The 144,179-nt window shown below is 38.7% G+C and overlaps 2 protein-coding genes and 2 long non-coding RNA genes across 7 annotated transcripts in view; 2 read left to right on the top strand and 2 right to left on the bottom strand.

Annotated features, from left to right (window-relative positions):
• EIF3E (eukaryotic translation initiation factor 3 subunit E) overlaps positions 1-16,447 on the top strand; it is a 23,159-nt gene extending 6,712 nt beyond the window's left edge. For all 3 annotated transcript variants that reach the window (XM_085053411.1, XM_085053410.1, XM_085053409.1), the window contains 10 exons: positions 1,071-1,113; positions 1,570-1,674; positions 3,652-3,777; positions 5,263-5,387; positions 6,113-6,239; positions 8,124-8,225; positions 8,861-8,970; positions 14,485-14,587; positions 15,048-15,182; positions 16,284-16,447. In XM_085053411.1, the coding sequence (XP_084909537.1) occupies positions 1,071-1,113; positions 1,570-1,674; positions 3,652-3,777; positions 5,263-5,387; positions 6,113-6,239; positions 8,124-8,225; positions 8,861-8,970; positions 14,485-14,587; positions 15,048-15,182; positions 16,284-16,322 (1,015 nt within the window). In that variant the 3' untranslated portion in view covers positions 16,323-16,447. The remainder of the gene's footprint in view (positions 1-1,070; positions 1,114-1,569; positions 1,675-3,651; positions 3,778-5,262; positions 5,388-6,112; positions 6,240-8,123; positions 8,226-8,860; positions 8,971-14,484; positions 14,588-15,047; positions 15,183-16,283) is intronic.
• On the bottom strand, positions 11,733-12,767 carry LOC146442334 (uncharacterized). Its single transcript, XR_014850231.1, has 2 exons — positions 12,505-12,767; positions 11,733-12,439 (listed from the first exon to the last, which is right to left on the bottom strand). It is a non-coding gene; the product is annotated as an uncharacterized LOC146442334 (long non-coding RNA).
• A 24,196-nt stretch (positions 16,448-40,643) lies between the features above and the next one.
• Positions 40,644-141,355, top strand: RSPO2 (R-spondin 2). Of its 2 annotated transcripts, XR_014850232.1 has the most exons (7): positions 40,644-40,854; positions 41,162-41,449; positions 93,911-94,099; positions 101,957-102,100; positions 102,797-102,985; positions 103,790-103,953; positions 139,249-141,355. XR_014850232.1 is itself a non-coding variant. In XM_085053413.1 (6 exons), exons 2-6 carry the CDS (start codon positions 41,356-41,358, stop codon positions 139,356-139,358), a joined length of 726 nt encoding a protein of 241 aa, XP_084909539.1. In that variant the 5' UTR covers positions 40,645-40,854; positions 41,162-41,355; the 3' UTR covers positions 139,359-141,355. The 2 variants fall into 2 exon arrangements, 1 of the variants encoding a protein (XP_084909539.1); XM_085053413.1 differs by lacking the exon at positions 103,790-103,953 and having other exon boundaries at positions 40,645-40,854.
• LOC146442332 (uncharacterized) lies at positions 110,356-113,461 on the bottom strand. Its single transcript, XR_014849580.1, has 3 exons — positions 113,228-113,461; positions 112,070-112,182; positions 110,356-110,572 (listed from the first exon to the last, which is right to left on the bottom strand). It is a non-coding gene; the product is annotated as an uncharacterized LOC146442332 (long non-coding RNA).
• Positions 141,356-144,179: the final 2,824 nt, after the last annotated feature.

Below are 144,179 nucleotides of genomic sequence, written 5' to 3'. Positions count from 1 at the left end.
TGTTTGCCTTTAGCCAGGTTTTTATAATAATACTTAGTCTAGAAAGATGTTATTAAAATACAACCATTTCTTGGGAAATGTGCTCTGTTATTTGATTGATTCACTGAAATTGGTCAGTAGTATGTACTTCAAATTAGAAATGCTTTCTTTGGGGGCAAGAGATACAATCAATAAATGCATGGAATATAACTTGCCTAATCCTATAGAACATTAGCCCAACTACTCATGTGCAGCAAGTTTTGTTTTACAACTGGTGTGTGATTTTTGTTTGTAAAATTTCTGGAAACTTCACAGCTCAGAAGTTCTGGTTTTGGTTTTTGGTTTGGCAGTAGTGCTAATCCAGATTATTGGGGTTAGATAGTAATGGCTAGAATTGGGCTGAAAGATGTCCGTCTGTCCAGATCTAAGTAGTGTGCTGTAGACAGTAGAAAGAGCTTTTGATTCTGGGATTTTGATTTTGGGAGCTCCTGCTGGTGACTTTGAATATGTATCAAATTCTTACCTGCATATTATCAGGACTTTAGATCGTGGCTTTTGATCCAAGACAGCACTGGTTGGAATATCCAAGTCTGGGAAATGATGTGTAAAGGAGACTTTGCAGGTCTTTCAAGAATAAGCCAAAATATTTCACTTTTCTAAGCAACTGTTGGAGGACGTTGACTTTAAAATTGCAGAGTGATAGTCAGTATTCCTTGTCCTTAAAGTATGTTCTACTGGAATTAGAATATGAGAGTGAGAAGAGCTTTAATTTAGAATTTACCTTGCATACTGAAAGCTAAGGATGCTATCAAATTTAAAGCAACCTTCCACCCTTTCTTAACTGGAGTTATTGTTGCAGGTAACTTTCATTATTTAAAATCAGAATAATTTTAAGGTTTTGAAACTTTCTGACACTTTAGTAATAGATGAGTATTTCTGCAGCTGCTTTTGAACAAGTGAAGGAATTATGCTCTAAATTCATGCTCAGTTTTGTGTATTTTACCTTTAAAATGATGCTGCATTGTGTAGTATGTTGCATGGTGGCTCTCAATTTATTTTGTAACAGAGCACTTTCTGTCTTTTTATTACAGAGATGGTCGGATGCTGTTTGACTATTTAGCTGAGAAGCATGGGGTAAGTGTTTTAGCTGCTGCAATTCAGTTCTAAGTATGTCCACCCAACCTCCCTCACAGCTGACAGCATTTTGACCAAGTGTGGCCTAGCCTTTTTCCCTGTCTCCTATCAATGCAGCTAAGAGGCAGAACTCCTAATATCAACATATTTAAGTCTTTGAACTTTTAATTTTTATGCAAACAAACAAACAAAAAAATCTGAAACATAATGCTAGCTGCACCTGTGTAACTTAGGTGCTTTACTTTGTAATGCAAGTTTTCACCTTTTTCCAGTACTGGTGTAATCTTTCATTCCATAGCATGGATTGAGGGTATAATAGTTTTCTATTGTCTTTTCATATGTACAGTGTTTTTTGAAAAGCTACAGATTCCAAAGCTTACACTACTATTAAAATTGGCTTCTGTTAGTGTGGTTTTTTTCCTAGTGAATAAAAGCTTTTATTGTATTCCTTTTCAGTTTAGGCAGGAGTACCTAGATACACTCTACAGGTATGCAAAATTCCAGTATGAGTGTGGTAACTACTCAGGAGCTGCCGAATATCTCTACTTCTTTAGGGTTCTGGTAAGTTTTGCTTGGTTGGTGGTTTGGGGTTTAGTTTTGTGGTAAGTTTGTTGGGTGTTTTGCTCAATGAAATATTTAAACCAGTAAATTGTCCATATTCATTCTTAGAATATAATACTTTTAAGCTTTTTGAGGCAATTACTGTATTCCAAAGTTTACAGAACTTGTTAATAAGCATCAGTATTGTTTAGTAATTCTGATATTTTGAAGCAGAATTCAGAATTGTTCTTTAAAATGTGTAGGTCTTGTAACATTTAATTGTACAGCAAAATGAATACTTGTTTTTATGAATACTTGGTTTTGTGCACAGGTGTAGTCAACAGCAGTGCAAAGCATGCATATTGAATGTAATCGGTGGTAATGGTGAAGTGCCACCTTCATATCTGGACTCTCAAATGTCCTCTGTTGAACTTTGCGATGGATTTAAGAGTATAAATCATCTCCCTATGAAACGTGAACAGCTTAGATGATGAATGTAGAACCAGATCCATTGTCTCTGAAGCAACTCTTTTAATGTTGTTTTAATTCATATCATTTGTTACTTGTGGGAGTGAATTTTGAGAATAAAGACTTCATGTCTTGTAAGAATCTCAACACAGTGTATTCCTTGTTGGTAGTCAGTGAATGTGTTGCTTTACTAACAAACGGAAATTTAAGGTAACTGCTTGGAGATCTAGATAACGTAGCTGGAACAGCTGCAGTACCTAAAAGCAGTTATTGTGAATAGCTACCTCTAATTAAGTGATTTGGAACCAGTGCAGAGCATGTGAACCTTCTCAACTAAGTATCTGCTAAATTGGCATCTTGGTTGATGGAGTTTGTAAGTCAGTATCTCATTGATCTGTGCAGTGATTGCTGAAAACATGTAGTGGTTCATATGTTGATACTTTTTTCGTGCTAATTTCTATTCTCATCTAAAAGTAATCTTAACTCTGAAATACTGCTGATCACAATAATATCTGTAATTGACTGTAATTAAAGAAGAAAAATTGGAAAACGTATCTTTAATCAGAAGACTAGGGTTTAAAGGAGGAATTAGTTGAGTTCTTCGTTTAAATTTTGATGCTAAAGCTGATTTTCAGTGGTACAGGTTCTTTTTATGTGCCAAGAGGTGAAATGAAACCTATGTATGTAGGTTTGCGGACAACTATCCTTAATTCTTCATGCCTTAATCCTGGACATAGCATTATGTTCTTATATGTCAAGTTACTAATCTTAAAAAGTGAAGTACTGATTTTGTGCCAGTATTAGTTTAGTATAGGACTTTTGTTACTAATTCTGATGGGAGAAGATTTGTTTAAAGTTCTGTGTGATGAAACATAATCTGTGAAAGAACTATTGTAACCAGTCTGAGAACAGAATTTGACACTGTGAATGATGTAGTGCAACTCGTTCCTGTATAAAACTAACACAGCTTGATCTTGGGACTACTCTTACAGGAAATAGGTTCACTGCTGCAAAGTTGGGTTCTTCTGGACATTTCTGTAACAAGTACACTTCTGGGCAAAGCATTAGCAGGAAGAGTTTGGAATGCTAGCTTTTTGAAGGTGGTTACTTATTATTATGAGTTCTTCAGGAGCCTGCCTTGTAACAATCTTGTTTTACTAGATAAGAAGCATTTTATATGGTGAAACAAACAAACAAAAAAAAATTGGAACCAGTGTGTTATCTGCTGCTTAGTCTTTTTTATTTTTTTTTTTAACTGAAACTGCAGCAGCATGGATCTTTGTCTTACTTTGACAGGATTTCCTAGTTTGTGCTTAAGAAATTTTACTACTGTTTTTTCTTCTGTGCCTGAGCTGCGTTTCTGAGGGGGGAAAAAAAAGCACTTAATGTGAAGAGTTAGGACTATGCAAAATAGATATTTTGTAAATTAAAAATACTGCCAGAAAATATGTTTTGTGATTTTGAAAGTAAATAATATTTTTAAAAAAAAAATACTTAAGAGTGTGACTTTGTTGCTATTGTTGAAATTAGGTTCCAGCAACAGACAGAAATGCTTTGAGTTCTCTTTGGGGAAAACTGGCATCTGAAATCCTGATGCAGAATTGGGATGCAGCCATGGAAGATCTCACAAGACTAAAGGAGACAATAGATAATAATGTAAGTAAAATATTGGGCATGTTAGCAAAGTGAGAGGTTAGAGGTGCTAGTATTCAAGCTTTATTATAAATCACTTGCAGTCTTGTTTAGGAGTAGGTTACCACCTTTTCACTTGATACACTCTTATTGGCAGTGGGAGAGTTGAAGGATGTTCATGGAGGAGTAACGAAGCATTCTTTTTCAAATTGCTTGCCTCTTTACACCTTAAAAAGTTCTCCTCTATATTTTCAATTATATTTCCAATGAACAAACAAATCTTAAGGATGAGTTTGAGAGCAACTCAAACTCACAATTTCATTGTGTGAAATTGTTGCTTAAATTTCAGATACTTGTACTATTCATTTTCTGTAAAGAATAAAATGCATGTAAATAAACCTTGTTATCTCATGAAGACAGTGCTTTTGGCAGAAAATGCAAGACAGTTTGTATTTGGAAACAGTTTTCAGCTAGTTGAGCTTTCTTGACAAAACTCTCCTGAGTTCAGATGAGCACCAAGAGCATAAGGGGAGAGTGGGGCTGCAGGACTAATTCAGAGCAACTGAAGGGATTAGGGGCCTCTCAGTCTTCCTCTGGCCAGCTTGTGGAGTTTCACTGGCCATATCTGAGATGTGGAAGTTTTACTCTCCTGAGCCAGAGTCTTGAAAAACTGTACTTTTTTTTGTCCCTCAGTCATTCTTTTTCTGTGTGGCAGATAATTAGTGTTAACAAATTTTCTTCTGTAATTTTGTCTTTATGTTTCTGTATGGTTATAATAAACTATTTGACTTTTTCATTAAACACCAAGATTTTTTTAGGGTAGAATCATTGCAGTTTGTTATCATGCTCTTTGGAGTGATGATTACTTACTTTGTCAGTTAATCCTCAGCGTGTTGTTTTGCAGTCTGTTTAAAGTGCTGTTGAAATCTGGAGCTAATGCAGGTTCTTGTAGCTGAGCCTTTGTTTGTCCATTATCAGTGGGTTTAAATGAAGATAATTACATTATTTTTTCTTGGCTAAAAGTGATGATAGAGTTTCATTGTTGCCTGAGGGTCTATGGCAAAAAAAAACAAAAAAAAAAGCCAATCTTGTGATGATTTGGAAAGGAAGCAAAACAGAAAAGGTGAAGAAGCCAGGTAGTTTCTTAGATCACATTTGAGGGAAGAGGGAATACAAGGAACAACGTTCAGAATTAAAAAGGGACGTAAATTAGGTTAGTATGGTGGTCTTGGAGAGCTAAAATCTCTGCTCTAGCCATAAACAAAATGCAAATTTTGGCAAACAATTTGGAATATAATATTGGAAAATTTATTGTGCTTATAATTTTCTGTAGACATATCATTGAGATGACAAAAAAGTTGGATATCAAACTCTACCTGAGCGTGATGACAGTTACAAGGAGCTAATGCAAAATAATGTCATTTTGAGCAACTACAGGTTACCATGGATTAGTATTCAAGCAAACTTTGTGTTATGTTTGAATTGAACCAATGTTATATTTTTGCTTAGTCCGTCAGCTCTCCACTGCAGTCTCTTCAGCAAAGAACATGGCTCATCCACTGGTCTTTGTTCGTGTTTTTTAATCATCCTAAAGGGAGAGACAACATCATTGACCTTTTTCTCTATCAGCCACAGTAAGTTGAGTTTTACTATATGGCATCTTTACATCAAATTGAAGGTAGATGACAAATATGCACACTTGTTGAGCTTCAGGCTGCAGGGTTGAAGGTATTGTTCTACTCTAATTTTGTAAAAAGCTATTTAAAATTATTCTTCAGGGAAATCTGAGACTGAACATGATAATCAAAACACTGTATCTATTTGTGAGAGGATTGAATTATTTTATGTAGATCTAACAGTCCTCATTGCATTCACTTGGATGCTCTCTGCTAGCTTGATATTTTATTTTTTTGTGGCACCCAAAACTGTCTCCAGGACTCCAGGTGAGGCCACTGCAGTATGCAGCAGAGTGGGACAATCCCTCCCTTGCCCAGCTGGCGATGCTGTGCCTGATGTCCACCAGCACAGAGTTGGTTGGCCCTCCTGGCTGCCAGGATACACTGGGACTCATATTCAACTTCTTGTTGACCAGAACCCTCAGGTCCCCTTTCTGCTGTCCAGCTTCTCATTCCCCAGTCTGTACGTAGTTCCAGGGTTGCCCTGTTCCAGATGCAGAATCTGACACTTGCTGTTATACTTAATAGAATTGATGATTGTCCAGCCCTCTGATTCCTTTGTCGGGATCTCTCTGCAGGGCCTCTCTGCCTTTGAGGAGTTAACACCTCCTCCCATTTGAGTGTCATCAACAAATTCAGTGTACTTTTAAGTTCTGCATCTTACCTGTGTTTTTTCTTTCTAGATATCTCAATGCAATTCAGACAATGTGCCCACATATCCTCAGATATTTGACTACTGCAGTCATAACAAATAAGGATGTTCGTAAACGCAGACAAGTGCTGAAAGATCTAGTCAAAGTTATTCAGCAGGTAAGGACAGCAGTGTCTGGTATTTTCTGCCTCTTTTTTATAGAGACTTCATGATAACTTTCTTCTAATAATATACCTGGGTTAGGGTTTGAGGTATTTTGATACTTGTTTTTTGTCAGTGAAAGTTTTTACTGAAGTAAAATGCATATCGGTCAGTGGAGGACAGAATCATTTTTTTTTCCTCCTTTCATATAAATCAACAATGAGTACAATAGAGTATGCACTCAGTTCTTACTTTCTATATGATTAAATGCAGGAAATTCAGTGAGATATGAAATGGCTATGGATCTGATTCTTCTTATTCAACCATCTGTATGAGAAATTGTTGTATGAATAAGGGTTCTTTCTTGCATTTCAGAGCCACTGAATTGTGTGTGTTGATTTGAGTTGATGTGCATTCTCTTGAAATTGGTTCTGTTGTCACAGTTACATGAGGATGGAGATACAGAGAAGAGCAATAAAAGAACTGTGCTTGATAGCAGTCAACGAGGTTATGGTCCGGGTTTTTATCTGAAATCAGCATGCCACTTGTGTACAAGCCATTACACTTCAAACACTTGATAATGTTGTAAATCATAAATATGTCTGTGTGTATGTATATTAATATGACAATACAGTTATTACAAGCTAGCAGTCAATTATATGCACTTCAGTCATTTGGAAAACTACCTATGCAAAGCATGAGCAATGCAAAGATCAAATTTTAGTGACCCCTTAATCTGGTTTTAAGCATTAATGTTCACAAAAAGTAGCATTAGAAGCATAAGAAACTAAATTAGTGTTATGTGCTATGACTCATCTTTTATCTGAAATCTGATTGTAACATTGAGCTTCTAATATGATATGAATTTCTAGTACTTCTTGCTTTTGTTTAATCTTGCACACTGTTAGGGTATTCCTCTTGGAAATACCAAGTTGGGCTTTGGTTTTGAAATCTCCTATCAGGTTTCTTAGTAGTCTTCTACTCTGTATGATTTGTGATATTAAATCACTATCTGGTAGAGGTTTCATAGATTTGAAGTAACTTACATGGTACTGATCTAGTAGCAGGAAAGGATTGTTTATACGTGCAACATCTTTGCAAGTATTGATAGGTACTGATAGGTAAGCAACTTGTTGTTTTTTGAATTCAAGAGATGCTCATTCTAAGACTGTTTTTCAAAGTGAGTGTTAATAATAGTTAACAAGTATAATATTTATGTGAAAAACATTTATATATAAAACTGAATTTTAAATCTAAATAATGAGATTGTAGATACAGTTCTTTGGGGAACAAAAAAATAACTCTGATCCTTCAAATTCTCTCTCAGGAATTCCCTTAGCCTGTTGATCTTACTGTATGCTAAAGCAGATATTGATGCATATTGATTGAGGGTGTCTTAAAATATGCATTAGAAACACATAAGGGGATTCTTAATTACATCTGAATTTATACAATTGTATATAAGTATTTTATGTATAGAAAGTAGCAATTTTCTTAGCTATTTTGTCCATGAAAATCAAATGCTCATTCAGTTTAAAATATGAAGCATTTGGTGTAGGAGTCATCTTTGAAATCAGAATTTAGGAAGACTATTCTGTCATATCTTTATGAAATTTGGAGGCTTGATACAGAGACTACTTTAGTCTCCAGGCACTTTCCTAACCCAAAGATTACAGCAGTAAATGCTGAAGGTGACACTACACCTCTGGCTGTTTAACCAGACTGTTGGGAGGAAGCACATTTATGTAGCTTTCATAAGAGGAATTGGAAAGTTCACCTTTATTTTAAGGTGATGTATGCACTTGTTTCCACTATTATTTGGGGATTTTTAAGAATATAAGGAAAACTCACGTGACCGTATGGCCTTGATTTCAAATATTGTTCCTAATTTTTTTTTACAGGAGTCCTACACATACAGGGACCCTATCACAGAGTTTGTGGAATGCTTGTATGTTAACTTTGATTTTGATGGAGCACAGAAGAAGCTGAGAGAGTGTGAAACAGTAAGACTTAAAATATTTATAAGACTCCTTTGCCTTTAAGTAAAGACCTCTAAAATTCACAGTGGCCAGTTAATTTGTTTGAAGTGGTGTTTGATTCCACTGCCAGTGTTTTCTGATAAAATTTAATTCTTGTTTGGATGGTGTTGAGTTTTTTGACAACTCATAATGCTGAAATGTGACTTACTGTTAATAACATTATATTTAAGAAGTTCTAGAAGAAGCAGCAAATAGGCAATCATGCGTTTGGCTAAGCTAAGGTTTTCCATTAAAGTTTGAGAAATGCTTGAAGAAAAGCTCAGATTTGCCTTTTGTTGTGAAACATGAGTGGGGAGTCACATCTTGCATTGAAAGGATCTTCAGTAGAGTTAGGACAGCAGTAGAGTTTGACCTTCAGTAGAGTTACAGCCTTAGTCTCTTTGAGTCAAACCTCAGTGATCATGTTAGCATGCATTTTAAATTTAGTAAGATGCTGAACAATGAAAACTATTGCTAAAGTATAGCTTTTTCTCCACCTCTTCAAGCATAGCAATAATGTTTTTAGGTATACTGTGTGCTGCTTAGTTATTGGCAGTGTCTACTGGTAAATTTCTGCTCACGTGTTTGTTCTCATGTTCTCTTTCTGCATACACTTTCAGGTGCTTGTGAATGATTTCTTCTTAGTGGCTTGCCTTGAGGACTTCATTGAGAATGCCCGTCTCTTTATATTTGAGACTTTCTGTCGCATCCATCAGTGCATCAGCATTGGGTAAGAGAACATCTTCATTTGTCAGTTCAGAAAATCAGTCATGGATGGCAGTTTGACAAACTGGGTAAACTTCAGTAGTAAAGTATTCAGTCAGCAGATAAAATCCTAACTGAAATTTCATTTTGATAGTATTGTTTCTAGTTTTATAGCTCTGATGTGATGTACTTGAATTACAGTTACATTTCAGTGTTGAATTATTGTGTTTAACTTCAAAATAACCTCTCTACCACCCCTAGTTCCCCAAACAAGCTGTACTTCCAAGCTAAAACTTTGTTATGGGTTTAAGATCTCTACTGGGTCTATACTGGATTTAATGGGAACTTTCATAACCAGTCCTGGTGGCGTCATTTGGAGCTCAATTCCACATGTTGAAGTAGAATGTTAATGCTAAGTAAATACAAATTGCAAATACAGTAATTGTTTAAATTTATTTTTATTTAGTAGATACAGATACCCATGTCTATCTTATAGGTTTGTTCTTTGAAATTTATTAGAATCGCATTGCTTTTTTCATTAATAAAATAGAAATCAAAGAATCTTACTCCCTGTGGCACAAAGTGAGTGATTCAGCTGTAAGAATTGTCGTTAGCAAATATGTCTGTTGTTCAGATTTATTTTATAAATGCAGACTTTTCAAATGGATCAGCTCTGATGCCTCTCTTGTATATATATTAAAAAAAAAAAAACCGAAATGGGAAGATACTGTGTATGCTTGAGATCTCTTTCTGTTTGGCCTTTGGCCACATTCCCCATATTTCCACATTGCTTAAATTAAAAAGGAAAACATGAAGTGAAAAACTCTGAATGCTGTAAAAATCTCACTGATAGAGAGCAGTGCAGAGATCCTTGAGACAGCAGAAATGAAGGCTGTTGAATCGATCAAGTTCCACGAAGTCTTGTTACTAGCTTGTTTGCAGAGCAAATGTGTGCATCTCGTCCTCTGAGGAAAAGATTTTAGACTGCCTGATTTCAAAAGAAAGGGATTTGAGAGAAAATTGTCTTAATATTGCAAACTCCTTGAATGGACTGCTTTTCTTACGGATACGTATAGTTGGAGAAAGGACTGATTCTTACTACTTTTAATCTTCAGTCACTAGGTGACATATTTGTCTGCATTGCCTTTGGAAAATACTTTTTTTTATCCTTTGTATCAACTTAAAATAGTCAATGGCTTTGATGTAAAAGGGCAACAGTGGATTTGAGCATTTTAATCAGCTGTGGTGTATTGGGTTTTAAGCATGTAGTCCTAATAGTCAATGGAGCTACATGCTGTGAGCAGAGCTTTTGCCCACCTAATAGTCATTTTTATAAGAGGGCTGATGCTCTGTCTAAAATCACTTTAAGCAGAGAGCTGCACACCTAGGCATAAAGGGGTTTGAACAAGTATTTGGAAGAAGAAAAAAGTAAATACAGTTCTTTTAAGGATGAGTTTCTGGGGAATATAAAGCCCAATAGTGTCTTGCTATTTCTTATAAATTCTTTTTAGTGATGTGAATACTGCACATATTCAAGCGCAAGTTTTCAATGAAACTAGATGTTTAAGCTTTTTTAACTAGAGACTAGATATTTTTTAAGAAGTCTCCTTCTCTTACCTGCTCCAGTCAATGAGCAAAGACTCTGCAATGTGTATGTTAAATATTTTTCAAGTCTCTATCAAAAGATACTGATAAACTGTGGGCAGCATACCAATGATTCATTATGGCAAAAATAGCAAGCTTTATCACATTTTGTGGTAGGTGATTCCCATTTATTTAGTGTTTATTACTTATTTAGTATTTTTGTGCTGTGTGTGATATTTCAACTTTAAGTATGATAGAAAATACTGTAGTTGGCTGTCCTTGTTACGTGTGAGTGATTCCTAAATATCGGTAGCAGTGTCCTTCCTTTATAAACACTATAGTGTGTTCTGAGGCAAGTGATAGATTTGGAGTTGAGACATTTATCTCAGAATGACATGGATACTCCTACCAGCATATCCCTAAGTTAATTGCACATGGAATCAATTGTCAGTAATGAGGTGGTTCTCAGTAGGTCATTGTGTTTTTAATGATGGATATCAGCCTTAAATTTCTTTGCAAGCTGTTATAATCATTAGATGTGGGCTGATTAAATGAGGTGCATAAGTATTAGTGCATTTCAGACTTGCTTTTGAAGAAGTTAGCCAGTTGAAATGAATATTTGGCTAAGGCATAGTTCTTGCATTTCTTTGTTTGCAAGTGATTTCCACTGCTAATCCTGGAGCTGAAAAGTAGATGGTTGCAACATTGTTTGATGAGTACTGTTGGAGCATTCAGAATGAATTTGAAAGCAGTTAGTGGGAAACTTGCTATTCCTTATATTAAATAGGAAATAAATGCCTGGGGTTTTTTTCTACTTCTATCTCCTAGGGAGCTGACATTTTTCCAAAGGACCTAGTTGCTTTATCAGTTGTGACTTAAAATTTATGCATCCCAAATCACCCCGTGATTGGTTTGCTGTTTGAAATACCATGTTTAATAGGGAGTAATAGATGAAGTTAATTCTGAATGTATTTTAGTTAGTTTGATGTGCGTGTATTTAATTGAAGAGCTGAATAGCCTCCATTCTTCTTTTGTATTGCACACACAAGAAAACTATATGCAAGATGGGCTTGTACTTCTATAAACACGTGAGGAATTCAGTAAGCTTGCCCTATAGGTAAATGAAAACTTTAATAACACTAGCCCCAGCATGACCCAAATAAGTGAATTTTCCTTATAAAACAAGGATAGAAATGATATAAATTTTTGTGACTGTTTCAGCAAAACTGCCATTTGAAATTAACTGTAACTTGAAATGGTAGACTATTCTTTAAATATTAATACTGTTTTGTTATAATTGACTAATTTTTATTTAATTAGAGCAGAAATATTGGTAAGTAGTGGTAACCTATGATACAGCTTCCATTGCATCCTTTCCTTGATATTAAAGCTGTTAATGTGCATTTGTAAATCTAAATGTGTCACTATTACTTGAACTGTCAAACATGTATGAGACTAAGTTGTATTTTATGTCTCTTGAGAGTATTAAGTACTTGTTTTAACAGTGTGGTAGGAGAATAGTGGTGTTTGTTATAGAATTGTAATCAGGATAGATCTTCAGTGCATTTGCTCTGGAAGAATGGAGAATACTTTTGTGGCCATGTGTGTTACTTTACCAGGAAGGTACCTCTACGTTCTATATCCCATGCACTTTGGGTGGTGCTGGCTGCTTCAGTGTAGGCTGCAAGGAGTCTCTAAAATGGAATCCAGTTGCCACAAAGTGCAGGAGGATGGTCATCTCTTGTGTCAAAGGTGTGATAAAGTTTTAGGTTTTTAAATAGATTTATTCTTTATTCACTAAAAGACAGGTATTACCTGATAACTTCAGTTATTTTATATTAAAATTTAAAATCTATGTAAATCTCAAAGCTACAAGTTGATATAAAATAAGTTTTTACTTCCTTTTTGTTCTGTGATTTTCATTCTATGATTTTTAAGTTTTCCAGATACCTGTGCAGGAAAATAATACTTGCACTGAGGTGTTTTTTTCTGTTGTGTTGCTACATGTATACTGTGTTTGTTCAAAAAACACTTTTTAGTTTAAAAAACTACTTCTAAATCAGCTGAGCTAATAGTAGAGTGTAGATATAATAGGAAAAGGTGATGTAAAATACTTCATAGTTTCTGTCTTGGAGTGATTCTCTAGAAACCTGTGCCTTCTTCCCCACCAATTACACGGGGACTTTGTCAAGGAAAAAGGAAAGTGTAGGTGCTGTGTCTTGGAAGTCCTCTGGTTTAACGCTGTGAACCCAATTACAGCTCTGAGCAGGACCCACAGCAGTGTTCCATTATGCCTAGGTAAGAATCAACTGGGAAAGGCCTTATCTCCAAGAATGGAGATTTCACACTGTAATCCCAAAGTTGGGTTGCTTAATCCCCAATGTAGTGGCACTAGCCTTTCTTGTGGTCATCTGGAAGGGTAGTTACTTTATCTAAAGCTTACTAATGTTTCTAAAAGAGAAATGTGAGAATTACACAAACACCCCTGTGTACTTGGAGTTTAGTTTCCAGTCAAATGCTTAATGTCACTGATTAGGGATAATAAAGTGGCTGTACTTTTTTTCTATTAAAGTATCTCATGTTCTGCCCAGATGACTGATAATTCCGCAAAAATTTGCATGCCTGATGTCTTCTGCTCTCGTCTGCCTTCACAATTGCTAATTCAAACTCAGATTTAAAGGTCTGCAGGAACAGTAGCAACTGGGGTTGGATTTTACTTCCCCATATTTTTCCAAATTCAAACATTTGTTATCCATTTGTTGTATTATTTTGCTGAAGTGAGTCAGTGCAAATCCAGTATTTTAAGTTACTTTGTTGGTTTTTTTTTATTCACTTCATGTTTATCTATGGGGAAAAAAAATGGAATTTGATTTTGTAGTTGAGAGAAAGAGGAGAGATCAAGACCATATATAGGAGAGACAGCTATATGAAGAAGTGTATGTAGAAGTCCAGCCAGAGAGATGAGCTCACAGTTGATAAAGTATTTACTTGATGCAAATAATCATCAAGAAGAAAACCACTTTTTCAGGTGGAGAAAAATATTTTTAAGCAAGGCCCTGTAAAATGGTGAGAAGTTGACCTCTTGTGCAACTCAGTGTAGCCAGCTGGGTTTTTAGTCATGTCTGTAGCCCTTACCTCATGTTTGTTACCTTAGTCTGAAAGCTGATGGAAGAATGAGCGTTACAAATACCCTGTATGAGCCAACTGCCAGCAGGAAGCTGAGGGAGTTAGCTGGAAAGCCACAGGAAACGCTATTAGGAGGAATTATTCCTGGACGAGAGTGCATGTTTGATTAAGAATTTTCCTTTCTCTGTTCTCCCCCACCTTCCTTCCTTGAAATTGCTAGAAGTTTGAGCATAATGTATCTGTCATATCGTCTATACCAAGCTCATTCTTGTGGGTCATGTTCCTGAAATTTGAAGTGAAGTTTTCTAGCTAAACATTTTCCTGGTCTTAGTTAGTCTATACTTTCTTGACTGATTGCATATAAACAAGAATGAAAGCAATTCAGTTGTTCGTTTTTTGGGGTTTTTTTGTTTGTTTTGATTTTAATAATGGTGGTGGTGGTTTTATGTTAGTGGTGAAATTTTTTGAATGACAATTTTTCCAAGAATGTTTGTGTTAAAAAGGTTTAATTAGGAACATAGGAAAATTGTGCGGGTCACGATTTAAAAGCAATGTGGTGTAGTTCAGAGTAAGTATATATACTTCAGGATATGAATTTCATATTTGCAGTTGGGGTGGTAGATGTACAGGAGAACATGTATGTAAGTTTTAAAGTAATGTCAGTGAAATGAAAGTAAGCTCCCCAGGTATACAGTGTTTATTGAATACAAATTGTGGACTGTGCCAGATTTTGTGTTGGTTTGACTTGTATTCCATAACCCCTAGTTACGTTTACCAAAATCAGAGATTGTGGTAATTGTCACTATTTAATAAATTTGTTATCTTTCAGTATGTTGGCAGATAAACTGAATATGACTCCTGAAGAAGCGGAAAGATGGATTGTCAATCTAATTCGAAATGCACGATTAGATGCCAAATTGGATTCAAAGCTGGTAAGGGTGTAGATAGAATCATGGAATGGTTTTTGTTGAAGGACATTAAAGACCACGTAGTTACAACCCCCCTGCAGCAACACCTCCCACTATACCAGATTGCTCAGAGCCTCATCCAACCTGGCCTTGGGCACTTCCAGGGATGTGGCATCCACAGTTTTTCCAGGCAACCTGTTCCACCCTCACAGAAATCTAATCTAAACCTACTCTCTTTCTTAAAGCCAGATGAATCCAAGTGAATTTGTTGAGTTTTTCATTAAATTTCTTTTACTTCATGGGCAAAGAAAAACAGTAGAAATCACAACTTTCTGTTCCTGAATCAACTGTAGATGATTTCATGTATTATGTTTTGATCTTGTCTGTAAGAGAATCTGTGAAAGTTCTGAAAGCAGAGTGTTATGTTAAAGGTCTTTGCATTGTGAGCAAATGTTAATTTTTTTCTGTCTTTGCTGGGTTTTAGGGCCATGTGGTCATGGGCAACAATGCAGTCTCACCTTATCAACAAGTGATTGAAAAGACCAAAAGCCTGTCTTTTCGTAGTCAAATGTTGGCTATGAACATTGAGAAGAAACTGAACCAGAGTGGTAGATCTGAGGTTGGTATAAGTTACGTTTTTCTGAATTCTTGCTGTCTTTTTTGTGAGAGATATATTTAAATCTAATTCTTAACCTATGCCTTAATTCACCAAAGGTACCTACTCCTAGTTCTAATACTAGGAATTATATTGGAAAGGGCTTACTTTCTTATGGTGAGAATTAGACAGTAGTTCTTACTTTCTTTTAGCCTTTCTCTTCATCATTAGATTTTCTTCTGTTGCATACTGTTTCTGTCATTTGCTGCTCTGCTTTGTTTAAATGGTCTCCTTCACCATTTGTTAGTGGCAGATTATGAAGTGTGACACCTATGAAAGTAGTTATAGTGCTTTTTCCAAGTGAGTTGTACTTAAAGTATTATAAGTGCATATGTGGTATTGAAAGAAGAATGAATGGTGCTTACAACTGGAACATGGAAGAGGAGTTGTGCAAAACTCTAACTGTTAAACCCATTTAATGAAATTCTAGAGAATATAATTAAGTCATTGAAAGGTTTAAGTAGAACCAGTGAAAATGAGAAAGTTGGCAAGATACCTGGTTTTGCTTCCCTCCACATTACAATGTGGGAAGCTCTGTGAGGGAGAGCAGCACTGTAAGGGGGATGGATAACTCTCAGGTCCACTAAGGACCCACCCATACATGTTTAAAACAAACAAAAAAAGTCAGACAGAGCAAACCACACAGTCAAAGAGCTTAAACATTGAAAGTTTTATTGAGCCTCCTCACTGCTTGGCTGAAATACTGGTGGAAGTTGGAGAAGCAGTGGTGCACAGTTTATTGTTAATGGGAAGTCACGTGAAACTTGTGTGCCATTATTTTCAAAATATAGCTGAAAAATTATCCCATTATTTATATTGGACTCTTCTAGAACTTCCTTTTCGAAACTGCTAGCTTGGAGGACTGTAGCTGTACAACTTAATTACAATATGTGTGTCTGTTATATCAACAGTTGCTTTAATCTTACAGGGTATCCTTCACTAATTAACAGCATTCCCACTTCATATCCATAGACAGTATTAGAATTTTTTAAGTTTATGTGTCATAAATTTTGGTAACTATTAGATAATGTAGTAACTTCTAACCCTTTTTTATTCATTTTTTAGGCACCTAACTGGGCTACTCAAGACTCTGGCTTCTATTGAAATACTTCTGCCGTGAGGGGAAATCTGTTTATTTGACTAGACAACACATAAATGTGAAACCTTTTTGAGAAAAAGTAATTATATGTTAGAGCTAATGTTATTTGAATAAAATTGGCTACTTTTAACAGTATGTGTGTGTCTGATTTAAATGCACTCTTATGTTATATAGGGGCTTTTTAACATTATGGTATTCTACAGCATTTTGAAACACATTTTGCAAAATGTAGGATGTCAGTTCTGTTAGATTTGTTTGTACCAAAGGATGCTTTTGCTCTCAGGGCTGTCTGAGTTTGGAAGAAGGGATTTATCGATTTTTACTACGTGTTGCAAATGTTGCATTTTAAAAAAATAAAAGTGTGTGGTACAAACATATAAACCATGTGGACCATGGTTTATTTATTGAACCTGTTGTCAAGCCAAAATCTTCTTCTGCACTTCCATGTTTTTGCTTGTTATAGGAGAAGCTTGGAAGAGCAAAGGCATATGTAGCCCGTATCTTTCATGAAACTTAACATAGTCTATGTGTAGAGTAATTGCAGTAAACCTCTTGTGTTCATGCTTCAGAATTTTTCCTATTTGAAATCTCATTTTTAATTTTGCCCCATCCTGTAAACTTTCTGGAGTACTTTTTTTGGTTGGGAGGAGGATTACAAAAGGCCTGACAAGTGAGCTTGGATATGGTTTAAAACTTTCATTCTGAAATCTGAAGTTCTTGATACTAATGATGCAAACATAAGGGAATGAAACTCTAGCTCAGCTATTGGAATTTGAAGGGTTGTTAGTAAGTTTCTGGGGTTTTCAGCTACGGTTTCGCACTTGCCTGGCTTTCCTTAGCACCTTTGCACTGCAGAATATACCTTAGCATCTTTAAGAGAAAATCACAGATCCTTTTTCAGAGTTTTCAGAGCGTAGTGACTGATCACTGAGGTGAATGTGGATGTTGGAAAGGAAGAGGCACTGTCTCTGCCTACAGTTTCATATTTAAGGTTGAGGGGAAACACTAATGACTCATCTTCAGCTTATTCCAATAGTGTACCTGTTTCCCTCTTAGCTCCTTAACTTCTGGGGTTCATCTGTATGTATAAAGTTGTTTTAGCTTGCCAGCACTCCTGCTTACTGTCTGGAATTATACGTTGACTGGGAATGGAGAAACAGTTTAAAAATGTTCAAGCTTAAGGCCAAGACCAGTTTTTACCGTTGTCTTCAGTCCCTTCAATGGGAGGATTCACAGCAAGATGTGTCTTCAAGGTGCATAGAGACAAGATGAGTGGCAATGGACAGAAATTGAAAGATGGGAAAAATCCAACTAGATTTAAGTGGAAATAACAAAGAATATTTTTATTTTTTTGACCTAGAAGATAATCAGGCACTGAAAGCAGTCACCCAGAAAAGATATGCAGTCTCCACCTTTGGATTTAAGAAGTACCTGACCACCCTGATAGATCTAAACCTGCTTTGAGGAGGGAGTTGGACTCCCACTTTCAAAGGTCCCTTCCTTGGCTAAGCAACTGGAATTTAAGAAGTGGTAGAAATAAGCAGTTGAAAGTAGATTGCTGCTGGACTACAAACATGGTGCAAGAAGCCTGGTCTGCAGCACAAGGACTCAGTTTATGCATAGGGATTTGTTCCTAGGATGGGGATGAAGAGTGAATTGGAGCTGAAGTTAACAAGTTACTTTTGGGGAGCAGTTTCATAAGGCTGAAGATGCTCTGTGCCAAGTTTCTTATTCCCCAAGTTTTCTGTCAAGGGATTGACTAAATTGCATTCTGTAGATTGACTCTATATTGTTACAGCCCCCAAACAGTCACTTTAGAACAATCCAGATTGCGTAATAGCCATGTTCCCTGTTAACACAGTCATAGAAGCTCACTTGTGTAATAATTAAAGAATTTTTAAATGAGATAAAATTGGAATGTTTCTTTGTAAACAGCAGGAAAAGGGCCCACATACAGCTTCCCCTTTGACAGGAACAATTTACTTAAAAGTACAGTTTTAAAATCGTGTCATCCCAGGAGCTGAGTACTGTGTTATCAAAGCTTTCTGTTCTCTGTGTTTTGGACCTTTCATGTGCCAGCTGTGTAGGCACAGTAAAGGTACATGCAGATTGTAGCACTACTTAAATGCTTGGTAGCTTTGTGTCAGATGTCAGTTACATTAAGTTTTTAGGCTTGAGAATTTTGTGTATGTTTGTACACAAGCCTTAAAGTAAAACTTCTGTTTAAAATTATAACAGTAAAACTGTGAAAGTATGGACCCACAAAATATCTTTTTGTCATCTCTGCACTTTAATTCCTGCACCAATAAGTGCCTATATGTGTCAAAGGGTATCCCATTAACTGTTTCAGTGCAGTTCACAAAAAACCCAACACTTTCACTACCTTCACATTCAATAAAGAAACAGTCATTCCTTTTTTATTTGGGCCTTCTTAGGAAGCTCAAAGAATGAAGTTTATTCAACTTGTGGATGTAAAACAATTGCTTTGTTGGTAGGTTTTGATTTTTTTTAAGAGGGTGATGGGCTAGGAGTTTCTTGGATTTGCACTGGCATTTAAATCCTGGTGCTGTCATCACTGAAACAATTGATTTGAATACACAGGTGGGTTTCAGAACTGAATTTCAAAATAATTCACATTATTTTCTAGAAGAAATGTTTGCTAGTCAGTTTACTGAACTAGAAATCACATAACAGATGTAAGATTCTGAGCAAGCTATATTCACTGGTGACATCTCAGGTACCTGCAACTGTGTTGCATGTAATGCTTTCAATTTTCTGAAATTATGATTTTAGGTGAAGGGTTTTAAGCAAACGATTTCTTTTTAGTACTTCTGTCAGTACCCCTCATCTCTACATAGGAGAAGTTTAGAAAATATGTCACTCATCAAAAAATGAAAAAGTTGGTTTTATAGTTGGAGAAGAGTGCATGTGTTCTGAAGCCCTCCTGCTGTTACACACTTCAGGTAACGTTTCTAAAAGTCATCCTTGTTTCTGAAAGTCATCCGTGTAAATTGATGGATCTCACCTGGTTTCAGTGGCTGAAAGGGCAATGCCTCATTCAAAATGTTGCTATGAAGGACTTTAGTTCTAGGCGCTTCTTAATGAAGTAAATCTACTGTGTTTTCAGCAGCCCAGTAAGAATTCAGTCTGCTCATTTTTTTTCTTTATGTGCCAGCACTGCTGTTCAGAGAGGAAAGCTTGGCTGAACCTAAATCTCCAAGACCAAGCCCTGTCATGGGCTGCTCCTGATGGTGCTGTAAGAGCCCTCAGCTCTGCCAGCATTCACCCGAGGGCTTTTCCATGTGGCTGAGTGTGTGCTTAGCTGGGACTGTCACTGTGGGTGTGGGAATGTGCTGCCTTCCTTGCCTGGGGAATGTGGGACACCTTCACAAATAGCAGTTATGACTGAATTATACGGGGAGGGGAGAGATAAAGGGGGAAGGCAAGGTTTGTTGCAAAGGGTGAAGCTGGCCAGAGTGTGAGTTTGCAGTAGGTTGGCAATACATGAAACTTTCTTCAAGCATGACAATTGCAAATTCTGTCATAACTTCATTGATTAAGATTTAGCAATCTCATTAGTAGCAATATTTTATAAACATCCAAGAATAGTTGTTCTCTAAATTATGTGACATAAGGTCTACTTCATGCCTCTTGTTTTGGCTTTGCTTTTACAAAAAAATATTTGTAGTAACTGCTAAAAGAAGCCTTGGAAAGGGGAGAGGAAGACTGTTTTAAGATTTCCCTCTCCTTTAGTTTTTGGAAGGGAGAGGGGATGAAGGATGGAAGATGGGGAAATCTTGTACTTCTGCTCCAAGGACTGTTTAAAAATTATGTTTGTTTATTTTTTTAGTAAATCTGTTGAGCAAATGCAATGTTATATTATCATGTTTTCCCTCCTTTGTAAACACTAAAGATTGTTGTTTTCTCTTTGAATGACTGTGACATGTAAAGCTATAATTCTCTACAGGTTAAAATATTTCATCTGTCCTTTTTAGAGATGTGTTTCCATGTTTGTAATTATTTTAATAAAATTTTAATAGTTTCAATAAATGTCTTCTCAATTCCCATTGTAGCAATGCCATCAAAAATTAGGCCTGTAAAAGCCATTTTAGGATCTTTAATTGCAGAGCTGTGGTAAGGCAGCAGTGTTGCTTGTTGTAAAGGGCTCCTTTTATAGCAAGTGAGAGTAGAGGAATGGAGTGAGGGACTTTTAATCTTCCCTGGAATTGTTTATGTAACCTGTAATATCCAGGAGGAACGCAAAATCAGATGCCTGTGAGCTGTACATTAAAATAAAAGCTTAAACTGAACCCCACCTGCAGCTTGGAAAGGCAGATGTTTTCTACTCCAAGTCGTCAGTAGGTTTTATAGCCTAAGACTCTGTTGTGCCAACAAAGAGCACTGACTGCTGGAACTGTTGTGAGTCAGAATGAGGAATAAGCAAACGTAGGAGACCAACAGAAAGTGCTGAGAGCACAGCATGGCTGAAAAGTGAACTTGGCTTTCCTTTATCATTTTGTAACTCAGCAGAACATTGGAGGTAGGTACTATCTTTGTAAATAAGTTGCTCACATCTTCTGATGGCTATGGTTTCTGAGCAGCTTGGGCAAAGGAATAAGCCACATATCCACACCTTCCTTGACTTCACATCACACACATCTTCATAAATAGTCTATTTGTTTCTTGCTCAGTGTACCCTCAGTGATAGGAGGATATTTTGAATTAATGATATGAACAATCCTTATCTCCCCTTGTGAAAGAATAGTCTGCATGTTAGCAGACTAGACCAGGCATAGCAGACCTCAGCTGTCTGCACTGTGCCAGTACAAAAGTCTAAACTACTCCATCCACAATGTCCCAAAGTATCTTCTGTATGAGGATTTGTGTTCATATGTGCACTATGGCCACTGGACAAAGCTGAACTTCAGTAATAGGTGAAATCATAATGCAGTATACACATTCCACAGCCTAAGGCGTTTAAAAGGAGTGTGAATTATATGATTGTTGTGTTGGATCTCATCTTCCTGGAGCTAAGCAGGCCTGAATATACTCCATTGGCCATGAAGAGAAATTTTAATGGAAATAACAAAAGTTTGAGCTTGTTTCAGTAAGTTAAACGTTTTGTTGCAGTGAACACCTACTGTAAATGTAAGAATTTGTTATTAAAATAATGGGATGCTTGTGAGAGCTTGCATATGCTGCTCAGCAGTTTGGAAAGGTGCTGGCCATGCTGCTCAGCTCCAATTGCCTTGGCTGAAGTGGCCAAAGGCTGGAAACTGCACTGTGTGAGTTTGTAAGAGGTGGGAACATGCAGATTATATTCCTCTAATAATAACCCTGGGCAAGGCATGTGGAAGCACTCGTTTAAGACAGCTATCTGTTTATACCGATGTTGAGAAGACTGAATTGTTTTGCTGAAGAGATCAGAAGCGATGGTATTTAAGGAGATACTCTGCTGTGTCAGAGCCATTCACTGAACATATAGAAGTACCAACCTTGTGACTGAAGGCTGCCTGTAAAAGGATTAAGATTCTACCTATGGCTTGGACAGAGATTTCTTGTTTAATCTCAGAGCAAAGAAATGTATTCTTTATGTTCCCTCTTAGAAGTACCTTTTTGGAGTTTTGGGGGTTTAATTATTTCTGTCTGTTTTCATATTTTACAGCAGGGCCCACAGAAATCCATCGTTATTTGATAATAATTGTTCACATAATGTGTAATTTAAATTTTCCCCCCTATTTCTACTGCTTTAAGGATCATTTTCCCTCCCATGATGCCAGATTGATGTATTTTTGAAGAGGCAAAAGGTGATGACCTTTAGACAGCAATAGTTTATCCTCCATCAAACTGCAGCTCATCCTTCTGACTTATACAAACCTTGTGTTGTATGATTTTCTTGATGTAACAACCCTTTTCCTAATGAATTCTGGAAAAGACCAAAAAGTTTGTATTACAGGAAATTTTGAAGTTTGATCACTGTATAGAATAGAGAACAACCTGTTTGCTTCTTTTCTGTAGGTTTATTTTTGACCTAACTACTACTATTTTTTAGTGCTCTGCCTTCCTTATTGCATATACAGGAAGAAGCTTATTTCAGCTTCTTTTCTTCCCTGCTCCACACTTCATATTGCCTTATATTGCCTGAAGAATCTGAAACTCACTCAGGGCAGTCAGCTTCCAAAGCTTTGAAAACATTTATTGGAAATTATTAGCAGAAAAAAATATAATCCAATATGGTGTATGATTTGAATATAAAGCAAATGTTACCAAGAATGGGAAGTGTCAGATAATTTCTGTGAGTCTCCAAGAGGTTCAAATTAGCTTAAAAGTAACAAGAACACTGATCTATTTTGTCTTTCAACAAGGTTAGATATTAGTTTCCTGGACAAATCCAATGAAGGTTTTCAACAAATATATATTTTAAGCTAAAATTACACAGCTTAAAGGTACTAATAATTTGCAGTGTCCCTGCCAAGTAAACAGCATTTATGAGAGGTCAAACACTTGTGATTATGGAGTTGTTACTGTTATGGCCAACTATAGATTGAGGAACTTAGTTTAGACAGCCGTATTTCAAATTTTGGCTACATTTACAGGAGTGCTATAGGAGCCTATCGGATCAAAGGTGCCTTGTGCCAATAGTACAGTGTAGGAATACCCCAGATGTGAAATGAGCTTTCCATTTTGACTTTACTCAATCCTCATCCCCCCAAAAAGTATCCGACTGCATCTTGTGTATATAATTTATCTGTCAATTCTCTCAAAAAGGGGAGCTTATGTTTCTTGGAGGGCCTTCATGCCAATTCCAAAATGAAAAGCAATGCTCACTGCCAATACAGCAATTGCCTGCAGGCTTATTGAATTCCTTTCTTCACTCCAACTCACCACCAGCTCAGGGGGAAAAAATCCCCCTAAAAAGCTTGTTAGAAGTCAACAGAATTGAAAGCTGATAAAATACTAATTTTTTTCCTTGTGAAAAAAAAGGAAAAATTATATATTAAACATTATTAATGAGCTATCATGTATGTGTTTTGCTCATGTATAGAGCCAGACTAAGCAGGACTGTTGAACATGTAGGCTGAGGGAGCCACAAAGAGATATATGTGGTGTTAGTTTAAGGCCACATATTCCAGTACCTCACCCCGTTCTCTTTATCTTCACTTCCCCTACAGCTTCTGAGTTGGTCCCATGGAGAGAGCCAACACAGCCCTCTGTCGTTAGTGCTACTCTTGTGAGAAAAGTAAATAGGGTATAAGGGGATTATCTATCAGCTGGAAGGCTCCACCTAGGTAACAAGTGGCACCCATCCATTAGTTAAATATCTGTGATGCAGGAACCATCAACTCAACATTGCTGGTTCCAAAGCAGAAGGGAATTTGAGATGCAGTATTTTCCCCCTGTGGGTTTTTCCATCGGTATTGCTCTCAAACTGAGGAATTGTTATGGACGCATATGAAGGAGTAAAGAGAAAGGATGTGAAGGGAAGAAATGGGAGAAGCCTCTACTCCAGACGTGTGTTTGAAAGAGATGTCTAAAGAAACAGGAGAAGGCAAATGGAGGAGGAGCCTGGGGAAAGTACAAAGACAGTGCACAACAACATAGAGCATGTTATGGAAAAGAGAGAGACAAGAAGCTGTCAGATAAGAAAAATCAAAAAGTACTAGGCAAAGTTAGAAAGAAATAAGAACAGTGATACGGACAAGATGAAAATTCTAGATAGCCACAAATATGGGGGAGAACTGTTAAATTTGCATCAGTGCATGGGGCACATTGACATTGATTGAAATGTAATTTCTAAATATCTGTTGGTGTTAGTGGTAATATCTGGGATGTAAACCCTGGATAAAACATGATGGGGAGAGAAAGAGGATAAAACAGGCTCTGCTGTTTGCCTCTTAATTTTATCTGTTTTCTGTGTATTGGCTCATTAGGAATCCCGCCTGTCTGCCAAGAGGGAAACCATTTTGGATTTGCATAGTTGTAACCATATGGGGGAAAAGATACAGTGTCCTCCCTGGAAAAATTTGTTTTCTCTCTAATGTAAGATAAGATATTTTGGACACACCACGCTGTTTGCATGGAAATATTACAGTTGAGGAGTTAAATGGCAGAAACAGAAATGGAATAATAAACTTGAGGGAAGTAGTCTGGTTGGCAGCTTACTGGAGGTTTTGGTTAGTATTTATGACAATCCAAAGGCTGCTGGTACCACAAGCGTCTTTCTTTTCTTTTTGGTTTATTTGTGATGAGAGAAGAATGACAGAAAAGATCCAATTTTAAATTTCCAACATATTTATATTTTTTCTGTTGTGTTTGGAATGGTGATTTATTAAGTGACAGGGAAGCAGGCTTGCCACTGGGGGAATGGCACACTGCAGCTCTCGCTATCCATCGGACAAAGCCTCCAAGCTCTAATTTGCACATGAGCTCTTATACAAAATGCCACAAATAAATAACACGATGTGGGGATGGCTGAGAGCAAGAAGTCACTGCAGTCCAAACCTCCCTGAGCTAGAGGAGAAGTCTGGCTGAACGATCCTTTGTTTCAACAGGGGGATAGAATGCTTCTCATGTTGGGGCAGCCTGCCAGGAACCTTAAGAATCAATTTATTATTGCTAGATTGATCTAAAATGAGGATAAAAATTTCCAGAGCATAGTTGTTCCAAGCACTATAGGTGGTTTGTGTGTCTTGATGCTGTCAAATGGCCTGAAATATGGAACTAGAAATGTAACTTTTGTTAGTCAGGAGCTTCCAATTCCAGACCTGCATTCAGGATCCTTCCACATGATGCTTCCACAGGCATCTGTCAAACTAGTGAATGGAAAAGGTATAAAGTTCAGGGAAAAATTAGGGCCTTAAGCCCATTCTTCACATTCTCCTGATCTACCCCAAAAAGTTTTAGTAAATAGCCTCAAGCTACCTCATAAAGATATCAGTAGCAATGAGGATGCTGTGTTTTGGGACTTGGTGCAGATGAGGAATCCCAGGAAGGCTTCTGTGTTCTCAGCAGGTGTGCACAGCTCATGGTGAATCCCAAACCCCCAGTGCCCTGCTAGCACCTGTCTGCTGGCTTACCCTTGGAGTTTCACTTGCAGGACAGACTTAATCTATGTGTTAAAAATCCTCTAAACCATAGCAATGTTTGGATTGCCCTGTAAATATCAGAAAGTAAGGATGTGCTCTATTCCTACAACAGTATTGTCCTAGGCACACTGTGTGTTCCCAAAATTGTCTTGCTTTCAAGTGAACAGCATAGCTATTTATACTTTTATGTCTGACATCAAGTCTGTGACAGGTTTCCTGCAGTGTTTACTCAGATCTTCTAAGACTGAGAGAATGGTATTTTCTTCATTTATAATTTTTGTTTCAACCAAAGTTACTGATACGAAAAGAAACCAGAAGGAAGAGATGTGTTAGTTGCATGGGCAGAAATGTGTAAGAACACAGTATTCAACCACCTTTCCTCAGCCAGGCAGTGGGATTACAGTAAGTGGGGAATGTCTTTGAAAGCCATTACCCCATCTGTCATCACTCCACAGTTTGAATTAGTGATACAAAATCCTTTCACTTTCAGGTGCCTACATCCAAAATTTAAACCTGCTATGCCTTTTACAGCTGCAATCTAACCCTTGAAACTTCTGAATTCCCCACATGGCTAAATTCCCAATTTCATGCATGCAGGCTGAGCTTTGCAGGAGGTGATGTGTTTCTTTTCCTGGAGTCCATCCTACACAGTGGGCACTGTCTGAGATCTGTCCTATCAGGAAAACAAAGAAAGAAGATGAAGAGCTATTTGTCAGCTCTTAGCCTCAGTGCGTGCCCAAGATGCTCAGCAGCAGACTTACCTCCCTCTTTTTCCTGATTTAGAACAAGGATTTGAACCTCAACCTCTCACCTCTCAGAGGGCACATGGAGGGCTTTTCTATTTATGCAGTTCCTAAATGATTTTTGGATCAGGTCTGCCCTAGCAGGTTTGATAATCGTTCCCTTATAATCAATGCTTTGTTCAAAGCAAACCAGCTATATCTAAGAAAAAGAAATAATCTATTGTTTGGGAACCCAGTAACCCCAACACAGATGCTTCCTATACCTTGTATAAACTGTGATGCAGTTTATGGAAAGCCTTTGGTATAATGAAAACTCTCCAGCAGTGTAAACAAAGTGACAAAGTGGATTTATTTTAACTGAGGTATCAGCTAGTGATATCTGAGACATGACATATCTGCAACAGGAATCATTCTTAGCAAAGTTATGCTAATTGCTCACTTCAGGTACTTGACTCAAAGGGTGGCTTTCTTCTACTGTTTGTTTGAACAAGTTACACAGTATTGCAGGATTTTTTGTCCCCAGTCACACACTGGACAGGTATGATGTACATAGTTTGAGTTTTTAATATACTTTTTAAAATTAAAAATATTAAATTATTTTCACTAGCAGCTCTAGTGTGTTTTTTCTATTAAGGTACTACTTGCTTTTATGAAAAACTCTCCCCTTACAGAGTATCTTGCTGGAAGATTGTAAAAGCAGATAATAAAAATTAATATGTTGTGTGTGTTGCAGTGTCAAATGGAAAAACAGTTGTTGACAATTTGGCATTTAATTAAACATGCTTAAGCTGCCTCAGCCAAATCTCTCCCTCAGTGTAAATAACACTACCAGGTTAGATGTTAAAATAATATTTGTAATATAATTTTTATATGACCTCTGTTCTGCTGGATCTGGGATTGTATGATCAAGGCAGTTTATCAGCCTCATTAGGCTGTCCACAACCAGGTTCAGATCTTTTGTCCTCAGGCAAAAGATCTTGACCTGACACCTCAGGACAAGTGTCCCTCTCACCTGGCCTTTCTGTGCCAGCTCAGAAGAACTACCACTCATTTTCCCAGTTCAAGAGAGGCATTGACTTAACTGGAGTGAGCCCAGCAGATGGATGATGTTTCAGGGACTGGAGCATCTCACCAGGGAGAAGAGGCTGAGAACGCTGGGACTGTTCAGTCTGGAAAAGAGAAGGCTCAAGGGGAACTTATCCATGTGTAGAAATAAATACCTGGTGGGAAGAGATGAAAAAGACAAAAAAGAGAAAGCCAGGCTTCCCAGTGGTTTCTGGTGACAAGGTGAGAGGCAATGGTCACAAAGCAAAAAAACTAAATTCAGTCTGAATACAAAGCTCCCCACTTTTTCACTGTGAGTATGGTTAAACACAGGTTACCCAGAGTGGTCCTTGGACATATTCAGAAGCCATCTGGTCAACCAGCTGTTGGTATTTTAGTAGGGAGGTTGGAGCAGGTGACTTTCAGAGGTCCATTCCAACCTCAGCCATCCTGCAATTCTGTGATAATTTCCTTCTACATGAAACCAATGAATGGAAATGTGCCAGTACCAAAAACTGCAACGTACCCAGATTTAATACAAAACTGTGGCATGGCCATGCAGCTGTGCCAGAGCTAAAGCCAAGCCCCGGAAATTGCTAGGAGGGTATTCTCCAAGGCTGTCATGACACAGGTTCAAATCTCCTCTAGTACAAGCCATACACACAAGAACAACAGTTGGAAATGTCCCAAATGAGTTTCTCCCAGCAATTCCAGTATGATTGTGGCTGGAATCTGGAACAGGACAGGCTAGGGCTGAGGCTGATGCAGGTCTGAAAGAAAGCTTGGTTTGATGCCCCCTCTCAACATGGAGTAGTATCTTGCTTCTGTTGTGAACATCTGAGTCACACCCTGAGCACAAACATGATTGGAAGGGATCCTGGAGGAATTATCTTCATTAAAAGGTAGTTTGCATTTTGCATTTTACAGGAGCAAAGGGTGTTTTGGGAGCAAAGCATTTTTCGGGAGCAAACTTTAATGTAAGAATGATATATGACCAGAGAGAGTGAGAAAAACATCATTGGAATGGAAAAATCTGCTCTGAGTCTTGCCAAGAGTTTCATGCTCCTACTCTATTGCTGTTATTGCCACTGGTAAAAAGGATGATTTGCTACCTTCCCTCCCCCTAAGTTTAGCATCAGCTTTTCCAGACTTCTTCCCTCTTTCCATATTCCCTTTTAATAATAGCTCATTTTACAGTTGTGAGCTGTGGTTTTCCTTTGTTTTGGCAGCTGCTGAATGCCCTGCTGCTGGCTGGGCAAGAGTTCCTGCTCCTGTCCCCTCCATGGACAATGCCATTTACCTTTCTCCAGACCTCTTCCAAGTAGGCAATGGTCAGTTCGAATAAAAAGTAAGCAGGATAGAGTTTCCTCACAAAAGTAAATGCTGTGATCCTATCATCCTGGTCCTAGACATCTTCTGTGCTCACTGCTTTTGCTCCAATTAGATCACATCCAAGCACAGAGAGAAGTCAAATATGATAATTCAAGTGCATGAACCTTCATAGCAGTCATTTATTATTACAAAAAAAAAAAAAAAAAAAGAGTGTGGAAAAACTTAGCTAGCTAGACTGGTTTTATGTGGTGCTCCCTGTCTTTCTTTTCCACACCCTTTCTGCAGATGGTCATAATTTTAAGCATCAAACATCTCTCAAAAAATCTGTAGAGTTACGTGGGAATTATAATAACCTGAGGTAGCAAAGCAATATTCACACAACCTTTCACAGAACCACAACCTCCTTGGCTGACCCAGCAAGCAGTTACTTGGCTGCATCAGTGGCATCAGAGAAGCAGATACCAGTACAGAGCATCTTGGTATGGGTTAACTTGAATGAGAAGACACCTCAGCCTGAGGCATGTCAGAGCACCTGAATGAGGCCCAGCAAACACTGCTAGTGCTGGGTCATGTGTTGACCACTCTCTCATCATTGACTTGTGAAGGGCATTTTTGAGAAGTCATGAAACCGTAGGTAGCTGTAAGCCAGTGATCCAGACATCTCTGCTTCCATCACACATGCTCAAAAGCTGACTCATGTTTGCTCCATGGAGCTACTCAGCAAACTGCCTGGAGAGTTGGGTTACAGTTGCCTGTGAGCCATGTCCTGATCCCCTGCTGCTCTCCAAAGAGCCACCACAAGGGAGATACTGCTTTAACCAGTGAAGGGGGTTGAAAAATACAGTCACCATGTGCCCTTATCTACAGCCATTTTGTCAAGTAACAGATTGAAGACCATTATTTTCTTTAAAAAAAAAACCTTGTGAGGTCATGTCTCTCTTTGGCACTGTCTCACACAGCTGGATAAACACACCCTGTGATGGGTGAGCAGCTTACTCATGGGTTGGACACACGGGGTTACAGTGAATGGGGTGACATCAGACTGGTGACCTGTCTCTGGTGGGGTTTCACAGGGCTCCATCTTAGGCCCTGTGCTCTTCAACATCTTCATAAATTACCTGGACACAGGACTGGAAGGAGCACTGAGCAAGTTCTCAGATGATACAAAACCGGGAGATGCTGTTGAGTCCCTTGAAGGCAGAGAGGCCTGCAGAGAAACCTCAACAAATCAGAGGCCTGGGCACTCACTGACCAATGAGGTTCAACAAGGGAAAGTGCCAGATTCTGTACCTGGGATGAGGGAATCCTGGATGTATGGACAGACTGGGGAATGAGATGCTGGAGAGCAGTGCCACAGAAAGGGAGCTGGGGTCCTGGATAATGGAAAGTTGAACATGAGTCAGCATGTCCAACCAGGAGGGCCAAGTGTGTCCTGGGGGGCATCAGGCAGAGCATCGCCAGCTGGGCAAGGGAGGGGATTGTCTTTGCTCTGCTCTGCTCTGCTCTGCTCTGCACTGGGGCAGCCTCACCTCGAGTCCTGTGTGCACCTTTGGGAACCAGAATATAAGAAATATATTAAACTATTAGAGAGCACCTAAAGGAGGGCAACAAAGATGGTGAAGGGCCTTGAGGGGTAGCCATATGAGGAGCAGCTGAGGTCACTTGGTCTGTTCAGCCTGGAGGAGACTGAGGAGAGACCTCATTGCAGCTACAACTTCCTTGTGAGGGGAACGGGTGGAGCAGACACTGATCTTTTCACTGTGGTGCTCAGTGACAGGATCCACAGGCATGGCCTGAAGTTGTGCCAGGGGAGGTTTAGGTTGGATATCAGAAAAAGAGAGAGAGTGGTTGGGCACTGGAGCAGTCTTTTCAGGGAGTTGGTCACAGCACCAAGCCTGACAGAGTTCAAAAAGTGTTTGGGCAATACTCTTGGGCACATGGTGTGATTCTTGGGGATGGTGCTGTGCAGGGCCAGGAGTCAGACTCAATGATCTTTGTGGGTCCCTTCCAACTCAGCTAATTCTGTGATTCTGCAATTCTGTGCAGTAATTTACAGGCTGAGCCACTCAGCTGGGGGGTGAGAGATGGGTGCTCAAGAACATCCTCAGCCTCAGTGTACATTCACACACACACCTACTGCTCCCCAGGCCCTGGTAGCTGTGTGTTTCCCTGTCTGCAATCATCAAGAGATGCATTGCTGCCTTCACTTACAGCAACTTCATGGATATTGTTTGCAGACAAAGTTTGTCATGGGCTGATTGCTCCAAAGGCAATTTATAGCTGGGGGCAATCAGCCCCCCTTTCCAATGCAATACTTTATGCAGTACCTGATGAACATATACATAAATCTTTTTGGAGGGGCAGAAAACAGGAAGCCGTGCATGGATCTTTCCTAGAATGTAGGCTCCTTTCTCCTTCTTCTTCCTAGTCTAACAACTCCTGATTTCCTGGGATTGTATGGATCACTTGCTCCCCATCCTGCCTTCCACTACCAATTACTTAGGATACATTCAGAGATGTAGATTTTGGTATCATGAAGCAAATGAGGGGATATGGTCAGTTGTGTAGTGTTAGGGTACTGTCACTGTCTAACAAAGAAGTCACCACAGCTTGTGGTTTTGCAAGGACACCATTCCTGGACATTTTCTCAGAATGTGTCTGATAAACCACGCTGGCAGAGCTAGGGCCATAGACTGAAAATAATGATACACATTTCATGCTTGTTTTGCATTTGAGGTTTGAGAACGGGTCTGCTGGAGAAGGTCTCAGCCTTCCACATTTGCTAGTTTGAGGTAGAAGCAAAGCCTCCAGGATCTTTGAAATCAATCTAAATGGTGCCACAGAGTTCCAAGCCTCCAGCTGAGAAGCAAGCCAAGATAGTTTTTTTTAAATTATTATTGGTTATTTCCATTTTTTATTTAGGTGCAGCAATTCAGGTGAAATTTATTTGCAGATATTCAAATATGTTCTACTCGATTAATTAAGCCTTAAAATTCTTCAGGGATTGAGCCCCCAGCTTCTATCACATATATATAAAAGGGATAAGATACAAGATATCTTATTTTTCCCTAATATTTATAAAGCATCTTAAGTTTTGAAGGTGACACTTGGTAAGGGGGCAGCAGAAGCACAAGAAGAATTCCCTTTTAAAAATCCCTTGCCTGAAATTGTCCCAGCCACAGCCTTCTGCATCCCTCATGAGGGGCAGATAAAATGTGGATTTTGATACCTCAACAATTGCTTACTGTGCAAGATGTTGCCCAGAAGTACTAAACAGCAGGGAGTGGACTTGGGCCCAAAGATATTATTAGTTGTATTCACCAAGCCAGCTATCAGTCAGAAAATATTCAGCTGCCAGCTGTAGGCCAAACCAGCACTGGGGTGAAGGAAGGTTTGGGAGTGTCATGAGTGCATTGCAGATGATCAGTAGCTGTTTTTAGACTGAGCCATGTGATTTGTAGTATTCCTTTTGTTAATTTTCATGCTAGCTAAAAAAATCCAAACTTAGTGTTTCCCCCAAGGAGAGAAGCTGACATTAAATAATGAAAATCAACCCAGAGGTCCAGATGATCTGAAAATATCTCTCAAAGTGATGACAAAAAACTTCAGTATTGAGTTCAGGGACAGGAAAGTGAAATATCTGCATTTGGCATGGCCCTGCATACTCCTCTGCTTTAAAGGGCTCAGTGGAGAGAAAAAGAAGTCCAAAAGAAAGTAGAAATTAAATCTTCTAGATTATCATATGTATTGTTCTGCCAGTGCATGACTGAGTCCTTTAATGCTTATTTAAGCCTTTCCCTCCCTAAGGACCATGATTTATGGGCTTTCTGCTGATCATCAGAAGATAGGCATGGTTACAGGCTACAACTACTTATGTACTGCGGTTCATGCTTTTGGCTCCAGCAGTCCACTTCTCAGCCCTTAGGGTACTGTTGAAATGGCAGACATCACAGTTTCTCTGCCCTATTTTCTAATTTAATTTTACTCTGAAGAATTGTTCTGAAGAACGATGACCTTAAATTTGTACTTTTTTCCCCTTATGGTTTATCTCTGTTTTACTAGAAGGACAGAAATGAGTCTTTTGGTTCCAGAAGAAAGGTATGGTACACTTCTCAAAAACTTGCAATGAAGTAAAAGCTGACATTCAACTCCCATCATGACTGGCAGGGTATAAAGCTCAAGCAAAACAATATTCTACTGTGGTTTGTTGCACTTTTTTAAAATTAAAAGCTGTATTTTGTGGCTCTCAGATTCTGAAAATATGTCCTCAGTTACATCTGTACAATTCCTCTGACAAAACTGAATGTAAGCTCTTTTGTTGTCTTTTCACCAAAACCCTTTGTTTCTGTGCTTAGGTATTTGTACAAGATCATGTCAGGGGCTGGCATCCCAAGTGCCCAGAGATCATCCTCCCCTTTCCTATTCCTGCCCCTATTTACCCCTTCAGTGCAGGATCACTTACTGCTCCAAGCTTTCTCCTGAGCTGGGCTAAAGGAGGTGACAGTGGTTCAGAGAAAATGCTCATGGGTTCTCTTTTGCTTTGTTTTCCTGGGCTGTTTGTTCAATATATAAGACAAGGAGTATCCAATGATGTGACAGTGGAAAAGTACAATATTCTGCAGATTATAAAAGTGGCTTGAACATGTGGTTTTTTTATTACTGGAGACATTTTTACTTCTGAAACTCAGTGTAGATTAACTGCATAAATTACCAGGATTTTATCTAAAAATTCTCAACTGTCCAAAATTCTTTTTAAACTCCCTTCTTTATTATCATTTGGCAGAGATACTTCTTGTATATTCCAACAAGTATTGCAATCACTTTATTGCTAAATAAATATGCTGGAGAAAACATGCACTTAACATCACAACCCTTAACACTTAGCCTTTATTAACATTAAATAGTAAAGGTCTCTAAATTGTACTTGCAAGACATCTCCAAAGCCAGTTACTAAATTAGAAGATATTAAGAAAAGATGTTGAGTACAACATATGTCTATGCTGAACAATTCTTCTGTTGCAAGAAAATAATCTGCAAATTCTGACATTTCAATAAAAAAGTTTCCATCTTATTACTTTCCTGATTTTGAGAGCCACTTTTGATTTTCATTGCTCATTGTGGTAACAATTTTGTGTTTACAGGTGTACAATCATCTTCACTCCCCATCCTTCTGCAACCAACAGAAATAGTGGGGGGAAAAAAAAGTAGATATTTCAAAATGATTGGGTTAGTCTCAAGGATGTAATTTTTAAGAAATATCTTAAATATTTTCTCCATTTGATGCATGGGCGATAAGGCAACAGAGGAAGAGCAAAGTAGAAATAAAAAGTAAACATACATGTAAAACAGAATAGATCATTAGTATATATATAAAATACATATTTCTTAGAGATATAATTCAATATATAAATATATAGATATATATATTCAGGTATAAAAGGGAGGTAATAAGAAGATGGGATTCACAGAGAAAAGCAAAGGGGCAATGATCGCAACTTGCAATAAGGGAAGTTTTCTCTGGAAACATGGAAAATATTTTCACTATGAGGGTGGACAAGCACAGGAAGACACACAGGAGAACTGTGGAATCTTCCACCTTGAACTTTTTCAAAATGCAGCTGGAGAAGGCTCTCAGCAACCTAACCTAACTTGGAAGTTAGCTCTGCTTTGAGCAAGAGATGATCTTCCATTGTCCCTTCCAAAGTCAGTTACTCTGTGATTTTGTGTGGGTGGGTTTGTGTGTGATTGAGAGATAAAGCAATGATTGCATAAAGCTTAGGGCACGTGATGCAAAATCTCTGTTAAAAAACTGTGCAAAAACCAGCTCACCATCTCATCTTAGCATTCCACAGGTCCTTGTGAAGCCATTTTGTTGAGGCCATAGAAGAGCAAATTCAAACCCCTATATGTGTGTCGCAAACCTCCTCTCTAGTTACAGTGTCTTGAAAAGCGTTGCAAAACAGAAAGCTTGAACTTTGGTATACATTAATTTTTCAGTAATTTTCTGATCTATGTGCTGGCAATCTGAAATCACCATTCTCTAAAAAAAAGTGGATTTTCTGCAGCTGCCAGGCTGGAATTTGAACTCTCACCTTCAGAATGGAGTATCCACACAGGAGCACACTGGCTCTTACACACTCCAAGAGAAATATGGTGTCTAAAGCTGGCAGTGAACTAGTAATCTGGTGCCAGTCCAAATGGGAAAGGAGGATATACACCATTTAGAATATATTTTTCTTACTACTTTTTCTGTTCCTTTTTTTTTCAGAAGGAATTGAAAATTAACTTGAGAGCTACAGAATTTATTTTAGAGATGTTATCCCTCCTTTCCATTTGCTTCTCTAAGCCCTTCATAAAAACATACAGCTTCAATGAATTCACAAATTTGTTCTTTAGGCAAAATGATCATGGATACAGTTAGAAGCATTTGCACGAGTAAAGTCTGCATAAGGAGGTAAAAAACTGAGGAGTTTGATCCTATTTCAGAGAGGGAGAAGAGTCAGAAAGATGATAATATTTTGATCTCCCCAGGGTTTGAATGGAAAATACATGGGTGTTAGAGGTGCACAGGGCAGTCTTCTCAGCCTGTTTTGGGAGCTCAGGGGTTTTACAGGTGTATTAGTTTGAAAACAAACCAGAAGGAGATTGCAAGTCAGGATTAAAATTTACTAGGAAAAACGAAAAATAAGTGAAATAATACAAGGAAAAGCACTGACAAAGTCAGATACAACCTGACACCCTGTTAGGGTGGTGGTAGCAGTCCAAATGAAGTAGTTCAGTTGAAGCAGTGAACCTGTGGCAGGGCTGCTCTCCAGATGAAGATCCAGTAGTAGCTCTTATCCTCGGGGAACCCAGTAGACAGGGCTAACTTGGGCAGTTCCAAGACCAGGTTATATCCAGGTGGGAATGCTTGGCTCCTCCCTGCTGGGTGGAGCATCTCACAATAAGATAAGTCCATGAGTCATGGGCTGGGTCCTTGATGATGACCCATTGTCTGTTATCAGGGCTGAGTCATAGCAGGAGATAACAGCTAATGGCCCACAGCTGGTGATAATAGAATACTGAATACATCTGTATTGTAACCTAGGACAACAGGATTCACAGATCATGAAGGTTGGCAGGGACCCTGGGAGGTCCTGAGTGCAACCTCTTGCTAAAAGCACCTATGATCAGCCGAGGCCAGACCAGGCTGCTTAAGGCCTTGTCCTAGGAAGTAGAGTCCACAACTCCCTGGGCAAACATCTTCCACTTCTTATTCATCCTCAGAGGGAAGATTATTTTCTGTTATACCCAGCAAAAATCTCTCCTGTTTCAGTACATGACCACTGTCTCTTGTTCTTCTGTCCAGCACCTCCATAAGGGTCCTGGCACTTCCTGCTCAGTAACCTCCTTGGAGATATGGAAAGGAACTGTTCAGTCTCTAAATCCTCTCCTTCAGGGTGAACAAGTCCAGCTTCTTCAGCCTTCCTTCAAAGGCTAGTGCTCCAGCCACCAAACATTTTTCTCCTGTGGTCTTGCTCTGGTTTTGGGAGACGTCAAACTGAGCACAATATTCCATTATTGTTATTATTATTTCAGATGACATTTTCAAAAACTAATGAATTAAGGGTATTTTAAGAATTTAAAGAAGGTAAAATTTTACTTAGGAATAAGACGTTGGAAGCTGGGCTGTATATAATTATATTTCTTTTTGAGGGTTAAATGTAGAGCTTGTCAGAATCATTCATTTCTTTCACAAGATATATCTTGTCTACAGTGTAAGGCTGCAAACACTTAAATGTTATTGCTGAGATACTGATCTTAGGAAAGATCACGATTTTCATGTAGCAATGAGTTGCCCAGCTATAAGAATATGGATAAATTTCTTTCAAAGTAAAGCTTGGTGTTGTTCATTTTAAGATGCTGAAGTTAAGATACTTACAGATCACATCCTATGGAGCCCAATAACGAATGGAAAGATTCAATTACAATTACTTTATATTGCAAAAGCAGCAGCGCTTTGGCTTTAATACAGCTGAAATGTAGAAGGTAAGATCTTTTACAGTCAGTGAAACCTCTGTGGAGCACAACACATAAAAATTAATTTTCTATGAACTGAAATTTAGTTCTAGAAAATGATATGATTTCTAAAGAATGTGTAATGAATCATCTCAGCACTATTTGAATACATTGATTTGGCTGCTGAGAGTTTTGAATAATCTATGTAAAATACACCTGTTCTTAGCCATCCCCATTGCTAAAGCTCTTGCCCAGACTGTCATCAGCTGGTATTTCAATCATTGCCACATCATCTACTTGGGCCTTGACTAAAGCATTCTTTCTATGACTCTGTTAATTGAACATGCTCAGATAATTTTCCCAGTTCCTTACTTTGACAAAGCCTGCCTTAGAATGAGTTCAGTGTTCATTAGAGCTGCAGCACACAGGAGGTACCATACCTACAGTCAGTTCCTCTCTGTTAATTTAAGTGAAGCGGCAGAGACAAAAGTCAATCATGTCCTACAGAACTCAGCCCAGAACTTTTCCTTCCTCTGATTTTTAATCTCTCAGGGCCCCTGACTTTTTTCCCTCTAACTGTAAACATGTTCTAGGCTTTGCAGACTCTGGTTTGGCTTCCAGGGAACTGACACAACACTTTGAGAGACCTCAGTCATCTTCAGGGCCAGCAGGACACCTTCCAGAAAGCCCATTTACACTTTTATTTCAGACACTTCCAGAAGTGGAGTTGTGTTAAGTGGGGAGGTCCTGATATCACTGTTTGCACAAAGGACTCCAAGACTCACTTCTAGCTAACTGTTGTAGAGTCAAAGCCCCATGAATATGAGTTTGTAGACCTGAAACAGTAAAGGAGATCAGTTCCTGGAGTCCTCACAAAAGTGTAGTTAACACCTTTGTTTTATTTCCCCTTCTTGGAGTCTGATCTCTCTCTCCCTGGCACTAGAGCTTGGGAGGATCTCCAGGGTGCCGATACACTTCTTATTTCTGCACCAGGATATTGTAAGCACATATTATAAAGACACTGCTAGTGCAGCAAGTCTCACTTTTAGCTGTCTGGGGTACCCAACCTGTCACATGAAATTAGAGTGGATACAGGGATTACACATCTTGGAGAGCTCCAGTTGCCAGTAAACACACTTCACTAAAATAAATTATGGCCTCTGTTGCAACAAGTTTTACAGAAAAGTTTCATTGTGTAAGTAGATTGGGGAGAATAAAGACCACAAACCACATATATACATGCCTTTTTTTTTTGGCACTCATTCCCTTAGCCTCCACTCCAAATCTGTCGCTGTTGAGCAGCTGGCAGAGTAATGAAGGCACCAGTTCTCAGTGGCAAGAAAGAATGACCTTTATTGTTTTGATTTCATCATATATATAGAGTTCTCAAAAGTCACCCAGATTGGTTGGTCAGAAGCCTTCCCCCAGGCCTGATTGGCCAGGCCTGCACTGTCCAAGTTCTGGGACACTGTTCCAATGACATCCAAACTTTATCTTTATTTACAAAACACAAGAAAATTCTCATGGGAAAAGCCTGTGCTAGCCACACAAATCCACTTGGATGCCACTGACACTGAGCTAGACTGACCTTGAATGAGTTCTCAGGTCTGTGATAATTAGTTGACAGGTCACATCTTTGTAATTCTTAGATTATGACAACACTGAAAGGTACTGGTGCTATGCATAGCACAGCGGCATCTCACACACTGTAACCCCATAATGACTAATAATAAATAAAGATTTTGTATCAGAAAATATTCTTATGCCATAGAATCATAAAATGGCTTGGATTGGAAGAGACATTAAAAACATCTTGTTCCAACTTTCCTGCTATGGGCAGGGACACCTTCCACCAGACCAGGTTGCTCAGAGCCCATGCAGCCTGGCCTTGTGCATTTCCAGGGGTGGAGCACCCACAGCTTCACTTAGAAAACTGTTACAGTGTCTCACCACCCTCACAACATTTCTTCCTAGTAGCTAATCTAGAGCTACTCTTGCTCAGTTTGAAGCCATCCCGTCTTGTCCTGTCACTACAGGCCCTTGTAAAACGTCTCTCCTTGTAAGGGTCCCTTCATGTACTGGAAAGCTGCAATTAGGTCACCCCAAAGCTGTCTCTTTTTCAGGCTGAACAAGCCCAATTCTCTTAGGTTTTCCTGGAAAAGTTCTCCATCCCTCTAATCATCTTGGTGGCCTCCTCTGGACTCACTCCAACAAGTCAATGTCCTTCCTGTGCTGGGGACCTCAGTGCTGGATGTAGTACCCTGGGTAGGGTCTCCTGAGAGCAGAGTAGGGGGGCAGAATTGCCTCTGTTGACCTGTTGGCCATGCTGCTTTTGATGCAGCCCAGGACACGTTTGGCTTTCTGGGCTGCAAGTGCACATTGCTGGGTCATGTCCAGCCTCTCATCCAGCATCACCCTCAAGTCCTTCTTGGCAGTGCTGCTTTTGTATTGACACTGGGGTTGCCCCAACCCAGGTGCAGCACCAGCACTTGGTCTTGTGATGATTATTGAGATTCCCACATGTGCACTTCTCGAGCTTGTCCAGGTGCCTCTGCATGGATCCTGTCCATCAGGTGTGGCAACTGCACCACTCAGCTTGGTGTCTTCTGCAAATTTGCTGAGGATGCACTCAATCCCTACTGTAATGTGACTTTAAAAAAATCTTTGCTTTTGATACTAGTCATCAAACTAGTATGATGCTATTACTGTACATTAGAAAAATATAAAGAAGACCAGCACAGGGATTAGAGAAAAATCTGAGAGCTTTGGAAACTCAAGATAAAGTTTTGACACTGTCCCATACACCCCTTTTGTTTTCAGGCAAGTTATTTACCCTCTTTGTAACTCAGTCTTCAGCCTTGAAACTGATGATACTGATGCTTCTCTGCTCTAGAAGAGTATTATATGATAAATGTGGTCAAAAATTCTGAGGTCTCTGGATGGTATGGTAAACACCATACAGTCAGACCTCATTTATCTGTAGTTAGATTGTTGGATGAAAAGCCAGCTTGAGTCTAACACAATATATTAGTTCAGGCACAGTGCCACATGAATGCAGTTATGCTCTTTCTAAGGCCAACTCTGCTGTGGAAAGAGTACATCTGCTTTTGTGAGAACCTAGCTGGCTCCATCCCGAGGCAGCTCAGGTATTTCAGCACCAGAATTATTGGCGGGGGATTTGGGGGGAGGGGGCAAGAAGGAGGAGCAGAAACACCCAGCACAGATCCAGCCTGGATCCTGGATCTAGCTGGGTTTATGAGACCTGGCTTTGTACCAGCTGTGCCAGAGCCACGCTGCCTCCCAGCTTTTGCACCTGCTCCATAGAGCCCCAGGTCCTACGGGGCTCATTAGGGCAGGAGCTATAGGAAGGGCAGCACAAGCAGAGTCACGGTCTGTCGATACCTGCAGTGCTGGGGAGCAGGCTGTGAGTGAGAGGCAGAGAAATAAATGGCACCGTGGAGTCAGTGTAGTGGATGTTATGAGGAATTAACAGACTCTCCCCTATCAAAACTAAATTCACTTGGAAACTCTTGCCTTCCCCCCAGTTTCAGCCTTCCTTATCTGTACTTTTGGGATTCCCTTTTTACTAGCTGTGCAATACCTTTGCCAAGTAGAGATGTGGCTAGAAACCAGTACAAGTCACTCGCTGAAGTCATACTTTAGGGCTTCTAGAGCCATCTTGCCAGGACAATGAAAGTGGTGTTTCAAAGAAGAGACTTTGGAACGTGTGAGGTCAAATTTTAGAAAGGGGGGGGAAATAAATCAATCAAGGTCTTAAATCCGAGGTTGAAAGCGATAATTATAAAGAAGAAAAGGGAAAGGAAAAAAAAAAAGAAGAGGAAGAGAAGTGAGGAGGAGTAGGTTCCCCAAACTGTAAGCAGGGCAGAGAAAGGACAAGGAGGCTTTTCAGGGAGAGGGAGAAGCCCGCCGAGGAAGAGCCTCCAGGCAAAAGCATCAGCGGCTCTCGGGCCGGGCTGGCGTTAGGGCCCGGCGGAGGCGGGGGCGCGGGCCGGGGCGGGCGGCGCCAGGGCTGGGCGGCGGGAGGGCCGGGGCAGCGGCACCACCCACGGACCGCGGTCCCGCGCCGCCGCGCATCCCCGCGGAGCCCGCACGGCCCCGCCGCCCGCGCCCCCGCCTCGCCGCATAAAAGGAGCGGGCGGAGGCGGGCGGCCGGGGGCCCGGCGCGGACACCGCCCGCATGTGCCCGGGAGCCCCCGCCGCCCGCCCCGCCGAGCCCGCGCCCCGGCCGGCCCGCGTGGGGCTGCCCCGCGGCGCGGAGCCGCGCTCGGGACCCGGCGGCGGGACGGGGTGGCCGCGGGGCCGCGCCGCGGGAGGTAGGGGGGGACGGCTTCGCCCCGCCGTGCCCGCGACCTGAGCGCGTGTGGGCGGGGAGCGCCCCGCGCCGGGATAAATAGCGCTGTCCCCGGGCTGACAGCCCGTCCGGGGCGCGGGGCCGGCGGCAGCGCTCGCTCGCCGGTGTGGGACGCGCTTGGGGCTCTCGGTGACTCCGCTTCGCGGCCCCGCTCTTGCTCCGACCCGGGCTGTGATTCTTCTCCGTGTGTTTGATTTTGGGGAGAGCCGGAGCAGGGGAGGACCTGGAGAACACGGGGCCAAACCTTTCCCCTCTCTCTCTCCCTGCAGCACTGGGGAGATGCTGGAAGCGGCGGTGAGCTCGCAGCGCCCGAGGAGGGCGGCGAGAGCCGTGTAAACTCCTGCGGTCCCCAGCGGCAGCCGCTGCCCCGCGACCCTCCGCCGGCCCCTCCTCGCCCCGCACGCCGCCGACCTCGCCGCCCCTCGCTGCTGCCGGAGGAGGCTGCCCACCCCAGCGGCCCAGGATGCAGTTTCGCCTCTTCTCCTTTGCCTTGATCATCCTGAACTGCATGGATTACGGCCACTGCCAGCCCGGCCGCTGGAGACGCAGCAAGAGAGGTGAGTGGCGCCGGCCGCTCACCCGGGACGCCGGCCGGGAGCTGCGGGAGCAGCTGCGGGAGCGCCCGCGGGGAAGGGCCGCTCCGGGCAGGTGAGCCGCGCTGCGGCTCCAGGAGCGCCGGGCCGGCACGTGGGGCGGCAGCGGGGGCGAGCCCGGGGGCGCGGGGCCGTGCCGGCGTGGCGACCCCTCCGCGGGGCTGCTCGCCACCCTCCTTCTGGGGAGGTCGGGCCAGAGCGGGAGGAGCGGCGTGGACGGGAGCTGCGATGGGAAAGGAGCGGCCGGAGCGCGGGGCTGCCGGGGACGGCAATGTGAGCGGTAGGCGCACGGCGCCCACGGCGTGTCCTGCCCCGCGGGGCCGCAGAGCCCGGGTCTCGCCGGCGGGGCCGTGGCGGGCGGGGAACGTCGCTGATGTCGCCGTCGCTGCTCGTCCAGCAGCTCCCGGCGGCCGGGGGATCGCTTTTACCCCGTGCAGTTAAGACTCGCGTGTCCACGGGACGGACTTTGAGGCTGCTTTTCGCGGACGTTTCCGAGGCAGAAAGGCGACTTCTCCCTTTCCATCCTCCGGCACTGCCGTGCCGCTCCCGCGGGGCTTGGCCGCCGGGAGAACCGCTGCGGCGGGGAGAACCGCTCCTTGCCCAGCGCCCGGGGGATTTCTGTGCCGCCAGCTTTGCTGAAAACGTGCCGATCCCTCTGAGGAAAAGCCATAAGCGGTGCGTTGGGGCTTCATCTGTTTCGCTGAACGCTGGTGTCGGGATGCCGGAGCTCGGCAGCCGGAGCGGTGCGATGTGCCAGTACAGCTCCCGTGTGGACGGAGAGGTTACTGCAGCGCCTTCCGCCTGGCAGCCTAGCCGGGGCTTCAGCTCGCTCTTTTTTATTTTTTTATTTTTTTCGGACTCGGGGGGAGCTTCACCTTATACATTTTTTTATTATCCATATATACTTATCTTTCTATCCCTCTTCCTTGTTATTTTTTCGGCCATGCCTCCCCTTCCCGTTTGTAAAGTTAGCTGAAAATCAGCTGGCTCAAGCTACTGAGAGATCACTATTTCTGAAAGTATTGCACTTTCAGTGGTATTATTTGGAAGGGGAGTGACTTAACATCTCCAGTGTTAAGCTGCTACAAGTAGTAATAAAACCGTGAGAAGAAAATAGTTTGCACTTTCATGCATATGTCACCTTCAGAATAGGTACAAATAAAATTGTAAAGCAGTTTAGTTTTGATGGTTTTTCAACAGATGGTTTCCAGAGTTTAATTTATGTGTGTGTGGCTAAAACGATAGCAGTCCTTTAAAGTGACCAGACTATCTGTGCTAACAAAGGGTATACTGTGTCTTTAATTAAATGTGGAACTACTTAGAGTGCTGGCTAGACAGCGGAGGGTGATAGTGGTATTTCTGCTTTACAACAGAGCTTAAGGGCTGCATTGTGGGAGTACTGAAATGAATAGACATCTAACTCAAGTTGTGTGAATTGTCCTCCTACAAAAACTTAAGCTGGTTTTAATTGATCTCATGTTCACTGATTGATCCTAGACCAATTGTTGTGCTTGTTGAACAGTTGGCTTTTCCAAAGGAGATTGATTTAAATTAGTTTTTAGTTTAATTATTGGATAAATACGATTGGTATTGACAGTTGACTTACTGGCAGTGTTTTGTGCTATCACCTAAGGGTTTTGTTTAGGGCTTTGAAGAATGCAGTCTTTTTCAGTTAATAAGTTTAAAGAAGTAAGCATAGCCAGTTCTAAGCACAGAAAGCAAAATCTAAGAATGTATTCAAATTATAATAGACATTTGCCATGACACATCCAGTCTGAAGTAATGCTTTCGTACAGGACCCAAAATTCCAATAATTTCACAATTTTTCCATATCCCATCTGCAAATAATCAGGCAGTCACTGTGGGGTACTGGCAGTTAAAATTTCTCTGGCATTCTGTTTTGTCTGTTACATGATCTCAGATGCTCCATAATATCGTTTTCTTAATGAAATACAATTTTTGGCATGGATTAAGTCTCCTGTGTGGTAGGAATCAATTGCATTCAGTCTGGAATTATGGGCAAACATCATGTGTAGCTGATCTTTTTCAAGCAGCTAAATATGCAATAAACTTTAAGTATATATGCCTGCATTGGCGTTTGCGTGGATTTGTTGCTGATGTAGAATACTCTAGTGAAGAAGACTTAAGTAAATTTGGGGGGAGCTTTCCAGAATTCCTCATTCACCATCTGCTTGCAACCCTTTCCCAAACCAAGGCTTGCAACATTTCAATAGAAGCGGAATAAAAAAATAGGGTTTAGAATGTGGTTTCTACCTGGTATGGATTTGTGTTTTGTTAGTCAGTGTCACTTCACTAAAATTGTTTTGAAAAATATGTAACAATCAACACTCTGCTTATTCTACTGCTGCTCTTAGTTACTTTTCCAGCTCATTAAAATATTGCTTTGCATATTTGCTGAGAACAGAACCTTACTTTTCCTTAAAACACCCCACCAAATTCTGCCTCTGAAAGTCTCTGCTCTGAGCAGGTAATTTGGGCCTCCTTGTCTTTCCTGTCGAAGACATTTGAAAACCTATTTAAGGGTTACCTAGCTTAAAGGTCAGTGGTATAATATCACAGATGGTTTAGTGTAATTTTTCTTTTTTTTTTTTTTTTGGTTGAATTGTATAACTTGATTTTTTTGTTTCTCTTGGAAACCTTCTTCAATGAAAGCTTCTATCTCTTTTTCAGGTTTCTCTTTAGCAGTCAGTATAATATGGGCAACTTTGTCTTAGCATTTCACTGGATATCACTGGGTGCATGAAAGACCAGTGGGTTTTCCCCTTGTCCTTGGGACATAATGAAAACAACTTTTCCAAAGAGTACCACAAATCCAAATGGAGGTGCATAGAAATGAAGACCCTCAGGCTTGCTCTCTGGGAGGCATGATGGTATTCTGCAAAAATATTGACAGGAGAGAATACAGGGATCATTATAAACAGCCATAAAAAATAGATGCTAACAAAATTCCCTGAGGGAAAAAGAAGTCACTATGATAGTAGTGCCTGCATTGATGGAAAGACTCAAGAGTCTACAGGGGGGCTCTACAGCTGGTGAGACCAATGTTGGAGTAATAAAAGATGTGGATGGGACACATTCAAATAATTAAACCAGAAGTTGTTTTTATATCCAGGAACTCAAAACCTGTGGCTGTAAAACACTTGTCTTTCCATTTAGTTCCTGTTCATGGAGTGTCATGAGGGCTAAGGTGAACGCGTACCTAATCACTTGCTAGATGCTCACACACTATTTTGGAGGGACATAGATGTGGAATACCTGTGGCAATGAGTGAATACTAAGTGACAGTGGTGATGGCAAAATATCCACAGGTAGAAACAGGAGGAATACCTGGGGATGGAAATTTCCCAAGTGTTTCTCTGTCCTCAGTATAGTTTTCTGTACAATGTTTACAGAAGAAGATGCATATATGGAGGGGCACAGTGAGTGGGTTCAAAATTATGTCAATTGAATCTCTATCATCTTAGTGTAAGTTGGGAATCTTGACCACAAACCTGTTATTAATATAGGAAGTTGTTAAATGGATTTTCAACTAGAAGGAAAACCTGCTTGGATATTGGGGATAGTGATTTAGCTTTCCTATCAAGGTACTTACCTGAGACTGGGATAAACTTGGAACCCGCCTCAGATGGATTGTGTGGTCAGGATTTGGGAAAGATAGATGATTTGAGCATTAGGGAAAAAGAACCTGTGTTGGAACTACTTGACTGAAATAAACACCACACCTACTTTTACAAGGACTATACAAACTCCTGAAGAGTAATTTATCTCAAAAAAAATCATACTGCAAAGAATATCTTAATTGTCTAGCATGATTCAAATATTTTAGTTATTCTGTTCTCCTCTGAGGTTGAGACATGTTTTATGTTTGGAGGACAGTTGACGTTTTGTCTGTGGGTTAAGTCTTAGAATCCTATGTGAAAGCTATGCTTTGAGGTACATTTTTTTTTTTCCTCAGGTGACATTAGCTACTTGTAACAAGACTTGTAAAAGAACTGAGATGTGCTAACACAGGTGGCAATTTTCCAGGCACTCATCATCAGTAGAAATGCTTTGGAGTATAGTTTCTCTTCCTCAGACTTACTTAAGATACATACATGGTTACTTTATGCATACACAGTTACTACAGCAGTTGGAATGTCCTAACACTGTAATCATTGAAAAGTTAAAACTTTTAAACTCTTGGCTGTTTTACACTTATTATTGGGGAGATCTGAGAAAGTTTTTTAAACTGCCAGAAGTAAAAATTTCTGTGTGGATGACTGAATACTGAGCTAGCTAGTGCTACAGTGTTACTGAGGATAAGCAATGCTCAAACGAATTGTGAAGATTTGCAGGAGAAATGCTCAAAACACCAAAAGCAGGATTCACTGTTGAAACAGACACTTAAGTTTAGGTGTTTGATTCAACTCAAGTTTGTTGTGCTGTTTATGATATTTAAAAGATATACTTTTGGGCTTGGTATTTTCATGACCCTCTTTAGCAATCATAGGGCCTTGGAGCAGGTCCTGTACATCTGACACCTTTAGGTGTCCCAAGACCAACTGTTATTGTAGAAAGTAGAACTGGGCAGCATGTTCTGGTGCAGTGTTGCTGTGTGTGTGCTTTTCCCTGCCTGTATCCATCCCTTTAGCTTCCATTGTAGATAACTTGGGGTTAGGATGCTGGGCTAGGTGGATGTGCCTGAACAGACCTTGAAGTCTATGTGTACATCCTTTTGTGTTAACACCTGCTGTAAGATTTATACTATGAAGAAGAACTTAGATTTGTGTTAATTAGACTACCAATTAGACTTGATAAAATTGGTTTAACGTTATGTTTTCCCATTTTGGGGGAAGGAGGGAATATATATTTTCTAAGGCTTGGCTAAAAACTCACTAAAGTGGCTCAAAATGCATGACAGATACTGAAAGTGAATTTCTACACTAATGTAGGGACACTATGGTGATAATAGCAAGAACGCAGTTTCTCAGTTCAGTGTGTCATTTACAATACACAGGCCAGCATAATAACTGTGATAAAGTATGTTACCACGGTGTTGATTACATAAGCTGCCTTTAATGAAAAATATTAAATTATTTAATAGCTAGGAAGTGGAAGAGTTGCTTGCTATCAAAACTCAAAGAATAAAGACATAAACAGTGGTCTTTCTGTAGGCTGTTTCTTTGTTTGGCTTTTTCTTTCTCTTTCTGCCAAGAATGACTATCCTATGGAGGTCTGCATTTCATTCCTGATCTAACGATTTTTTAATACCAAAAACCTTAGCTAACTAGAAGGACTGTCTAGTCAAACCTGCAGATCATCACAGGCTGAAAACGTTGCCCAGAGCATTGTACATCCAACTTGAAAGCTTATAGCTCACGGTAACATTATTTCTAAAATTCATCCTTGACTATGAACTCTGGGGTGGGATTCATTTGACTACAGATAACTATCTGGAACATGAAGGTCTACATCTTCTTTTATAATTGGTGTAGTGCTAGTTGGTGCAGTCCATCAAACTGTTGGTACAATTTAACACATCCTAGGGTAGGTGCCTGCCTTTCATCAGATAAATCTAAATAAATAAATAGAAAATAAGATGACTCAATTACTTCTATCTGTAATTGTTTCTGTTCAGCTGTACGTGTCTTCAGTGTTAGCCCCTGAACTGAACTGAAATCAGTCCCCAATTAGAAAGGATCCACCAACTATATTAAAATTATATGTTAATACAGCTCTTAACTTTAACAGATGCAGTCCCTGAAAGTTCTAGTTTCTCCTTTATTAGAGATTGATTTAGTTGCAGGTATTTTTTAATAAATTGAATTCCTTAAGCATGCCCTTTCTTTTCACCTCAAAGTTTTGTTTAGGCACAGTTGGAGAACCTTCTGTATTTGTCTAGGCTCCAAGTATTTGCTAATCCTTTTCTTAGAGAAAAGCATGACTTCATATGTGTTGGCTGTTGATAATGCACAAATGTAACAGCTTGATCCTTTCATCATGGACTGCTTTGGACACCGAAATTAGGTGCTGCCATGGTTTGTATACTCATTGTATTTGTAGTACGTGTTTAGCAGATGTAATTCTTTGGTGAGTGTCAGTGTGGTGCTGCAAAGTAATTTTGTGCAAGAAGAGTAAATCTATCATTCTTTGGGATAGTAGTGGTGGGTTTAAATCCTGTTACCGAGTAATTTTTGGTGTAGAACATGGAACGGGCTTTGTATCACCTTTTGATACTTGAATTCTAACTAATACATCTAAGGAAGTGAGGTGTTGAAGTGTCAATTGGACCTTGCTTGTGAGTATGATAAGGCAGATGCAGAGCTCTTTCCTGCCTACACGATGGCTTTGTCCAGGCAGCACCACCCATAAAGACCACTTACTGATCAAACTTTGGTGTTGCACTTGTTGAACTTTCCATATCTGTGGGCAGTAAGGTCACTTTTAAGTCTGACTTGAATCCTACCTGTGCCACTTTATGCTCTCTTTATTTGGATCCTGTCCATTTTCACTAATACTTTTCAAAACTCGGAGGAGAAATGAAGTTGAAGGGGATCAAGGTGGTGGTCTCTGTAAGCCCCCAAAAGGCAGAAAATGGTGCAACAGTGTCAAACATAGGAGAGGCGAGAGTGAAAAAATGAATTTGCCAACATTGTAATTAATGTTACCTTTCCAATGAAGTTTCTGCAGTGGAGGGGGCTGTGTGGGATGGAGGAATCACAAGAAATTGGCATAATTGGTATTTATACATGATACGGTTTCAAAATATTTAGTTGGAGTGAAACTCGTGTTCTGAACATGGAATGGAGACAACAAGTGTAACTCCTGTGAAATGATGGAGTATCATGATATTTTCCTCTGAGGCTAAAAGGATTTGAGACTTTAGTTGTATGTCTTTACTTTGGAATTTCTATGTCTTACCACTTTGATTTGAAACAGCTACACATGTCTCTGACCTTTGTCTGTCAAACTGTGGTCCCTGAAGCAGCTGCTAGCATTTTCTGGATGTGTAGAGATCACACTGTCTCATCCTTGTGTTTCTACCTAAATACTTGATGTGTCTCTAAAATTTTGTCTTTCGGAGGGAATGCTGTGCTGTCTCCTTTCTTTTTTGTTAATTTTATGGGATGTTCATAAGACTGTAACTAGGGAAATGTAGCATTTGCAGGTTACACATAGAATATTTAGAAGAGGTGTACAGTTCTGTAATTGTTTCAAACAGCCCCCTCCCACACACTTTCAGTGGAATTATGCATCTTATTTGATGAGGATAATAGGAAACCTCATGTGTAGTTAACATAGATCCAAAATGTCATGAAAGTACTTCTACTACAATTGTTTTTTAAAACACTTTTTTCACTCTAGGATTTAAATCTTAAAATAATCAAAAGCATGTGGTTTAGGGACTGAGTGTCAAATTTACCTTGCAGAAACATTTGTCTATGTTTTTTGTGAAAATTGTCAAGATTTTCTCCATCTTGATGAAACACAGACCCAAACATAGATGTAGGGAGATGGAGGAAGGGACTTGGAAGATAAGTAGTGTTTGTGATGTTGGCTTTTAGGTTGGTGGGATTTTTTAATCACTGGACAGTTGCACGAGCACTAACTCCAAAATAGACCAAATGCAGCAATGAAGACAGTGTTTGTCCCTTTTTATCTTGGTATATACTTGTACTGTTTTTACACTGCAAAGGGACAAGTGTATTTGTGTTAGAGAATTGCAGTGCTGCAATGAAATATAAACTTCCTGATCCAAGAACATTATTTTATTTTTTTGAGTTGAAATGCTGGCTGAAATGTGTTGCACACTAACATATACTCTGCATAATGTATGATCTTCTCAGCCGTATGGTTGCCACCTTTGGAATACCAAGAAAACCCCAAAGTAGCCACATCAGACAAATGACTGTTGTGCATGCAGAGATTAATCTGCACGTGTATAGCAGTGCTGGCAACACCCATCACGTCCATACTAAAACTTTATGGGCAAGATGGAACCAACTGAAACAGCAATTGTGCTTAGTAAAGATAGTCATTACTGAGTCGCTGTTTCATCTTTCTGGAATTACTCAAAAGTTTTTGTAGATACAATATGTTTTTATTATAAACTTTCCAACTCAAACAGTGTTTCTCCTGGCAAGCATGTGGCTGGGACTCTTTTGAATGGGAATTAAAGTTTCATTATCTTTTGCTTTATTCTGTACTGAGATGGTGCTTAAGGCTGCCAGCTGAGGTGGGGCCCTGGAGTGCTTGACCTGCTTAGATAACAACCTCTGGACTAAGGTTGCCAGAGCAGAAATCAGAAATCTGTCCTGGAGTTCCTTCCTAGAGCAGAAATGTTCTTTGGCCTTTCATGAGAGCTAGTTCAGACCTAGTCTACACCTCATTTTACACAGTGCATATTAATAATGTGATGGTCGCAGATTCAGTTTTGACTGAGCGAGAGTAGCTATAACTTGGGACAAGCACTGTGATGCACATGAGGTGCATTAGGTTGTGTTCACAGCACAACAACACAGCAGCTTCTGGTTTTAGTTTGCTTAACTCTTCTAGCAGTTATTGTGTGAAATACTTACAAATAGTCTCTGACCTGAGACACTTCACTCTTGCAAGAAATCTAAATCCAAAGAGCATTTCACAGAGGGTTTGCTTGTTTATCTGTCCACATCAGGTTACATGTTTTACTTTCATCAGGAGCATTTTCAGCAGGTGGTTTTACCTCTAAATTTGGTTTCCTGTCTTCTCCAAAATGGTGTGTTCTCTCACTTCCTTTGTTGAGCGGTGACTTGTAAAAAAAGTTGCTGACATTCTGAGGGACATCTGAGGGAAGGCACCTTTTGGAGTAGGGTAGTTGTGTGCCTTTGCCATTGTGATCTACTCCTGTGGCAGCAGCTGATGACAGGAGAGTTCATATTAAGTTCCTTGCTTGGCCATGCAAAATATGCATGGCCTGCATGTATCTGTCTTGGTCTTTTTTAAGTTGTTCAGCAAATATGGATTGTACATGGGTAGATCATATGTTTGGTTTCATCTGACATGGTTCAGCGCTGGAAATTCTGCCTCCCTGGTAAGAGGGTATCTGCAGGATATCAGAGGGATTGCTTTCATTGTTAGTCTTTCCACATATAAAACATGTGGTTCATACATGTATACATCAATGAAAATGGTATAGAAAATAAATTCCTCTTTTCTATAAATACCAAGCAGCTTTCCAGTGTGGAATATTAATATCATGGGCAGCAGGGATGTAAATAATGTAAGCATCTAATTGAAATGGTGCTTCTAGACAGGTGCTTTGGCTTCCAACTCTATTTCTTACAGCACTATTGCAATATGCTGGAGTGCAGCATCTTTGCTGATGCTGAGATGACACTGGGTCATGGTTTCCCTTTTTGGCTATAATGCAAGTGCATAATTGCAAGTGCTTATCATAACTCCTTTATTAGTCTCAGAGTTTGCTGAATTTCATCCGTGGTCTTCAAAGTTGCTTTGGAATTTAGTTTTAGGAAATGCTTATGGCTGTAGTTAGGAATTAAAATGAGAGGACTCACCAACATTTTTTGTAGTGTTTAAAGAAACTTTTTTTTTTTTTGCTCTAAAGCTTACTTTGACTCCCATTTACTCTGTTTTTTGTTGTTGTTGGTTTGAGTTTTTTTATATAGATTCTTATGGAAATAAAAAACTGTGAACTGCTTTGATGCAAAATGTGTGGTGTGAAACTGAGAAGCAAATCTGCAAAATCTTATATTTAGGTAAACAGAACCTGTAGACCACCTAGTTCAACACAGCATGTATCTTTAGCACTGTACAGATGTGAAGCAGTGAAAAAAATATATATTCCTTTTGAAGGGTTCAGGTAAACAAAACTGATACATGAAGAGGAAGAAGTGGAATAAAATAACCTTGTTATTAGTGGTTTGGGATAAGGTTGGGTATTGATCTCTAGTTTTGATTTTCAGATTTGTTTACATTCACTGGGTTATGTAGCCCCTCTGTGCTGAGGGTGTGTACTTGAACTATAAAAGTATTTAATCCATTTCATGATGAATGTTCAGCCTCATCTGTATCTCTTTGAGCAAGAAAGACAGCAATTTTTCTCTTATCTTTCTGCATTTGTGCTGCACATGCTCTAGCCATCTCTTTTACATGGTCTCTGCAACCCAATACAGAGAATTCTGTATTTTGTCAAGGGGAATCTAGTTTTGCTCAACTTTGAGAACAAGAAGAGGATGATACTGTCTGTTCTTCTGCTAAAAATATCCTGTTATTTGCATCTTGTGCCAGCAGTATTCTAGAAAATACCCCCCCATCCAGGGGACCTCAACAAGCTGGAAAAATCAAAAAGAAACCTCACAAAGTTCAATGAGAAGTGCAAAGTCCTGTGCCTGGGAAAGAACAACCCCACACATCACTATAATGGGGGACTATCAACAGGAAAGCAGCTTGGCAGAAGGAGCCCCGGGGGATGCAGTGGATGCTGTGCTGAATGTGAGCCAGCAATGTTGTCTTGCTGCAAGGAGGGCTGATTGTGTTCTGGATTGCCAGCACGTGATCCTTCCTGCCCCTTTAGCCAGCACTGGTGAAGCACAGCTCAGTGCTGTGTCCTTCTCTGGGATCCTCAATATTGGAGAGAGTTCAACAAAGGACTACAAAGATGATTTAGGGAGTGGAGCATCTCTGCTATGAAGAAAGGATGAGAGAGCTGGGACTGTTCAGCCCAGGGAAGGCTCAAAGGGGTTCTCATCAATGTAGCTGAAGGGAGAAGGGTGCAAATAGGTCAGGGCCAGGCTCTTGCCATTGGTGCTCAGAGACAGAGCAAGAAGCAATGAGCACCAATGGGAACACAGGAGGTACCCTCTGAATGTGAAAGATGCATTTAGTGCAGTGCCGGTGACTGAGGACTGAATAGTGTTGTCCTGAGAGGTTGTGGAGTTTCTGCTCTTGGAGGTGCTCTGAAGTCATCCACATGTGGACAACTGCATTTATCTGGCCCTATTTGAACAGGGTAATTGTACCATATGGTTTCTTCTCACCTCAGCTATTCTGTGAGAGCTGGTTTGGAAATGTCTTGGGTACCTGGCTTGTGCCTGCTTCTTTCTTTTTGGTAATAGCCAGCAGAGAGGAGGAAACAGACATCCTCTTTAGGAATCTTTAGGATAAGTAACTGAGTCATGTACAGTTTCAATCCCCTTAACGTTGTTGGAGTACTAAAATCAACCCAGAGAGGCTTCTTGGTATTTAGTAGTAATACAGACTATCATAAAAATAAGGTTCTATATCACGCTAATTTTGCATCATATGCGTTCCTTGCTCCCCCATTTTTCTTCTCTCAAATATTTACAGATACCAAAGAGTGCACTGTGAATGTAATGATTAAGATATGAGACCTAACTCTGGTCTCACTTATTTTGTTGTAAATCTGGGGATGATGTCAATCTTTCTCAAGCATAGAGGATATTCTTGAGGTGGTGCTTGCTCTGGGGTATTGTTGTCAATTTGCTAATGCTGTATTTGACAACTCTTTAATTACTTTTAGCTCTTCTATCGGGCTCCTGGAAAAAATCTTGCTGCATCCAACTTTCATTTCAGTTATTGTAATTAGCAGTGGCATCAATGTGTAGGGGTTTATTTCAGCCTGGAAAAGGGGTGAAATGTAACTCTGTTAAACCTGAATCTGAACACAGACTTGGTTTCATATTGTTTTCTCTAATGGCTTTCCAAGCAGCTGCTAAGTGAAACTACTGTATATTGAGCATGATGTAACATGAGGCTCATTGGGTAAAATAACATTAGTCTGTGCTACTTAAACACTCTCTGGAAGACTTAAGGAGGAGAGGAAGGAAAATATTTGAAGAGATCAATTGGATGTGGTCGAATACATGTCATGTCACCTGAGAAGGATTAGAATTTGCCAAAGCTTGACCTGAACGAAGACCTCCATTTAGGGCTTGTGTTCCTACCAGATCAACTGCAGTAGTTTTTCTATGCAGTTTTCTACCAGCAGTCATAGAGTGAAAGAGTCCAGTGATATACTTGGCTTCTGTGTCTCAGCTGTAGTAAGTTAAAAAAAAATAAAATAAGAAGGTCTCAGTTTAACATTCCTTCTCCTTATTAGCTGCAGCTGGCCTTTTCTAATTACTAAAGTCAACATTTTTTTCATCTGCATTCTGTTGCTTTTATCTTTGCTGGGAGCTCAGTGTATGCACTCTAGCTGATAAGCAGCTACACGTGTAGTTCATATCCATAGATGTGGACAGCTTAAAAAAACAATAATTCATGCACTGGCACTTCAAATTCCAAGAGAAGACCCAGTGGAGTAGTTAGTAGCAATGGTACTTCATCCACCATGGTATTTGTTTTCTGATTATGTGATGTTAGCAAATCCAGTGACCTTCTTTTTAATAACATGATTGCTGTGATTGTGTCTTTGAAAATCATGTGTTCTTCTGTTTCATGATAGTGTTTTGGAGTTCTCAGGATGCTGTCCCATGCACCTCTCTGAAGTGATGGATGTCTCTTATAGGTGTAGAAATGTTGTCCTGGGGTTACAAAATATAGTAAAAGAGAATCAAAATTGGGGATGGTTAGGACCTCTGAGTATACAAGTCATAAGTGATGTTCCTTTTTTTACTCAAGTCTGATACAGAATTGGGATAGGGGTTGAAGAAAATGAAATGATTGATTGTGCCAACATCATGCAACTAGACAGATGTTCACCACAGCAGCCCCTGTAGCCATTCCTGCTAAATCTGAGGTTTGACTATTAAATGGTAAAGTAGATAATACTTTTATATAGCAATAGAAAAATAAAAAAATTCTTATTAAGATTGTAGGTTTTTTTAGAGGAATTGCTTCAACTCATGCTTTTAGATATAGACTTGAGTATCACAGACTGGGAATACTTTTAGTGGGGAGATGGATATTCCTTTACCAGCAAGAGGTTTCTAATACCTTAACCTAAAGCATTATTGACTGCTGCTGGAGTGAGAAATGCTTTTGCTCAGTATAACAATTTCCACATAAAATTTTCATTGCGAAATTTCTTTTTCTACACAAAATGGTAACTGGTTCTAGACTATTGTGAGGTTCAGTATAGCACATGCCATTCTGAGCTTGACCTTTCTTAAAAGAACCTCAAGTCCCAGTTAAGTCTGGTGGATATGTAATGGGAAAAAGCACACAATGAAATGCAGTGCTTTGGAGGAATAACATGTCTTTCAAGAGACTTATATTGCAATTATTTAATGTCAGAAATATTTAGAGTTAACCTTCTTTTGCATTTACATCTCATACCACTAAGTTATGAAATTGTGACTAAGATTTAACCATCTTGTATAGCCACAAACATAGCTGACTTCTATTTCATCACTGCATGCTATTGTGTTTTTTTCTTGTTTTTGTCAGTCATTCCTAGTTTGTAACAGAAACACTCTCTCCTTGCAGTAATCATGTAGAGAGCCTCATGATATTCTACTGTGTGGAATAATTCCTCTTTTGTTTATGTATGTTTAGTTAAGAAGGAATCTGATTAGTTGAATGCTCTTGATAATATTCAAGTACATCCTAGAGCTTTGAATTGGCTGTTTGATGTTCCGTTTTACAGCTTTACTTAAATGCTCTGCAGGGATTGTGGTTTAGTGGTGAGAGCATGAAATTTGAATCCAAGGTGCCTGGTTCTCTTACCAACAGAGCTGGTCAGTATGTTTAAAAGCAGATTCTTCTACCCCACCACCCCATAATGGATTTTTGCATGTGTGTCTACAATTTTTTTTCTCTCTGTTTTTCTAAATAAATGTTGAGCAGTTAAGTAGGCACTGCAAGCCTGTCTTTCCATTCTGTGCCTAAGAGCTTCTGGTGTAGAGGGTAGTGTTCCTTCACAGTGCAGTTTAAATTTTATCAGTGATATGCATGGCTAAGAGGTCCTAGAGTGTTAATCTCTAGGCATTTATATGGTTATTATGAAGGATAATAAACTCATAAATAAGTTTCCTGCCTCTGAGTTTATTGACTGAGCACACACCAGCATGTAGAACATTGCATCCATGGCCATGATCTAGGAGCTTTAAAAAGTGCTGGCTCTATGTGATGTGGAGTGTTTTGTGCTGTCATATCTCCCAGAGATGAGACAGCAAAACCTGTATGATGGCAGCAGTGTTCTGCAGGGTGCAGAAATTACTGTCTTTTTTCATTACTAGGTGTCTGAAAGTATTTGAGTGGGGTTTATCTTGATATTTACACTTTCAGATACAAGGATGGAACTTTTCAATTGCAAGTAGTTATTTGCAGTAGTCTGACTTAATTGTTGTATGAAGAATTTATGTATTCATTAAAAAAAAAAAAGTTTTATTTTCTTCCAGAATGAGGTAACTATATTATCAGGTACCTCAGAACTGGGATGTGAAATGAAGATGTCTCAAAGAGGCCCACAGTTAGAGTTACTAAGCTGAACACCTTACTAAATTTAACTTATCTGAAAATGGAAACATAGCTTTTAAAATTTAAGGTATTCTCAAAATTAAGAAATGTGCATTAATAATGTGTATTTCTTGTATAAAGAATATAAAATGGATATATAATTTTTGTCTTTGCCTCCTCAGAGCTTCCACTATCTTTATTTCTTCAGTCTCTATCACTATCTTTTGCATTCTCCATTGGAAACATAATCTGTGTAATGCCAGCCAAGTAGCTTTTAGTTTTTCAGAAATACATGACCTGTCTGGTTTTAAGACTATATTTTCATTTCCACACAATTAAAAAAAAAAAAAATCAATAGACCCTTGCCAAATACTAATTCTAATTTCTGCTTGACATGTACTGAATGGTAGGCATTCAGAGTACACAGGTATATTTAATACATTTTTAAAATTTTCTTTATAAGGGAATTCTCATTTGAATTTAAAAAAGACCTGTAGTAATTAAGTGTTATTTTTCAGGATGACACTCAGCCTGCTGTGATTTAAGTGGATCTGAAATACAGAAGCTACTACATTTAATTTCATTTTTAATGGCATTCCTGCAAGATGTGGAGATAGCTATATGTATCTGAAAAGCAAATATGCTCCATCTGTTCTAGTTCAAGATTTCCAAGTCTGATCCATCATCTTTGAAGTCTCAAACTCTGATGCCTGGAGTTGACAATAGAGAGATTGACTGAATGTGGCGAGTACAAGCAGGATGTAAGGCCCACTGATGTTGGATTGAATTAAAGTGATGTCGTGCAGCTAAGTGTAGGTTTGTGTAGTGTGGAAATACTCAGTTTGAGTTATATTTTTCATATATCTTTCTCTAATTTAGATACTTTCATATTTTCAAAATTAAAATTTTTCAATCCAGTGTTTCTCCACTGTGTTTAAAGAACCTATCCTGCTCTTCTACTTTCCCCTTTCTAGTTAAATTGTTTTGTTGCTCTTATCAGTCATGTGCTGCTATGGCAGCATAAATAACATTTATTCTTCTTTCACTCTTTGTCCAAGTGTCTATAAACTCTTTTGTCTTGCCTGAAAATCCAGCATTTTCTTAGAGCTTATTGAAAATTCAATATTTATTTGAAATACTAGCTTCCTGTACCCAACATTGAAAAAAACTGTCCTTATTGAAAATGGTTTCATTGATTCATTTTTGTTTTGCAAGATAACTTTGTGCGGATTTTTTAAGTTTTTAAAAATCTAGTAATTTGAGGTTTTTTAGAGTGAATTATGGTTTTGCAATGGTTATGTTCGGTTTTGCTAAATATTTGGGGCAGGATAACTACAATGGTAAGGAACTCTTTCAGGTGCACAGAAGACATACGTTCATTTCCTAATTCTCAACATATATGACCTTGGTGAAGTTGTTCAGAAAATGTCCGGTATCGACCTTTCTTTTTCTGAAAAATGGGATATTTGCTCTTTGCATAGCCTTGCAGCAGCTCTACAGCTCTACAGGTGAAGACTGCACATCTGAGAAATAAATTAAATTCTGTTGTCTAGTATTTTGGTTTTGCTTGCATTCTGCTACATACCTTCTTTTGTTTGCATGTCTAGAACTTGGAAGGTCTGTTCCTTAGCATTACATATTTTCTTTTAGTGCCTTTATCTGGCATGTTCTTTGGCAGATTTCTTCCTAAGCAGCAACACAGTGGTCAAAATCTCATGCTTGGACTTTAGAGCATGGTATTTCTATTTGCTTAAACTGCTCTGCAAATTCCTTAGGGCAAAGATATAGGGAGAATGCTGGCCCAGTGAAATGAATGCTCATCTTGTGCTGACCTGGGTGGAATGAGAATATCACCATTGGGTTTACAAGTACCAGGTGAAATGCTGTTAACAGTTGGATATATTTGTGAAGAGACTTTGCTTATCCAGTGCTTTTCCTGAGTCCTGGTAGGACTGTTCTCCTTTGCTTATTTGCCCAGTGGTTTTCACCTCTTACGTAGATTATAATAAAGCCTTAGGTGCCTTAGATGTAGCTGAAGTGAGCTGGAAAACAGGCTATTTCCAGTACAGAGCCAAGCTTGTTACTAATGCTCAATAAAAATAAGAGAATGGGATTTTCAAGTTTTTGAATTTTATTTACTCAGCTTAGTCTTAGCATGTAAAATCTTATGGGCATGAATGAGATTAAGTAACACACGCTCTAGTTAGCATTGTTTCAGACTTGGCAATAAACAAACTTTGCTCTTTCCAGCCTCTCAGTAGATAAATGCTTCATATTTTATTAGAACAATTTGGCTTCTGACATGAACTGTAAGCCTGTTAAGCCTGTAATATAGTGATTAAAATTGGAAAAATACAGGATGTAAATATGTTCTTCATTATGCACTTTAATGCCAACCAGATATGTAGTGTGCAGTCTAGAACATGATGGTTGGAGTGTACTAAGCAACTAGCAAATTGTTGACAAGGCTCATCTTCTATTGGTTTATGTTGGGGTTAAGAGCAAAAGACAAGAAATTTCAATTGTTTGACATTATGTGTTGATGCCTGTTGCATGTGGCTGGACACAGCTTAAATAGATAGGACCTTTATTACCTTCAGCTCATTGAATCAAGAATCCGGGCAAACTAAAGTATATGTGAAGAATTCATCAGTTAGTCTTACAGAAGAAAAAGACTCCGGCATTAGGACAGTGGCTTATTTTTTACACTGGGAATAATAAAAAGTAATTCTAGTCTACGAAGGAGTAAATCCAAGCTGTTCTGTTTTACCACGATCTTTTAATATGGGACTGGTTTTCCTTCCCAAATTTAATCAGAGAGTTGCACAGATCACTTAAAAGGTGAGAAAGAATAAATTCCTAATGACACCATAGCATCTGCTGTGAGGACTTTGAAAGTGATGATAATGGTCTCAGTTGCCAATAAATGAGTTTCTTAGTGGGGAAAGTCAACCTCCAAACACTGCTTTCCAAGTTGGAATGTGTGTATCTTATCTGTGGGGAGCACACACAGGGAAAGGAAGCTTGAAAGCCTTTTGAACACAGTTTTAATTTTCCCATGCACTGTTTTCCTCTTGGACTGTCAAGGTATTAGACTTCTGTTTGAAATTTCTGAAAGAGAGAATATTGATCAAGCGTCCTCAATATATAATTAAATCGTAAAATCATTCACCTTGGAAAAGAGCTCTATGATCAGTGATGTTACCGCATCGCTGCCATGTCCACCATTAAACCATGTCCCTAAGTGCCCCATCCACATGTCTTCTAAATACCTCCAGGGATAGTGACTCAAATACTTCCCTGGGCAGCCAGTATCAATGCTTTCTTACAATGGCTACAAGAAATATGCAAGTTATCATTGGTATTAATGATTCTTCCATTTCTGTTGCTAAACTCGACTGCATTTCTACACTTGCTCGGATTTCTCTGATTGTCCAGCAGCTCCCCAGCCTCCTTTTTGCATCTCATCTGGCACGGCCTCAGCATGGAGAGCTCAGAACCCTGGCCTACATGGAACCAACCCTCAACAAACTTTTCACCTGGTGCCAAGGACAGCTTAGACCCCTTTTCAGATCCTCTTTGCCAGATTAAATCAAGCCAAACTCCCACACTATGCACAAAGTGTGGGGGATGGACTTACACCTCACAGCTACTTTCAGGAGATGTTCACCCACCCAGAAATCCCACTCTGTTGAGCTGGGCTTGCCCCAGGACACAAACTGTCCCTCAGCACTTGCTGCACTGTGCCCCTGGCCAGCCCTTCCTGCAGCACAGGAGCAGAATGCAGGAAGGGCTCAGCTCAGGCTCTGCCTCCCCTCCACCTCAGCAGAAGCCTTAAGCTCCTTGCTGGGCCCCATTAGTGTCTCTCTGCCAGGACCCCAGGACAACTGCTCACAGTGGAGATTGGTGATGTTTCAAAAGTTTTTGAAGTCCATAAAGAGGCCTGTTGTCCTGAAATAGTTTCTTTCACCTGGAATACATCAGACCCAGTGTGTGCTGTAGATCATATTGTTTATACTCAAAGCCATCATGGTTTTGTATGAAGCTTACCTTTCTACCTTTCAGTAGACCATGGAGTTTGTCCTGAAGATATTTCTCTGTGTTGGCTTCCAAGCCAGACAGACTTTTAGTACATTTACATAAGTGAAAGACCAGTCCTTTTATAAATGAAGGAGGAGACATTCTTTTGAGATCACCTAATTATGATAAATTAATTGCTGATTTAATGGGGCAGCAAAACTAGCGTATTGCATTAGTGTTCTGCTATATTATTTCCTTCCTCTTACAAGACAGCATAGCAGAATTTTCAGGTCTTCATTATTGGTTTTTGTAAGATTAAGACAATTTCCATGGCACTTGCAATCAAGCAGTAAGACATACAGTGAAACTGTAGCCTTTCTCTGTCCCTTTCTTAATCCTCTGACCTCTCCTTTAGGACCAAGAACACTATGCTTCCACAGTGCAGAATGTGGAAAAAGAGAGAAGGAATCAATGTACTTGGTGGAGAAAAACAAAAAAGTATTTTCTATTGGTGGTTGAGGTTAGACAGAGAAATAGGACAAAAAGCCCTTTTTCATGAAAAGCAGACAACTATCATAGAAAGTATCATTTAATGAAAAGAAAAATGATCGCCAAACAAGATGTCAGTCTAGAAGCTTACAAGCAGCCACAGAAAATAGTACAAAATTCATTGGTATGGGATTTTGGGGTGCAGTTTTTATTGGATCTGACAAAGTGTGCTGTGATCTCTTTGGAATGAGACTTCATGGAAATATATTAACAGCCTGCACACAGATTGAGAAAACATTCCTGTATTTGAAGTGGTTTAGCAAAATTCATTTATCCATTAAATCAAGAATTGTGTTTAGGCTGCAGGACCTGATGGTCCACATAATGTGCACTGGGCTCCTACCAGTCATATGTAAACTGTTTAATTGCTCTCAGCTGTGTTATAACAAATAATTGGAAACTGAATATCCACCAGCAGCCGTACCTGTAGCTGTAACAGTAGTAAATATTCCTCTTACAGTTCCTTAAAAAAAAAGGTTAGAACCCTCAGATAAAGTTTAGTTTTCTTTATTTTTTTTCTGCTACTTTTAAAAACTGCTGTTGCAGCATGACTTGCCTGTCTGTTGTCCATGTTGCATTGTTTTCTTTGAACAAAAGCCAGTCTCTTTTTTGGCAAGTACTCTGCCATTTGAACAACTGTCAGTGGGGAGAGATACATTTCTGTGTTGATAAAATGATGATTTTAACAGCTTGTTGATGCAGTGGAGGACACTCCAGAAACTTCCCTGGTTATCTTTGCTATTAAAGAGAGATCTTTGCTATGAATCCCAAAGTGCTCTATGCTGGTCAACTCTCTTCTGTCCACCAGGTAGACTTTAATGTTGGTTAAAAGACCAATAAATATCTAAGGTAGCATTTGAAGTTACTCCTTGCTCACTTTATGTGTGTAGGGTGCAAAAACAATGAAAAAAGCTGTACCCTATGTTCTGTAGAAGGACTGTTTCTGTTTTTGTAATGTTACCTGATCTATTGGAATTTTCCAGATATTGAACCAAGGAACCCAAATCTGCTCGAATGTATTACAAGACCTTGGAGAGTACCCTGAAGGTGGGGTTATGGCGTTAGTTAATAGAGCTTTGCAGTCCTCTCAAAAACATTAAGGACATACTTGTGTCAAAAATTGGGAATAGCTGAAGCAAAGTTGTAATGAGATCTCTGGAAAACTATGATTATGTATACTTTTATTTTAACTCAAGTATGAAATGAGAAATCTTTTCTTTCCTTCGTGGCTGTGTCTGAGCCGATGAAACTATTTTGGTGTTCTATAGTTAGCCCAGTAATTAACTGATGATTGCTCAGCAAAGAAACCAACAAATCAAGAATGTAAAGAGTATAGTGACTCATCTGAGAACATTTGCTGTGTTTTATATTTGATTGTTAATTCTTGGTTATATGATTGCTGAATGAATATCCAATGCTTCATAACTGGAGAAAGGAGATGAAGTGTAAGAGATGCTTTTCAAAGTAAAGTATTTTCTTGGGTTCATTTGGAGAGGATCTTTCTCTTTCACATTCAGGATAAGCCAATGAGGCCAAAACAGGAAGGCAAAAGCTGCACAAGTGTCACTGTAAAGTTGCAGGTGATAGTATCTCCTTGATTAAGCATTTACTTGGGAACCTTACATTTACCTCAGTCTAGCTGTGTTTGTAGTGTTTAACAGGTGCTGATATCTATTAACCACCAATATCTTCCAGGAGATGATCACCTCCTCTTGGTCTCCTCCTGATCTAAAGCAAGCAGATGACAGGCTCAATGAGATGTGGATCTGCCCAATAAAAAACATTGCACATCCTTGTCTTCATGGCCTTGTAACATTTCACAGGCAGCAGGGTAGCTTTGGAAGGAGAACAATCAGTCTGAAATCACAGAATCATAGAATGGCTTGGGCTGGAAGGGACCTCAAAGATCACCTAGTTCAACCCCCCTGCCATGGGCAGGGACATCTTTCAGTAGACCAAGTTGCTCAGAGCTCCATCCACCCTGGCCTTGAGTACTTCCAGAGTGGGGCATCTGTAACTTCTCTGGGCAACCTGTTCCAGTGCCAGGAGTATATGGTCTTTTCTTCCCTCCTATTTTCTTCAATGTATCTACTTCTAATGGTCAGCATCTGGGTGAGTTTTTATTTGTGGACTCTCAGATTCTCTTAGAACTCATAGCAAAAGCTCCTAATTCTTAGTATTCAATGTATGTTAAGTTGAATTTGATGGTCATATGAGCTTGAAAATCTGTAGTTTTCAGTAACAGAGGGAAGTTAGTTCCTTTACTTCCATTTATGACTTTGAAAATATTCCTTCTTAACTACTTGAGAAATTTACTAAATCTGATGCATTTTAACTATATTTCCCAGCAATAAAGGGATGAATAAAGATAAACAAGTCTTCCTGTGCTGCTCATTTTTAATTACTCTCTGCTGTGATTTTGACTGACATACATTCCGATTGACAGGCTGTATAAAAATATATATATAAGTATGTGTACAAGTGCAATGCAGCTATATTTTTCTAAATATTTCTTTACCTTCACTTTCTTGCTGTTCATTATTTTAGTAGGATGCCTTTCAAGAACATGGTTCCTTGAATCTTGAGCATGCACTTTGTTCCTTGCCTCTTGTGTTTTTCTTTTGTAGCCCTTATCTTGAAGTAAGGTGTAATGCAAGGCATTTTGTAGTTTTGTGATGAACTCCACTGAATTCAGGATCCACAGGTAAGACTCAGGCCTAGACACTTTGATCAGGAAGTCCTAAAGAGTATAAATAAGGAAATGAAGGTGGTAAAAGATGAGGCTAATGTAAGGAAGCAGAATATGGCACCGAGTGGAAGGAAGAGTGAGGAAGGGATTTTTTATTGTGGAAGGGAAATCAGTTGAGTTGATTAGTTTCATATGTGCGATTCTCTTTTAAAATATTTGTTTGAGAACTAAATGGAAATCCCTTACTTGGGAATATTGTGGTGGAGTGTGATTATACATGTGTGACAGAGGATAACAATGTATACATTAAAAAAAAAAGAAAGAAAAACTACTCAAAATATCAGGGGATTTACAGGGGAAGCACCTCTTCGTTGACTTCAGCAGCAACTAAAGTGTGTGTCCCTGACTTAATTAGTGTCAAAGTTATTTGGATCTCATCACATTAATCTTCTATTTGTTACAGTTAACTGAAATACAGTTCTCAAGAGTGTTTAATTTTAGGTGCTGATGACATAGTTTGTGCATCTTATAAATTGCATGCACTGTGTAGAACTCTTATTAATTGGTGGTGGAAGTTACAATCCATATTTTAAATAAGTAGTATAATACAGCTATTCAGAATTACACCACAAAAAAGAGAGGGGTTTAATGGACTCCATATGTCTGCTTTTAGAACTGGTTAAGTAAAACTTTGTTATACCACATAATGGTAAACCATCAGTGCTATAATGTCCTTGGGGTCTTTTAAGAAACTCCTTTATAGACACTCTTCTGACAAAGATTAATTCATTAATGGATTCAAACTAACAGGAATATAGTTTATATTGTAACAATGAGCAGGCATCAGTGTTGGTTGCATTGTCCCTTTAAATTCCTGGAAACTGAAATGCAATATCCTTGCTCTTGAGGAAAAACTAATTTTGAGCAAGCAGCAGCTTTTCAAGTATGTCACTTGCATTTTAAAACAATGATTTCAATGTATACTTCAGTTTGTGCCATTTCAGAATAACGACTAAAAGAATAGATATATGAACACAGAATGCACTCTTCCTGCATCAGTGATAATTTTTGATATTGAAATGTTAATAACTATTTCTTAAAAGTTGTTTCATGGTTAAACATTTTAATAAAACAGCTATATTTATGACTTTTAAGTTATAAATAGCTTAGGTACTAATGGGTAGCTAGCCTCAGGCCACACTATTTAAGTGGTTTGATGGCCTGCATCTCCTTCCCTCACTTTTCCCCCACCGAAATTGTACTTACACTTGGGGATATTTCCAAACCCAATGACTGTACATGTGTGCTACCTGACCTAGCTCCTCCTTTCTCATTGAAAATTAGATCACTGGATTCTTGATCAATACTCCCATGGGGAGCATGTTCAAAACTCTAGCAATTTGCCCTCCTTCACTGCACCTCTTGGGCACAGACTGGTGAGGAATGTGCACACCTGCACCACATCAGCATGTTCAGCTTCTTTATTCACACCTACCTGGGTCTGCAGCTCTGTGGATCAAAACTGCCCAGTGGCACCAGCACATCTTCAAGAGGTGGGGCAGAAACTATTGATGGAACTTGATTGCAGGAATTCTGGACATTTGCGTAAGTGCACGCTAAGGAGACAAACAGGTTTTGGTAGAAAACAAAGGCCATGGCTCCATTAAAAGGGCATAGACAGGAATCTAATCTTCTGTTTTTAAATTAAAATGATCTGTTCTTTTCAGAATAGTGTGTGTAAATGTGTGTGTTTGTACGTACATGAACACCTGCAGGGGAGTTACTGCATGCTCTTGAAGTTCTTAATATGTTCTCTCGAGGTGTCCAAATTAAAAATTCTACAAAAAAACTTTGTGTTTTCCAAGAATATTTTGAAAAAAAAAAATCAATTTATTATTACTTTCATTTGAAATTTATTTCATATTGAATTATTAATTCAATGAACTGTTCAGCTTTTTAAAAAAAAGTAGACTGACTTTGATAGGAGGTGTTTCACTACACATAATTGACCCCCTCAAACTACCCCATGTTCAGATGCATCTCCCAATTCCCCAGTTCACATGGATATTCACACTTCATCTCAGGATGGTTGCAGTCTGAGTGTGGTTGGCTGACCTTGGCTGGAGGTCATGCCTGCCCAGACACTCCCTTGTTCTTCGTCACCAAAATGGCACAGGGGAAATAAGATAATAAAGCTTACAGGCTGAGATCAAAACAGGCAGATCACTTAACAAACTAAATGTTCTTTTGCTATATGGGGGTGACAGCAGTGGGGATCTACTTTTAACTTCTGGAGAAACAGAAAAGGCATATGGGCCACTTTTGAGTGATATCAGTGTTGCCTTGTGATAATGAAGTAAAACAGTTTCCTCAAAACTTATTGTAATTGCTAATATTTCTATAAAGGAAGGAAATAAAGCAAAAAAATTGAAAAGTTCTTCATGGTCTGTAAAGTAGCCCATGCATTTCAAGGCTGTTGTACAAACTGACTGCAAACTTATGTTTCTTCATCTATTTTTCCCTTACAGACCTTTAAAAAAAAAAAAAAAAAGAAAGAAAAAGAAAGAAATGCCATTGCTTGCTCTTTTATTTATAACAGGAATCCAGAATCTAGCTATTTAGGATCCCATTCTCCCACATGTTAAGTGTTGGCAATACCACCATTTGGAGGTTCTGCATTTCACCAAAAAAACGGATTGCTACTGGAAGGGAATGATACAGCTGTCAGAGAAGGACAAGAGACGTCTCCTCTCATGGAAGTTTATTTATAAATCATCATTTCTCCTTTCAAAAAGAGCTGATTATTAATTAATTTAGTTACTCATAAGCTCACTTATTTTTCATCAAGAGGTAGTTACTGTAGTAACAAACATACATTCATTATTTCAGATGTTTGGATTGAATACACACTTGCAGTTACCTTCTGCACATATGTAATACATTCTAGCTTTTTATAAGGCTGTTGGTTACAAATGGCTTTGAAATAACTACCATGCCTTCCAGCTATAAAATCCCATAATAATTATTCATTATATCATCATCATTTTTATTATGCTGAAAGGGATTCTTCCACACCCCCTCCCACAGCAGAATGTTGTAGAAGAGATTTCTTTTGCCCAAATTAATTCAGGATTGTTCAGTACTGCAATACAGCCATATCATCTTTGTTTTAGGGGAAGCTGAATGGAGTGAGACAGCTGCTCCATGAAACTTCAGTAATTGGATTCACGTTTAAATAACTTGGGCACAAAACCCCTTCAGCTTCCTAGCTTAATTCTTTTTATTATCTGCATGTAATCTGAGTAGGTTCTAACTAGAAGTTCTCTAACAACTAGGCTAGCTGGCTTTATAGCTATAATTTAGGCATAGTTGTACATACCTCTGACAATTCCCACTTCCTGTTACATATTCAGAACATAAAAGACAAGGATGTTGAAATGGTAATTTGGTTCTGAAAATGAATTCTGATTCTTTTAACCCCTCTTCCCTTAAATTTTAAAATTATTTCTGAAGCTTAAGGCCATTTATTTCAGTTTTGTTTTTTTTTCTTCTCTTTTATATTTAAGACTACAGAAAGAATCTGATTTTAACTTAATTTTAATGTGGTATATGCTATTATAACATCCAACTGCTTAAGCATATTTTAGACTATAAAATACACTCATTTAAACTGCTTTGGTTCCAGAGCATCTGATTTAGATACTTGTGCATTCACTTCTTAAATAAAGTGAAAGCATATTGTGTCATACAAGGTTATTTTTTTCTTCATTATCTGATCCTTATGCATTTGAACTTGGGCTTCTGTGACAAAGGCACAGTTGTTTGTCTGCTGATTGAATTTAACAAGAAGCTGGTGTTCTCCAAGTACAAATGCCTCATTTCCTATAGCATAACAGTACAGTAATGCTAAGGGCACAAACATACAAAAAACCATTAAATTCCAGAAAATCCCCTTAAATCTCAAAGCTGGAAATTCAGCCACTGAAAGGTAATTGTACTGAAATTTAAGCCCAAAGTAATTTTCTTACATGGTTAAGGAGTTTTAAATGTGATTAATAAACTGTGATAAAAGGGATCTTTAGAGGCAACTTCAGGGAGATGTTATGAACTCATGTGTTGAGTAAGCATAGTTCTTAGCCAAATTTACAGCAAAAAGTTATTTTCAAACCTCTTGGGAAATAATAGGCAAGATAATCTGCATTTTACTGCAGCTTTTCAATCTCTTCTGTTGAATATTTATGCAAATGAGGTGTTTTTGGAGCTGCTGCCTAATAAACAGGAATTACTGACAAGTGTCTCTCCACCTACCCCTGAAGTGTAGCACGCTAGCATTACAGCAAACAAAGTACAACATTGGCTTAGATTAAAGTTTAGAGAGGGACCCATTTCATTTAACTGTAGCCATCTGAAGGTTAGGCTCTGTCTGCCTTTTCCATTAGTCAATGTTAGTAGTTTGTTCTTTGTATAGTCCCTTATGTTCACTTACTGACTTGGACAGCAAAGAGGAAAAAGAAAAAAAATTAAAAAGGAAAGAGTATATGTATTTTTTTTTCCAACATTTGTAGTCAACACAAAATACACTATGGAAAACACAGTTGTTTCAACAGACTCAAAGCTGAGACCTGGGTAAAATTTATAGTTTCAATGGGACTCAAGGGAATATGTATTTTTCTGCCAACTCTAAAAAGACTTGAAAATGTGTTGAAATCTTATATGTATTGTATTTGTTTTGTCTGTGTAGTCAAGTGCTTCTGTGTGGCCCCTGTATTTCTTGATGCTCTCTACAGCTGACCTTGTAGGTGGGTTTTGTGTCTCCAGTGTTGATCAAAGGGAGTTTGTAAAATGCTTTTTAAAAGTTCTTTAAGAGTTGGTGTGACTTGAGTTTCATGGGTTTGAAGGATTTATTGAAAATATGTTCAACAAATTAATTTTTATTTCTATGAGGAATTTTAAGTTAGCTTCTTGAGTGTTAGGGTTTTTTCCTCTCCCTACTAGGAAAAATAGGGATTTCCAATGGCATTTTAGTGGAAGACTGAGAATTCCCATTTTATGATCTGTTTCCATATAACTGAGTGTGTAATTTTGCTCATGGCATAGTTACTGGTCACAGGTAGGTGAATGTATTAGGCTTGTATGCACCTGTTCATTAAGGTAAGATTTTTTAGAGTGGCATGTCTTCAGCTTCTCACGCATCATTAGATTAATTAGTTCTTCTTCAAACACCTATTATTACTGTTAGTAATTGTTAGTAACTGTTACTTAGTGCAGCTAGGGAAGGGTTAGGCTATTCATCTGTGCTGCTTCAGCTGTCGAGGAGGGAGGACACAGGTGCTCCTTGATGTCAAGTGGAAGAATAGTGATTGATTGCCAAGATGTGGCTTAATTGATTGATTTCTTGTCCCAAGTGGGCTTGTTTGGTACCTTATATTCCTAAACTCTGCTGGAACTTTGAAAATTACTTTCCATACTTGTGTTTCCAAACAAATTCAAATGTGTACAGACATAACTCATTTTAAATATCCAGTCAAACAAGGCTGGTTTCAATACCACTGGAAGTAAGGAGTGTCAGTATACTGTCCATTTTCACCATGCTGGAACTGTTTCCGTGAGATTCCTTAGCGAGGTGGATTAAGCTGGTAGTGAATTCCTCCAACTACCAGTAGAGCTGAGCAGAATTTAGCCTTGTCTCTCTGTGATGGTGCTTTCTTCAGAAAGTTGCTGTTCTTAATCTGTGGAAAGGCTCTGCACAATAAGTGTGTAAAGATGGGAGCTCTCACAGGAACATGCTTAAAACTGCACCACATATGTAAGCAGATGTTATTTTGTGGTTTAGAAACATTAACTTCTTTTTTTTTCCTCCAGCTGTATGCCAGGATCTTCCATTTGTGCACTTTCTGGATACAGCCAGAAGTTTATGTATCAGTTTATCAAAAACCAGTCTGTTCTCTCTTGTGTGTGTGCCTGATATTGCCAAAGACACTTAGATACATTTGGATGAGCTTTTTCACTTTTGGATGCATTTTTATTGGTTTATTTTGATACATGATATTTTGAGATTGCTGCTCTGCAAGAGCAGCAGCCAAAAGGAGATGAGACTAATCCCTTGTTTAAACAGTTCAAAGACTAAAGTGATATCGTAACTGCTTTTAGACTCTCCAAGCTACTTTGAAACAAAAATAATATATTTAACTCTCTCCCTGTTTTACTAAATGCATGTTTTTTTCAGTCATTATCTCTATATGAGAATGAAATGATTTGAGGTATTTCAGTAAGAGTCCCTGTCAGTCTGGGCTGTCTTCTGCCTTTTTTTCTCTTTAGTCATGCTGAATCATGGTCTCCCCTTTTCCTAGAAGAGCACATCTCTATTAGTAAGTAGTGGACCTGTTCAGCCACAGAGATTGAGTGTGTGTGCATGTATAGCTTTCCTTCCTGGGCATTGTTTTGTGGAATTTGTATTAATTCCTGTTTCTAAGGTCAGGTACTTTTCCTTGCACTCTCTTGTATTGCAGTGGGGAAACATATCTACCAGCAGGTGGAGACTGATTAAAAAATCAGTTGGTTGATCAATCCTCTTTATCAAAGTGACCTTTTCAGATGTGTTCAGGATATTTAACTTATTTTTTTCCCGAATCCCACTTCACCATAACCTGTTAATTTCTGCTGGTGGAACAGTTTATGCAGAAAGGGCATTTGGAGGGAGATCTCCTGAGCTGCGCAAGCCTTTGAGGAAAAGCTGATGAATGGGCAGAGATGTTGCAGCTGCCCAAGAGGACTCCAGTAACATTTTCTGTGCTTGGGAGAGCCTGGCAAGTCCCTGCCTTTCCAGGTGAGTGCCACTGTGAGACTCCTCTCCAAAGTGATGAAAAACATTCAAGATTTCTCTGAGCTGTGCTAAGTGTTTTCTATCAATTTGCTACTGCAAAGCAAGAGGGAAGGTTTGAGGATTTGCATAGCATTTAATAATTCCAGCCTTCTAATCTGGTTCCAATAAGCTTTTTTCTTGACCTTCCATTTTGAGGACTTTACAGGTAACATAGCATGGGAGATCTCATGGTCAAGTTTTTATTTAGCCTGAGGTGGTCTGGTATTAACCACTGGGCATATGAACTAGGTTTGGGCTTCTTCTTGGGAGACAGCAGCAGCAGAAGCTCAGGGCAATCTTGAGCTTTGTTGGAGGCCAGCCTCTTCTGCTTCTCTCTTCATTGCCCCTCTGATAAACAGCAACTTGTAGTTTTGCTGACTCCTTTCTTCCACTTGAGAAAACTGCAGTGCTCAGGTTTCTCTGAGGCTGTGACGCTGGGGGGTGGCAGATGCTCCCAGCCCAGCTGTGCGAGAGGCAGCTGGCTGCTTTGCCTCCTCCAGGGAAAAGGCACTGAGCCAGATTCAGCTTGTTAACTTCCAGCTGGATCTTTCTAGCTTGTCTGTCCCAACAGCATGCAGAAATGGCAGCTGACATTTAGGAGGTAAGCATGGAATTGCAGACTTTTAGACAACATTCAAAATTTGAAGCACCTCTTAAAGTGTTGAGAGGACTTTCACAGTACGAAGAATTAGTCCAATAATCCATTGTCAATTGTGCATCTGAACTGGGGTAAGTAGGACCTGAAGCCAGCCAACACTGTGAAACAGATTATTAACAAACCTCTTTGCTGTCTTTTCCTTGGCATTTATTTTATCTTTCCTTTTCTATCAGAATTTTGGTCTACATGCACTGCTCTGCACACCACCTTCTTCAAGAACCGTTCCTTGGAGCCTAAGGAAGTGGTTTAACATTGGATGCAGACACAGGCACACAGACACACACAAGCACAAAATCCCACTGATAGAAAAGGAGTGTGACTTCCTGTACACAGCGGGAGTGATGGGGGTGGGAATGGCACAGTTTCCAAAATGCAAACAGAGGAAAGGCAATCCCCAAAGTGTATAAAATTCCTATGATTTAAATGACTAAATCAGCTGAGTGCTGGTAAATGTTCTACTGGTTCAGTACAGAGTTTAAATGTGTAACCCACAGCCTCTCCATCAACCAGGGCTGGACTGTGGAGCCAAGCAGAAAGGCTATGGGGGTGGATTATAAAAGTGGGAGTGGTTTTAAGCATCTTACTACACAAAATTAATTGCCATTTTACTGTCAAGTAGAACTAAAGATAGGGATCCTATCTGCAGCATTCAAAACTTTATTGAATTGTAACCTGGGCTTCCTTGTTACTGCATTTCTGCTTCTCATTTGTTAATATGCATCTCATACTGTAAAGAACCTAAGTAAAGATCTCAAGGCAAATGTATACTGGCCTGGACTAAGGTTGCTTGTAGTATTTTCAAGGTGGAATAGCAGGAAAATGGTGTGAATGTGATGGATTAATTTTAATTTTTGAAATTTTCTTGTCTATACTTCCCCTATACGTATTCTCTTCCTGTAAAATTGTTGCTTGCTGATCACCCTACAAACATGTTAGAACCCCTGAATGCCCTTGATGCTCCTATGTGCCCACAGACCAGCCAATCTTATGGCCCTCTGGGGTAAAAATTTGATGTGACCTGCTTCTCTGCTACAGAACCCATTTAATTGTGTACTTGGACATACAAATGCTCGAGTCTGTTGCTTCTTGAGGTATGCCTAATTCTCTCTGGACCTAATGCAGGTCTTTCCACAGAGATCCATGCCTTGCTAGGTGGTTGTAGAGATGCTGCAGGAGGACCTGATAAGACAGCATTTGTCTGAAACTTTTTTTATGGGGAAAGGCAAAGTTTAAGCTGATGCTGGTACAACAAAGAGGTTTCTGATGGGCCAGTTGATGGCCTTAGAGGTGTTTGTTTCTGCAGCAATGTGTTGGTTTGGAAACAAACCAGTGGGAGATCACAAGTCAAGATTGAAATTAAAAATAAGTGAAATAATACAAGGAAAAGCACTGACAAAGTCAGATACAACCTAACACCCTGTTAGGGTGGTAGTAGCAGTCCAACTGAAGTAGTCCAGTTGAAGCGGTGATCCTGTGAAGGTCTAGTCTCCAGCTGAAGATCCAGTGGTAGCTCTCGTCCTCTGGGAACCCAGTAGACAGGGCTAGCTCAGGCAGTTCCAAGGCCAGGTTATATCCAGGTGGGAACACCTGGTTCCTCCCTCCTGGGCAGAGCATCCCACAATGGGATGAGATAAGTCCATGAGTCACACGGTGGGTCCCTGTCATCCGGAGTGGGTCATTAGCAGGTGATAGCAGCTAACAGCCCACAGCTGGTGGTAATAGAATACTTAACTACATCTATATTGCAACCTAGGACAAGCAAACTCTGGCAGTACCTGTGCCATCAGTCAGAATAAGGCTATGAGAAAGATTGCACTGATTTTTAGGAAGAAATTAAAAGCTTGATAATAAACCAGAAAAACTCTTCAGCCTACTCATTATCAACCAAGGCATTTCTTACTTCTCAACCAGCCATTTATGGGGTAGAAATTGATTATTGAGAAGAAGTGGTGTTGAAACTACCATCTCTTTATCTGAAACTCTTCCCGAGCCTTGTGGTGGTGCAGATTTCTAAGAGCACAACTTGGACTGAGAGAGTTATGACAAGCTTTTCTTTCTCTCCTAATCACCACATTCTTCAAAAAGACTGTCCCAGTAAACACTTATTGTTCTCTATTCCTTTTCTCTTGTGTTTTTGAATATGATAAACTAAGTTTCACCCTTAGATAACCTTGTGTCCCTACAAAATTTTATTTAGATGTCTACATTCCTAAAAATAATACATGAATGAAGTGTTCCAAGCTGCAAACCGCAGCTTCCTGAGGTATCAGTGGCTGTAATGCAGTTTCTAGTTCAAGGATTTTGTTTTATAAGTGATATAACATTGCAGAGTCTGCATCCAGTATTCCTTTGCTGTGTGCTGTTTGTGTGTTTTTTAAACAATTTTTGGATATGAAGCATATGTCATTAGTTGACTAACATAAACAGAAGATTTCTAAGGTATGTTTTTTGTGGTATGTGTGCCCACTCCTCTACTTAACAAGGTTTTTTAAGTATATATTGTTTCTAGCCTGCAATGATCAAAATACTTCCCACAAGTTTTAGTCATATATTTGATCATTTACATACAGAGTGTGCACTTACTTTTGCAGAACATTTTGGTATATTACTCTGATTCTTGGTATAAATTGTTTTCCTGGTGTCTAAAGCCATGTTTGCTCAAGCAAACTCTCGTAAAAAGGAATCTGACTGGGATTCAGTAGCCAAATGCTTTTTTAAAAGGCATCATAAATGATAAATTATGATTTCAAGTTCATTTGTCTGGGACAAAGCCAAGCACGATAGGTGTTATGTTCCAAAATTAGTTCAGTGGCATGGAGTGGGGAGAGGTGAGTGGGAGACTGAAATGGTAATTTGGCAGTACTAAAGTACTTAATTTTCTTGACAAAGTTCTTTATATTTTAAAACAATTCCATTGTTTGGACAGAAACTATACACTTTTTAACTACTGGCAATAAAACTAAGGATTTAAGAGCTAAGAGTGTTACAGTTGGAAGAAACTATAATTAAGGCTCTGTTTTCTTAAGGAAAACAGAGTTCAGACAGCTTTTAAAAGGAGATGGATATTTGCACTTCTATGTAGACTGTATTGATAAATATGTGTTCTCTAGTCTTACACCAGTAAGTTTAGCAGTAACATATATTCTAGGTAACTTCTTTATTTGTGTTCCCCTATGTGCTGTTTCAGCTCTAAGGTGATTATCTAGAAATAGTTATAATTTTCTTCTGATTGTAAGTCAGAATTCCTTAATTCTGTATCTTTTGTCTTCTAGCAAGAAAGAGGAGTGTAAAACAAAGTGAAATTTAATGGATATGGTTAAGAAGTGAGCTGGTTCTAAAATATGCACTGTGTATATATTTGCACTGTATTGTAGCCTGTCTGCTTCCAGAGTCAGGGAGACACTACTGAACACAATAGCTGGGAGATTGTTAGTCGACAAATAAATGTGGGTGTACTTAAATATTGTCAGTCAGCAGATCATTACATGCAACTAAGTCTAGACCATCTTGGAATTACTGCAGAAACCACTGGCATATAAATCCCTTTTAGTCTGATGGGCTTCCCTGGGGCAATATTTTTCAGTCGGGAAAGATGCTGTGGAGGCTGGAGCTTGGAGTGGTGATTGCCGCAGCTCCTGTGCGCTGGAGCTCTCACTTTACCACGGCGTTCCAGGGCTGTCAGGATTTTGGCTGCTCTGCTGGCTTCCCAGGCACTGTGGGCAGACAGACTGATGTGTCCTGGTGCTGAGCCCTGTGGGCTTCCCCTTAGCCCACTAAATATTCTGGAAGGGCGCGAGTACCTGGGAAGCCCTGTGATGCCAGTTCCCAAGGGCGTGTGCTCCTGCTCTTGGTGCAAAATGAAATACTCTTGTCAAATGAGCAGCACCAGAAGTTTATCTTGTGAGTGAGTTAGTGTAACCAGAACATTTTGTGTGAGTTTGTGTAATTGGATAATTTTGCATGTGAGATAGTTTGGTTTTGAGGCAACTTCTTCAGAAGCTAGTAGAGCTGTCTGTACATAAACTCTGCAGTGCTGTGAAGAGGATGTGTGGTCCACAGCTGAATGTTTGATGGACATTGGTGGCAAGTGGTGGCCCTCAGGGGCCCAGACTGGGCCCAGTGCTGTTCAACATCTTCAATATTGACATAGTGGGATCAAGTGCACTTTCAGCAAGTTTGCAGAAGACACCAGGCTGAGTGGTGTGGGTGACATGCCTGAGGGAAGGAGTGCCATCCGTATAGATCCAGACAAGCTTGAGACATGGACCCATGGGAACCTCTTGAGGTTCAATGAGGCCAAGAGCTGGTGCTGCACCTGGATTGGGGCAGCCTCCAGTATCAATCCAGGCTGGGGCATGAGCAGATTGAGAGCAGCCCTGCTGAGAAAGACCTGGGGGTGTTGGTAGATGAGAGGCTGGACATGACCCAGCAAAGTGCACTTCCAGCCCAGAAAGCCAAACATATTCTGGGCTGCATCAAAAGCTGTGTGGCCAGCAAGGAAAGGGTTTCTGCTCCTCTACTGCACTCTGCTGAGATCCAAACTAGAGTGGCAGCTCTGGGGCCCCCAACATAAAGAAGGGTGTTTGGAATAGCACAAGGGATAATGGTTTTAAACTAAAAGAGGGTAGATTCAGACTAGATATAAAGAAGAAGTTTTTTACAGTGAGGATGGTGAAACACTGGAACAGGTTGTCCAGAGAAGTTGTGGTTGCCCCATCCCTGGAAACATTCAAGGTCAGATTGTTAAGGGCTCTGAGCAACCTGCTCTAGTTGAAGATTTCCCTGCTTATTGCTGGGGGGTTGGAATTACATGACCTTTAAAAGTCTCTTCCAACCCAAATGATTCTGTGGTTCTGTGAAATTTTTCATGCATCCTTCTGTCTTTTTTTCCTCATATGAATAATTTTTAAAAGCTAAAATAAAATTAATGTGTTTTACGGTGCTTGCAACAAAGCAGAGCTAAGTATAGCACAATGGTTTTGTGCAGGTATATGCCACAATTATGTTTTTCTCTCCACTTTGGAGATTAAGGAGGCAGCTGTTCAGTGAGGACCATAGTGGAGAGTGAGGGAAAACTGTTCTTTTGACACCTGGGATTCTTTTTCAGCTTCTAATTTTTTCATTTAACCAACCCTGAAAAAGCACACAAAATGTTATAACACACAGTGTTAAGAATTACTTTCCAGGTCACAGGTTATATTTTAAACCAGACTCATGTTGTTATGGTTCCTGATAATATTTTTGGAATTAGAAACCTGTCAGTGTTTCCATTTGGAGATAGGGAGCTATAACTGGCTATAAAAATATGTTCCCAGCCAAGGCATGCCATATGAGGTTGTTGCTGGAAAGCAATTAAAGTCTGGCAGCTTTGAAATAAGAGGCACATCAACAAGATTGGGAAATCTGCTGTTTTCAGTCAGTGCTGCATTTCTAGTAGTCAGGAAATGTATGATGAAAGGTGCATGGTGGCTGTTCAAGGTCTGATTTTATGGGTCACTGTGCAGAATCAGGTCTGGATGGATGGTTTTGGTTTGTCTTTAGTGTTCGGTTTTCTTGTGCTCTGGATGTCATTTCACAAATTAGGCTCTTGATAGATAGTTTAACACCTTCTATCCATTTCCTAAATCTTTTGTGCAATTGGTCCTTTTCCTTTGGTTCACCACAACTTTAAGTAGCTCCAGCACATTCTTCCAATTTACAATGTCTCCCTGACTCACCAGCTGGACTCCACACCTAGCATTGGTGCTCCAGGAAGGAAGACTTGGCACCAAGTGAGTCTGGGGTTAATGAAAGCCTGGAGTGGGAAGTTATAAAAATCAGATGGTTATAGTAATTTAAGGGGTTATACACTGAGTTTAACAGCTCTGTGGGGAATGGTGATATGTATATATGAGGAGTGGAAGAGGAGAGAATGGGCTTAGTAAGGTGCCATTATATATCTATGTATAGATTCCCATTACCCTTGCCTTTCATTCCCTCTTTGCAGGAGATTTGATAGGTTTTGGCCAGAATCCTAGTCTGACCTGACTGCACTGCATCAGCAAACAACCCCTACAGAAATCTTGCAGAGAGGGCAAGTAGTTTTCAAGATCCAGTTTTCTCCTCTGGCTGAAATGAAATATTTGACTCTGATAATCACACATGATAATCTCTCCTCCATTTGCCATGGTAATTCTAAATCATCTATATTTTATCGTGATCAGATACTTACCTGTTTCCTTTTATGCTCAGGCAGATGTAAGATAAGTTTTTTTTAAAAGGAAAACAGCCCAAAGTTAACTTGGATTTTGGTTTGCCCCAAATTCAGGATCAGAATCACATGAGCCAATGCTACTGCTCATGTGGAAAGAGGTAGTAGCTGGAGGCAGGTAAAGGGTTGAATGTAATCACAAATCTCTCATTTCTGGCTCCGTGTGGAGGCAGTGGTGCATAGTCTGGAGTTTACAGCTCCATGTGGAAGCACTGACAGCTGTTGTTTGTAGAGGGCTGGACGCTTCCACCCTTCTCCCTTCATGGAACTGATGCCAGGTGCTTGATCTCAGTGAGTTGGACCATTGAATCTTGTCCCATGACCCTGACTGTGAGGAGATAATGATGTTACTTACTAGGCATAAGAGGACATGAAAATTAGGAGCTGCTTCACGTTTAAGTTATGCTGTGTCTTAGTCATTGTACTTTTAGCTGCTGAAAATAAGTGCTGTGGTAACAGTGAATAGTACTATGTTGAGGCATTATGATTATATTTCAAATAAAAAAAAAATAGATAATATAACCTTGTAAATATAAAAAAATATTTTATAAGATAAGGTCTTCTATGGGACTGTTTTGCATGCATTCTCTGTCATTCTAGCTGCACAGTGTTAAAAGGTCATTGTTTGTCTTGTTGGCTTTGCAAAGTCAGCTTTGTGACAAAAAACTCTTGTATATTTAAAGAATGGTGAAATAAGATTGCAACCAAAATTCTGTTTTTACTTACATCTTTTAATTACGAAGGCCATGTTTTTTAAGTGGTTTAATAGAAAGCATAGGGAGTACAAAACCTCTGAGGGAAATACAAACCCTTTTTATGACATTGTTTAATTAGTTGTTTTGTAGGGTTGGTTTTGGCAGGGAATATAAATGCATGTGTATATGTGCATATATATATGCACACACGTGCTCATAACTTGAACAAACTATTCTGGCAAGTCCTTGAGACTCAGCTGTGGAACACCACTGTGTTGGTTTAGCAGTCACGTTTTGGAGAAGAACCTTACTTCAAAGAGTATTCTATAACTGCATAATTTATTCAATTTAAAAAATATATACTTCAGGTTAGGATAGCCTGGTTTTTGTATGTGTCACGATGTCAGAAAAATAATTAAAGCAAACAAACAAAAACCCCAATACCATAGAGATTATGTATTTTGAGGTTTCATTTTTAGTAGTAAAATGTTCAAATATACATTTAAATATAAATGTGTTTAATGATGTTTTTCAGAGTCAAAAAAAGTGTTATGACTTCCTAAAAATATGTCTCTGGTGGTAGAGATGGAAATGTCCTTCTGATTCTCAGCTGCAGCTTTATATGTTACAAATACCCCCTAAAAATCATAGAAACTAGGAACTCAGCTAAGTCTGACCTACAAAGCAAGAAATGCATTTAAATGTTTTGCTTTCTTCCTGTGAAACAACTGTGAAGAAAACAGGTGTACTAGGGGTCAGTTGAATGCACTCTGCTTCCCAGGACACAAGCTTTCATTTCACATGCAATGAAGTAAATTTTTTCTCAGTCATTTTGACTTCTTGTTTTAGAACCCTGACCTATCCACAGGAAGGCTTTTTTTGACATGTATTTTGTGAATGAAAAATGTTAATTTCCTCTTAAAATTTTTTTAAAAATTTTTAAATATTCTTTAATTTTTTTATGTCCTAATATAGTCCTTTGGTCAAATGAATAGGAAAGCATGTTTGGTACTACTAATTTTTAGGCTTCTCTTGTTAAATAACACTGTGGCTACAGTTTTCTTTTTTCAGATGATGTTATTTGGGCTCTCCACAGGCTTTCTTAAGTCCAATTCTTAAAGAGTTTTTGTCTGTCGTTACAGAAAATGCTTATCATCTGTTTTCAGTGGGAAGAGATTTTTCTTTCTTCCAGTTGATTACTTTGAGTCAAAAAAATCTCGTAATGAGAGTTGTAATCATCATATGACTTAGCAAGTTGAGTTAAAGACCATAGTTGCACCAAGGCTATACTGTACCACCTTTTCTTTCTGGAAAACTACCAACAAACACATCATTCAGGAAAGTGTACCAGGAGACTTACAACTGGAGTGTTCCTGGCTGCTACTGTCTTGGTTGAAATGACTGGAGCTTGTTCATGTACTGAACAGACTCCAATGTTGAAAATAAAAACTTGTTTGAATATCTATTTAGCTGCCAGATTTTCAGTGTCTCATTTGAATTTTTTGTGCATTTTTCAATAGCTGTTTTTTTCAGTGGCTTATGTAATTCTTACATCTGGTGATTTCTAAGATGAAATGTTTTGAGAGCTGATGGGAGAACTTTGGAGGAATCATTTCTCTTTTATGAAATGTTCCAGTTTTGTTTTTAATAGATTGAACTCTTCTCTCCCTCACTCTCTCTCTTTTTAAAATAAAATATAAGCCCATGTAACTTCTTACTTTTAGTCACTGACCCTCCTTTTATTCAGAGACAGTGAAGTTCTATTATCTCACTTTTAAGAGGAAAGAGAAAGAAAGGCTAAGTTATTTATGCAAGTCACAAAAACAGCTGTGCCCAAATTATTGCTTGAATCTAGGTGTGTCTTATCCTAAGATGAGGGCTCCCTTAACTTGTTCATTTCTTGTCTCAGAGATACAGCCTTTGTAATAAAAGGGAATAAAAACCAATGTGATTTATTTAGCATATAATAATTTATTTTATTATGACCAGGAAGGACTGGTACTAAAATACATTGACAAGTATTTTTACCTTTTACTCACATGTGCGCAGACTAAAGATTCAAACACAAGTGCACAAGGCACTCCAATTCAAAGGTAACTAAACTGTGTGTCACAGACTGCAGCAGAGACCAAGCAGCCACAAAACACTTTGGATCCTTGGAAAAGTGAGAATTAACTAAATGAAAATTGCCCAAACAGAGACAGCTAGTAAACCATGCCACATGCTGCAAGTCTGAGCTGATTTGATGGAAGAAAATCCCTTTCTGTATGTAATCTGATAACTAGCTTGACTCTGAGTATGTTGGAGACATATATAAATTAGACACAAGTTTTGATCTAGCATATTATTTCCCCATCATTATGGTCAGTCTCTGATCATTCCAAGGAAGAAAAATAATTTTCCTTCATTCTTGGGAAACTGTATCTGCTGGTTGCATGTTAAAGTTGGTAACCTTTTAAGGTTATTGACTGGGCCCTGAAGTATGAGACTATGTGTCATTATAACTAATGTGTCTCTGCTCTTTTCAAAAGGTATCTCTGGGGGTAAATGTGTGTGGGTTATTGGCCAGTAGTGGATATTTTCTTGTTCTTTCCTGAATTTAATCTCATTTGAGCTGAGCTGCATTGCTACCTATAGGTCTTTTCCTCTGGTGAGCAATTTTTGTCTCTTAAGATGTCTCACTTTGTGTGGAAAAGGGTACTTCTAAATGTGAAAATACACTTTTTATCACCTTATTTGCAGTTACAGCACATTTCCAAAATGCTTTGTTTCTATTTCATTCATTGATACTTGTCTCGCTCCATGGGACCTCCTGTATAAAGGAATATACCTGGACATCCAGAAAACTTGGCATATCCCTTTGTGCTTTGTTGTCTATTCCTCCCCCATCGAAGTGTATTGTTTGAATACACTTGAGGCAGCTCAAACTGCCTCCTTCTTTAGGCAAAAAGTGAAATGTGATAGTTCACATGTAGGTCGTAGGACCCCAGGGTGAGTCAGCCTGGAAGTGACCTCTCTGACAGGACTTTGGACTACCCTTAGCAATTTCCTGCTCAAAGCAGGGTCAGGTGTGATACCAGACCAGGTTAGCTGGGCTTTGTCTGGTTGGGGCTTGAAATGGCTGTGCCTTCATTTAACTGTTCAGGAGTCTTGTGATGCCACTTGGAGTCCTGGACTCATTGAAACTGAGAAACTCTTGGAGTAACCACAATATCCATTTGGCTTTAAATTTCCTTCCTGGGCAAGGATAAGACAGTATTTTCTCTGCCTAGTGCTTTAGGAGAATTTTGGCAAAAATTCAACTTGAATTGTAATGGATTCAGCCCAAGAAACCAACCTGGAGCTTTAAGTGCTATCAGTTTTCCAGTTCAGGCATAATCATGATCTACTCTCTGCCAGCTGCTTTTCTGAGGAAATGCAGTGCTTTGTCTACATAGCACTCAATTCAGTTTCTCTTCAGAGAAATCATATCTACCAGGAAACTACCAGCTTAGTCCTCTGCAATACTGTGAGGAGCAGTTTTACTTCTGTGTGGTCCAAACATCATTCTCAACCTGTAATGCCTAACCTGAAATTCAGGTTGCCTCCATCAGGCTTGGACATCTGGCAAATCTACTTGTACAGATCCTCATTGGAGCTTAGGCCAGAGCTTTTCTTGAGGTAAAGACCTGTGCAACATTTCTTCTGCAGAACTTCTGACACTGTGAATATAATCTTACATGCATTTTAAAGTTTCCTACTTAGCTACTTATATCTAAGGCCATTAAATCTTCCAGACTATTCACAGCTATCTAAACCTTGAATTTCTTCATTCCTAGAGGCTAGCACTTTCTCTTTCTGTTTAATAGTGTTCTTAAAAATGAAAAAAAGCAAAACCTCCATTAACTTGTTGTTCACTGTTTGAGATGTTTGGTGTTTATGAAACCTTAAGCAGTGTATTCACTGCTCTATAACCTGGAGAAATCAGGCATGTTCTTCACTGTTACACATTTACAATTGCAATCAAGCATTTATTTGTTTCCTTTGTCATTTCCTTTATGTGCCACTTCTGTTGAACAATAAAATGTGACTGTCAATAGTTAAGGAGTCATCATTAGTTTACTGGTACCTAATGTAACAATGAAAGTAACTACTTAGTCTTTGCCTCTGTTTATTTCTGCGGGAATTTCTGTATGGGTTGTTTAGCTTTGGAGTCCCAGTTTGGTATCTATGACTTCTAAAATATGTTTCATTTCATCTTCCAGGAAGTGAAAAGAAAGGCTTTGTGTAAACTCCTTCTTTAAGTACTTTTTTTTCTGTTCCTCAGTCTTTTCTACTTTTTAGGAATTCAGTAAAAGTATGAAAAGGTAAAGTGAAATATCATAAAAGTATGAAAAGGTAAAGTGAAATATCACCCATCATGCATAAAGCCTTCTTGTATGTCAGTGTGCTTTGTGTCTTAAGCAGAGTGTTCTGGATCTTCACATCTATAGCTCCAGTGCTGCCAATAATGTTTTGTCTTCAGTGGTTTGGGTGGATCTGGATTTGGAGCTGTGTTTTTGTTGGAATGCCTCTACATTGTATCCCTGTAGTTTTCAGTGCTTGGAAAAGTTATAGCTTACAATGGAAGACAAAGTAAACCCACCATCAAAGGGAAAAAATTAAATCTCTGTTTATTCACCTGCATGCTAAAGATGAATCTTATTCACAGCAGCTAGCTGAAATATTCTAGATATTAAAAGACTTGGAAAAAATAAGTTTTTTTAAATGCCTGGGACTTTTTTCCAGTAGGATTTGTGTCCCAGATGTTGATTTGCAGCAGCAATATGCTGCATGAAATTTGCTGTTGAGTGTGCTATCAGATAGTGGCATATCATATGAGAAAAATGGGAAAAATTCATTTTTGTGCAATTTTGTAATTAAGGAATAGGCTGTGGCAGCCTGTGCATTTCTAAATAACTGTAGCATGGGAATCTGAAATGGAAAAGTCTGAGAGTTATGTCCAAGTAACTTTTAACCACGTGAGAGGAGAAAAAACATTGCCTTGTGGACTCCACTGGCCAGGCCTCCCCAGCAGCATAGTGTTATGAGGAAAGAGTAAAGGAATGTTTGTTGTTTTAAGTTTTGTTTCCCTTTGCAGCTTTCATGCCAGCACTAGATAGAAAGAGTTGGTCCAAGGTATAGTAAGTCTAGCTTCTAGACTTCTAGATTTCTTCTAGCTTCTAGAAGAAACATGACTACTTTTCTGTATTAGAAGTGTAACTACCAGCCTCTGTTTGAGCATCTGCTCATGCTTCCCAATGAAATTGATTTTCAATGGAAGGCAAATAAAATTCCCACTTGAAATAAGCTGGGAAACATGGTGATTTTCATGCACTGTCTTCCCTGCATGTCTCTTCCCACATACAAAGCACAGAAGGAACTCCTATGCCTCATACATAATACATGTAATTGAGAAAGAGATAAAGCCTCAGCTGAGGAATGTGATTTTAACACACCTGTTTGGGAGGACACAGCAATTGGTTTTGAAAACCCACAATTTCTGCTGCAGATGGTTAAAGGTCAGCTCTGTGCAGGCACAGAACTCCCTGTCTGAGCAGCCAGGCTCCTCAGTAGACACACTCCTTTGTGCTTCACTGTCTGCAAAAGAGCCAAGACAGGTGAGTAACTGCATGGTGGCCTGGTGGAAGGGAGATGTAGCTGTCCCTTAATTGAAACCAGCCTGCTGGGCCACTGTCACCTGAAAAGTGGAGATTCCCTTGGCTCTTAGTGTTTGACTGTCATCATCCCACAAAAGCCAAGACCCTTGTGCCAACCAGTCTATCAGTGTCCCATTAGAGGGACCCTTCACTGAACAGCCCTGCTGGATCAGGGGGTATTTCAATTGACTTAGGCAGGGACAGAACCAACAGCATAAAGGAGACCCCTCAGGGTGTGTTCCCACTTTATTTGAGTATGTTACCTGACTGTTGTGCCCGTAAGGACTCACATGAACAGTTACAGAATAACACTCTTTATTAATATGAAATTATGACAGGTTAAGGTTTGAGGATTGCCAGTGATCTGACTGCAAAAATGTATCCAAAGCAATATCTGTAATCCCCAATAAAAGTACTCAGAGTGCATTCAGAGTATGGCTCTTATCCAGCAGGAGTCCCTATGGGGGAGAAGGCATGTTCAGCCCATTGACTGATGCCAGCAGTTATGATGGAGTCTCCCCCAACTTTTCCCCATTCTCAACTTACTCTTTCTTTATATTTTGATGGAGCTTGAATGGCTCTCATCATGCCTTTGTTACTGAATGGTGTAAAATTATCTTGCTTTGCCTTTAAAGATACAGTAAAAAAAAAAAAAAAGCACATGCTCAGGGAGGCGTGGTCATATCTTGGAGTCAGGTAACTTTAGATGGAGGTGTGCATTAATATTATAATTAGCTTATAATGGACTGAGTTCATCTGAGGAGAGTGATTTCATCACAGTTGTTGGCTCAGCAGCAGGACATCTCCTATCTCCCTTGGCTGAGAGGTGCTGTGCAGTTTATCAGCTGCAAAGCACCATCGAGTTCCCCTCCCTGCCAGGATGCCTACAGAGCCTGGCTGAGTGTCTCCACCCTGCTCCACCCTCGGTTCCTTCCCTCTTGGTTGCAGATCATGTGTGGGGAATCATTGTGGAGCATGCCAACCACATTCCATCCAGGGAGCAGCAACTACTTCACCCTGTAATTTCCATACCGTTACAACTTCTGTGAGAATGTAACTCCTCAGTTTCCTCTTGTTTTACCCCCAGCCATCTGCCCACAGTCACTAAGGCAAAAGAGCCCTGTCACTGCATGAAAGGCATTTCAGAGAGAACTGAATATTGGGGCAGATCTGAGGGATAGAGCAGACTGGGGGTCTGGCCTCTGTCCCATCAGTTGATTTGTGCAGTTTTCATCAGATATCAATAATCTGTACTGTTGCCAAAGGTAATGATTGTAGTGCTCTTCCTCCCTTTCTGAATTGCTGGGGTTTGAGGAAGAACAGAAACTTCTTTTAAGGAGTGGTTTTGGGGGGTATCTACATTTTTCTCTATAGACCTGTAAAAGCAGAAAATGTAATTAATATAAAATCTAATAAAAACATTTGGAAGACAAGTTATTCCTCAAAAGTGCTGCATGTTAAAAGTCCTCTTGAGTTTTATGATTGGAGTTTCTTGAGGTTACTATACATGAAGCTACTGACATTTCATCACATTGTCTGGGGCTTATAAAGTATCCTAAAACCCAATTGGAGTTTATGCAAAGCTTGTATCGTGAATATTTTTACAGAGAGTGAAGACACCAGATAAGAAAAAAGCCTTCTGAGATTTGGAGTAGACAAACCTGCCCAGAGCTGTGCGAACAGTGCAGCAGTGGGCAAGTATTGTCCATGTTTCAGTACTGTTGACTATAAGGTTTCTAAAAAAGCATCAATCTCTTAACTCATAAGGAGATAAAACAGGGATCATCTTGGAAGGACCCTTCTCAGTGTGATGACAACTGGAGCAGTGATTTTACAAATCAACAACTTTAGTTGATTAAAGGATGTGGCTGGTTCATTTGTTGGAGTAATGCAATTTCTTACTATATCTAAAATGGATTGGCTTATAAATTAAAACTCAGAAATGGCATTGGCAACATACACGTGAATATGCATCATGTAAGACTTTTGAATACTAAATATGAGTACTTGGTGGGGAATGGGTGGAGAACTAGGCTTCAAAATAAATGACCTGTGAGTGGTATTTGTGAACCAGTTGGTTGGCAAGGCTTGGTTGTTGTGGTTATTTTTTCTGAAAAGGCTCTGTAGCTGTCCTGTTTGCATTAACACAATGGAGGAGGGCATTTTTTAGTTTATTTTACCTTTTTTTTTGTCTCTGAGTACACTCTATGGTTGTGATGCTTGGATATTTTACCAATATCACCAGTGTTTTGAGTGTGTGTGCCAAATTACTCTCAGTCACAGCAGGAAGACCTAAAATAAAACTGGTGAATCTGTGAACAGAAAATATCGATAAAAGCTAATATTTCCTAGGACATTGCAACAGGGAGTATGACACTTTCCTATCTCTGTCTATTTCTGTGGTTGTTTTTTAGGAAGGCAGGTGATGGGGTGTTGTTTGTGACCTGCAACAGATGTTCTGTATTTTTTTTCCATCCTGATATGGAAATTCTGAGTAAACAGAATGAACTTCCTGTGGATAAAATGTTAATTGTTGACAGCTCTGGATTTCCATACTGGAAAGACAAATACCATCAGTGGGGAACACTGGGGGAATGCAAGAGGCCTGAGCAACCAGACTGCTTCATTTTCAGGGGAAGAGAAAACGTCTGGGAACTAAATGGAGAGAAATAGTGGAGGAGAATTCACATCACAAATAGAAGAAGGAAGTAGCATTCTGTCGAGTTGTGGCAAGTAAGGATTGGTAGATTGTGAACAGTGAACAGGAGGACAAAAGTAGTTAAATTTTTCCAGATGACAGTAGGTATCCAGTAAGTGGACGATGAGAGATACCTTTAAAAGCTCCAGGTGATCAAATGAAGAAAGATGGCTGAGATGCCTCTGTTAGTAGCAGTTCATCCCAGCTGGAAAGAAAATCAGTAATGTTCTCAAAACATCTAAGCAACCAAGCATCTTGAAGCCAACATATATGTCATTTTATTGGTAGCCTTCTGAACTTGGTAGTTAGTATACAATGGTGCTTAATGCCTTGGGTCACTAAATATTGCAAAATATCTCAACACGTAGGTGATTTCTTGAGACTTGCCAGGGTCTCAAGGAGAATAATATCAAACTGATCCTCATAGTGATTCCCCATGTCATACAGGGGTGGAAACCATGCAGAAAATTCTGAATGTATTCAGCTGGATAGCTGTGTAGCAACAGTAAAATGTTTTGATTTGTAAATGGAACAAAAGGCCATTGTCTTTTGAGTATAGATGGAACGAAGACAAGTCTTTTGGAAGTCTACACTAGAATAACCAGAAGGACATTATGTCAATAATGAGATAATGAAATGAGCTGGTAAGTGAGAGTAGTTTAAGCATAAAATTATGATATTGAAAATACAATGCAGACCTCCAAAGGAAGTGAAGAAATGGTTTCATAATAACCAGGCAAAATTGCTCACTTACAAGCAAAGTTTGGTGAGATTTATACTAAATGCATTGAAGTGAAATGCTGCCCTACAGTTAACCTGTCTTCAGAGGAAGAGTGGGGAATGTGGGTTTTCTCAGTTGTGGACAGCTTCAGAGAAAATGATCCTGAGTGGTGAAGGGCCAGTGACCTGAGAAGCACTGGGTGATCTGTATAACAAAAAAATGGCTGCTTCCTACCCAGAGCAACATGGTACTTAAGAAATGGTGTCTTTGTGGTCAAAAAAACGTACATAACACATGAATGTTTCAGGAGAGTAAAATCTAGGAAAAGTAGAGAAGTTGTATCACTTCTTTATTTGGCATTGATATAAATGCTTTTCCAATGCTGAGCTTTTTTGTAGTATCCATAAGCCTGTTGATAAAATTATAAGGGATTGATCAAAGGACTGGATACTTTGCCTTGCGGTGAGACATTCTGGAATCTTGGTCTGTTTATCTTACCCATGAGAAGACTTGACCTGATCAGAGGGTCTGCATTGGGAAAAAAGCATTGAAAAACTGTTAACAAACTGGCAGGCAAAGATATAAAAAGGTCCAGTGGCTGGTCCTTGATGTTCAAAATTCCACTGCACATTTTCAACAGTGTGAGTGATTAGCCCCTATGATATCTTAACAAAGGTTGTGGTGGTTTCCTTACCACTGACAATTTAAAAATTAAGATTGAATGGTTTCTTAAATGATATGTTTCAGTAAAGCAGAAGTTCTGTGGTTTCTTTGTACAGGGCATTGGCTTAATTGTTCATAAAAATCCCCTTTGACCTTGAATTTTTAAATTCTTTTAAAGATAATTACTAGAAACAGACTAGTATTTTTTTTTCTCTTAATTGAAGTTTTCTGCCTAAAACTTGCTTTTGCTTTTACAGAGTTCTAATGAAAAATAGGTATTTTTCTTGGCCAGCTTCTCTTCATAGCTCGTCAGATGTTTTCCAGCTATACTGAGCTTACAGTGGTACAGCCTAGGTACCTTGGTATATTATGTAGTATTGGTTTGTCTGTAAGGCTGTATTTTTTGTTCCATCCCTTGGTGCCCTGAAGACATATGCTAAGCACGAGTGTATTTTATTGAGATATGTTTGGGATTTCTTCACAGCATTAATTGAATTCAGGATTATGAAATGTAATATTTTGCACTGAGTGCAGCTTGTAGTGGTCTTTTAGTTCCTCACCTCTGAGTCCCATCTGCACATCTCATGTTTACAGTGATCTGTCTTGGAGACATTTCTGCTACATCTGCACTAAAATCCAGTTACCAGTATTGCTGTGGCTGCAGTCCAGTTAGGGGACTGCAGGTACATTAAGCTACAGCAGGCCCAGTTTCTGAATTCAGAAAGTTCAAAAGACCAAAGACTGCCAAAGAGTGACACAGTGACCAGATAGGAAATTATATCAGGGACATAGTAAGCATGTTAGCCTGGATCTCTAAAGAAATGTTTAGGGAATTACCTTTTCTACTGCTTGTTTCTCTGCCAGGATCTCCTCTTTCTCCAGTTGGTTTTGGATTCATATGCCCATTTCAGCTTTGTTTTTACAGAAGGTTCTCGTGGTGAGCTGAAGCACCAGGTTCAAAAGAGCTTTGTGACACCCAACAAATGGGTATCCTAGAAAGACACAAATTAGAAGCAGTTGTGGTATGGGCTGCAGGACAGTAAGATCACAGAAAATCAAATGTTTTAAGTTCTCTTGCTTACAGAACAACTTGTATTCTTGTGGGGAACAGGCTAGACTCATTTTGTACTGTTGATTCTCTTGTGATTTCTAATAGTCATAACAACTCACTTAAAACTGCTTCAACAATGTGGCTTAAATACATTTGATCAAGACAAGAGTTAAAATAATTAGCTGACGTTTGATTTTACTTGATATAGATCCAAACCATGAAACTTTGAACACCCTTAGGGTTCAGAAGTGTTTCATTCAGTGTTTGGGTACTAGTCTGTGCTCTCAAGTAACATTTTCAAACTTGGCAAATTTAATACCAGATTTAAAATACACTACATGGGTAATCAAGTCTGTAAATGCTTTTTCTTTAACTACAGAGATGCCATATATTATAGCTGTAGAAGCAGAAGGAATAGAAAATACATTATGTGTATTAAGATGTGTGCTTGTGTTTCTATGCAGTGTTCACACCTGTGTGCATACTTATGTGGCTGTACAAAATGTTACTCCTGCTGCAAGGACCTTACAGTCTTAATAGATAACCAGGGCAATCATGTGCTTTGAGAGCCAGAGGATGGTGCTAACTTAGAGCATGTGTGCATTTTCAGTTTTATGATGTGACGACAGCAGCACTCTGACACTGGTTAACATTTGTGGGCCTTGTGGAAGGAGCAAATCTCCAAGAGGGATTTGGCTGGAGGAAACCTGCCTGCATGGCACACAGAGATGAGGAGGGTGTTCCAGGCAGGGTTGAAATAAGGATGAGTAGCATGATGTTTTACATTGCATGTGATGCAGTCAGTAATTTGGAATGTGATAGACTCTGTTTTATAAGCTTGTTATTTTTTCTTGCAGGCTAATATAGAGGGGAAAAAAAAAAGAAGCTATGAAGAAATTTAAAAGGAAATATATAGATGTTTCTGTTGAATGTGGAGGCGTTCACTTCCTCTTCAGAGAGCAATAAATGTGAACTGGAAAAGCTGTATGTGATAACAATACATTCAATTTGCTGTGTTAAGAAACTGAGATGGGAAGGGAAGACTTTGAGGCAGGGAGGATTTAATTGGATTTAATTATAGCCTATGTATATAGGGGCTAAAGAGGGACAGTTAAGTGGGTATCTTCAATATGGCATGCTTATGTGACACCAAAACCAGTGCTATGGCATTTGATTTGTTAACTTATAGAATCATTGTCCAGGTAATTTATTAGGAGAACATATCACGATTTTCGCTGGCTTTGGGACAAATTGAAGTAATGGAAAGGTTGCAGAAGTCAGAGCTTTCCATGAAGCTCTGAAAAGGATATGACCAACAACAATGTGGAAGAACACCAATTCAGTGATATGCAATTTACAATAACTTACCATATGCCAATTACCCAGAAATTATTCAATTTGATGCCTAACCAGCACAGGGGGAAGTTTTCAGATTCTTTCACAAAGTTTGCTCTCTACATTGCAACATACAGATCGTATTTTCATCCCCTTACCATTATAATTCTTCAGTGATGTTCAATATCTTAATGTGCTAAAGAAAGAAAAGGGCTAGGATCAATATGAGACCATTAATTAGGTGGTAATTTTGAATACTGCTATCCAAATTCAAAGTGTGGGTTAAATAAGTGCTCATTTAAGTAACAATAAATACAATATACCTTATATCTGAGGATTTCAGAGCAGTTTGCAAGTTATGAATCTCACAACATTCCTATAAAAGGGGAAAAAACCCACAGGTATACAAATAAAAATAATTTTTTTAAGGCTGCTCAGGAGATGAAGAAGGAGGGGGATCCAGAAGGTTTGAAAACCTATACAATTTACAGAATTACTGTATTACTGAACTCTTTCATATATCTTGAGTTAACCTTAAGCTTTGAAAGATGCACCATCCATTTCCTGAACAAATAATAGCACAGAATAATGGAAGATAATTTTATGCTGTTAGCTCCTTTTCTATGGAGCTGAAGCCCAAAAGAGTCAGCATAATTAAATTTGCCTGCAGAAAACAAGTTATCAATAAAGACATCATACCAGAAATAGACAGAAAAGGTGCTTGGGAAGAGTAACATGTGGCAGTAATAAAAAAAAGTTGGTAGAGTCAAACTCAGACATATTTCGTGGCCATGAGCTCAGAATTTTCATGGAGCTCAATGACAGAAGGTGGCCAAGGGACCTACATGAACACCTGGTATGTATCTACTCCACAGCCTAATTTTTGCTCCACAAGATCATAGAATTGTTTAAGTTGGAAAAAGCCTTTAAGATCATCGAGTACAGCCATTAACCCAGCACTGCCAAGGCTGCCATTAAACCATGTCCCTAATCATCACATCCACACGTCTTTTGAATAACTCCCTGGGGAACCTTTTCCAAGGCTTGACAATCTTTTCCAAGGAAAATGTTTTCCTGATATCCAGTATAAACATCCCCTGGCCAACTTGAGGGTGTTTTCTCTCATCCTATTGCTTGTTACCTGGGAGAAGAGGCTTAACTCCACCCTGCTAGAACTTTCTTTCAGGTAGTTGTAGAGAATGATGTGCCCCCAAAAACTTACCATTTGGTGATCACTATACCCAAGGTGGACTCCAACCACCACATTACCCACAGGTCTTTCTCCATCTCCAAACAACAGGTTCAGCAGCTGTGTTCCCTAGTTTGCTCCCTCACCAGCCATACATCAGGAAGTTATGTGCCTCACACTCCAGGAATCTCCCAGGCTCTTTCCTCTTTGCTGTGTTGTATTTCGAGCAGACATTTGATAAGTTGAAATCCACCATGGGAACAAGGGTGAGTGATTGTGAGACTCATCCCAGCTACTTATAGAATATTTCATCTGGCTCTTTATCCTGGTTGAGTGGTTTGTTGGAGACTCCCACCATGACACCTGCCTTGTTGGCCTTCCTCGTCATTCTTACGAACACTCAACCCTTTCCTCCCCATCACTAAGCTCTAGAGAACCAAAATATCCCTACTTCCACTGAGGTGGCAGACTGACAGACCTTGCTAGCACCCTGTCCCTCAGACATTGGTGTGCTGCTCCCAGACTTTAGTGAGCCTTGTTTTAACCTTTTTCCCTTCAAATCTATTTAAAGCTCTTTCAGTGAGCCCTGCTAACTCCTGTGCAAAGACCTTTTTCCCCCTTTGTGACAGTTTTGCCCTGTCTGTTGCCAGCAGGCCTGCTGTTTTGTTCCCTTTAGCTATGTCTGTGTGTGTGTGTAGCCTTTATCTATATTCATAAATATCCATATATATATATATATATCTGGATATATATCTGGATATATAGATATGTATAAACCTTTAGCTATATTCATGCTGTTCAGCAATTGGCCTGGCCCTGAGTCAAAAACATATATAGGATTTCAGCTGTATTGAACTTCAAAAACACTCGGAATTGTGAATAAATTCAGGGATCTTGCATCCTTGCTTTTGCTTTGTTGCTTTTAATTCTTTTGTTATAATACAGGCTTCTCTGAGGGACCTTGAATAAGCTGGAGGTAAAGCTTTACTGAGAGTGAGATCCAAGGAAGCTAAAAGGGAATTCAGAAGTCTGCAGGATTGCCCACCATGTGTTAAGCAACAATTGCTTTGGAGTACATGGTCACATATTATTTGATGTGGTTACAGTAAGGCAGTCCCTGCTGACAGTGAGATGAGGGATGCATCCATGCCTAGCTCATCATTTGTTTGTTTCTCTTCTTGTATGTCTTTGAAGAAGTGGGTTGTGAATGAAAATAGTTACAAGATGAACTGTAAGAAAAGTTATATCTCAAGTCTTTTGGGCCACAGGAGATGGGAACTGGCTTAGTAGTGTGAGGCAGTTGGTCTGTTAGGGTGTCTCATTACAAAAGGGTTAACAGAGTGCTGAAGCATCATACATACACTGTGAAGGGTAAGGATGCTTTTCCCATCAAGAGGATGTCACCTAGTGAGACTGGTACCAGAAGACTCCAACACTCAGAAAGTGTCCCACTGACAACTATTTCACACCAGATTGCTTTGCTTCTTGTCCTGCCTGCCACCCATTAGGATTATTTGTACAAGATTGGAGCTCAGTGCTGTCATGCTGAACTTAGTGAGTCCTGTGTGGGGGTGGGAGCAGAGAAGGAATTGGAATGTGGTGTGCAGATGTGTGAAGGTGAGAGTAAAGCTTATCAGCTACTGGTTCCAGAGGGTGGTGGGCTTTTCCTTGTTTTTTCCTGACTCTGCTGGTGAAGTCATCAGTTGAACAACCTCAATTAACCAGCCATACAAGGTAAAAGTACCAGATCACTACATTAGGGTGTGAATACTCTTAAATATTGAAAAATATAACAAGTAAACATAGGCCCATTTGATGAGCTGCTCTCTGGGTGGCCTCTATGAAAAACCTCTTGTGACCCCAAAGACACTTTCCTTTGTTGCATAATATTTTTCTTTTGTTTTCTGTAAACCAGGTTTGAACTGGAAAATTTCTGTGAAGTCCTGTAGCCAATTTAATATTTAAAACAGACCTGTTAAGTTGTGCTAGTTTCAGAAATGTCATGGGCCATCCTACCTCTGCTAAGCTGGTGTGCTGACTCAGCACCTGAGAAGGACTTGACAGCTCGTGGGGACAAAGGAGTGTTCTGCAACTCTGCAGAAAGGCAGGATAATAAAAACTCATAAGAACAAAGAGTGATGTGGCTGAAGTTTGTGTTACAGCCAAGTAATTTAAAAGAAAAAAATTAAATAATCTAACAAAATCAGAACATAGACTTGAATCCCCAGCAGCTGGTGACTTGAAATGGTAATCTGCACTAAATGAGCTCCTTGGATAATGTTTGTGCATATGGTTTTCAGCGCATTTTGGGTAAAAATTTGTAGAAAAAGGCTCTTAGAACTTAAAACTGCAACTCTTTTATGGAAAAAATTGTCTTGATACTCAGATCAAGAAGAGTCTGCAAGAAGACAGCTGTTCTAAGACCCTGAGAGTTAGGAGACAGCACACATTACTAGTGCTGTACCTGTTCTGCAGAGACTTCTGTACTCTCAATATTGCTCACTTCACAAATCAGAAATCGTGTTAGTGGTGTTGCTTGATTTCCGTGGGCATTTCATTCCACATGCATATATCAGAGTGCTGAAGTTCTTCAAGTGTTGCTGTTGTGTGCTTATGTCCCCAGCTTCAAACTAGAATTCAGCATTGCATTTTTATTCAGCTTTGTACTGTGAATCTGCTTGTCTTTGCCTGTATCTGCTTGTCTTTGCCTGTATTTTAAACATGTGTAAATTCATTAAATTGCCATACATACAATAAAAAATGTTGAGATTTTGTTTCTTTTTATTCAGTGCTAGTGCAGATGCCTGAAAGTGAGTGCACTTCCAGAACCTTCCTTTTGAAACCTTTTGTAGTCATGCAAAAGATGAGTAACACTTTAGAAGATAGAGGACCTCCAGCCAAAATACTTTTCAATGATCTTAAAGTGTAATTTATCTTCTTATTTTGCAGCTAACTATGGACCAAATCCAATTTGCAAAGGTTGCTTATCTTGTTCGAAGGATAATGGGTGCATCAGATGCCAGCACAAGTTGTTCTTCTTCCTGCGCAGAGAGGGGATGAGGCAGTATGGTGAATGCTTGCACTCCTGCCCGTCGGGGTACTATGGACTGCGAACACCAGATATGAACAGATGTTCAAGTGAGTTATCTTCTGAACCCTAACATTCACTTTTGTAGGAAGGCCATAGTTCATGCTGAGTCTTTAGGATGATATGTTGGGGAGCAGAGTTATATTCTCACAGATGTCTCAAAATCATCATAAAACTACTTTGCTAAAGAACATCCCAGCTCATTCTGAGATAAATAACATTCAGCAGATTAAACAGTTGATGAATTGACCTATTTTTTTATTGTTGCTGTTATTTTTATTGTTCTTATTGCTATAATTAGAAGGGTAATTTAGGAAAAAAATGATTTTAGTAGATATTTCTAGTTTTAAGAAACAAATTCTGACTATATGAAAATAAAAAGGATTAGGAATGATTTAGCATGTAGATACCAGTCACTATAAACACTAATATATGGGTGGGCTTCTTGTCATACTTTTTGTTCCCACACAAATTTCAGGTGACCAGACACCTCACACCAGACGTGCTTTAATATGTAAGTGTTGCTATTTTAATAAAACAGATGTACTATTAAAAACAAACAAACAACCTTTCACTTTTAGTGAAGCATTTTATTTGGAAATTTACAACCTGCTAATGTGCAACAAGATTCCCTGTTTGCATGTTTTTGCCTAGAAGCATAACTGTTAAAATCCACGAGTGCTCTGGTATCTCACATTATTTCACCTCTGTCTGGCAGTTGTGCTGATTTGTATCGATTTTTCCATATGCTCATATGTGGAGTATTACCCATATGGATTATTAATCATTGCTGTTACCTCCAATAGCTATTTAGGGGGAGAATGTTTTTGCCATAGTCTAACCAGAATCAGGTCACCTAACAGGAGAACCTGAAGTGAGAAATATCTTTTCTTTGTTTCCTGCAATGATCAAGTGTCTGTTAAATGTGTGGCACCTTTCCCCACCTGCTGTGCCATGTCCCAGGGACACACCGAGCCGTGAGGAAGTGTGTGCTGCTTTTCACATCACACGTAATCTTGGGACTCATGTGAGGTCACCCAGTGGCAGTCTGGGCTGGATGAGGAGCACTTTTGGCCATTCTTGGACTTGTCCCAGCCTATCCCACCTCTTTCTCCCCATTCCCTGCATGGGCTGCATGGATATAGTGTTTTTCCCAAATGCTGTGTAATATTGCAGGGTGCTGCCTAATCTGTACCAGGTGGTTAAGTTTTGATAAAAGAATTAAATGAGACAGTATATGGTTTATACACCCATTCTGTAAAGTAATTTAGAATCTTTGCTTTAATTTTTATAACACATTTGTGAATTCAACAACTTCTGTACTTGAAACCTTTCAAAATTGGGCTATAAATACTTCCCCATGTAAAAATGTTTTTGAATATATTTGTAGGTTTAGGAAATAGATTAATTTATCTGTATTAGCCTGTACTGTGCTTGTGAGAAAGGCAAAGTAGTCTGTATTGGCAGTTATTCTTTCCTTTCTTGAAAAGAAAAAAAAGTTAATTGCAGAAGGTGGAGGGTGAATTTAATGTAATTTTTTTTTTTGTTTTACCAGTTATGGAAAGTGGCCTTTTTCCCTGAATTACAGGATTGATTTTGAAAAGCATAAATGCAAGTTCCCAACCCATACTGGCATGTGTTGAGCACTTGATATTTATCTTACCCTCATGCCTTTGACAGTCTCCCCCCATGAGAATAAAGATGCAGCTGCATTTGTGGACCAGACCTGGTTCCCTTACGATGATTTTTGTATTTTATATTTTTATTTTAGTGTTACTGCCAACTGGTGTATTTATAGATCACTTTTCTTTTTTATTTGGTTTGGGGATTTTCGTTTGCACATAAGAAGCATTGTGTACACACTGGAATTTTGTGGATTGAAGCTGAGTTGAAATAAGCGTCCTTAAGAATAGTATAGGTTTCTTCCTACATGATCTTAGATATTCTTAGGTAAGTTTACAGACTCCATTGCTCAGATAGTATTATCTCAGCTAAAAACAATAAAAATTTTGCTACATTAAAATCCTTATGGGAGTTATAGGGCTTGAATTACATAAACTGAAATAATTTCTGCCCTATTAATATCTTTATAGGCACAAAAGCTGTTTAACATTCTATTGCTGGAACACTTGCCTGTTTTTGTTAGAGAAGCTATAGAACGTATTTTTATGGGAAATAATGTCTTGATTTTAAAAGCCAAACATGGTTAATGCCAAATGTAACACAATAAAACTACAGCCAAGTGCAGCAGCTCTGAAATGATGAAAATTTAGGACTTGAAGACAAATTTTGTTTTCTACCTGTAAGAAGTATGTGTGCCTACAATTTGCTAAGTGGTTCTAGACTGTTTTTCTAGTAACTGTGAATCATGAAATTTGAGACTGCATGTCTCTAGAAATCAATGTAGAGTTTCCTGCTGGATGTGATCTCCACCTTGAACACTGCAGTATGAGAATGCAGTCCTTTTGGACATGAAATTGGAAAGTGCTGAATCTCTTCTGTAGAAGAATGCCCAAGAGATGAGCTACACTTTGTTAATTTTCCAATAAATTTTTAATAATTAATGACATTGAACTAAACTGCTCCAGCAAGAGATAATCTCATGAGAAAAACCAGAACTGAATTTAAAGAGTAAGATGAAACCTGTCACTTTGGTGGTTGGACTGATTAATGGATCAAGCCCATCTTGAACCTTTCAACTTTGTCTGTGGCCATAGTAACCTTTATAATTTTAGGAGGAGAAACCACTCAGAGATTAGAAATTACAGGTCCCTTCAGCTTTGGTTAGCTATTTCATTTGTTTAGGTTCATCCTCTTTCTCCTGGGAGGGCCCAGCATTGTAGTTTTCCCTTCCATTCACCTTCAGTAAAAACAAGGTAAAGTGGAGCTTTTAAACAAATTGAGCATTAGTTAAACATGTGTAGTTAATTCAATGCATTAGAAAGGTAATGAATTGTTTTAATATTGTTACAAAATAGCAAGACTTCATTAACATGTTGCTGCTTGAGCTACACTTTTGCAGTATAGTAAAGCATATGACCTTTTGAGACTGTTGTAGTCACTGAGTCACTGCAATTGTAGCAGTCAGGGGGTTCAAATACCAAAAGATTCTGGAGAATTAGCACAGAAGGTGTTGTTGGTCAATGACAGATTGGTGCAGAGTGCCAGTGGACACATCAGGGTGGCTGTGTGAAGTTAGATCTTGAGCACCAATGCTGGTCTAGTGAGCAGCAGAGGGATGGGAGCAGGAGTTGGAAGGAGTGAGAGTCATGGTCATGGGGACAGTCTGGGAATCACTGAAATTATAGAAGAGTCAGAGAGAGCTGAGGCAAGAGGAGTACAATGCTATAAGCCAGACCTCAGTGTGTAAAAACAGTGTTAAGGGTTTTGGACCAAGAAACAGTTGTCACTCCCCAGGATAACCAACCTCACAAGTTATGGGCCCAGAGGCTTCTCTGGAATGATGCCTCAGTGGAAAGAATTTGACCTGCAAAAAGAAAATGCTAGCTCTAGTGAATCATCATCTATTACTCTGACTTCTTCAACACAAGGACCCTCAAGCAAGGGCCCAATTCCAATGCCAAGCCCTTCAATTTAGGAATGCCATGCCATGTTTCCTTTCCTAGCTTTAGTCTGCAGCTTTTCTATGCAAAATATGATAATTTTACTCTCAGTATTGCAGGCACTGAGAACAGTTCAGGACATTTCTCTTTCTTAGGCTGGTAGTTGCTGATTTCCACTCACGCAGATGCTCCCATGTGTTCCCAGTTTGCTTTCCCATGTGTAACTGGTCTTTGCTGGTGTCTGCATTTCATGTGGAGCAGAACTTGCTGTGAATCACTGTTGTTAATAAGATTACTAGGAACTGATCAGCTGTCTTTTTCATTTTGCATGCTACAAAATATCTTTGTTATGAAGGGAGTTGTGGATCGATAGTAAATCACATTTATTATGTTTAGAAAGGGACAATGTGGCAATAGAAATGATACAGAATATGGATATTTCATTATTATTATCTGTAAAAATACTTCACAAGTGAGCAGCTTCTTTTTCTTATTGTGATACATATCTTTTGACCTTAAAATTCATCATTCTGCACTTAGTATGAGAAATAACCTAGTAAACATTATTCTTAAGCTATGTTAAAAAATTAAGTACATGTATCTCAGTATGGAGCATTTTTTCTCTGAGTTTCAAAGGCATTAAATTTCCCTAAAATTCACCTTATTTTGCATCACTTTATAAACTAATGATAAATTTACAATGGACAGATAGCTTTTGTTTTGGTAATGTTGCACACTCTGTAATGATAGTACAAAAAAAAAAAGCTGCTTACAGAAGCAAATACTCTTTCTTTTTTTTTTTTTGTCACAGTAAGAAGGATGTGCACCTGAATTTAAATTTAATTTTGTAACTAAATTTATATTATGAACTCCTGAGTTTTTGATTTCTCCTTTGAAGTATAAATCTGTCAATTCTTTAATGCTCATTTTAAAATAAGATGGAATCCCTGGAAAGAAAATTTGAGGTTGTATTTGCTGAGTTTCTGTATGAGTGTTACGGTGTCTGAGAGGTCCTGGCTGTGATTAGAGGGTAGGAGAGCCAGTGGGATACAAGGAGGTGTGATGCTGAGCAGGAATAAAATGGATTTGAGGTTGGGTAGGGAGCAAATGCTTGATGAGACACTGTAGACTGAATACAAGGGAAGGAAGAGGTAGCGGCTCAAGTGTCTTGGGTCTAAAAATCTTAGATGTGTTTACCTTGATTATTTGGTCTTGTTTCCTTTAGGTTTTTTTTTTTTTTTCTTTTTTGGTGTTTTAGATTTATAGGCAATCTTTTAAGTGGAGTAAAAAGAATACCCAAACTGCATCATTTGGTGACTGATATCATACAGGAAATCAAACTATTGGACTCACGAGAAATTGAAGAAAAAAAATTGATTTTGACAAGAGTCTGGTCCAGATGAAAAAATAAGCTTTGTCTTGTTCCAGTTTGTTATAATTATATCAGCTAGCTAGTTAATTTGAAGGGAATTTAGAAGGATTTAGAGAGGTATTTTTAAAAGTAGGAAAAATTTTGCTTCTAGGTAGTTTGCTTTTCTAACTTCTGGATTATTGCTCTTCTTTAGCTTTTTAGGTTATTTAAATTTTATAAAAAGTCTGTACAAGGCCTAGGTGCAGCAGCACCTTCATGATTTGAGCTGAGAGTGTGGAGGATGTCAGAAAGGAATTGCTGTCACCCTTAGTGTATCTTCAGCTACAGTATGGTCTATTACTGAGTTAAATTATCATTATGATTAGCACCCAGTAACCCTAAGCATTATGATGAATATCATTCTGATGAATTAATATTTTAATTTCAGAGTTCTTACAGTATTGCTAATACTCTCAGCATTTTCCCATAAATTGCATGTGATACAGATTAAATAATAGGCCTTTCATGTTTGGAATCGTTTATATTCATAGGAAAAAATTGAAAATAAACTTCCTTGGTGCAAATCTCCACCCAACCTTCCCCTCCTAAAGCTTTTAAAATGTAGTTATTACAAAGACTCTGCTGTGACCCAAAAGAAAACTGGAGTAGAAGGTAAAGCAGAACATACAAACAAGAAGGGAATTTTGAAGTGTGATCAAGAAGCTGAGAGAGGACTGGTTCATTCATTTAATGTTTAAATACGAGGTATTCACATATGTTCTGAAGTTAAATAGTGATAGTTTTATGGAGGGATTCCCCTCTGTAAATTGAGGCTGGCTTTCACCCACCAAGCATGTCTGTATCGTATCAAAGGGTAGTTTCTCTTGAAAGTTTTCCCCTTAGTCCCTCTTCCAAACACACACAAAAGCTTTTAGCATGTTACTCCCAACATGTTTGTTGAAAGCAATAGTTTAAACATTATTTAAGAAATGTTGTGTCATTTGGATGTGAGGGAGAGTCGCACGATACTGATTCTTCTTTTAGTGCTCCGTTCTGCATCTTGTCATTGGGACTACAGGATTTGTAAAAAAGGTGACGTCTTTTCAAATGTCTCATGTGGGTGGTCAAGAAGACATGTTTTTTTCTGAATATTTAAAAACACAGGATATTTGACTCAAGCATTGCGTTTAATAAAATCCTTGCAGTACACCTTGAGTGTAACAAACCAGATTAGCAATTAAATATTGTGGTTCATCTCCCGAGCATCTCACCTAATGGTTTTTGCCCTGCAATGCAATAATCTGGTGAAGTAATTTTGCAGGGTCACTGTGTAGACATTGACCAGGATCTTGTTCTTTAGGGGCTGGTTCAACCACTGTGAAGAAGAAATGACTATTCTTAGGAATTTCCTGTAAATTAAAGTGTGAACAAGAAGCCAAACTCGTGCTGCTTATATGAACCGAAGTTTTAAAAGCCCATTTGAAAGATGCTGGATACAGGAGTTGATATCATTCAGGTCATGTGTGGTTGTGTCTAAACAGAGCCAGCAGATATTATTTTTGTCAGGGCAAGGTTTCAAACTGATGCTCACATTCCTTTTAACCAAGCAAAGGTTACCAGCACTTGAAATATACATTTTTCTTTTCATTCAATCTGCTTAATTTATTGTCTAATGCCACAAGAAATCTGATCTAAAAAGCCTCATATTTCCCTTATTGCTAACAAAGAAGGATTTTACACTCTCAGACTCGCACTCACACATTTTTAGTGTTGTGGGATGCCCTGTTTTGGCCTGCTGAAGTTCAAGAATAAATATTAAAATCTGTTTCATAAAGATTAGCTAAATTTGAAATGTTGATTGGGGATATTTACTAATCCCTATTTCAGAATAGTGACCTTATGGTTTGTGCTTTTTTTTTCTTTATAAAAAAATGAAGAATAAATGAGTGACAGAAATTGCCAAAATTATTAGTATATTGTTGCATGACATGGATAAAAAATGCTTCTTGCTGTGGCTTCAGATAGCTGAAGACAGGATACAGTTAATGTAGCTTATCTAATTATGTTAGCTGAATGATTAGATTTTTTAAAAATTAATTGTAAAGTGATCATTAGTGTTCCAAATGTAACGGCTCATAGTTTTTAATCTTTGGTACATTTTCTCCTGGTATTTTTTTATAGGTATGTATGTTATAATAATTGATAACTAGCTCATTTCCAAGTTGACATGTTTTAATATGGAATAGGATATTTCTGAACAGCCTACGCCTGAGTCTGTCATCTATTGCAGGTCATATTCCTCTTAAATTTTCAGAGAAATACAGTATTTCATAAAGACAATAGTTGTTTGGTTTGGTTTTTTTGGTTTTTTTTTTTGTTTGTTTGTTTTTTTTAAGCTATTGGTTACAGCTTTATGTGCCCTAGTCATTTAAGAATGGTTATTTTTTGTGGATTAAGTGTCTTAATTATAGAAAGGAGTTAAATCCAGAAAAACTGAGGCTTTTTTCACATGCATATATGTAGACACTGACATCAGATATACTACATGAAAGCATCCACTATTTATAGGGTCAACTCATAAAAAAGAAAATTATCCTGCTTTCAGTAATAAATTATAAACTGAAGAAAATACATATAATGCATGCATACTTCCCAAAATAATTCGTTGTATCTCAGCTTCATTGAAATTACTTACACATGAAAATAATTTACATTGAATATTTTTTCTCCAAAAAGATGTCATTAAGTCAAATATGACTAAACTAGTGGTTTTAGGTACAGTTTGATTTAGAAAAATTGGATCAGGACATAGGTGAAAATGTGGTAGACACAGTCACCTCTATTTCTTCTACAGAGCAGATATACTTCAGGATGACAGTATTCCCTGTTATATGACTTCTGGCTTTGCTGTTTTATTGCTTTATAAGTCTCTTCATTTATTGTCTTACCCTAACTTTCCTGTCTCATTGCTCCTTACGATCCTTTCGATTCAGGATGCAGAATAGAAAACTGCGACTCCTGCTTCAGCAGAGACTTTTGTACCAAATGCAAAACTGGCTTTTACTCGCACAGAGGGCGCTGCTTCCGAGGATGTCCCGCTGGATTTGCAGCCTTGGAAGAGCTTATGGAATGTGTGGGTGAGTCTTCTAGCACAGCAGTACTGCTGAAGTAGCTCTTTGCCAGGCCATATTCAAACACGGCACTACTTTCAGGTGATGCTTAGTATTTCCTATCAGGAAATTTTCAGTAAGGAATTGTGTCTTGATTTCTTTACTGATAATGCTACTAAATTTTTCCAAACCTTAAAATACTACTTTATTGGGAGTGGCGCTCTGTTGTGATTCAGAAAGTTATGTCCTCTTACCTGTAAAATCACCTTGTATGAAGATTTACAACTCAGAATTTGTAAGATTTCAGGAATTGTGTCAGAGCAAACGCTTTCTTTCAAGAGTATTGCTTGCGTTTCATGATGGAGAGGACTTGGAAATATGAACTTTTGAGCTTTTCAAACCCAGGTGACAACCAAATACTATCTATTAGATTGAGAAAAAAAGTCCATCTCATTATTTTAGAAGGGTTTTTGAATATTTGGGACTGTCATAACTTATATACATACTGTTTGATATTCTGATTTTTTTCGTCGGGTTGATGCTAGTTAAAAAGGTTCTTTCAGGTTGTGTAAGAGATTTTAATTTTGTTTCTAGCTTTTACCAGCTGATACTAAAACTGTCAAGTGTTGTTTTCGAGCAGTGTATACTGTATTCTAATTAAAAAAAGAAAGAAACAAACAAAGCAGCAGAATTGCTCACTTGTGTTTTCTTTTGCTTTATCAGAAGGCTGTGAGGTGGGTCAATGGAGCGAGTGGGGAACTTGCAGCAGAAATAACAAAACATGTGGATTTAAGTGGGGCCTGGAAACAAGAACAAGACAAATTGTGAAGAAGCCAGCGAAAGACACAATACCATGTCCAACCATCGCAGAATCCAGACGGTGTAAAATGGCCTTGAGGCATTGTCCAGGAGGTAAGTGTATTTCATGCCAGAAAAATCCTTATGGGCCAAGTTCTGTCTCTGTTTTGTCAGCCAAGACGGAAAACCAGCGACACTGCATCAGTCCTAGTTTGTCTAGCGAGACTCCAGGGAACCACTCAGCATGGGAAAAATCAGTTCTTCGATAGAATGTGATGCTGTGTTTTTCCTGGTGTGGTACTGAGGGTTTTTCAAAGAGGTGCCTCATGAAAGAACCATAACAGGTTGCAGTTTGAGCTTCAGCATGGAAATAATGCTGATGGTGGAAGAACTACTTGTTCTGCACATGGCAGGAAAGATTATGATTCTAAACCTCTCTGCAGATGGCACACCTATTGTTGGTGTGATAGGTATTTAAATTGAAAGAAGTTAGTTACACATGGCATTGTTAGCTGGAGCTATTAGCTGGAACACGTTATTTATTTTTATATTGTAGATCAAGGCCAACCTATGATAGAGGTGACACAAGCAGAACAGTGATAGATATCAAGGTTGTCAGCAGGAGACCAGCCTAAGGCAACTTCCCCAAGTAAATAAATACTCAGACTTCTGTGTCATGATGTTGGAAGACTTAAGTAGTGATGCTGAAGTGAAAAAGGAAATAGAGTTACAAATTTGTGCTTGGCTTTTTAGACCCCAGCTGGAGACCTGTCACTGGTAGAGAGTTTTTTTTATCTTTTAAGTTGAAAGTTTCAACCTCTCAGTTGTGTATCCTGACCACTTGAACAGGTTTTAAAATTTGTAGAAGAGGTAGGTGATCAGCAGGTGATAAAGATGCCATTCCTTTTGGAATCACAGGGTTAAATAAAGAATGGACTTCAAGAGATCTCTAGTCCAACATCCTCCTGCTAGCCGGGTCAGCTGTGAGATCTGACAAATAAAAAAAGAAACAAAGGGTTGAAGAATCCTGAGGAAAACCATAACATGATGAATAAGATAAACCTGAAACAGTCTTAGAAAAGGTACATAAATAAGTTTGCTTTGTGTTCTGGGATTGTTGAAGATGTCTGTCTTGGCTTGAACACTCTGCCTACCAGTGTATATGTATGTCATACATAGAGTTTTATTCTATGGATTAAATCTGTGTAAGGTTCATTTTTGTCTCTAGGACCGTGAGACAGTCTGGAAGGGTATATAAAGCTCTCTGTTATCCAGGCTGACAGTCTATGAGGTACTTTGCCTCCCTTTGCCCCTCCCTGTATTCATACACACATGGATGCACACATAGGGCATAGTCAGAGTGGTTCTGGGGTGCATCACCCAGCACAGTTAATCTGCAACCTAAATAAACTTTGCAAAGGCATTGAAGAATGGAACCTGCAAAATGAACATGTCTATAGGAAAGAAGAAGAAAAGGTAAAAATTAAGGTTACTTTGGGCTGTCATGGCATGTGTATCATGGTATCTTTGAATGTTAGTCAGCTGCCTCTACATCAAGGTAGCTACTCTTACTAGTGCTTGCTGAGTGTTCCAGTTACTTCCAACAGACTCTGAAGCCCAAATGGGGTAGCAATCAGATCAGCTGAGGAAATGTTTTACTGCTAAAATGAAAGGAAATAAAAAGGGCCCATGTCAAGTTCTACAAAATCTCCAATCAGTGTTTTCTTTCTTTCTTTTCATTTGCCTTCAAATGCATGCAGTTTAACTTGTAGTGAAAAATTTGAGAAAATTGCAGAACTTTTTCAGTTCAACATAATGAGGTACAGATTTAGTCAGTTATGTACCCAGTGTGTATAGAGAGAGGCATTTTATGGATGCAGTGTCCACCTTCTATAAAAACTCCTGGCAAGTAAAAATGTGGGTTTAGTCTTGATAATTTATTTAAGATACAAATTATTCAAATTGTTGTAGTTTGAGAAGTGTGCTTACGTGGACCTTAATATTCAAGAATGCTGTAGCATGCTCATATAACTCTGTTAATTTGGAGCTATCAAACATTCATACATTTTTGTGGCATATTTTGTGGCATAGGTTGTTTCAAATTTTCTTGTCCAGCAATTTAGGTCACTGCATAAAGACTTACATCTCAAATTTATCTTTTTAAAGGACCAGTGGCTTTCCCAAGAGTGAGGGTATTTATTGCCTAATGTCCATGTTGTCTCCATATTAAGATCTTTGATCAAATATTTGCATTTTTTTCTCCCCCTACATATAAGAAAAGTTGTTGCTGCAAATACAAATTCAAGGTGGTATTTGTAGTACTCTTTCATGGTCTCCAGTAATCCTAAAGATTACAGCCCTCTCCTCCCATGGTGTGGAATTCCCTGCATCTGTTTTCAGAGATAAAAATAAATAGGTACAAAACTGCAGGTTTGAACTCTCCACACTGAATACCAGTGCTTAATATTACTTATGTGCTATCATATAAAATACCTCCCAGAGTATAAACTTCTTTTTCCTTAGAAACTCCTGGGAGAGTGTTAGTGGTGTTTTAAGTGCCTAGGCAAACTCTTCCCCAGACCTGGTTATTTCTACAGGTGAGGAAGCCACAGTGGTTGCCCTGTATACAGCTCCTGTTTTGTAGTGTGTTTTAATTTATGTTATATGCAGGGCTGGTCTAAGACCCTGTTCCTTTATCATATTTTAGTTAGCAGGTTACCCCATTAGACACTCAAAATGTTTTATTGCTTATTTGATCACTGTGACATAGTGGGAGGCACAGACTCGGGTTAAAGGTTCTGGCTGCAAAGGAAGAGATTCTGTGTCTTTATGGTGTTTTCCTGATGTTAGGAATTTTGTAATTGAACTTTTAAACAGAGGAAATAACAGAAAAAATTGTAAGGTTAGCACTTGTGGGAGACTGAAGAACCATAATCCCTGTAAATGTCAGCTGAGAGGTTGTTAATAAATCCTTTCATCCTAATGTTCTCAGTATATAAACTCACACAAATGTGGAGAATAAGTATTGGATTATATAGCTAAGATGATTGTAGATTGTGATGGATTAAACTGAGCACAGGAAGTCAGGATATTTTTGGTAGAACAGGGTCAAATAAAGTGCTTTGGTCACGTGCTTTCCACTTCTGTACATTTTACAGTTACTATTTATGGTCCACTCTACAGGGAAACTTCCAAAACAGATTTCTACACATTTGCAGTAGAAGGAGAGTTAAATTCTGTTTTCCTACCAACTGCTTCAGTTTCATGTCTTTAAGGTGCTATCCAGCTGACCATATGGCTGTGGTACAAGTCCAGTTATTTATCACTTTCCCAGTATTTGCAGAGTTGTAGAGATACAAGCTGGAGTACAAGGGAAAGATGATTTCACTTATTTCCTACTGAAGCCAGCAACATAAGAATAACACTGATTTCATATTTGTTACTTTGTGATATTTTCTTATTGTCAGTACTACTTGATTTAACTGATATTACCATATGGAAATGTCACATTTGTGTGTTTCTTAGTGTTATGTAAATTACCCTGTGGCTTGACTGTAACATGAATCCTACTTTGAGAGGTTAGACTTAGACAAGGGAGGCTTGGATTGTTCAGGCCACCTTCTACCCATGCTGGTGTCTTCCTGGTAAGGAGTTTTCTCCTCTTTAGTTCAAAAAGAGAGAAAACCTGAATTCTTAAAAAAGAGTGATCACGTTACAACTAGTGGGGAAATCAGCAGTCAGAAATGTATAATAGACTGATAAATCTTGCTCTCTTCATGTTTTCCCATATATTTGCTATAAATACTTTATTTGTATTTCTTATTTTTATATTCCTCATGTTCACCTCAGTAATTGCTCCTCTTTTGTTTGTACACTCCAGGAACCTGCAGATTGCTTTTTCATACTAAGTGTCACACAAGCAAGCAAAGCAGCTCTCTGCTATTTTGGTTTTTATTAGACTGCAGTTCTTCTATCTGTTTGATACTTGGATATTAGCCTATGCCAAACTAATATTTCTTCAAGTGCACGTTGCTGGACCATGTCCAGCCTCTCATCCACAAACACCCCCAAGTCCTTCTAGCTCAGCAAAGCCTTCTGTTTTCCAGGCTCAGCAAATTCAGTTCCTTCAGTGTCTCTTCACAGGGCAAACACTTCCCGACCATGTTGGTGATTCTGTGCCAAACTCTATCAATATCTTTCTTTTCTTGAGCTGGGGGACCCAAAGCTGCATATGGTATTCCAGATGTGGACTGATGAATGTAAAATAAAGGGAGATGATCACTTCCCTCAATCTGCTGTCAGGCTGTATTAACAGGTCAGCAGATTGAAGGATTGCTGCTGCTAGGGCACAAAGCTCATATTTAGCTCAAGTTTCATCAGGACCTTCCCAGGAGAGCTGTTGCCTAGCCAGTCCATATCCAGTGCTTATTTTTTTGAGGAGTACTTTCTTCCCAGATGAAGGACTTTGCACTTTGTTGAATTTTGTGAGGTTCCTTTCAGTTACAATGAATCTTTTCCTCATAAGTGTGAAACAAAAAATAGTCAAAATAAATATAACACCGGAACTTGGTGAATGATCTTTGTGATCAGCTGGTTGATCACACTTTTTGAGCTTTTTTATGCATCAACCTTGTAGTACCCAATGTTGAAAAGTTTGTAAGCCAGGACTCTTTTGAGATCTCAATTTATACACTGCACTTGTAGTCTGTCTCAAAGCCAAACAAACAACACCATCTGCCCTTTGAGTCAAGGCTGGGACATTCTCTATGTGGGTCTCAGTAAACATAACCACCATATTTTCTGCCTCCTCTTGGTCATGCTGTGTTGCCACAAGAACAGATACCTGAAGTGGCAAAGGCTGGCCTAGGAACAGCAAGAACTGTTGCCTCCTCCATGAGCATTGTCAAGCACTCAGCTGGATTAATCCAGGGGACTCTGTAGGCACCATCCTTGGAAGTTTCCAAGACCTGACTTGACAAACCCTTGAACAATCTGGACTGAATGGTCTTGATCCTACTGAGACAGATGTTTGGACTGAGGACCAGTCTAAATGATTCTGTCTGAATGGCAGAACATGCTCTGGGTTTATGCTGAAAGAACACTGTTCTTCCTGTTTGGGCTTTGCAGAATTTCTGGTATCTTCTACTCCAAATGAGAGAAAAGCTGGACTGGTTGTAGGGAATAGGAGCAAAACAAATCTTTACTGAAGTTGCTATAGTGCTGAAATACCTTCATTTGGCCTATTTTATTGCTGTTGAAGTTATATGCAAAGTATGTGAAATGTTTTGAATGTAATGCCAGCTGTTGTTTCATGCATTTCCAAGTTTAGCCTTAACCAGGATAAAAGCTTGGTTCAAAGTGCTGATTTTTTAATTTATTGGTTATTATTTGAATGCTGTACACTTCTAAATTCAAAATCATGCATAGGATCTAAAAGATCCATAGCACAGTGTACCTCTACTTTAAGTTAATGCAGTATGGCAGTCTAAGAAAACCTTGAAAGATCAGCAGAACTATAGAAATGCAGAACTGCATTTTGGAGTTGCTGTGACTTTTCACATCTTAAAGAAAAGCCCAGTTTGATTTTTAGACATTTTTAGTAAATTAAGGATTTCATTCCATTGTTAAGTCATTACATAAATGTGTGTGTCAAGTTAGACATAAAATAAAATGATCCTATTTAGAAAAGATTCTCTTATAGGTTGAGGCATGATCTGAACAGGGATGGTAGCAAACAGAAAGCATCATGGCTTAGGGAAAGATTACAAGATTTACAAACAGATCTTACTTTTTTTAGTATTGTATGGATCTTTAGGACATTGGAATATTATTTATCAGTGTAATACTAAAACTAGGATTTACAATACTTATCAGTATCTTAAGACTGTAGTATACAGAATATACAACAAATACTCTGTCATTGCCTTCTGCAGGTCTCTGTTCATTTTGCAGTTGCATTGGACCAAATCTGCCCTTGTTTGTGATCACCAGACAGATAGAAGATGCATTAAGTGTGGCTCCATTGGCCTGCTAGAACCCTGGTATCACCAAGCAGGCTTTCCTCCTTGATGTATTTTGTGCATGCCACTCTGGCCAAGAAGACTTGGCCTTAGCTTGTCTGAAAATATAACCCGTAATTTTCATTTACAAAGCATGACTCAAAGCTTTTGAAGGAGAGAAGGAAAACCCACTTCAGCATCAGTTTACAAGAAGTAAACTCCACCAAAACCACTTATTTACACAGTGCAGGTTGGGAAAGCAATAGTAATGAGAAAATATTTTAGTGAGTATTTTATTTGATGGCCATTCTGCACATTTTGTGAAGAACCTAATAAGTGGGAGCAAGAAGGGACAAAATAGTAGTCCAGTGTAGTCTGGAGGCTTTCCAGGAAACAAGAACTGTTTTATAGTGTGGCTTAACCCTCAGAGCCTGGCATGCTTGTTAGTACATTTGTTCAGGAAACAGGCCTTTGTCAGCTGCAGATTCTGCTTGTCTGGATTGTCAACATCTGCTTCGTACAGAGAATGTTGTGCTGTGAGTATAAAATGTGAGTCTTTTTCTACCCTTTAGCTGATCACATTCAGAAGGCACTGCAGCCAGTGAAAACTAATTGTAAAGGAAATCTAGACCTTGAACAAAATGAAACACATAATACTGCTCATTTCAGTGAGGGTGCCTGCAACTAGACTATGTATTTTAATTAAGGCACATAGGCAGGATCTAGAGTTATATCATCACTAGTCAATTAAGTTTGTACTGGCTTCTAGGAAGAGCAGAAATGTTTTCATCTCTGTTTGGTATCAATAAAAAAAGTGAAAATTGAATCATAAGTAGTTTCAGGTTGGAAAGGACCCCAGAAAGTCATCTAGTCCAGCCTCCTGCTCAAATCAGGTCAATTGTGAGAAAACCAGGATTAGCCATTACTCTCACAATCCTCAGACATTAAATATTTTCCCTTTTTTGGTCTTAGTTGTGTCCCTCTTCATGCTTTTTTCAGATATGATGATTGACCAATGATAGGAAAAATGATGGTTTTATTTGTTTCAAAGTGGAAAATATAAAAACTCACAACAAATCTGCAGTTACATTTTCATGACATTTACATTCATTGACCATGAGATGTACATGCATGCATGTGCCTGTATTGGAGCACTTCTATACCTGATGCTTCTTAGATTTGCTATAAAATTTAGGCAATATGCCTCTCAGGTGACAGCATACTATGAAGTAACTCAAAGCAAGAAACTCTGATTTTTCTTTTCTGCATTAAAATATCATATTTTCTACAATCTTTCTTCTTAGAAACAAAAACTTATATGGATATTTCCTGTGAGTTTTTTTTGAGCTAAGAGAGCAAATAACTGTATTGTGCATGCATTTGATTCATGTTCATTAAAGTGAGTTCAAGTATAAACTTACGGAGACTTTTAAGCAATTGCTATTATTTTTCTATTACATTGTTGGGAGCAATCCATTCCTTAATTATTTTCCAAAGGGAAAATGCAATCCAATCAGACTCATATTTGAAAAGTAGTTAGAAATAGTTTTTATAAGCCACATAAACTTGAACGTCAGTTTGAGTAGCACTTATGTTCAATTCTGAAACCACATACTATCCATCAGGGACCAACATGCAGATTTTGCAGGAATACCTCCTCTTTGCATCACCTTGCTTGCAGGTTGAGATGGCTCTTAAAGCTCTGTGAACAAGATATGACTGGTGAGTTGACTCATCCTCCTCTTTTTCCTCCATGTTTGAAATCAGATCAGTTAAAGCAAGCAGTTAAGGAATTAAATGCCCTGAAAAAATATCAACTCTTATTGAAAATAACCCTTTTGAGATTTAGGTAATTTAAGTAACTATTCAGCATTTGGGCTTGTATTTTCCTTGAAAATGGGATGGTGGCTCTTGCATGGGAGTTGAGGCAGCTTGTTACTGTGTCACTGTGCTCCTACAAAACTTTTTTGCTCGTTTTTGTCTGGGTAAATATTACTGTGGGTTACAACCACAATTATTAAAATTTGTGGCTTTGTGTGAATGCAGTGAAATAATGCATTACTTATACTGAAACCTGCAACTTAGCTTAGATAGATATAACTGGCCTAAATGTCCTTGGAGTGCTGCTGTAGTGAAGTGTGGTTTTGGTTTGCTTTTTTAACTGATGGGTTACATTTTAAAGCTTTTAAGAGACTTCAGTCTCTTTGAGTGAAACAGAATTTAAAAATGCATAAACTAGAAATTAAATCTGTCTAAAGTGACCTTTAGAGGGTACCTTTCATGACATTAGCAAAATACTTTTGTGGAAAAGCATTGATGTAATTTGATTTCTGTTTTAGTTTTCCTCTTCAGTACCACTGCCCAAAGCACCTTGTAATGGACTATATATACTGAGTACAAGGCTTTATTTCTACAAACTTTATCAGGATGATTCAGCCTGTGGAAATTTATGTATTATTTTATCATATTGGCAGGATACATTTTCAACTTATTTTTAAAGGCTTTCGAGGGAATTACTGGCAGTGCAGAAAAGCCAACTCAAGTGCATTTTTCCCTTCCTTCTCAATATAAATTATCCCTCAATCCTCCTTTTTTAATTAAAGTAGTAGGAACTATTTTCTTGGGAAGACATTAACATAGTTTTCCCAATCATTAAAAGATAATATGCCCAATTTATTTATTGCCATTATTATATCTTAGACCAGATAAGTACTTTAAACATGTGTGTTTCTTTAAGTATACCATATTTCAGAAGTAGCATGAATATTGAGTGATGCTGTGTCTCCTGTGGGAGTTATCTGGTTTTAATGAATAACTGAGTGTACCAGAGTGTAAATCCTCGTAAATGACCAGAGTATGAGTTAGAATGGTCCCATGGCAATTATGCAATTCAGGGTTGTTTAAAAATACTGAAGGAGAGCCAGCTGCTAATCCACATGGAAATACTGAAAAGAGCTGTGGCTGATCCAAGTGCACAGATTGAATTTGTCCATAAAAGGTACTTGATGGATTTTATTGTGCATACCCTTGTGAAGGAACTCCTCTTGGTTTTTGTCTTTTGCTCATTCTGAAACTACAATCCACTTGAAGGAGGAAAAGCCATATACATACTCATTTCTGATTCTTGACCAAAGACCTATTTTTGTACATTACAGTGTCAGCCATTTCAGTCACAGCAGAGAAACCAGCAAACACTCACCTGTCTGAGATTATATGTTTCTCCCTTAGGATCAATCAGTCTTTGCATATCCACAGTTTTTGCATATCCTCTGCCAAAGCACAAGCCTGGGTATGACAGGTCTGGAGAGCCATCTGCTTCAGGTGTGGCATGATTAGAAAGCATCAGCTTTCCTCATTTTTAAAAGGTTCAGTAAGGCTTTCCTTGCACAGAAGTCTCTTAAATAATAAACCTATTAATCTATACAGATAGTATTTGTATTCACAGTATTGATACAAGGGCCACATCCTGACTGTTCCATGATATCCTCAGGCACAGAAGTAAAGCTGATAGGTCTGTATTTTCCAGAGCTCTCCCTCCTAAACTTTTTAAAAATTGATACAGCGTTTCCCTTTTTTCAGTGACCTGCTACTTCACCTGATTGCCATGATTATTCAAAGATATGGACAGGGACTTGGCAGCTGCATCAGCCAATTCCCTCAGGACTCTGGGATGCATCTCCTCAGGCTCCATAGGCTTATGCACATTCAGGTTCCTTGGGTGGTCATGAACCTGATCTCTTGGATGGATTTTGCTCTCCCAGTCTTCCCGTCTGTTCACTCAAGTGGTGTGGAAAGAGAGGTTGCTGGTGAAGACTGAGGCACAAAAGTTGTCAAGTGCCTCAGTGTTCTCCTCATCTGTTACTTGTTTTGTCAGTTTTGCTCATCAAGGGGTACACCTTCTTTGACCTTCCTTTTCTGTCTGACACACCTGTAGAAGCCCTTCCTCTTATTCTTTTGGTCCCTTGCCAAGTTTAACTCCACCTGCACTTAGGCCATCCTGACTCCATCTCCATGCAACCAGGCAGCGTCCCTGTATTCTTACCAGAATACCTGGCCCTGCTTCCATTGCCTGTGCATTTCCTTCATGCCTTTAGTTTGATAAGCAGGTCTCAACTCAGCCTGCTGCTCTCTTGCCTTCCTTTTCTGATTTCTTACACCTGGGAATTGTGAGCTCTTGCACTCTATGGAAACCATCCTTAAAGTTCTACCAGTTCTGTTCTACTCCTTTGACCCTGAGGGAAGTTTCCAGGGGTTTCTATTATTGACTAATAGAAATAGGACCAGGAGGTCCTACTGATTTATTCCTTGACCAGCTGGAATTTTGTTATCCTAAAATTCACTTTTCTCTTTGCCTGACCCACATTGTTGAGGATTTCCAGCTCCAGCAGTGTGTGATCATGGCAGCCCAGGCTTCCTCCAGTCTTGGTGTCACTGATGGCAATGATTGTTTGTGTTGGTGACCATCAGATCCAGTAATCATGTGCAAACTCCTTTTACAGTACCAATTCAAATTATCTAAGTATATATCACACTCCCACTTGCAGTAGGCCAGCAGTGTACACCAGCTAATTGCAGCTGCTTGACTGTTAACACAGGAGCTCATTACACTGCTGTTGTGATTGTCATGTCCTGTCTCTACCCTTCATAGCATGTGTGATTGTGATGTCCTGTTTCTACCCTTTCTTATTCTGGAGAATCATTTTGAATACTCTGTGGCCTGCCTGCTTGATAGCCAGTGGCAGCCTAAGGTAGCCTAAGAAAGGAACCTCATGGTTCCAGGCTAAATTCAGCAGAAGTTGTTTACTTCTATCCTACAGCCAGAGAGGGAAAATGTGGAGGGGTAAAGAGCCCAGGAAAGAGGAGAGAGGGAAGAATCTGTGAAATAGAGCTATGGCTTCTTCCCGTTCTTTGGTTCTTTAGGCAGAAAAAAATCATGAAGGTACAATTGTATGGGTCCTGATTAATGGCTTTGCTAGTCAATGGTAGAAGGTAAAACCTATCCACAAATGTTGATTCACTGACTGGTTTCCAATGCCTTTCAAAATCAGAAAAACAGTGTGCAATTCTACAGTGATGTGTAGTTCAGAGACTCCCAAGACAGTGCTGCATAAAGTAGCTCAAGAAATGGAGAGTTTAAAAGTGTCAGCATAATGCTGTGCAGGAGTTAATGGTCCCTGCTGAGACACAGGATTTATTAGATCTGGCATGGTGCTGTGCAGATATAATGTTTTCAGGTCATGAGGTTCTGTGTTTGGGATGAAGGACTGTGATTTGCTCTATGGGTGCATAGATCCAGAGTGCTAACTTGGGGGACTAATCCTCTTGTGGGGTTTATGCCTGTCTAGTTATTACAGAGAGGCTCACAGTGACTCTGGAAGGACACACTGCTCCATGCCTAAATGCAGCAGTTTCCAGTATTCTGCTGCAGGCCAGATTTAATTTAATTAACTTGCACCAGACGGCTACAGGAGTGAAGGGGGAGTGCCAGGAGGGAATATGTGAAGAAACAATCTCCCCAGCTGCTCTCACTTGTGTGATCACCAGTGTTAGGGCTAGGCTGGAGACAACTGCACTGATTTTTAAGGCTGTGCTGTCAAAGTCCTTCACAGAAAGGCTCTAGATATGTCTGCATCTTTACCTCTCGTGAACCGCAGAAGAAGAGGAATAGAAGAAAAGATCTGCTGCTATTTTTTTTAATCGTTGCTTGATTTTGTCCTTTTTGTTGTTGTTGCTGTTGTTGTTGTTGTTGTATTTTTAGAGCTTTCTGAGATAATTTGTTATAATTTTATCTCAGATTGGAAAGTTTAGGCACCATTGATTCCTGTAGTACATTTTGCTTTGTACCTCAGAGGTGAATGCAAAGAACTTCCCCTTGAGCACTTTGAATTCCTGGTTTATTCTGAAGAACTACAAAAATTACTGCAGATAGTGTTCAGTAAAGGAGTGTAAACCCGAAAAGGAAAAGAGCAATAGAAAGCAAGAATTGCTCATGATGATCAGGGCATCCCCACTCTGCATTGATTTTACATGATACTGTACCCATTAAAAGGAGTAGGTTTAAATAATTTTCTGAGCACAGTCTTAAGAATAAATTAGTCTAAAATGAGTAGTAACATGTAAAAAGCAATGCAATATCGTGGAGGTATCTCAGTACTCTCCCTGTGTCAGTATAACATTCTACTCCATATGATCAAACACAGAAGCAGTATTGATTATGATGAACACAATGCAGGGCCCCTTTGTGCAATAAGTCCTCTATCTTAAACATATTTATTTTGTGTGTCTAAACTAGCACTGTTTAGATTTTGAAGGGGCCCCAAAAAGTTTGTTTTAAAGTGTCCTCCACTGAATTAGTATCTTACATCATCTTTGCCATTTAATGTGAGAGTTTTTCAGTTTGGGTGTCTTTATACAGAGTGAATTAGGTAGAAGGCTGTTGGAGTTCAAATGAGGCTGAGTTTATACAGCCTTATGCAGTGCCTTCATGTTTGACACTTCAGTCTTATCTTGTGCACATCTGTTTACTCTGTAGAAATATTGCAGACACAATAGCAAACGTTTAGATCATGTTTTGAGACTATTCTTCTTACAGAACTTGATTGGCTTGGCTGCTCATATATTTGTCCATTTTAAGCCTGTAATTGGTTTCCTTGTGAGCATTCTTTGGCATTCTTAGCTGATCCTACACATAAGGGTGATGATTCCTGCAAACCTGGTACCAAGTCAGAGGTATCTATTTGCAAAGAGCAGCAGCGGTAGGACACCAAAGCAGGTGCTTTACAGCATGTCAGATTTATTGAAAACTTAAAAAATTGCAAACAAGGGGCATGACTTGCAACTCCAGCACAGGTGCTTGAACTATCATAGAGCATAAGATCACAGGGATTTCCAGGGACATCAATATCCCATGTTAACACTGTGGCATTCCTTACAGTGAACTCCTGATGGAAACGGCAGGCAACTCTTCAATTATTCTGTTTCTCTGTCAGATATAAATGTGAGCATTTTGAATGGCTTGCCAACTGTACTTATAAAAATGTTCAGCACAGTAGAAAGAATACTATAAAAACTGTCAAACTTTTTTGCTTAATTCATTGCTTTTAATGTTGCACAATGAAACGTTAGCTGTTGACTAGAGGCAAGTGCCAAGCAGCTTTGATCAGATCCAGCATAGCTGCCCTGAAGCTAGATTGCATCTATCTTTAATACTATAGTATCTTCAATACTGACAAAGTTCCTACATTTATCTACTACTTGACATGACAAATGTCTAAAGTGTTTCTAAAACAGAGCTCTTTATAAGCTACCAAAAAGATGGTGAAATTCCAGCTTTTTATTTTTGCCCTAAATTTATGGACCAGATTATTTTGGTACCTCCTCATTTACCATCTGTTCCTTATAATATCTGAACTAGAAGGAAAAACTTCTGTTAAGGTTTGCAAAGAAAAAACATAATTTGGTAAAACATAGAGGATAATTTTAAGCATTACACAACATTGTGCAGGGGAGATGCACTGAAAATCAGTTTGCAACTCTGCCATATAGCAGTAAGAGTGAATGTGAATAGGACTATTTGAGTGTATTTACAACAGGGAAAAAAGATGTATTTGAGAATTGATGGCTGAAGAAATTTCTGGGCCATAGAAACTTGACAGATGAAAAATATCTACTGAGCAAGTCCTGTGTCAGGCTTCAGGTCATTGCTCTGGTTAGGCAACTGGAATAACTGGTGGAAGGTTTCTAGCTAAAAGAAAGTACTGCAGCAGAAAAAATGGAGGTGAGTCCTGAAGCAAACGGAAGTTGTTTCAAGATCTTGACAGACTGTGTCAGTGTGATAATACAAATTACTGACATTCTGATGTAAGGTCAGAATCAGTTTTTCATAGTCATTGAAGGTGATTCTATATGTGTTCTCGTTGGGATGAATAGATGCTATCAGCTATAATTCCCAGAACTCAGCATGTGGTTATTCTGCCACCAGACTTTGTTAATCGTGTCTGCAATCCAGTGCCAGCTTGAGCGTAGGCTGCAATAATTCCTTTTTTGAGAACAGAGGAAGCCAGTGGATCATGAGCCCTAGACATATAAATGGAAAAATCCTGGGAGATAAAGTTCATTTTTTTCTTGCAGCTGTGGCAAGGAAAAAGAGAAGAGGATTTATTATTTCTGCAGAACTCAGAGATGACCCAAAAACCAGAAAAGTGTTTTGAGAAAGGTTGTATAACATGCTGAATATTTCTTTCAACTGGAGTTTTTTAATTAAAGGAGTAATTGTTCTTAAAATTTCAAGCTCTAAAAAGAAGTTGATTCATACGTCTTTTCCAGAATAATGATTTTTGGGTGGAGTATGTTGTGAAATAATATTTTACTTTTCTCTTAGTTTTCTTCCAAACATCTGAATTATTTTTTTTCAGTGAGATAAAAGAAATTCCATTTCTTTGAAAGAGAACATTCTCCCCCTTGTATTACAGTGTCATAGGTTTACAGTATCTCAGACTGTGACTCAAGCTTATAAAGCATTCAACTCCTAGCTCTTTGGATAAGATACTTATCTGGAATAGGCTGGTGGTGTTTTATAGATGATTTGTGATTTATCTCTCATAGCATTGATGAGTGTGAACTTCTCGATGGTTATTGCTAAAAGTCAGAAGCCAGCAAAATTTAATTGCTTGGTGGGTTTAAACGAGAAGCAAATCTATCTGTTTTGTAATTATTACTTGTTCCACAAAGTAATGGGATCTCAGAACTTAAAAGTGAATGTAAAATGGAACCAGAATATTACTAAAGTCCTTCTCTCTTCATTGAGCAATTTAAGAACCTCTCTCTAGTTCAGTGAATATTGTCCTAGAAGAAATTATTAAAAAAAAAAATACACTTTCCACAGCCACTGAGTATAGAATAAGAGTTTAAATAGTGTTGCTGGACTTGGAGTTCTAACTGCCTGCATCAGTGTGAGCACTTCAAAGCTGGGAACAACATGTTTCAAAACAACCACTCAAAAATTATTATTCTTTTTCAGAAAGTCGTTCAAGTCAGCATCTCTGTATCATCTTTCAGGGCTATTAAAGAAGGGTGTGGATTTATTGATAGGAGTTTTATTTTTCTGTGTGAACCAAAATTTCATCTAGCTGGACAATTAGCTGTGTAAATCCTCTAGAACTGGTAGAGGCTTCATGTCAGCTCACTAGCAATTGAATTGGTATGTTTACCTTTTGTACCACTTGTACAAAAATGAGTATTTTTTCTAATTGTCTCATTCCAAGACAATATCAGATGAAAGAGTAAGGAAGGCTTTCTTACTGAGAACAGTGTGATGTGTGAACTTTTGTCTTCTCCCTCAATCAAAAATGACTGATTTTGGAAAGACACTTTTTTAGAGAGGGAAACTCTAATGCTGTCTGCATGGCAATGCTTCAGCTGCCAAAGGAAAGGAACAAATGCCCTGAAATCTGTAAAAATATTTGTCACTTTTGGGCACTGTGAAGAAGCTCAGGTACTTCCTTCAGCAGAACTCTTTGAACTCTGAAAGTCACAGTGTATCACTTGTAGGAATTGTTATGAAAAGGCTTTACCTTATTACTTCCTAAATCAATTTAGAGAATAAAGTAGTAATGAGAACACTAATGGTAGTTCCTTGTATTGCTTTCTTGTGTAATTTTTGTCACTAGTTTCCTGATTTCTTAAAGCTCAGCTGCTGGAACCACCACATAATAATACTTTTAATGTTTTAGCTTTTTTTCCAGAACTTTATAGCTGCAGGCAAAGTTGGAGAAAATGGACACTTTGAATGTTTCAACACCAAAATTAAATGAAAAGCACTGGAAATTAATTGTTCCATTAAAATCCAGTGGTTTAAATTTTACTTGCAACTGGCTCATGATTTTTGACTCAGTGTGATTGTCAAACTTTTACCTGACACCCAATCCCAAAAGGAACATATTTAAAGGTGCTGATTTAGAGTTTTTAATGTTTGCTAAAACACTGTGTCTCATTTAGGTATTCATGTGAAAACTCTGATGTATTTCTATATGAAAACCTTTGGTTTTCATGGTATTTACTTAAAACCTAGCAGCAGCAAAAATCAAGTATTATTAGTGAAGGAACACTTCAATGCAATGATCTGGCAGGCTAATTTGAGAAGATTAGAAATTCATATTCTCTATTAAGCTCTAAAAAATGAGCTAATGCAATGCATTGTGACTGAGCAAAATAATAGCTGGTAATTTACTTCCTTGATTCCTGTCAGCAGTTTCATTTGTCTTGAATAGGTATAATTGTGTGTCCAAAAAGAGATTGCATGAAACCCAGTTGTGATACAGTCAGACTTTCCAAATCCTGTATTAAGCACAGCAATTTCCTGCTTCAGATAAAAATACTTGAATCTTCAGTTTTATTTACATTCTGCTAGTAAGAAGTAGCTTTCTTTTAAATATGCTGCTTGTGGTCTTCAAACTGTGTTGACTGAAGTTGTCTTATTACAGTAGTGGTCACGTGAATACGGCGTTCATCTGAGCCAAAGTTAAAATTAAAAAGCTCATTTTAAAGGCCTGTTGAAGGGCAGTGATGTCACCATGCTACCTCAGGTGTGAGATTTGGAAAGCAAGCACTTGCTGATTGTTTACAGTCATGAGTTGTCACAAAGGTCAAGTGTGGAGGGTTTCAAGCCTAAGCCATTTCAAAGAAAATGAAGTGATAATTGTTACTGCCATTAGCCATATGAGTCAGTAGTAACTCAGAGAAACATTGTTTATGCTTGGTAAAAGTTAATACTAAACAAGCTCCATAATCTCATCTTTGCTACCAAAGATATTTTCCTATTAAAAAGGAGGTAAAATGTACTTATGGTGATCTTACACTTCTGAAAATAAATCCAAGAAGTACTCAGTCTAGTTTGGAAGTTTTGGAGTGTTCTTCTGCCAGATTTATAAAAAATAATGATAATAAAAATCAGATCTAGATCTTCCTTGCTTTAGGCTTCACACAGTGTTTATTACAGTCTAGCTTTATTTTGATGGAAAAATACCAGGAAATTGAGTATCTAATTGTGTATATAATGTTAAAATGTAGACACAATTTTGTCTGAGTTACTGTACTTCAGGAGCCAACATTTATTATTCTGCTTTAATTTTTCTACCACTCAACACATTTAGCTAAGATATGGAAACTTAGATTTTGTATGTGCTTAGATTTTTCTGATTAAGTTTGGTATATATCATGTTATATGTCAAGCTTACTGTGTTATCCCCAAAAGCTAACATCCCCACATTAGAGAGATTGGGATAATAGTAATGTGTTTAGATGTAATGTTAATACTAAAATGTATGTGTACATGCACAGAACTAAAAATGTTTTTGTGCTTCCAGGCTTGCTGGTATTTCCTAACTTCAGAAGATGCTTGCAGCTAGAATAATTTTAATCTTTTGCTATTGGTGCTTCTTTTAATACACAGCTGCTGTTGTTCAGGCTTTCAAATGTTTGTTCCATAACAGTTTTGTTATTATCATGCCCTACGGAGTGCTGAGCACTTTTGAACATTTGCTACTGCAGAGTGTTTTTCAGAGGGATGAGTGTGTTCAAAGATTTCTTCAGCTTTTTTCAAAATGCCTTACTGATTTCTAGTTGAATTTGCTGTTCTAAATCCCTCAGGGGCTTGTGAAAATGCTCATCGTAAAGTTAGTCTTTTCTGACCAAAGTAATGGTACTGCAGAGCATGGTAGGAGATTTTTGTAGTCTTATACTTCTCCACACTAAAATTAAGATAATAAAATGCTAGATTGCAATTAGTCCCATAAAATCATATTCTCTTGTTTTTCTCAGAAGCAGTGTCCTAATTTAAGAAATACTTCTGTCTATGTTGCAGTTACACAAATCAGCCCAAAATGAGACAAATAACTGAGTGTTCAGATGTGCTGAACACTCTGCAAGGAACCCTCCCTGACTGTTCTAGAAATGGGAGTTAAATGGGAGTTTGAAACAGTTTGGCAAAAAAAAAAGGTTTTGCACTATTCTTGGAATTGCTCAGTATCAGTGAAAATATACACAATTTACTTTCAGGTATTTAATACCCTATTTTTGCAAGGCCAAAATCCAGGGATGGAATAGAAGGATAGAGTTTTTTTGTGTTGAAGCTATCTGTGAATTACATATAAGTTTGGAATAATGTTAGCACAGTATGTCTTTGCATACAGTCTGGATATTAACCCACAGCTCTAGGATCCTAACCATGATCTCAAGAATATTTAGCTTTCTATATCATTGCAAAAATTATTGACCATGATTTAATTTATCTTACCACTAAAAAGGGATGTAAAATCTCTCAATATCATGCCATAAGAACAAACTTTCTTCCAGGATTTTGGAGCTTCCAGTACTGGCTGAAAACAGGAATTGCAGAAGCATATGAAAATATTCAAATTGTGGTTAATGGATTGTGTTTTGTTTTGCATGACTGTATTGCTATTGTGTTGTGTATAATTGTGATATTTGATATACAGCTATTTTTCTACATGTCAAGATGTGGCTACTAAATAACCCTAGAACTCCATTTCTTGGTCACTACAATAAATGATTTTCAATGGAATAATGCAGTTTGGAGAGGAGACATAGCTGTTGTTCACAGTGTGCATTTTTGTTGGGACATTTCTACTTCTGGGTATTTTTAAAATTTTTTTATTTAGCTTTCTAACATAACCACAAAAAAATTTGATATGTTTTCTTAAGTCCCTGGAGGAAAAAGAAAATTCATACTATTTCATAATATTCCATTCAAATCCTGCATAATTTTTCAGTCTGTATTGAAATAAAATTTGATATTCTTGTTTGAGGGAGAAGCTCTCCACTCAAGATGCTTTAACAAAGATAGATACACTCTTACACAGGTGTTGGCACAGTGCATATTGAAAATCACTTCAAATATTCATTAAATTGTTGTAGCTTCACTCAAACCTCCATTTTTGAAGTTGCTGAGCTTATCAGACATGCATAATGATGTGAGTTTTCTGCCCTCCATAAAATAATTACAATGTTTAATTTTCAAAACATTATATTAAATTATTAAGTACTTCATTTGGTGGGTGATTATAAAAATCATCACTTAATATAAATTCACCTAAATGTCAACATGTCATTCCTTCTGTCGTGGTTTTGGTTGTATCTAATGACTACTAGGCTTTTAACACTTTTCAAAACTCTTTCCAGAATACCTCTGGTTCCCCAGCATGCTTTCTTCTTCCTTCAGTTTTTGACACCTTTCTCCATTTAGCTATATTCCTCCCCACTTCCCTGGTTTACTTCTGCTGCCCATGTTTGTACTTTATTTTTCTTCAATAAACAGAGGTTTCCACTCTCTATGTCTCTTTTATTTACTCATTAATGCTTTAATTCACTCTTGCAATTCCACAAGCTATCTTTCAATCTGTATAAAATAAATTGATGTAAATAATCTAGACTGATAATTTTGATGTTTGGTGATGATACCATTTTGTATTTAATAGGTAATCTAAGTGAATGGGATATATTTTTCTAATCTTTAAATAAGAAATCTCAATATATTTATGTATTTGAGCCAGCAATGTGCCATTACAGCCTAGAAAGTTAATGGTGTTCTATGCTGCAGGAGGAGAAATGTTGCCAGTGGGTTGAAGGAGATCTTTCCCTACTCCTTAGCATTGCTGAGGCCACAGCTGGAGTGCTGTGTCCACCTCTGGGCTCCCCAGTACCAGAGAGACATGGACATACTGGAGAGGTCAGTGAAGAGTTCTGTGAAAATGATTAGAGGGACTGGAGCATCTCTGATGTGAGGAAAAGCTGAGAGGGAGGAAAAGCTGCTCAGCCTGGAGAGAAAAAGGGTCAGGGGAAACATAATATTATGTGTAAATACCTGAAGGGAGAGTGGAAACAAGGCAATGGGTGTGAACTGAAACACAGGAGGTTCCTTCTGAATATCAGGAAACACTTTTTTCACTGTGAGGCAACCAAGTGCTGGCACAGGTTTGCTCAAAGAAGTTGTGGAGTCTTCCTCCTTGGATATGTTCAAAAGCCACCTGAACACAGTCTGGAGCAAGTGGCTCTGCAAGGTCCTGCTTGAGCAGGAGATGTTGGACCAAATGATCTCTCTTTTTAAGTTTTAAGTCCTTTCCAGCTTCAGCCATTCTCTGATATGTATAGTTTGAGTTCAAATTTGAAGAGATGGTAAATTAATCAAAATTGTTATACTATCTTAGAAAGCAATAATGTTGCCACAGGTAAAATATTCATGGCTTTTTAAGTAATTATATGGTTCTCCATTATTAATAGAAAAAAAAGTGATGCAACATGTGCTTTGGTGCTATGTAATTTAGAGCACCTGACATTTTAGTCCGAGTGAGGACATTGCTTTACCAGGGAAGGGCAATTTATATGACTGTATGACTGATGGGAAGCTGTAAACCTCTCTGGAATATTGAGGGTGATTGTAGAGAAAATTTCTGAAATTTGTGGAGCACTATTGAAAAAAAAAATAGTGAAAACTTACCTAGGATATATAATGCCAGCAAAATATCTGCAGAATACTTGATGTAGCTGAAAGTAGAATGTAGTTTTTTGCTATACTCTGGTTTCTCTTTTCTTACAGCTGAGATATTTGTGTCTCTTTTATACTATCCTAAAATAATTCCTCTATTTTGTAGTCCCTCTATCTCTGTCTCTCGGCTACAATTATAATTAAAATCATTATAATAAGTGATTAGAACCTAAAAAAAAATCTGTCTGCCTTGAAATGTCAATATAGAAGCCTGAAATCCCTTATCCACTTGGACTTTGTTTTCTGAGTCAACCTACATCTTAATCTTCTCAAAATAACATTTACAACTGAACATTTGCAATTTTGGTGGTTGAAGCAAGGGCCACTGTGCTTAAAATTCTCTTTTATAATAGTTATTAATCCCGCCAGCATCTTCTGTGCATAGTTTCTTACTTCAAAAAGCCCAGAGGATTTGGCTGCATTATATTCCACTGCACATCTGCAACAAACTGTTACCATTTGCACTAGCACAATAGTTGGCTGAATAACCTTGCCTCAGCAAAGAATATTAACAGATGCCTTTCTCTTTTCTGACCCCATTTAATCACAGAGAAATAATTTTCTATTTTCTTTCCCAAAGGTGATAGAAGTCTTACTTCAGTGTGTTGTCTGATGTAGCCAGTTTGTAACACGATTATTAACCAGTCATTTTATCAGAAATTAATGTCTCCACATGCTTTCATGCTTTGTAACTACCATCCTGGGCCTGTCTTTCCAAACTGTGGTACTTGAAAACCACATGCAAAAATATGCAATTATTTTTTATAGCAGTAAACCTTGGATAACTGAAATGCAGGCACTATGTGCATGGTTTGTAACGCGTTTAAAGTAGAGACAGAGTGATGCACACATTTTTGTATGAGACAATATGGAGCTACAAGCTTTTAAGTGGCAGCATCTTGATGGCCACATGATGCTGTGGGTGGGCATTGGAAAAGAAGGCAATTCATGACCTGTTATCTCAGGAATGGACCTGGCATTCAGGGCATAAGATAATAAATACCCTGACTTTAGCATGAAAACACTGTCATGGCGGGCTGTACCTCCACTCTTTCTTCCACTCTCTATTAGTCTAATCTCAGATAGCAGTTCATCTTTTCCTTTTTTGTTTCTGGTCTCTCATGTCTCAGGCAGTACCTGTGAGACTTGCACATTCAATGCATGTCTCGTGCTTTTTTGATAAGCCTGGATTTCATACACTTTGAGTTTCATGCAAAGTCATCTCTCCCTTTTGTGCAAAAGAAGTTTGTCCTGATCTATTATCATCTGAAAAATTATGAGCCAAAATGTCATAGTTACATGGCCCTAACCAGACTTGCAGAATTAGCATCATGAGGTGTTGAAGAAGTTACTGAGAGGTGGAAAGACAGGCTGAGGCTCCCACTTACAAGGGTTCTATCAGGACAAATATTCTTCAGCAGGAACCTGTTCCCAAGCCCTGCTACAGTGAGAGCCTCCATATGGCCATGGACATGCCAGGCCTCAAGTGTGCTGGAGGCTTCTTGTGAAAGGGAGTACATATCTTTGTCCTACTTTTATGCCATTACTGACGGGTTAGTTTTGGGCTAATGCTGCAGTGGTGGTTTTGGTGGATCCTTGGTTGACCCAGAGCAGCCACTTTCACGTTTTTTTGTTCTGATGCCACCAGCAGACTCTTGCAGCCCATAACATTATGCACATAGGCTTTTAAGGCTTTGTGAAATTTGAGGATCAGTGATTATTCAAGACTTATGGCCAGCATGGAATGAGCAAAACTGTGCTAGCGATAGTAACTTATATCTGATCTGTTGTTTGAAAGCTCAGTTATGTTTCCAAGCAGTAATTCTTGCGCATAGGAAGAGAATAAATCAGTTTTTCAAACATGACCAAAATTTCACTGCTGGATGAAATTTCAGAAAGGAATAATTTATCAAAACAATGTTTTTGAGAAATGATGAGATCAGGCTACTTAAGTTGTTCATTATGTAAATCATGGATGAAATCAATCCCATCTATTATAATTTAAAAAAAGAAAACCATATCTTCCCAGTTTTTAACATATTGTATTTTTCAGTGTTAGTTTTAGCTTCTGTTCTTGGCCTGTTCATAGATCTGCAGCCCATTACGGTGGTGCCTGTTAGAGCAAATACTGTGAAAATTTTGCCAATTTTTCTGTGATTAACCATGTTTTCCAGGAATTCATACTTAATAATAAAAAATCCCTCACAGTTGAGACTTGGCATGGAAAGTCTTGATTCACAAAGATTTCTCTTGTATGTTTATCCAGATATTCAAAAATACATCAGTCATCTAACTTGTAAAATCAAAATAATGTATTGTTTAAAGATCAGAGAATTGTATTTGTTGGAAACAAATAATATTATGATCACTTAATCTAAATAGACACATTTCCTGACTATGAATAATTGCTTTGTTGCACTTACCTTACAAATCGTTCTTAAATGTTTCTGTGTGTTTTGTCTGTTGGGTAGATCCATAGTTTAAAATGGTCAAATTGTTTTCGATATTTTAGAAATATTCAAATGTCTAAGATATTTTCCTTTGAAAAGCTGTGTATCAATGAAAATTTAAATATATAAATAAGTCTGTAACTTGTTGTATGATGTTGATATTACATCCTAATATGCATGTTAAAACTTATTTTTTTTCTGGATATCATGCTTATATTACTGGTGGCAGGATTTTTCCATTCAGTTAATTACATGTAAATAATGATTAATGCAAATTGTGAATGTTCATGATGGAGATATGAGAGTCAATTGGCTTTGTTACTCTTGCCTAGGACATTTCCTTTGTTCTGACAGAGACAAACTCTAACACTGGCAATTTCTAAGTAATAATCCATATAATTGTGCAGATTTAAATTGCCTGCAGTTGACAGGTAAACCAGTAAGAAATGCTTATTCTGTAGTAGAAATATTTCTTTTCAGCTGTGTATTAATGTTTTATGTTTCCTGTCAAAATCAGGTTTGAGGAAAGAACTATTATCTAAAGTTTACTTACACAGAAATGAAGAACAACAGAAATCACATGTTTAAAGCCTGTACACGTGGAAAGAAGTTTAAAGAAGAATAAGTAGATAGTGTTGGGGAGTAAGTAATTATTTGGCTTCATAGAAGGATACTGGAAGATATTATGAATAACTGGAAGGAGAATAAATTCCGACAAGATTTTGAAAGAAATCTCGTGAGGCTGGTAAATGAGGAGAAGAAAATACTTCCAGTCTGAGTTAGAGAGAAGGAAACTGGCTGTAATAGTGGTTTAATTGTCTCAGTAGAGAAAATAAACAATTGAGAGGATACTTGTAACTAATTTGATAAGTATGTCACACCCTAAACAATCCAGTTGTCATCCACTATTAATCTTACAGGGCAGCTTAAATCAACATATGGAATAGATTGTGATGAATGTGTTGGCCAAGAAATGAGTATTTGCTAACATGATGAAATAATTAGCATTTGGTAGAGATCAACCATACCTCAATGTGAGAAGCTGATAATCACTTAGCTGAGCTTGGTCCACATTAATAGCTCCTTCCAGCACTGAAAACTATCAGCCAGTCCAAGTATGTAGCCAAAGTCATACATTTGTGCTAATTTTTTCCCTAGTAGCTGGTACAGTGCTCGGATTTAGGATGAGAATAATGATAACACACTTACATGTTGTTGCTGAACAGTGCTTACACTAAGGCAAGGACTTCTCAGCTTGTGATGCTGCCCTGCCAGCAAGGAGTTGGAGGGGACACAAAAGGTTGGGAGGGGGCACAGCCAGGACAGCTGACCCCACCTGATCAAAGGGATATTACAAACTATATGGCATCATGCTGAACAACAAAAATGGGAGGAATTGGCTGGAGGCTGGCAGCTGCTTCTCAGGGACTGGCTGGGCAATTGCACTGTGCATCTCTTGTTTTCTGTATTCTATCATCATAATCATCATCATCGTTGTTATTGTTACTTCCCCTTCCTTTTCTGATCTATGAAATTGCCTTTATCACAACCCATGAATGTTAACTTTTTTCCAATTGTCTCCCCCCATCCCATGGAAGAGGAGTGAGCCAGTGGCTGTGCTCTGGCCCTGTTTATTTTCATGTAAACATAGAATAATTTGGATTGGCAGGGACCTTAATGACCCTCTAGTTCCAACCCTCCTGCCATGGTCAGGGACATCACCCACCACACCAGCTTGCTGATTTTATTAATAAGATATGGTGCTTACATCTGGCCACTAGTTTAGCAAGGCTTGTGGTTTGTGCTGCTGTACTGTATTCCAGGTTGGGCTCTCTCTGACTGCCAGCCTCAATATCTACTTGTGGAAGTACCTCTGGTGCACAAAGAATTATTAGCATCAGGCATTTCTAAGCAAAAAATAGATCTCAAATGGTTTCAGTCTTTAAGCTAATACTGTCGCAAATAATGAAGGCATTATCTCACATACATTAGAAGCTCACCCAAAGTAGCCATAAGAATCTGATGATGTGGAGAAGGAATAGCATATGCATTTATATTTTTCATATGGTTAATTAAACCCTTAGAATCATTCTGTACATGCTAGGGTTTTATTGGTATTAGAAAAAGAATTTCTTTTTAAAAAAAACCAAAACTGATAATTACTTCTCTCTGTGCTTCTAATCAACAGTCTTTGATGTACATCTGTTTTTTAAGCACATCTGTACTATAACTTCCAGTCAGGAAAAGCCTTTTATGGCAAGTAGCCTTTAAGCTACATGCTGTATTTATTCCACATATTCTTTTTCTTTTTTTCTTAATAAAGTATCCGCATATTTTCCTTCCATTTTCAGTTGCATTTTCAGAGAATATATACTTTAAAATATTTCTGCAAGAAAAAACTTTAGTTTTCCAGTTCAGTTTCGACTTTTTGTTTAAACTGATGGTTGAGAGTATCGTAATGTTTTTCTTGCAGACATATCTCAGAATAAGAAGAGAACCTAATTTTTCCACTCCATATGTGTTATTGGACACCATGTTATATTGCTTCTTATATCATGGGATGCCAAGTGTGTATCCAGCTGCTGTGTGTATGAGGGGGATCTGAAGGCGAAGACAGCCTGCTGTGGTGCTGAGAGCATCTACAGTGCTAGGCTGCTGTAACAGAGATGCTGCAGAGAATACATTGATTCCCCTAACAAATCAGCCTTTTACTTCTGGGAGAGGAAAACAAGCATTTTTTTTTGTTGTGTTCTCCAGGTGAGTGCTGAATAGAAAAATTACATGCTTTTAGGTACAGTGTACTTAAACACTGATGCACTTAGGGTTCAAATACATACTTGTTATTTAGGATTTAAGCATGTGAAATAGCTCGTGTGGATAAATTTATCATCACGGGTTTATTTCAGTTTAGTGAAAGAGTTTTCAGATTAGCCTTTGTTGAGTTCTGCATGGCTGCTGTACGTGAAGCCAGCACTGCCCTGCTGCAGGTGTTCCTGCAGCTGTGCAGGAAGGGACATGGGAGTGCACAGCTGTCCAGAGGAAGGGACATGGGAGTGCACAGCTGTCCAGAGGAAGGGACATGGGAGTGCACAGCTGTCCAGGGGAAGGGACATGGGAGTGCACAGCTGTCCAGGGGAAGGGACACACAAGTTCACAGCTGTCCAGAGGAGGGGACATTCTAGAAGAGACATATATTATCTAGTTTTGCTAGCTGTGTATTTATAATTTAATCTACAGACTTTTGAAAGGTATGCAGGGATGAAGTACTAGGTCCTCATAGGCAGTCCTGGGAAAGTGCTGCTCATTAATCCAGCAAGAAAGCTACTGTAACTTAGGAATAAAGCCATGTAACTCAGGATATCCCTTAAAACCTGACTGGCCACAGTTCAAAGATGGTGACCATCTCTACAGGAGTTCACTAAACTTCCTGGGTATTACCTGGACTGCATTGAGTGGCACAGGTTGGTCCACATCCATATTGCTTGGCTCACAGCTCCCAAGCCAGGCACATGCCTGCAGGAACAGCCTTGGCCTGTGCTGCCTCTCTGGGAGGGACAGGAGCTGTTCCAGGTCAAAACATGACAGACAACTGAGCTACAGTGTCTGGAGATGTTCTCTAGCATTGTTGAATTTAGTAAAGCAGGTCTAGCATTACTGTGGAGAAGTCTGTGGCTGTAATGTGTGGGATGTACAGGTAGAGGGAAGTCCTCAAAGCTAAATTTAGATCATTGGTCTGATCAAATGTCTGAGGAGAGGGGAAAGGTGTACACCATATATACCTCTGAAGTTACAGATAAGCAGAGACTAATCTGGCCAAATTCAGCTAGGCAGTGTGAATATCCTGAGCACCTAGGCAAGTGTAAATCCAAAAAGTGTCAGTGAGCAGTGCAGGTACAGCACTTCATCTGGTACCCTCCTTGCTACAGGAGCAGAATGAGGCAATAATTTTACACCATATTAGAAATAATACATTCATAGTCACTTTCAATTATTATTCAGAAGGAGTATTCCTGCTGGATTGTACTTTAGTTTGTTGTCAGTTAGTTTGGTGCTTAATTTAGCCTCTTTTTTTCCTGAACATCAATCGGATTTATTGCACAATACTTGAAGAGAAGCAGAAGGGATAATAAAAATAATTTTTGAGCTGTTTCAGTTATAAAAAAGAAGAAAAAAAATGAAAAGGTCCTGGAGCAAATTTATTCCTCAATGTGACCTGAATCCCTAATGGGAATTAGAAAAGGACTAACCCTTCACAGCTAAATAGTATTTCACAGAAGAAAATACATATTTAAAAAAAATTAGCTTCTTGGTGTAATCTTCCTCTCAGTAAGAAGCCCTTAATTGAATAAAGTGCAATTTCCAGTAAGAAATTAAACCTTGGGGGTGCCACAAATAAATATTATTGCAATAAAATTAACTTTTTACTCCCAATGTGATGAGATAAAAATAAAATTAATTAAATTCAGTTGGAAACTGGAAGAAAAATTAAGAATTCATTTTGAAATAGTGAGCAGAGGGAGTTAAAAGTCAGATTAGTATCCAGCCAAACTTAGAGGAATCCAAGCCAATTAGTTTTTAGATATAACTGTTGCCTGTATAGTTAAAATACTTTTATATGTGCATGCATACTCTCGAGAGTGTATACATTTTTTAAAATTATTTTAAAATTTGCTTTATATTGCTCTGTAAAAGGACGGAAAATAAACAAGTCCAAACCTTTCATTGTAAATATTTTTCTTTGCTCTGCTTGCAAAGTATCTCATCTGACATGGTGTTGATTAAGATAAGAATAGTGAATACCCTGCATGCAACTGATGTTCATGTTGTTTGAATTCTGAGCTAAATTTACATTAGCCAAACATTTTGGCAACAATGGAGACTCACCTGTTTTTATGCAACTGTGACTGAGAGGAGAATGGGATCCAACATTTGAGCATCAATACTATTTGGTTAAACATGCGTCTCCTATGAGAGTTTTATAGAATTTCCATGCCCCTTTGAGTTTACTAGTTTTCCTCTTCCCCCAGAATGCTTCCTCTTGCTTTCTTCTCTGAGCATGTGTGTGAATTTTTAGTCTTTCACTTTCTATATTCATTCATTCATGAATATGTACTTCTACAAACAAAAAGTAATATTATTCCAGGAAATGTTGGAAGTGGAAGCCAATTTTCAGTTCATACCTCACTGCCACCTACTGTATACTCTGGAAAACTGCACTGTGGGAAATGCAGTAGGTTTCAGCTGTACAAGTTGACTCTTTTCCCAATTAATTTTCCCTAAACTTGAGAGGAAAATCTACTGAACTCTCATTAGGCTGTGACATGTAAATTCCATTCTTTGTGTAGGAATCAGTATTTCTTAAACAGATGACAATGTCTGGTGGTACTCTATATTGTCCAGAAGAAAAGAACATCAGATGTAAGTATTGCTTAGTTAGTTTGTCTTCTGGCCAGATGAGAAATAGATGTGTACTTTGGGAGAGAAAGAATACCTCACTGTGCTTATTCTTGTCCTAAATAGTAATACCTTTGGTTTCTTAATGGGTATGTCAAAACAAAAATCTAGCAGGATTTAGATAGAGGAACTTGAGATATTCTGATATTTCTTTTAGTTGAAGAATTAGTCTTTGAATCTTTTAAATTAGCTTTCATCTCAGTCGCTGATATCTGGTGTATGCAAACACCAAGTGTATGCAGTGCTAAGTGTTGGTTGGGATAGATATAATAACTTACCTAAAGTTGCGAAATTATTAAGTTGAAAATAAACTATCAGGATTCTGGATGTCAGGAACTGAGTAGGATATCACTCAGATCAGCTTTGCACTGAGTGCTTTTGTAATGATTTGTGTAGAAATAACAAGGTTTACTCAAGACAGAAACTTTTCTGATTCCATCTGGAAATCTGTCATCAAACAGACCAGAATGTACGCAAAACATCAAACTCTGTGTTTGCATAAGAGAATTCCTCTTCTTAGACTACTATTAATTTCAGTAGGCTGGAAATAATGTATTTATACTATTAGCTATCAGTATTGCAGCAAAAAGAATAAAAGAAGACCAGTAAGCTTGCAAATGCAAGTATTTCAAAGCTTCATTTGCTGCCTTCATTTTCTTATTTTTATCTGTTGTGATGGTGTCTATAATTATGGTATGGGTTTTTCCTGTTTTTATTCAGGAATTGATCTAAGACCTCAATTGCTCAACATTATTTAGCCCTTGCAAATGAGGGAAGAATGATTAAATAATGCCTTACTTTCTTTGATGTCCATTGTTACCATGTTTCAGTGCTTTGCAAATGTTAATTAACCCACCTTTACACACTCTGGTCTTTGGGGATTTGAAATGGTATTGTGAGCAGCTGATGTACTCTGTGGGAACATTCCATCCCTTCTGGTGTCTTCACAGGCAAATATGTGTTCACAAGACTTTTCCAAATGACATCAGAAATTCACCCAGGAAAATGAAGAACTGGTTTCTGACACTTGACCCTTTCTGTTCCATCTCTTCAACCTTATTTCTTTTCCAGTGTCACTGTCCAAGACTAAATATCTTTCACTCCTTGTCTAAAAAGCTATTTTACTTTGGCTGATGTTCTCCAAATCATATTCATCCTACAGCACATATTGAGCACAGCCAATTTCAGCCTAAATATTATGGAATTAAAAAAATCCACACTTCAAACTGGTTTAGGAAAACTGTCCTGAATTCGGTAGCAGGTGACATTGGTAGAGATGCCCATGGTGTGTGTGGTTTGTGAAGTTATTAAAGCACTTTATGTTCTCTTCCTGTGGGCAATTTGTCAGTGTTGGTTTGTAAATAATGCTTTAGGGAGAGGATAACTTGCTAGCAGAGGAATTTTTTTTTTTTCCATTGAGTGTGTGTTTATAAGATTTCTTAACTATTTGTGCATTTCTCTGGCAGTTTCAGTATCCAGAATTTTTAACTGAAAACCCTGGGAAAGAAATTATTTCTGGGGGATAATTTCTGGACTGAATTCTGTGTTTGCTTGGTTTTTGGATTTTTGCAGTCAGTGTTTGTGTGTAGTTTGATGTGTGGTGCAAATGGAAAGTAAGTGATGAGACATTTGTGGATCTCTGCATGACCAACACCCTGCCAGAGAGAGTTCCTCCAGAAGCTTTCATGAGGAATGGCTGAGGGAGCTGGGGGTGTTCAGTCTGGAGAAGAGGAGAATCAGGGGAGACCTTATCAATCTCTCCACCTACATGAAAGGAGGATGTAGCCAGGTGGGGGTTGGGCTCTTCTCCCAGGCAACCAGTGACAGGATGAAAAACATCACCTCAAGCTGTGCCGGGGGGGTTCAGGCTGGACATCACAATGACTTTCTTCACAGAAAGGCTTGTTATACCAGGGAGGTGGTGGAGTCACCATTCCTGGAAGTGTTCAAGAAAAGAGTGGACATAGCACTTACTGCCATGGTCCAGTTAAGAATGTGGTGATTGGTTGGACTCAATCTTAGAGGTCTTTTCCAACTTAATGGTTCTGTCATTCTGTGATTGTGATATGGTTTGGTGGCAAACAGGGTGATGGTGCTAGATTGGTGGTTTGTCTTGATGATCTTGGAGGACTTTTCCAACCTTAATGATTCTATGATTCTATGATTTTATGATTCTATGATCTGCCATGTCTCTCTTGAGTTGATCTCATTGACTGGTTAATCATTGAATATCTCTATCATCTTTCCACTGCTGTCGTTAGTTCCCTGATGTTGCCATCCTTCAGTGAAATGACTTGATAAAAGCTTTTCTAGCTTCCCACATGGATGAAATGCTGCCACACATGAGGTCTGTGATAGAACTGCGGCTGTAGGAGCATGATGTACAAGCATGTGGCATTTAGCTCTTAAAAGGATAAATGAAAGGGAAGAAAACATTAAAAGGTGTATTTAGCAGGGTCTGCTGTTGTCTCAGGACTTCAATGTGCCTTTGCTGCTTGCAGTGAAAATTCCGCTTATGAAAATCCAGGGAAGGGAATCAGGCAGACACCTGTAAATCCCATCATTCAGTAATCATCAATAGAAGAGAAAAATCATTTAAGTAAGGAAGGAAGTATTAAGCATTCTGATAGCTCTAGTATGATGATTTGTATGTGAGACCACTGAAAATTTGGGGGGAATTACACAGTGCAATAAAACTGCATATGATTGTTTTGTTTTGTTTCTCCTTTTTATTAAATGTTTTAAATTTGCTGCCCTCCTGTGGCTGTATACTGTGCTTTCTCTGCTGAAACTCCCAATGAACAGAATTTGTTAGGACAGCAGTATGTGCAGCAGTGTTTATCCAGCAGATGAAGGACAGTTCAGACACTGAACTGGTGCTGTTTGGCTCAGTCAAGGATCTCAGGAAATGTGTCTGGGAGTTCCTGTGAATACATTTGCTGCCACTTAACTCTGGAGGACCAGGGCTGCCCTGGGTGTTAGCAATCTGCTGACCAAATTCTGTCTGGAGAAAGCTGCCTTTGCAGCTGTAGAAGGTGATAAAGGCTCCTTCTGGACTAGGTAATGTGTATCCCAAATTAACCAGGTGGGTCCATCCAGAAGGAATATGCAGTGTTTCCAAGCACCTTTCAGCTTGGGGTATGAGACAAAACAGAGAACTGAACACAAGTGCATGAGCTGTAGGAGGAACACTGATAAAATGGTACAAAAGCAACATAAAACAAAGAAAAAGGACCAGCAAGAGCCAACTTAAGGTTTTTGGGTTTCTTTTTTTGTTGTAGCTGTAACTCTTTGGTATACAGATAATTGTTGTATATATTGGCATATTGTTTTTCGTTTTCATTCTTGTCATAGTTGCATCCTTACCTCTATGTTATTGTACCATTACTTACATGTTGCCACTAGAAGTTGTGGTTATAATAAAATTTCATTGCATAGCATATTAGTTGCCCATTTACCTACCAGAACTAAGTGGTCCAAACAAAAATTTAATGGGTAACACTGTAAAGACACCACACATTGGGATTAGTTACTTAGAAAATAAAGTGTTACTCACTGGTAATTTATAAAGCGAATTGCAAGACTGAATTTTTAAAAATTGGACTAAAGAGTTTAAATTAATGGCTTTACCAGTAATGCGAGATGCAGGGTGATAGATAGGGCTTTCAAGGCTTTTATTTGATAGGTAATTGAACACTGAATTCAACTACATTTCACATCTTTCTTGGGCCCTATACATTTTAGTGTATACATATGACTTTACAGAGAATTAAACAAATTATGTAAATCATGTTCAGAACTGACTTTGATAACAGAAATTAAGGAGCCTGTTTTTAGACAGTCAGAGATTAAAAAATCCTTTTCAAGGAAAAGCTAGTTATGTAGTTAGTATGCATAGGAAAACACAGCAAAAATAAATGTGAGACTATAGTAACTTGAACAGTGCTCATATATCCTGTCCTTTGCATGAATTATTTGTATTTGCTCCCCTTGCTGCTAGCATTAAAGTCTCAAAAAAAAAAAAAAAAAAGATAAAGTCAGCAGTCATAAAACAAAGATTGAAGGTGAGCCCTGATCTGGAGACCTATAACACAAAAAGCAGAAACAAGGTGCATTGCTATCTGCCATATGACAAGCAGGCGAGCATCCTTCCACTAGGAAGGATGTAATGTCACTTAAAACATCAGTGCTGCCTGCGGATCCTAGGCAGCTGCAATGGATTGTTTGCCTGCTTAGACACTGTTTCTGATCAGGAGGGGTTTCTAAAGTAGCTGGATCAGACTTATTAACTCAGATATTCATAGAACCATACCATGTGTTGGGTTGGAAGAGACCTTAAAGATCATTTATTCCAAACCCCCTGCCTTGGGCAGGGATGCCTTCCACTAGACCAGGTTGCTCAAAGCCTTATGCATCCTGACCTTGAACACTTCCAGGGATGCAGCAGGCACAACTTCTCTGGATAACCTTTTACAGTGCCTCACCACCCCCACAGTAAAGAATTGCTTCCTGATATCTAATTTAAACCTCCTCTCTTTCAGTTTAAAGCTATTTCCTCTTGCACTATCACTACATGTCCTTCCTTGTAAGAAATCCCTCTCAGTTCTCTTGTATTGTCACTTTCTGTTCTGCACAGTAACGTTATAGCCTTTTGATAGTGATAAAATCCCTGTAAAGAGAGAGTCCTTTTGCTCACCTTCCTCATTTGCTTCAGTCAGGAATTACCTTCTATGTGCAACAGTAGGTTCTGGGCTGTAATACAGTGCTGCTAAAAAAAATCCACTCTTTTTCAACTGCACAACAGAGCCAAGCACAGCAGAGCCCTGCTGCTTCCTATGGAGAGAGGAAATCAGGGTCAGGGCTCTCGCTCTAAGGAGCAAGAAGTGAGTGTGGCAAGGTGTGGGGAAGGTTGTGCAGGACTCCCTACACATGAGGTTGTCCACACCTGACCCACGACACAGAGCAGAGGTAGCTGCTGCCATCCTGACCCCAGGGGACTCTCTCCTCCATCGGCTGTGCTCGTCCCACTGCCCTCCAGTCAGGGAACTGGGATAGCTTGGCTTGCAGATCCTCTCAGAGGATCTACTCTGCATATCATAAACATAATTTTCTTCAAAAGATGTCTACAGCAAGATATTCAGGAAGTACTTCTGCTCACTGCACTTCTGCTGATAGAATAAGCACTGTAATTGAAATCTGCCTTTAATAAAAGTTCTCATGCATGGGTGCTTCAGCAGCATACTTTGTTTGAACTCTAGTCTTTATAGCCACTTTTTTCTTGCTAATCTCCAATCTCTGTTGAGTTCTACTAGCAATATGGGAACTGATAGTTAGCCAAGAAATACCTTTTATATTCATTTTTCTGGTTAAAATGACATTTGGAATTTGGGACCCCTAGCATCACCAGATCATCTGGATTTTCTCTGTGTGGTTTAACATTGTCCTGAAAATAACGAAACTTAATCTGTAGAGCAGGGCAATTTGTGATATAGTGAGCAGCCAAAGAACTCCTAACAGAAGAACAAACTATCAGTTCTCAGGGATGCTGCCTCTGCATGGGTTGCCAGTCCACAGCAAATGTAAAAGAAGGTAATTTGCCTTTGGTGTCCCTTGGAATAAAAAAGCAGGTACATAGACAATTGCTGCAGAGCAGCACAAGCATTGTAATGTTCTCATTACACAGTGCAGATCAAATCATTGAACTCCAGTTCATTTCTATGTTAGGGATATCATACAGGGACTGTGCTGGCCGTTTGGTTGGATGTTTATGTTGCAGTAGCTACTTTCTAAGTCTTAGGCACAGATACCAGCTGTGTTGTGTGTCATTTTATCAGTGTGTTTCAAAGTTTTTTAGAGGAAAAACAACAGGATCTTTCACTATCTAGACTTACAGTAAGCAATTAATCTAGTTCTCTGGAGGAGGTCATTGAGAAACTAGATGAGACACTGAAGGTTATATTTTTTCTACTGATTGCTCTATTTAGTAAAAAACCTCAGAAGGTAAAATCACTGAGCAAACTGGGCAGCAAATTTCCAATAAAGTTCTGATTGATTCTGCTGGTCTTGTGGGACTCAATTGACCAGCAGAATTGGTCACTCATATTATTTTCCCTCATCTACTCCACCTTAGTAAGTATTTCAAAGATTTGGGTCAAAAAATTTAGACTATAGAAAGTGCAAGTTAGAATACAGTGTTGAGCAATATATTCATGTAAGTTCTGATGCCTTACAATGTAGGAACTAGTAGAATTCCATTAAAAAAATTATATGGAAATTTCTATAATTCAAAACACCTTATTGTAATGCCACTTTGTGTCAAGTGTTCCTTCCCTCCGACCTCATTAGGTGTGCCTCGTCATTAGATACACTGTTACTAAAGAGTTTTAACTTAAAAGCTGCTTTGATTAATGCGTGGTTGGACTGAGGATTTATTGTGTAGGATTAACTAGATTTAAAAATGGCAAAATGCCATAGTAACTTTAATGCCAGATTTTAATGAGAAGCAGAATTAAACTCCAAGGACCCTTATGATTTTTAATATGGACTAAACTCATGTGCTCATTACCTTAATGTCCTGTCTTATTTTATATACAAGTATTCCAATATTTCCTAGAGAATAGTAGCCTAGAAAGTGTATTACAAATGTGTAACCTCAAGTATATAACCCTATATTTGTAATGAATCACAAATTTTGATAATTTTCTAGTCAGATTTATTCACTATTATTATCAAATAGAGGAAAATCTCTTTGCACTGGTTTGGGCCTTTTTAATTAAGAAACAATATGGAAGCAAAAAAAAACCTGACTGGCAAACATTTGTTCCAATTAATAATGTACTGACAATGTAGATGAAAATTGCATTTTCACATTTTTATGTAATCTGCTAATTGAATTTCTTTTTACTGTCTTCTTAAGTTCATTTAGTGCTCCTGAAAGTTTACAAAGTTGGTGTTCTAGAGTTTAATAACCTTATTTTTTTACCATTGATCACGTATTTTAGTATATGATACTGCCAAGAAAATCCTGACCATTCTCACATCTGACAGCATTTGGTCATCTCCTTAAATCCTACTAGACTTGATAGGATTTAAGCATATACTTAAAAGGTAATGCATTGCTCAATGAGGGCCTTTGTATCTGACATTTTTTCTGTCCATGCTATCTTTGCTGAGATAACCAAAGGGCACTGATTTATTATTAGAGCTAAACAGGAAAAGCTTTCTCATTCAAAAAGCTTGTAAACTTTTTTCTGAATTGATCCTTATTTCCCAATTTTGTTCATTTTCCAATGACCTTTCAATGACAGAAACATGTAATGAAGTTTTTATTTCTGCACAGTTATATACTGTGAGAATTGGGCACAATGTACTAATAAGCAATGACAACAATTCTTCGCAGAGGTGGTACTGTCTCTGCCAAAGCATGTAGGATGACATCCAACCAAGTACTTGGGCTGTAGTGCCTAATTTCTCATTGAAATCACAGATATATTGGGCATGACTTAAATAGGATTACTCACTCAGGCAAATTTACACAAGGGTCTAAGGCATATATCCAGCTTCCAGTGAGTGAGGAGTCTGCACACTCATTTGGCTCTGGGCCTTGGGTACTTGCATAACGTTGCTTGTGTAACTTACCCTGCCAAAAATGAAGCCTGCATCAACATGGTTACTCATACCAGAAAAATTGTGCCCGTGGACAAGTGATGACAGTTGGGGATCCTGCTTCCTTTTGTATCACACTGAAAACTTCTGGTTTCAGTGATGATTGAAGCTCTTTAGACAGCATTACCATTGCGGTCCCTATTGATAATTTCTGTGCCACTGAGTTGTTTTTGTTGGGTTTTTTTATCACTTCTGGATTCTCTACTTGTCTCATTGCTATTATTTGTTTTTCTTTTTTTTTTTTTTTAGGGAGAAGGCCAGCAAAAACGAAGGACAAAAAAAAGAAGAAAAAGAATTTGATGGAAAGGGCTCAGAAGCAGCACAGCATCTTTTTAGCAACAGATAAAACAAGCCAGTAAAGACTTGATTTTCTTTAATGTATTTTTTTGCAAAGTGCACAAAAGCTGCTATATGCTCCTGCCCATGGATGCACTACAATTCAGCTGCTTTGACAGTATTGGTGGCAAATAACTTGTGAAGATAAAGCCCACAAGCTTGTTTGTTTTATTTATATATTTTTTTATTTTATTTTTTCCTCTCATTTTTGACCTGAAGACTTCAAGGTCAGGCGTGCACTGAGTTGGATCAGTGGAAGTGGTCCTGAAGTGCATCAGAGATATTGTTCTGAGTGCCTGGTCAACGTGTTGACAAAGAAAGAAACCTACGTAGCACCAGTAGGTGGACTTGTGCATATTTAAATAAAGAAGGAAAAAAAGGAAGTCTTGGAGGTACTATTGCATTTATGGCCTTTGTTTCCTATATTTGTACATTTCAAGAGTAAATGGATGTGACTTACCTAGTTAGTGTTAATGTACATTGTTCTCAGCACCTGCTACGTTGACACAGTTGTATAATAAAACTGCTTTAAGACAATGTTCCACAGGATTCACTGCTTAGACTCATGAAGCACAACAGACTCTATGTGTACATATTACTCTGTCTACATATAAATGAACATATTTACTGTACATCTATGCATTTTTATGTATAATACTTCTTACATGTTTAAAGGTATGTCCTATTGGTTCTAGTAATATACTTTAAAATAATCCAGTAAATGTTTACTTTTTGCTATGTTTTAAGTATCTTCTCATGTTCCTCAATAGTTACAAACTGGATTTCTTTTTCCCATTTACAAAGCACACTCCTTTGCAAAACTACCTTGCACTGACCCTCACAATGGGGTGTCAGCTCTGAAGTACACTTGCTAGACTAGTAACCCACAAATCCTTTCTGCTATTCTTTACTGTCTCAGCCCCCATGTATTTTGTCTCAGAAAAAGAAGTTTAATGTTTTTTAAGATAAGGCACAATGACGATAGAAGTTTTGAGTGTCAGGAGAGAAATTATTTGTAAAGTTCTTGATATCTAAGATTGTATGTGTAGTTTGTTTTTTTTTTTCCCCATGTAATGAACAGTGTTTTATTTCAGTTAGTCCAGATGCAGTCACATAAGAAAAAAAAATGCCTGAATGAGGAAGAAACAAAATAAAAGTTACGTGAGGTCAGCCATTCAAAAATATAGAAAACACCATTGTCCCAGTATTGCTGATTATTTGTAGAATTTTAACAAATTTAATTTGCAGCTGTTGTTTGCTTTGGGATATTTTTTGTGGGGGAGAGGTGGAGACAGTTTTCTCTATGGGACATTAAAATGGCTCAGGATGTATAATTTGGTAATCTAGCATTTCTGGGCAAGAATTCAAGGTGATTTTTGGATACTTGACAGGGAAAGCCTACACTAAAGTGCCTGTTGTTTAGGCTGTCACTTAAGAGAAATTATATCAGTTTTAGGACTAAAACTTGCATATGACCTACAAGAAAAAATGAAACAGCAAAACAGACCCCAGACCCCCACAAACCTCTTTTTGACACGTACTTTAGAAAAATCCCACAAATACCAGTTTTAGTTTCATGGGTTATATGCTTTTCAAATAAACAGGGGAAATAAAGCATCTGTAAGCACAAATATATCTGTATTTAGCTACGACAAGTGTTACTACCGAAATGTGCAGTAGTTAGACACATATGAATGTTCCATCAACTGCTTGTGGACTTCCACTCAACTGTCAGGTTTTCACTGTGTGTTCATATTTACCTAGAACATAATAATGTTATAGACAGTTAGACTGTTCTAATTCTGGGATGCTATTTTGGACATAAAATGCTCACTTCAAAAAAAAAAGTCAATAAGAACTGTAGCTGTCTGTTTGCTTATTGGTTATCAAATCTGGCTGTAAGTGCAGTTAATGCCCTCATTCAAGCCTTTCAGTAGTGGTTACAAATATTGTATTAGGCATGTCATGGAAAGAATGCTACAAAATACAATAAAACGGTGTCACAAGCTTCTGAGTAAAATATTTTTGGTCCTCTTAAATTCGAATAGCGTATTCCTTTGGAATTGCATACAAATAGAAGAACTGGAGGAGGTGGGTACGTGCAGATTTTCTTCCACTGGAGTGAAAAATATGAAGGATTTCCAAACAACTGTTTTGTTGATACTTAGGTTTGAAAAGACACTGAGCACTAGACATACATTGGTTTCTCCTGTACCAGTCACCTTCACATTTAGTGTTCTTGGAAGTGTAGAATGAAAAAATTCATCCCTAAGTAGCAGATGCCCTTGAGTGTAGCTCCTCCTTTGTCCTAGACATCCTGCCCTTGCATGGTGGACTCTCTCCATGTGTTCATGGCACTGGGGGTTTTGTGGGATCATACTTGGAGGTTGGAAAGGATGATTCCTTGGACATCAGGAAAAGGCTTCGTACTGAAAGAGCATTTGGTCCCAGACTCCTCAGGGAAGGGGTCATGACACCAAGCCTGTCCAAGTTCAAGGAGTGTCTGGACAATGCTCTTAGTAATATGGTTTAGTTTTAGGTACTCCTGTGAGGAGCAGGGAGTTGGACTCAGTGATCCTTGTGGGTCTTTTCCATCTTAGGATATTCTATGATTTGATAAATCTATGACCTTGAGAGATCAGCTAGTCCAAATATTTGGTTGAAACAGGATTGCCTTGAAGGGCTGCCTATCTTCAGATACTGTTTCTTGATAAAGTGAAGATCAGGTTTTCAAAGCTGGATAACATAAAAACAGCCTGTGCCCACGGGTGCCTCTTATTTCTTTTTAATTTTCTTAGAAGTGGGCTTATAAAGATCTTAGTTCTTTCCTGGTAAGCAACTGACCAGGTACAGATAATGCCTTTCCCCCCTTTCAGAGCTGTTATTGTTCTGCTGAATCTCTTTCTCTCAAACAGCAGAAGGTTTCAGAGCAGTGGAACTTTTGTGTTCACAAGGCTTTTATGCCCTAGTTTAATGATTCACTACTGGAAATTTATTTTTAACTACAAAAGATTCAAATTAGGAGGATAAAGAACTTTATATGTTGTAGTCATTGGTTTAAAAAAGCTGTTACATTGTTATGATGAGTGGAAAGGGCTTTTTCAAAAGCATACACTATTTATATCTTACTCACATTTCCCAGAAGAGACAATTGCACACTGCACTGTGTATTTAAGATCTCTCTATTCTCAGTTTGCCTTAGCTTATCTTGGCTTCCTAATATCTGTCTTTAAATTAAAAACAAAACAAAACAAAACAAAAAAAAAAAAAGAAGAAAAAAGAAAAACAACCCCAGGTGTATTTTTAAAGCAGTTATTTTGTGGCTGACTGGTCTTCATTGCATCTCAGCTGCTCTTGCTAATGAGAAATTATTGTTATATATCTCTGTTTATTCCGGGGGAAAAAAAAACCCCAATGTTGTATTCCATGTTAAGGTAATGCAGACCTTCCATATTACAAATGTCATATAAGGAAATTGTTCTCCTCTTACATCTGGATGCTCAATATAAAGATGTCTGCAAAAGAATAGGGAATACTTACAGAGCTTACATGTTGTGTCTCCATTTATCAGTATGAGTTACACAAAATTGCAGAGCAGAAATAATAGGTTTTCATCCAAGTTAGCTAAAAACAAAACAAAAATCAATTAAGCACCATGTTAACTATTTTTATTGAAAACAAAAATATTACTAAAATCCTGGTTGAAACCTTATAAAATGAGAAGGCAGGTTTTTTCCAGACAGATTAAGATCAAATTCAGTGTTTCGACTTTGTTATGATGATGAAATAGAATATGGAATAAAAATAACTGGATATTTCTGGCACAAGTGCCATGCTTTTTTCAGTGGGTGATATTACTGAAGGCTGATGATACCACTTACCAGAGGGTATGAGATGTTTTTTTTTATTCAAACTCTCTCTCTTCACCAACAAAATGTATTTGTCTTTTGACACCAGTTCACTTTCACTTCCAATGGTGTAAGCCAGCATGAATTCCAGTAAGCTCTAGACTGAAGTTATTTTGGACTGACCCCAAGAAGAACAAAATGTACCCTTCTGAAAGTGTAACCCAGAAACCACTGTCGGCTCTTTGTTTAGTTCTTTACCGAAAGCTCTGTGCTGAACCTGGCATCGTTTCTTTCATGAGAAGCCTCTGTCCAGGACTGAGGAAAGGACATTAACTTTAGGAAGTATTAGAGCAGCCTGATCTGCAGGACATCTGGGAGAAGAACAGCTCAGTATTTGAAGTGCAGTTCCTCTCAAAAGTGAAAAACTGTAAGACAAGTCTGACTAGAGAGAGCATCCGAAGTGAGCCCAGCCTTTAGCCCACTGCCAAACTCTTCTAGACTTCAATTGATTTTTTTTTAATGCAAACTAGTTCTGTTTATGTCTAATGAACTTATGTCTTCAACCCCAGTGAAGCTGTATACTTACTTAAAGGGCCAGTAATATATCTGTGGTCATACCAGCTGCAGAAATGCTGCCCAGCCTCCTTGTTTTGAAATTGTGTCTTCAGTGACAACCATGTAACCCCGTTGATTTTAATTGGGCAATACTGATGAAGCTAATGAACAGTTCACAGACCACCAATGAATAAACACTGAAAGTGAGGCTGGTTTGTTCTACCCCTGTCACTTTTCAAAATAGAAATTCAGCTCAAGAAAGCAAACAGTGGCAGTTAGAAGATATGTCTTGGCTTGCAACTATTTCTTAGCTTCCCTTCAGACTTTAATGGGGCTTTACAGGAAAAATAAGAGTTTTGGGGGTTCATCTGGAGTTTTTCAGTTATATTTTTTATCCCCTGAAGTTCAGTTTTTTTATCAGAAACTGCAGTGAGACTTTAT

This window comes from Lichenostomus cassidix, chromosome 2 (assembly GCF_008360975.1).
Source record: "Lichenostomus cassidix isolate B80296 chromosome 2, HeHo_3.0, whole genome shotgun sequence".
In the NCBI taxonomy this organism is placed as follows: domain Eukaryota; kingdom Metazoa; phylum Chordata; class Aves; order Passeriformes; family Meliphagidae; genus Lichenostomus; species Lichenostomus cassidix.
The sequence above is the reverse complement of the archived record's forward strand: the minus strand, read 5'-3'. Positions and strand labels throughout refer to the sequence as shown.

Bases quoted from the DNA above. Each gene is read 5' to 3' on its own strand.
- RSPO2 (XM_085053413.1), top strand. From the start codon at position 41,356: ATGCAGTTTCGCCTCTTCTCCTTTGCCTTGATCATCCTGAACTGCATG. The intron at 41,450-93,910 runs GTGAGTGGCGCC...CTTATTTTGCAG, and splicing joins CTGGAGACGCAGCAAGAGAG to CTAACTATGGACCAAATCCA. The intron at 94,100-101,956 runs GTGAGTTATCTT...CTTTCGATTCAG, and splicing joins AGATATGAACAGATGTTCAA to GATGCAGAATAGAAAACTGC.